This window comes from Bubalus kerabau, chromosome 8, assembly GCF_029407905.1.
Source record: "Bubalus kerabau isolate K-KA32 ecotype Philippines breed swamp buffalo chromosome 8, PCC_UOA_SB_1v2, whole genome shotgun sequence".
NCBI lineage: Eukaryota > Metazoa > Chordata > Mammalia > Artiodactyla > Bovidae > Bubalus > Bubalus kerabau.
In genome coordinates this window covers 72,858,753-72,985,762 of record NC_073631.1, presented here as the reverse complement: position 1 = coordinate 72,985,762, position 127,010 = coordinate 72,858,753, and the positions used below count along the sequence as shown (strand labels likewise).

General features: G+C 41.0%; 1 protein-coding gene across 5 annotated transcripts; it reads left to right on the top strand.

Annotated features, from left to right (window-relative positions):
- Positions 1-59,442: 59,442 nt before the first annotated feature.
- Positions 59,443-126,596, top strand: SNX10 (sorting nexin 10). Of its 5 annotated transcripts, XM_055590548.1 has the most exons (10): positions 60,145-60,232; positions 65,831-65,982; positions 73,352-73,498; positions 83,705-83,823; positions 96,881-96,927; positions 111,938-112,024; positions 115,451-115,551; positions 116,115-116,213; positions 124,089-124,298; positions 124,752-126,596. In XM_055590548.1, exons 5-10 carry the CDS (start codon positions 96,904-96,906, stop codon positions 124,831-124,833), a joined length of 603 nt encoding a protein of 200 aa, XP_055446523.1. In that variant the 5' UTR covers positions 60,145-60,232; positions 65,831-65,982; positions 73,352-73,498; positions 83,705-83,823; positions 96,881-96,903; the 3' UTR covers positions 124,834-126,596. The 5 variants fall into 5 exon arrangements, with proteins under 5 accessions (XP_055446522.1, XP_055446519.1, XP_055446520.1 ...); XM_055590547.1 differs by lacking the exons at positions 60,145-60,232; positions 73,352-73,498; positions 83,705-83,823 and adding an exon at positions 59,443-59,677; XM_055590546.1 differs by lacking the exons at positions 73,352-73,498; positions 83,705-83,823.
- Positions 126,597-127,010: the final 414 nt, after the last annotated feature.

The following is a 127,010-nucleotide window of genomic DNA, read 5'->3' as shown; positions in this document are numbered from 1 at the left end:
ATTCATCTTTCTAGCAAATAGTGTCACCATAAGGTTCTTACCACACCTTCTCACTCCTCTGGTCTCTTTATTTAGCTTTCATGGACATCTAATTCCTCTGCACCAGGAATTTCAGAGTTCTGGAAATGTATCTCTGATGTGCTGAAAGGGATAAGAATCTGTAAATTTTGCAGAGGGAATACTGTAGCTTTCTTGCATTTTGCTGTACAGAGTGGCAATACAAAGGAAAACTCAGTTTTACTCTGAAATCCAATTTTTCTCCAGAGAAAGCCATTCTCAGCAACTTTCTAGCACCAGAGTCCTAATAGGAGAGGCTTCTTCAATTATATTTTCTTATACTAGCATGGATAAATAGAATATTGATGTCATTACAGGTAGGTGTTACCAATTGAAGGCAGAAAAGAACTCTGAACTTTCGTTTTCTCTTCTAGAATGTAAGTGTCATGGGAGCAAGTACTTGTCTTTTCACTATAGTGTGTCTAGCCCCTATAAGAGGGCCTGGCATCAGTTTGAGTAAGGGAGTGATAGAGAGAGAGGGGGTGGGAGGAGACTGGATTTAAATTTGGGCTTGTAATAAATATAGTGTTGCTACCATTCAAAAATTCCAAAAGGATCTTTCAAAAGAGTAAACTAAAATAGGTATGGGGAAAAGGGAACCCTCCTACACTGTTGGTAGGAATATAAGTTGATACAGTTACTATGGAAAACACTATGAAAGTTCCTCAGAAAACTAAAAATAGAACTACCATATGATCCAGCAATCCCACTCCTGGACATATACCCACACAAAACTATAATTTAAAAAGATACATGCACACCTATGTTCACAGCAGCACTATTCACAAAAGCCAAGACATGGAAAAATCCACTGACAGGTGAATCAATAAAGAAGGTGTACATATATACAATGGAATATTACTCAGCCATAAAGAAGAGTGAAATAATGCCAGTTGCAACAGCATGGATGCAACTAGAGATTATCATTCAGAGTGAAGTAAGAAAGAAAGAAATACTATATATCACATCACTTATATGTGGAATCTAAAATAAGGCACAAATGAAACTACCTACAAAGCAGAAACAGATACACATAAAGAACAGACTTGTGGTTATCAAGCAAGAGGAGGAGGGACTGGGAGTTTGAGGTTGGAATAGATGCAAATTATTGCATTTAGAAAGGAGAAACAAGGTTCTACTGCATAGTACAAGGAACTGTATCCAGTTTCCTGGGATAAACCATAATGGAAAAGAATATAATAAAATAATGTATATATGTGCATAAGTGAGTCATTATGCTGTATAGCAGAAAGTAGCTGCTGCTGCTGCTGCTGCTAAGTTGCTTCAGTCATGTCCGACTCTGTGGAGCAGAAAGTAGCACAACATAAATCAACTATACTTCAACAAAAAATTTTAGCTTAATTTTTAAAAGGCAAAAAATAGTAAACCCCTAAATCAAACAAGCTCTGTATATGGACCTCATATTAAGGCTGAAAAGGGCAAAGTTATATATTTTAAAATTTAAAGTGCTATAGTTTGGGAGAGTCAAGTGCCTGAATTAATAAAAATACATCTGGGAATATTCACTTTTTTTTTTTATTTCAAAATCATGAAGCCTACTTTCATTTACCCCCACATAATTTGCAATGGTCTCCCTTGTGCTCATCAATGTTTTTTAAACTTCTGATAATTTCTATTACTTCTCATTTGTCTAACCAGAGCATAAGTATTTGTCTTCAGTAGCAAATGCACATTCCCCATTCAGCATATATATTCCAAGAAAAGTGGACTCAAAGGGTCCTATTTTGCTGTTTTGAGCTGAAAGAAATAAGAGGAAGGAGGAAAAGTAAGAACTTAGAGATTGTGAGTACATATTCATTTTCGCGGATGAATTAAATCTATGGTGGAAATCACAATCATCCCTTCCAACAAACAGATTCCAATTTAAAATGGTACAATTATTATGAAATAAGTGTCCATTTGCTCTGTTCTTGTTTGGTACTGTCCTAGGTGGTGGATGCAGGTCTATTTTAGACATACTTCTTTTCCTGGTGGTATTTACATTTTAAGATGGACACTAGTGAGAATACCCAATCAGGTTGACCTAAAAATAAAGCATTGAATAAAATAGACATTCAGTTGTGAAACCATGTTCAGTCAACCAGAAAAAAGAATATGCCACATTAAAGAATCATGCCTCTTGTTGAATATATTGAAAGTCATTGTATCGTACACTTCAAGCTGGTGAATTTTATGGTATGTAAGTTATATCAGGAGAAGGCAATGGCACCCCACTCCAGTACTCTTGCCTGGAAAATCCCATGGATGGAGGAGCCTGGTGGGCTGCAGTCCATGGGGTCGCTAGGAGTCAGACACAACTGAGCGACTTCACTTTGACTTTTCACTTTCATGCATTGGAGAAGGAAATGGCAACCCACTCCAGTGTTCTTGCCTGGAGAATCCCATGGACAGAGGAGCCTGGTGGGCTGCCGTCTATGGGGTCGCACAGAGCCCGACACAACTGAAGCAACTTAGCAAGTTCTATCAATAGTTTTTAAAGAAAAGGCTGGGATATGAGACGGCTCAACAATTTTTTAACTTTGGCAGACTTTCAGGTTTTCAACAGAAAGTTAAAAAATAACCCACTTTTTTTTTTTATCATTCATTTACGAATTGATTTTTACTGATTTCTCCTTGACCCTTCCCCCGACCCACCAAATTTCAAAACGAACATGCAAAGCAATCTCTAACCCAAAGACAAATCCTACAATAAAGTATTTTTTTTTAAAGTTGGCAAATTTTTAGAATAATTTCTCCTAACGTGTCAAATCATTATTACCAACTTGTTCCTATGCAACAACAAGCCAGCAGTTTAATTCTCAAACACAGGAAACAAATATCTTTAGGATAACAGGCTTTCCTGATGGTTCAGACGATAAAGAATCTGCCTGTACTGCAAGACACCAGGGTTTGATCCCTAGGTTGGAAAGATCTGGAGAAGGATAAGGCAATCCACTCCAGTATTCTTGCCTGGAGAATTCCATGGACAGAGGAGCCTAGTGGACTATAGTCCATGGGATTGCAAACAGTCAAACACGACTAAGAGACTAACACTTTCACTAGGTTACGAATCATAAAAGAATCCTTAGATCTTAACTGAAATTTTCCTGAGAGGCATCATACTTAATGCTCATTGAAAGGATTCTTGTACCAAATTGGTCAACTAAATTTCAGAAGAATTTTTTTTTAAAGTTGTGTGATTGTCACAGTACTCTGATTTATAGCATAGAAAGATGTTAGAGATGCTAAAATAAATATGACAGCACTGAAGTTTGCAGAATACATACATACTAATACATACTAATCAGCAAACAGGCAATTCTGTTTGTTAAGGGGATGGAAAGTAGAGTGAGTCAACTCTAAAATTAAACCTTGATGGTTATATCTCTTGATTTTCCCCTGTATTTTAAGTAAGGAATCACCCTAGATTAATAGTTCATATATAGATTTATTGCATTTTTTAAGCTGTCTTAAGCTCTAATGATACGTTCCCTAAGAATTAATATGAAAGTGAGTACATAAGAAAGATCTTTGTAAAATATCTTTCTAGTCCAACTGGTGTATAAGAAATTCAGAAGTCTGTTTTTATGAGAATGATTATTTCATTGATATTAGCCCCAAATAATTCACCTCATCACTTAAATCTTCTGATGCTTATTTTTAAAAATATTTGTTTATTTATTTTGCCACACCCATGGGTCTTAGTTGTGGCAAGTGGGATCTTTAGTTGTGCCATGTGGGATCTAGTTCCCTGACCAGGGATTGAACCTGGGACCCCCTGCATTGAGAGCACAGCATCTTAGCCACTGTACAACCAGGGAAGGCCCATGCCTTATACTTTTATTTAAAGCAGAGGATGGCAAACTTTGCCTATAAAGGACCACATAGTATATAGTTTTGGCTTTTGTGGACCATATGATTTTTATGGTAACTACCAACCCTGCCACTGTAGCAGGGAAGCAGCCATAGATGAATGAGTGTGGCTATATTCCAAAAAAACCTCTTTATTGATACTGAAATTTGAATTTCATGTATTTTCAAGTCCTTAAATATCTGTCAATATTTTTTCAGCCATTTAAAAATGTAAAACCCATTCTTTGCTTTTGGATCACTGAAAAACAGGTAGTTGATCAAATAAGCACAGGCAGATTTGGCCTAAAGATAGTAGTTTGTCAATGCCTGTTCTATAGCATTAAGTGTGTGAATAAACCTTCTCTCTAAAAGAATGGTTAAGAATCTTTACCCTACATAATCAGTGAGGCATAGCTTTCTTTTTATTCATTGTACACTACTACCTTCTACGGCCAATATCTGGAAAAATCATGAGATAGATTTCTAGTCCCTTGTCCTCATTTCCTGAGACTCTCCTTTCCTTCACTGGTTCCTAAACAGCTGCCCTGGGTCTCCTCTACGGAGGACGACCCATATCTGTGCTTTAAACCAGACATTCCTAACCTGATGCCAGAGGCCCAATGCAAAACAGAAAGAGAGAGTGTGTGTGTGTGTGTGTGTGTGTGTGTGTGTGTTTCATGGGAGAATGGTGTTGTGTGTGTGTGTGTGTGTGTGTGTGTGAGGGAGAATGGCCCATAATTGGAACACATTCTCAAGTAATTCTATAACTAAAAGTTGGTTTAAGACTACTATTTTAGTTCTTTTCTGCAGCATTTTTCAAAGCCACATGTCCTGTTTCTATCTTTCAGAACCATATCTAAGTAATATTTGCAGGTATGTTAAATGAGAGGTAGCCATCTTCATTGAGGGGAAAAGAGGTTTGTGTGAGGGGACATGGACACAGCTGGAGCTCAAGTGTGAGTGTTGTAGCTCCATAAGAGTGGCCACAGGAGGCTCCCATGAAATCTGTAGAGGGAAAAAAGGCAGATTGCTTGCAAAAGAAAGTATTTTTATTCAATTGTATTTGTTAAATGGAAAAGGGGAAAGAATCTTGCAGTGTCTTCTGTGGTGGAATTTAATTACTATGTTAAAAAGAGTCCCATTACCCATTCCAAAGATATTATTTTTTCACAGTAAAATAGGCTAACTAAAGAAATAGTTTAACCCTCCTTCCCCATCCTTTTAATATGTGTGTACTTTAACAGTGTCATAGAAACAATACCCAGACCCAAAATTTCCCAAGTGGCACTAGAGGTAAAGAACCTGGCTACCAATGCAAGAGACGCAGGTTCGATTCCTGGGTCAGGAAGAGCCCCTGGAGTAGGAAATGACAACACATTCCCATATTCTTGCCTGGAGAGTCCCATGGCAGAGGAGTTTACAGTCCATGGGGCTGCAAAAAGTTGGACACAACAGAGTGATTCAGTCAGTTCAGTCACTCAGTCATGTCTGACTCTTCACGACCCCATGAATCACAGCACACCAGGCCTCCCTGTCCATCACCAACTCCTGGAGTTTACTCAAACTCATGTCCATCGAGTTGGTGATGCCATCCAGCCATCTCATCCTCTGTTGTCCCCTTCTCCTCCTGCCCCCAATCCCTCCCAGCATCAGAGTCTTTTCCAATGAGTCAAATCTTTGCATGAAGTGGCCCAAGTATTGGAGTTTCAGCTTTAGCATCAGTCCTTCCAAAGAACACCAGGACTGGTCTCCTTTAGGATGGACTTGTTGGACCTCCTTGCAGTCCAAGGGACTCTCAAGAGTCTTCTCCAACACCACAGTTCAAAAGCATCAATTCTTAGGCGCTCAGCTTTCTTCACAGTCCAACTCTCACATCCAAACATGACCACTGGAAAAACCATAGCCTTGACTAGATGGACCTTTGTTGGCAAAGTAATGTCTCTGCTTTTCAATATGCTATCTAGGTTGGTCATAACTTTCCTTCCAAGGAGTAAGCATATTTTAATCTCATGGCTGCAATCACCATCTGCAGTGATTTTGGAGCCCCCCAAAATAAAGTCTGACACTGTTTCCACTGTTTCCCCATCTATTTGCCATGAAGTGACGGGACCAGATGACATGATCTTCGTTTTCTGAATGTTGAGCTTTAAGCCAACTTTTTCACTCTCCTCTTTCACTTTCATCAAGAGGCTTTTTAGTTCCTGACTAACACTTACTTAAACCCAAATTGGAATTACTGGTAGGCTAGAGGTCTTAAACTACCCCTTACAATGCTCACATAGACTTAGATATACCCTGCCCTTCTGTGATCTCCCTTCTTTTACTTATCTCCTCCATTTCTTACCAAATCTTTCTGCCTTCTGTTATGTTCTACTTTACATTTGGCCCTCTAAAAAGAACTTTGTAAGTTAGACCTCCTACCGTGAGCTTCCTGCTTCTGCCCCATAGTACCTCTTACCTTTCATGATATTATAATTGCTGGTTCATTTGCCTGTCTTCCTATGACAAGCCCCTAGGTGGCAGGGATTATGTCTTGGTCACCGTTTGAGCTTCTGTGTCTAGCACACACACAACTGGTTCTGATTAACCATTTGACAATGATGTAAATAAAAGCTCAACTAGTTAACCTGTACAAGCACCACACACATCCACATGCTCCCAGAGCCTAAAGACTATTTCCATCTAAACTTATAGGTTTATCCTTTGTAATGTCCTTACCTGCCTTTGACCAAAAACTTTCAACTCGCTTCACAAACCAGACACTTCCAGCCCTAGTCAGATGCAGTTCATATGTATACATCTTATAAAATTCCAAGTATGTGTAACATATCCTAGCAGTACATCTATATTAAACAGTGTTACTGTATCACAGCAACAAAGGAAGCACTAGTCTGATTATGTATTAATCCATATCAATAATTCACAGCTCATTCATAACTCATATGTACAGATGCCATTGTTCATCATCTATAAGCATGAGATAGATGCCCCTGAAAGATAAAGAAACCAGCTCTTCAAAAAACAAATTGGGAAGACAAGTTTCTTGAATTTATAATATTTTTAACTAAAGGGCTAAAAACTCTACAATTTATTGCCATCTCTTGATGGCAATTCTGAAGCATCCTAACTATTTTAAAAGGGATAGTAAATTATAAGGTTTGGGAATTATGTTATCCGATTTCTTACTGATCTTCAGCCCTCTTTAATTTTTCCTGTCTCTGAATTCTGTGTGTGCTGAGGCTGATCACTGCACTGATTCTTAAGGGAGATACGAACTAGAATCATCAGATACCAGGGTATCACTGTGAATGGAATGACTGACTGGGATGTTGAGGGGAAGGAAGTTCCCAGAAAGACAGCAGCTCTGAAAGTGACTGCAGTCTGTATCAGGTGGGTCATTTCTACTCTTTGTATGACTGTTGCCTGCCTTCCTCCACCAGAATGTAAGCTTCATTAGAACATAATTGTTTTGTTCTCCACTGTACCTTTTGGAGAAGGCAATGGCACCCCACTCTGGTACTCTTGCCTGGAAAATCCCATGGACAGAGGAGTCTGGTGGGCTGCAGTCCATGGGGTCGCTACAAGTTGGACACGACTGAGCGACTTCACTTTCCCTTTTCACTTTCATGTGTTGGAGGAGGAAATGGCAACCCACTCCAGTATTCTTGCCTGGAGAATCCCAGGGATGGGGGAGCCTGGTGGGCTGCCATCTATGGGGTCACACAGAGTCAGAGACTACTGAAGTAACTTAGCAGCAGCAGCAGCAGCAGTACCTTTACCACCTAGAACAGGTCCAGGTGGAGCAGATGCTTAGTAAATATTTGATGAATGGGTGGTTACTGCAGCGATAGTGTCTCCAGTATATAATCAACCCAATTTTACCTTTTCCTTCTTATCATCCATGAATTAGATCAAATTGGCTTCATTATCCTCAGGGATCATGGCTAAGGATTTCTTAATGGGTTACACCCACAACTCAGCAACTATGTGGAGCAGGCTTCTCAAACATTTTGATGGTGAATCTTAGAAAGATATAAATTTCACATAAACAGAAGTGTATATACCCACCCACCCACATATCTGAAATTAAAGCTTCACAAAACAATACTACATGTTTTCTAATATTTTTCTTTTATTATTATGATTATTATTTTGCTGATCCCAGACCACCACTAATTTTATGTACAACCTATTAACAGATGGGAAACTGTAGTTTGAACAACATTGGCACAGAGCATGCTCCGTCCTGCCCAGCTATTCCTGAATGGCAGTCAGGAGAGCTCTGCTCCTTGCAGGAAGTAACAGAAAAACAGACCATAGATTTTCTTTCTTTTTAATATAAATTTATTTATTTTAATTGGAAGTTAATTACTTTACAATATTGTATTGGTTTTGCCATACATCAACATGAATCCACCATGGGTATACATGTGTTCCCCATCCTAAACCCCCCTCCCACCTCCCTCCCTGTACCATCCCTCTGGGTCATTCCAGTGCACCAGCCCCAAGCATCCTGTATCCTGCATCGAACCTGGACTGGCGATTTGTTTCATATATGATATTATACATGTTTCAATGCCATTCTCCCAAATCATCCCACCCTCTCCCTCTCCCACAGAGTCCAAAAGACTGTTCTATACATCTGTGTCTCTTTTGCTGTCTCACATACAGGGTTATCGTTACCATCTTTCTAAATTCCATATATATGTATTGGTATACTGTATTGGTGTTTTTCTTTCTGGCTTACTTCACTCTGTATAATAGGCTCCAGTTTCATCCACCTCATTAGAACTGATTCAAATGTATTCTTTTTTTATGGCTGAGTAATACTCCATTGTGTATATGTACCACAGCTTTCTTATCCATTCATCTGCTGATGGACATCTAGGTTGCTTCCATGTCCTGGCTATTATAAACAGTGCTGCAATGAACATTGGGGTACATGTGTCTCTTTCAATTCTGGTTTCCTCAGTGTGTATGCCCAGTAGTGGGATTGCTGGGTCATAAGGCAGTTCTAGTTCCAGTTTTTTAAGGAATCTCCACACTGTTCTCCACAGTGGCTGTACTAGTTTGCAGTCCCACCAACAGTGTAAGAGGCTTCCCTTTTCTCCACACCCTCTCCAGCATTTATTGCTTGTAGACTTTTGGATCGCAGCCATTCTAACTGGTGTAAAATGGTACCTCATTGTGGTTTTGATTTGCATTTCTCTGATAATGAGTGATGTTGAGCATCTTTTCATGTGTTGGTTAGCCATCTGTATGTCTTCTTTGGAGAAATGTCTGTTTAGTTCTTTGGCCCATTTTTTGATTGAGTCGTTCATTTTTCTGGAATTGAGCTGCAGGAGTTGCTTGTATATTTTTGAGATTAGTTGTTTGTCAGTTGCTTCATTTGCTATTATTTTCTCCCATTCTGAAGGCTGTCTTTTCACCTTGCTTATAGTTTCCTTTGTTGTGCAGAAGCTTTTAATTTTAATTAGGTCCCATTTGTTTATTTTTACTTTTATTTCCAATATTCTGGGAGATGGGTCATAGAGGATCCTGCTGTGATTTATGTCGGAGAGTGTTTTGCCTATGTTCTCCTCTAGGAGTTTTATAGTTTCTGGTCTTACGTTTAGATCTTTAATCCAGTTTGAGTTTATTTTTGTGTATGGTGTTAGAAAGTGTTCTAGTTTCATTCTTTTACAAGTGGTTGACCAGTTTTCCCAGCACCACTTGTTAAAGAGATTGTCTTTTCTCCATTGTATATTCTTGCCTCCTTTGTCAAAGATAAGGTGTCCATATGTGTGTGGATTTATCTCTGGGCTTTCTATTTTTTTCCATTGGTCTATATTTCTGTCTTTGTGCCAGTACCATACTGTCTTGATGACTGTGGCTTTGTAGTAGAGCCTTAAGTCAGGCAGGTTGATTCCTCCAGTTCCATTCTTCTTTCTCAAGATTGCTTTGGCAATTTGAGATTTTTTTGTATTTCCATACAAATTGTGAAATTATTTGTTCTAGCTCTGTGAAAAATACCGTTGGGTAGCTTGATAGGGATTGCATTGAATCTATAGATTGCTTTGAGTAGTGTACTCATTTTCACTATATTGATTCTTCTGATCCATGAACATGGTATATTTCTCCATCTATTAGTGTCCTCTTTGATTTCTTTCACCAGTGTTTTATAGTTTTCTATGTATAGGTCTTTAGTTTCTTTAGATAGGTATATTCCTAAGTATTTTATTCTTTTCGTTGCAATAGTGAATGGGATTGTTTCCTTAATTTCTCTGTTTTCTCATTGTTAGTGTATAGGAATGCAAGGGATTTCTGTGTATTAATTTTATATCCTGCCACTTTACTATATTTATTAATTAGCTCTAGAAATTAACAATAACACAATAATAGTGGGAGACTTTAATACCCCACTCACACCTATGGATAGATCAACTAAACAGAAAATTAACAAGGAAACACAAACTTTAAACGATACAATAGACCAGTTAGACCTAATTGATATCTATAGGACATTTCATCCCAAAACAATGAATTTCACCTTTTTCTCAAGCGCACATGGAACCTTCTCCAGGATAGATCACATCCTGGGCCATAAATCTAGCCTTGGTAAATTCAAAAAAATAGAAATCATTCCAAGCATCTTTTCTGACCACAATGCAGTAAGATTAGATCTCAATTACAGGAGAAAAACTATTAAAAATTCCAACATATGGAGGCTGAACAACATGCTGCTGAATAACCAACAAATCACAGAAGAAATCAAAAAAGAAATCAAAATATGCATAGAAACAAATGAAAATGAAAACATAACAACCCAAAACCTGTGGGACACTGTAAAAGCAGTGCTAAGGGGAAGGTTCATAGCAATACAGGCATACCTCAAGAAACAAGAAAAAAGTCAAATAAATAACCTAACTCTACACCTAAAGCAACTAGAAAATGAAGAAATGAAGAACCCCAGGGTTAGTAGAAGGAAAGAAATCTTAAAAATTAGAGCAGAAATAAATGCAAAAGAAACAAAAGAGACCATAGCAAAAAATTAATTAGCTCTAGTAATTTTCTGGTGGTGTCTTAAGGTTTTCTATGTAGAGGATCATGTCATCTATAAACAGTGAGGGTTTTACTTCTTTTCCAGTCTGGATTCCTTTTATTTCTTTATCTGCTCTGATTGCTGTGGCCAAAACTTCCAAAACCATGTTGAATAGTAGTGGTGAGAGTGGGCACCCTTGTCTTGTTCCTGACTTTAGGGGAAATGCTTTCAATTTTTCACCATTGAGGATTATGTTTGCTGTGGGTTTGTCATATATAGCTTTTATTATGTTGAGGAATGTTCCTTCTATTCCTGCTTTCTGGAGAGTTTTTATCATAAATGGATGTTGAATTTTGTCAAAGGCTTTCTCTGCATCTATTGAGATAATCATATGGCTTTAATTTTTCAATTTGTTAATATGGTGTATTACACTGATTGATTTGCGGATATTGAAGAATCCTTGCATCCCTGGGATAAAGCCCATTTAGTCATGGTGTATGATCTTTTTAATGTGTTGTTGGATTCTGATTGCTAGAATTTTGTTAAGGATTTTTGCATCAATGTTCATCAGTGATATTGGCCTATAGTTTTCTTTTTTTGTGGCATCTTTGTCAGGTTTTTGTATTAGAGTGATGGTGGCCTCATAGAATGACTTTGGAAGTCTACCTTCCTCTGCAATTTTCTGGAAGAGTTTGAGTAGGATAGGTGTTAGCTGTTCTGTAAATTTTTGGTAGAATTCAGCTGTGAAGCCATCTGGACCTGGGCTTTTGTTTGCTGGAAGATTTCTGATTACAGTTTCAATTTCCCTGCTTGTGATGGGTCTGTTAAGATTTTCTATTTCTTCCTGGTTCAGTTTTGGAAAGTTGTACTTTTCTAAGAATTTGTCCATTTCTTCCAAGTTGTCCATTTTATTGGCATATAATTGCTGATAGTAGTCTCTTATGATCCTTTGTATTTCTGTGTTGTCTGTTATGATCTCTCCATTTTCATTTCTACTTTTATTGATTTGATTTTTCTCCCTTTGTTTCTTGATGGGTCTGGCTAATGGTTTGTCAATTTTATTTATCTTTTCAAAGAACCAGCTTTTGGCTTTGTTGATTTTTGCTATGGTCTCTTTTGTTTCTTTTGCATTTATTTCTGCTCTAATTTTTAAGATTTCTTTCCTTCTACTAACCCTGGGGTTCTTCATTTCTTCATTTTCTAGTTGCTTTAGGTGTAGAGTTAGGTTATTTATTTGACTTTTTTCTTGTTTCTTGAGGTATGCCTGTATTGCTATGAACCTTCCCCTTAGCACTGCTTTTACAGTGTCCCACAGGTTTTGGGTTGTTATGTTTTCATTTTCATTTGTTTCTATGCATATTTTGATTTCTTTTTTGATTTCTTCTGTGATTTGTTGGTTATTCAGCAGCGTGTTGTTCAGCCTCCATATGTTGGAATTTTTAATAGTTTTTCTCCTGTAATTGAGATCTAATCTTACTGCATAGACCATAGCATTTCTTCACTGAAACATGAGTGCAAATTCTCCTACCACCACAGGGTGGAACTGCAAAAACTTCTCAGTCTCATTTTCTTGGAAAAGGAAACCGAGGAAAAGAAAAGCCTCCTTATCTGGAAAAAAGGGGATAAGATCCTTGTGGGGCTTCTGTGAGGACTAAATGAGACAGTGTATAGCACTGTTTCTCAACCTTGCCACTACTGACATTTGGAGCTGGATAATTACTGTTGTGGGGGCTGTTCCATGTATTGTTGTTGTTGTTTAGTTGCCCAGCTGTGTCTGACTCTTTGCGACCCCATGGACTGCAGCACGCCTGGCCTCCCTGTGCCTCACCATCTCCCGAAGTTTGTCCAAGTTCATGTCCATTGCATCGGTGATACCATCCAGTCATCTCATCATCTGACGCCTTCTTCTCATTTTGTCCTCAATCTTCCCCAGCATCAGGGACTTTTCCAATGAGTCGGCTGTTCACATCAGATGACCAAAATACTGGAGCTTCAGCTTCAGCATCAGTCCTTCCACTATTCGGGGTTGATTTCCCTTAAGACTGACTGATCTGATCTTCCTGCTGTCCAAAGGACTTTCAGGAGTCTTCAGCACCACAGTTCAAAGGCATCAATTCTTTGGCACTCTGCCTTCTTAATGGTCCAACTCGCACAACCATATGTGACCGACCACTGGGAAGACCACAGCTTTGACTATACAGACTTGTCAGGAGAATAATGCCTCTGCTTTTCAACACAACTGTCTAGGCTTGTCATTGCTTTTCTGTCAAGAAGTAATTGTCTTCTGATTTCATGGCTGCAGTCTCCATCTGAAGTGATTTTAGAAGCCAAAAATAGGAAACCGGTCACTACTTCCACCTTTTCCCCTCTATTTGCCATGAAGTAATGGGGCCAGATGCCATGGTCTTAGTTTTTTTTTAATATTATTTTTAAGTCGGTTCTTTCACTCTCCTCCTTTACCCTCATCAAGAGGCTCTTTAGTTCCTCTTTGCTTTCTGCCATTAGACTGGTATCATCCGCTTATCTGAGGTTGCTGATATTTCTCCCGCCTATCTTGATTCCAGCCTGTAACTCATCCAGCCCAGCATTTCTCATGATGTGCTCAGCGTATAGATTAAACCAACAGGGTGACAGCAGACAACCCTGTCATACTTCTTTCTCAATCTTGAACTAATCAGTTGTTCCATATAGGGTTCTAATTGTTGCTTCTTGATCTACATGCAGGCTTCTCAGGAGACGGTTAAGATGGCCTGGTATTCTCATCTCTTTAAGAGCTTTCCACTTTGTTATGATCCACACAGTCAAAGACTTTAGTGTAGTTGATGAAATAGAGGTAGATGTTTTTCTGGAATTCCCTTGCCTTCTCTATGATCCAGCAAATGTTGGCAATTTGATCTCTGGTTCCTCTGCCTTTTCTAAACCCATCTTGGACATCTGAAAGTTTTTGGCTCACATAATGCTGAAGGCTAGCATGCAAGATTTTAAGCATAACCTTACTAACATGAGAGATGAGTGCAATTGTCCGATGGTTAGAACATTCTTTAGTACCATCCTTCTTGGGAACTGGGATGAGAATTGACCTTTTCCAGTCCTGTGGCCACTGCTGAGTCTTCCAGATTTGCTGACATATTGAATGCTCCATGTATTGTAGGATGTTAAATAACATCCTTTGCTTCTGCCCACTAGATGCCAGTAACACCCACTCCTGCTGTGACAGCCAAAAATGTCTCCAGATGTTGGCAATTCTCCCCTGGAGGGTAACGACCCCTGGTTTGGGATCACTGGTGTCATATAAAGCATCTGCCACATTCCCTGGCCACCATTATTCCCTAATGCATCTTGCTTTGAAGAGACTGGTTTCATTTATGGGAGAGGACATATAGGAAACATAGCATTAAGCTGTGTTTCCATCAGAGTAAGTGAGGACATGAGCACTGTGGTGGCAGAAAGATAGGCATGAATGGTGTGTCAGCTATGCCATTACGACAGGGCCAGACTGAGTTTGGAGTCCGAGGAACATTATATGGTGAGAACATTATGCTAAACCACTCCCAGATCCTTGACTCTCAGAAAAGAGTGTGAGCTAATAAATGTTTTCTGCTTTAAGCTGCCAACTTGTTATGCAGCAATAGTTAAACTAATACACATAACTTCCTTGTCTTTCACACAGAGAACTCTAAGAAAACTGGATGAATCTAATTTTGTTAATCTGGCAGAACACCAGCATGAGAAAAAATAAATAAACCCAGGACAGAAAATCAAGCAAGTGAAGGATCCTTTAAGGAGGACTAGAACATGATTGGAGAAGGAAATGGCAACCCACTCCAGTATTCTTGCCTGGAGAATCCCAGGGACAGAGGAGCCTATTTGGCTGCCGTCTATGGGGTCGCACAGAGTTGGACACGACTGAGGCGACTTAGTAGTAGTAGTAGTAGTAGTACCTCATTAGATTGTTCCTATACTGTTTATTCTTTATTAATGAAGTATTAACATGCATATCATTTTTTAAAAAATTTCACTACACACATGCAACTATGCTAGGTTGAACATGTCCACTGAGACAAAGAAGAAAGATAAAACATTTATGAACTTCTCCTCACCTGTCTTCAGGGGGTAGGTGACTCAATAATTGTATATTGAAATCTTTTTCCTGTAAAATTATAAAATAATGTATAAAAATGAAATTCCAATGCCACATGACTAATAAAACATCAATCACTAAAGGAATGGTAAATTATGACACAGATATATTATGAACTCTTAATGGAGCCATTTAAAGAATTTTGATGATGAACACTGAAATTGAGAAATTTGCTGGAGCAGCCATGAAGAGATATCCCACGCCCAAGGTAAGAGAAACCCAAGTAAGACGGTAGGTGTTGCAAGAGGGCATCAGAGCGCAGACACACTGAAACCATAATCACAGAAAACTAGTCAGTCTAATCACACTAGGACCACAGCCTTGTCTAACTCAATGAAACTAAGCCATGCCCGTGGGGCAACCCAAGACGGGCGGGTCATGGTGGAGAGGTCTGACAGAATGTGGTCCACTGGAGAAGGGAACGGCAAACCACTTCAATATTCTTGCCTTGAGAACCCCATAAACAGTATGAAAAGGCAAAATGATAGGATACTGAAAGAGGAACTCCCCAGGTCAGCAGGTGCCCAATATGCTACTGGAGATCAGTGGAGAAATAACTCCAGAAAGAATGAAGGGATGGAGCCAAAGCAAAAACAATACCCAGCTGTGGATGTGACTGGTGATAGAAGCAAAGTCCGACGCTGTAAAGAGCAATATTTCATAGGAACCTGGAATGTCAGGTCCATGAATCAAGACAAATTGGGAGTAGTCAAACAAGAGATGGCAAGAGTGAATGTCGACATTCTAGGAATCAGTGAACTAAAATGGACTGGAATGGGTGAATTTAACTCAGATGACCATTATATCTACTCAGTGGGCAGGAATCCCTCAGAAGAAATGGAGTAGCCATCATGGTCAACAAAAGAGTCTGAAATGGAGTACTTGGATGCAACCTCAAGAACGACAGAATGAACTTTGTTCGTTTCCAAGGCAATCCATTCAATATCACAGTAATCCAAGTCTATGCCCCAACCAGTAACGCTGAAGAACTTGAAGTTGAATGGTTCTATGAAGACCTACAAGACCTTTTAGAACTAACACCCAAAAGAGATGTCCTTTCATTATAGGGGACTGGAATGCAAAAGTAGAAGTCAAGAAACACCTGGAGTAACAGGCAAATTTGGCCTTGGAATACAGAATGAAGCAGGGCAACAACTAAGAGAGTTTTGCCAAGAAAATGCACTGGTCATAGCAAACACCCTCTTCCAACAACACAAGAGAAGACTCTACACATGGACATCACCAGATGGTCAACACCGAAATCAGATTGATTATATTCTTTGCAGCCAAAGTTGGAGAAGCTCTATACAGTCAGCAAAAACAAGACCAGGAGTTGACTGTGCCTCAGATCATGAACTCCTTATTGCCAAATTCAGACTTAAATTGAAGAAAGTAGGGAAAACCACGAGACCATTCAGGTATGACCTAAATCAAATCCCTTATGATTATACAGTGGAAGTGAGAAATAGATTTAAGGGACTAGATCTGATAGAGTGCCTGATGAACTATGGAATGAGGTTCGTGACATTGTACAGGAGACAGGGATCAAGACTATCCCCATGGAAAAGAAATACAAAAAAAGCAAAATGGCTGTCTGGGGAGGCCTTACAAATAGCTGTGAAAAGAACAGAAGCGAAAAGCAAAGGAAAAAAGGAAAGATATAAGCATCTGAATGCAGAGTTCCAAAGAATAGCAAGAAGAGATAAGAAAGCCTTCTTCAGCGATCAATGCAAAGAAATAGAGGAAAACAACAGAATGGGAAAGACTAGAGATCTCTTCAAGAAAATTAGAGATACCAAGGGAACATTTCATGCAAAGATGGGCTCCATAAAGGACAGAAATGGTATGGACCTAACAGAAGCAGAAGATATTAAGAAGAGGTGGCAAGAATACACAGAAGAACTGTACAAAAAAGATCTTCACGACCCAGATAGATGGTGTTATCACTCACCTAGAGCCAGACATCCTGGAATGTGAAGTCAAGTGGGCCTTAGAAAGCATCACTATGAACAAAGCTAGTGGAGGTGATGGAATTCCAGTGGAGCTATTTCAAAACCTGAAAGATGATGCTGTGAAAGTGATGCACTCAATATGCCAGTAAATTTGGAAAACTCAGCAGTGGCCACAGGACTGGAAAAGGTCAGTTTTCATTCCAATCCCAAAGAAAGGCAATGCCAAAGAATGCTTAAACTACCACACAATTGCACTAATCTCACATGCTAGTAAAGTAATGCTCAAAATTCTCCAAGCCAGGCTTCAGCAATACATGAACTGTGAACTTCCAGATGTTCAAGCTAGTTTTAGAAAAGGCAGAGAAACCAGAGATCAAATTGCCAACATCCGCTGGATCATGGAAAAAGCAAGAGAGTTCCAGAAAAACATCTATTTCTGCTTTATTGACTATGCCAAAGCCTTTGACAGTGTGGATCACAATAAACTGTGGAAAATTCTGAAAGAGATGGGAATACCACCAGATCACCTCACCTGCCTCTTGAGAAACCTATATGCAGGTCAGAAAGCAACAGTTAGAACTGGACATGGAACAACAGACTGCTTCCAAATAGGAAAAGGAGTACATCAAGTCTGTATTTTGTCACCCTGCTTATTTAACTTCTATGCAGAGTACATCATGAGAAACGCAGACTGGAAGAAACACAAGGTGGAATCAAGATTGCCGGGAGAAATATCAATAACCTCAGATATGCAGATGACACCACCCTTATGGCAGAAACTGAAGAGGAACTAAAGAGCTTCTTAATGAAAGTGAAAGTGGAGAGTGAAAAAGTTGGCTTAAAGCTCAACATTCAGAAAACTAAGATCATGGCATCTGGTCCCATCACTTCATGGGAAATAGATAGGGAAACAGTGGAAACAGTGGCTGACTTTATTTTGGGGGGCTTCAAAATCATTGCAGATGGTGATTGCAGCCATGAAATTAAAAGATGCTTACTCCTTGGAAGGAAAGTTATGACCAACCTAGATAGCATATTCAAAAGCAGAGACATTACTTTGCCAACAAAAGTCCAGCTAGTCAAGGCTATGATTTTTCCTGTGGTCATGTATGGATGTGAGAGTTGGACTGTGAAGAAGGCTGAGCGCCTAAGAATTGATGCTTTTGAACTGTGGTGTTGGAGAAGACTCTTTAGAGTCCCTTGGACTGCAAGGAAATCCAACCAGTCCATTCTGAAGGAGATCAGCCCTGGGATTTCTTTGGAAGGAATGATTCTAAAGCTGAAACTCCAGTACTTTGGCCACCTCATACGAAGAGTTGACTCTTTGGAAAAGACTCTGATTCTGGGAGGAATTGGGGGCAGGAGGAGAAGGCGATGACAGAGGATGAGATGGCTGGATGGCATCACTGACTCGATGGACATGAGTCTGAGTGAACTCCGGGAGTTGGTGATGGACAGGGAGGCCTGGCGTGCTGCAATTCATGAGGTCGCAAAGAGTCAGACATGACTGAGTGACTGAACTGAACTGAATGGGTACACATCTAATATAGAACTATATAGAATATTACACTATTTATACATAGAACATGTAACACTAATTATATGCATTAAAGGAAAAAGAAGTGGAAGATATTAAGAAGAGGTGACAAGAATACACAGAAGAACTGTACAAAAAAGATCTTCACGACCCAGATAATCACGATGGTGTGATCACTCACCTAGAGCCAGACATCCTGGAATGTGAAGTCAAGTGGGCCTTAGGAAGCATCACTACAAACAAAGCTAGTGGAGGTGATGGAATTCCAGTTGAGCTATTTCAAATCCTGAAAGATGATGCTGTGAAAGTGCTGCACTCAATATGCCAGTAAATTTGGAAAACTCAGCAGTGGCCACAGGACTGGAAAAGGTCAGTTTTCATTCCAATCCCAAAGAAAGTCAGTGCCAAAAAGTGCTCAAACTACCACACAATTGCACTAATCTCACATGCTAGTAAAGTAACGCTCAAAATTCTCCAAGCCAGGCTTCAGCAATATGTGAACCATGAACTTCCAGATGTTCAAGCTGCTTTTAGAAAAGGCAGAAGAACCAGAGATCAAATTGCCAACATCCACTGGATCATAGAAAAAGCAAGAGATTTCCAGGAAAATATCTATTTCTGCTTAGTGACTATGCCAAAGCCTTTGACAGTGTGGATCAAAATAAACTGTGGAAAATTTTGAAAGAGATGGGAATACCAGACTTCTCTCACCTGCCTCTTGAGAAACCTATATGCAGGTGAGGAAGCAACAGTTAGAACTGGACATGGAACAGCAGACTGGTTCCAAATAGGAAAAGGAGTACGTCAAGGCTGTATATTGTCATCCTGCTTATTTAACTTCTATGCAGAGTACATCATGAGAAACGCTGGGCTGGAGGAAACACAAGCTGGAATCAAGACTCCCTGGAGAAATATCAATAACCTCAGATATGCAGATGACACCACCCTTATGGCAGAAAGTGAAGAAGAACTAAAGAGCCTCTTGAAGAAAGTGAAAGAGGAGAGTGAAAAAGTTGGCTTACAGCTCAACATTCAGAAAACAAAGATCATGGCATCCGGTCCTATCACGTCATGGGAAATAGTTGGGGAAACAGTGGAAACAGTGTCAGACTTTATTTTTCTGGGCTCCAAAATCATTGCAGATGGTGACTGCATCCATGAAATAAAAAGATGCTTACTCCTTGGAAGAAAAGTTATGACCAACATAAACAGCATATTAGAAAGCAGAGACATTACTTTGTCAACAAAGGTCCATCTAGTCAGGGCTATGGTTTTTCCAGTAGTCATGTATGGATGTGAGAGTTGGACTATAAAGAAAGCTGAGCACCGAAGAATTGATGCTTTTGAACCGTGGTGTTGGAGAAGACTCTTGAGAGTCCCTTGGACTGCAAGGAGATCCAACCAGTCCATCCTAAAGGAAATCAGTCCTGAATATTCATTGGAAGGACTGATGTTGAAGCTGAAACTCCAATACTTTGGCCCCCTGATGCGAAGAGCTGACTCATTTGAAAAGACCCTGATGCTGGGAAAGGTTGAAGGCTAGTGGAGAAGGGGATGACAGAGGATGAGATGGTTGGATGGCATCACCAACTCAATGGACATGAGTTTGAGTAAACTCTGGGAGATGGTAATGGACAGGGAAGCCTGGTGTGCTGCGGTTCATGGGGTCGCAAAGAGTCAGACACGACTGAGCAACTGAACTGAACTGAACTGAAAGGAAAAAGGTATGCATGAAATTTTACTTGTGCCTGTCACTGAGAGGTGAGATTCTGGGAGAATTTTTTGGTGCGGCAGGTAGAGCAGAAAGTGTTTTCTCATAGGATAGCATAGTCAATAGGTTTGGAGTTAAAAACTCTAGGTATGTCACTTAAAAACTATATAACTTTTGGCCAGTTCATTGATTTTTATCTCTCTATGTTATAGTTTCTTAATCTGGGAAATGGGGATAATGTTAATAATGTCAGCGCTTACAGACAGAAATATGTCTATGACAGACCAAAGAAATAATGTAAATAAAGTACAGATCTTCAATTTACAATGGGGTTATGTCCCAACTAGGAAATCTGTCATAAATTGAAAATATCTTAAGTCAAAAATTCATTTAATACACCTAATCTACCTAACATCACAGCCTAGCTTCGCCTACCTTTAACATTCTCAGGACACTTACAATAGCCTGCTTCTGCTGCTAAGTCGCTTCAATCATGTCCGACTCTGTGCAACCCCATAGGCGGCAGCCCACCAGGCTCCCCCGTCCCTGGGATTCTCCGGGCAAGAATACTGGAGTGGGTTGCCATTTCCTTCTCCAATGCATGAAAGTGAAAAGTGAAAGTGAAGTTGCTCAGTCATGTCTGACTCCCAGCAACCCCATGGACTGCAGCCTTCCAGTCTCCTCCGTCCATGGGATACAATAGCCTACAGCTGGGCAAAATCATCTAACACAAAGCCTATTTTGTAATAAAGTGTTGAATATCTCATGTAATTTATTGAATATTGTTCTGAAAGTGGAAAGCAAAATGGTTTTTTGGATACTGAAGGGCTGTAAATGTATGGTTGTTAACTAGATGATTGTATGACCAACTGGGAGCTGTGGCTTGCTGCCTTGCCCATTAGGAGAGAGTGTCTAACAATAAGCAATCCGAGTGTCTAACAATAAGGGCCAATTAAATAGAGACGGTGTTTCCAGTTGATAAACTAGTATACAGTCATTACAAATGAAAATTAGAAAGGTGCTAATAAGTTATAATAAAGTTACAATAAAAAAGAAGACAGAAAGGTTAGTAAACTATATGTATAAATTATTTACGTTTATGGACAAGGTTTAAAAAGAAAAACAAAAATATCAGAAAAGTTTGTTTGGGTGGTACAAATGAAATGACTTTTTTCATGAATTGTCATTATTGATAAAATATGATTGTGTAAGTAATTTTAAAATATATTCATGTTTTTAAAACCCAGAAATTTGACTCAACAATTCAATTTCTAGAAATGTATTCTAAGAAAATAAAACAAATACAATATATATTTAAATATAATATATATATACATTTAAGATTATTCAAAAGAAGCATTATTTGCAATACAGAAATATTAGAAGTAACATATGATGCCAAAATAGGGTTAGTTACATCAAGAGAACTGTGTGTTTATATTATGAGGCCTGTATAATTATTGAGATAATGCAGTTTTGTGTTTATAAATACAAATAAATGTTGTGATATGGTATTAACCTAAGGAAAATACAGCTATGCATATACCAATACAAAGAATAGTCTGAAAGGATGCAGGCCAAAATACTAGCAGTGATTACGTCTGAGCATTGCTGTTTCAGTGATTATTTGAATTTTTCCAAATCTGGATTTCCAATTCTTCTATAATTAAAATGTATAGTTTATGTAATTTTACAAAGGGGGAGAACTTTAGGTATGTAACTGTGCTGCATATTCTTTCTTACCTTCTTGCCTGAAAGAATCAGAGACCAGTTTGATGTCCAGGTGGCACGTGAACAGTTGTGTTGAGCCCTAGTACACACCTGTCAGATGCACAGATGGGAGCAGCTATGAGAACCTGTGGCCCAGAGGAATGAGCAACAATCCCAGAGTTAGTCTTTGTTCTACCCCTGCTTCCTCAGGACTTTGGACAAGTCTCTTAACTGATACCTCTAATATTTTTTGAAAGCAGATTGAAAATAAATCATTATAAATAAAATCAGTTATTTACTTCCCTGAGTCTTATTTCTCTTTATTTACTAAATGAGAATATAATGTCTGTTTTTCCCATCTGGCAGAGTGGCTTTGAGAATCAAGTGAAAGGATAGGAAAATATTTCTAAACATGTCAACATCATCATTTCAAGATGACAAATATGCACATTATGATACAATGTGGGGAAATGTTTTCTTATCAAAATAAGTGAAATAGAAGATATCACATCCTTGCACAAACATGCTGATCTTGTTCAGTCTCTCAGTCATGTCCACCTCTTTGCGACCCCATGGACAGCAGCACACCAGGCTTCTCTATGTTTCACCACCTCCCGGAGCTTGCTCAAACTCATGTCCATTGAGTCACCGATGCTATCCAACCATCTCGTCCTCTGTCTTCTTCTCCTCCTGCCTTCAATCTTTCCCAACATCAGGGTCTTTTCTAACGAGTCAGCTCTCCACATCAGGTGGCCAAAGTATTGGAGCTTCAGCTTCAGCATCTGTCTTTCCAATGAATATTCAGGACTGACTTCCTTAGGCTGGTTTGATCTCCTTGCAGTCCAAGGAACTCTCAAGAGTCTTCTCCAACACCACAGTTCAAAAGCATCAATTCTTTGGTGCTCAGCCTTTTCTATGGTCCAACTCTCAAATCCATACACGACTACTGGAAAAACCATAGCTTTGACTATACAGACCTTTGTTGGCAAAGTAATGTCCCTGCATTTTAATATGCTGTCTAGGTTTTTCATAGCTGATGACACTGATGTAAAACATGTGTTGGGGTAGACAGTGAGCAATATTTTTGCAGTACTTTATTGAGATAAAATTTACTTACAATCAAATGCCTAAATCTTAAGTTTACAGTTATAGCTCAATGACTGCTTTCATAGGGATACAACTATCAGACCATCACCCAGATCAAGGTAGAGAACGTTCCCTTCTTCCCACGGAGTTCATTCATGGGCATTTCCAATCGATCCTCACCCCTCCCCAGAGGTAATCTGACCTTCATTTTAACCATAATGTTAAAGTTTTAAGTTGTTCAGGAGTTCCCTGGAGGTCCAGTGGTTAGGACTCTGCTCTTACTGATGAGGGCCTGGGTTCAATCCCTGGTTAGGGAAGTAGGGTCCCACAAGCCTAGCAGAAAAGGATGTTCAAAACTCATTCAAGGTCATTTGATGTAGAACCTGAATTCCTGGATTCATGCCTGAGATGCCCTTTCCTATGGGGAAGTCACAAATGCTTTAGTTCCTCCCATTCCTCATCTATTTAACCTGAATGATAATTCTCCCTCGGCATTCATGGCTGTGGGGAAATTTAAAGCACCATGAATAAGTCCTGCTGTATTCCTGCTCATAGGAGGCACTTCACAAACATCGCTGCTTGTGTATTTTTCCTGTAGTGATTAGTGTTCCAGCTGAAGTCCTGGGTTTGGATCTCTGTTGCCTCCCAACCCAGCTGAGCGACCTTGGTCAACTTTTTAAAAAAATAATTGTGTTATTTATTTAGCTGTGCAGAGAGCAGGGGCTACTCTTCATTGCAGTACAGAGGCTTCTTACTGTAGTTTCTCTTGTTGCGGAGCACAGACTGCAGGGCATGAAGGCTTCAGTAGTTGCAGGATGTGGGCTCAGTAGCTGTGGTTCTTGGGCTCTAAGCACAGGCTCCATAGTTATGGCCCACGGGCTCAGCTGCTTCACAGCATGTGTAATCTTCCCGGATCAGGGATTGAACCCGAGTCTCCAGTATTGGCAGGCTATTCTTTCCCACTGAGCCACCAGAGAAGCCTCAACCTCGGCCAACTTTTAACCTATCTCTTTCTCAATTTCATTGTCTGTGAATTAAATACCTTATTGTTTTCAGAATACATAATGTGCAGAGAAACCTGCAGGCAAAAAGGTTTTGAAAGCTGGAGCTAGGGCACTATTCTGAACACTGGGATGCTCTTCCAGGTCACTGTTTAAACCCTTTTGGAAATGGGCTCAGAGGACCTTGAACACAGTGGATTAGTGACGGAATTAAGATCAGCTTTGTGTCATGTCCAGGTTTGACCTTTACACCACCAGGCATCTCTCTTCATAGCCATATAATTGTAAAAGAACAGTGAAAGCAGAAAATGCTCTATGGAAATCACTGTCAAATCTTTCACTGACAATTTTTTTAAAAAACATGACAATTTTGTCTCAGAGACTACATAATTACTTTTTGTTATCTTGTCATCACATACTTCTAAGCCAACTTAGTGTCATCTATATCCATGACAACAGCTGCCAGTGCCTACTTCTGGCTTCACCATGGAAACATGGCAAAAACAAACATGATTGAGAGAAAAATTCCCAGAAAACTGGATTTAATACAGAGTAAAAAAGGTAAGCTTGGCAAAGGCAATAGCTATTAATATAGCACCTTGATAGTGAGAGCAAAGCGGAGACTGAGTGTTTACAGTATATTATTAAAAGGAAAGGCAAGAAAAGTTGTGCTTAGGAGCATTTCTATTAACACTGTTTTATTTTTCAATTCCAAAGGTAATTCTTATTCATTCTAAAAAAAGAGCCAAAATTGAGAAAAATTCATTATGTAAATATTTTGATATATATTCTTCAATCTTCTTCATGCACACTTTAAAAAAATCTTAGAATTCTGTTAGCTATAAACTCAGCTGTGCAAGAATCATAACTCTTTAAACTCTTCTATATAAGTGAAATTAATATTTTTTTCAAGCCCCCTTCCATCTAGGAGTAGAAACTGACTCTCTGTAGATTAAATATCCTTCCCCTTTCTCTGCCCAAGGTTGGGGGAAGGGAAGAGAAGACTAGCATCTGGTCTGAACTTGTTTTCATCTGTCTACATTGGCCTCTTCATCTTTTGAACCTTAAAAATCTTTCACTCTCCCACTGAGAGGACGACTACACATACTGAATGGGAAGACAGCAAGTGATTCAAGGAAATGTGGGGGACCCTTTCTTAACATCCCAAAAATGTGATTACATATTGTTTGGCTGACATTATTCTCTCATATGGATATTATAATTTACTTAACTGCCTTCTCTTATTAGGCATTTTAGTGGGAATTTTTCTTTGCTTCCTTAGTACAAATTCCTTCAAGTGAGATTGCTGCATCATGTGCTATGCTAATGTTTAAGGATTTGGAAACAAAATGCCAAATTATCCTTGTAAGGACTGTAGGAATTTACCCTTCCATTACATATGAATTTCTATTTATTTGTACATTCCACACAATATGATTTTGATCTTTCAGAATTGAAATGAGTCATAAAATTGATATTGCTAATTAAAAAAATTAAGCAATGCCAAAGACCAATTAGCAGAAAGTGAAACCCTGCTTCTCCCAACTCTACTTTCCACTTTTAAATCAATACCTGTCTAGGATTTTTTTCAGATAGTAAGGTAGAGATAGGTAAATGATAGATAGAGAAAGGGGGTGGGGCAGAGAGAGGCAGAGACATATATATAATATAATGTAACACAGAGATACATATATTTTTAAAAAACAAAAATAGAAACATATATATTGTTTTATAACTACTATTATAAATTGATTCATCTGATAAATATTATTGAATATCTATCATGTGTCAAACATTGTTTTATATACTAGATATTTTTCTACGTCAATAAATATAAATCTGTATAATCATTTTAATGGGTACATAGTATTCCATGCTATAATATACCACAAGTGGAAAACAAATTCTCTATTATTATCATTTAAAGCTATATTTAATTCTTATGCAACCATCTTTGTATATTTGGATTATTTTCTTAAATTAAATTTCCAGAGGGGAAATGCTGAGGCAAAGGACATGCGCATTAAAAATGTTAATACATATTCTCAGATGTATCCCCAGAGAGATGGTTAATCACACCAGTAGTGTATGAGCATTCTTGTTTCTCAACATCTTTACCAATATATGCACTCTTTAATTTTTAAATTTTGCCAACAAGATAGTCAAACAAACAAAATAAAACCCCCCAACTTGCTATTCTATTTTGGTTTTAATTAGTTCAGTTCAGTCGCTCAGTCATGGTCCAACTCTTTGCAACCCCATGGACTGCAGCATGCCAGGCTTCCCTGTCCATCACCAACTCCTGAAGCTTGCTCAAACTCATGTCCATCAATGATGCCATCCAACCATCTCATCCTCTGTCATCCCCTTCTCCTCCTGCCTTCAATCTTTCCCAGCATCAGGGTGTCAGTTCTTCACATCAGGTGGCCAAAGTATTGGAGCTTCAGATTCGGCATCAGTTCTTCCAGTGACTGATTTCCGTTAGGATTGACTGGTTTGATCTCTTTGCAGTCTAAGAGACTCTCCAGAGTCTTCTCCAACACTACAGTTCAAAAGCATCAATGCTTCAGCACTCAGCTTTCTTTACGGTCCAACTCTCACATCCAAACACAATTACTGGAAAAACTATACCTTTGACTATACGGTACTTTGTCAGCAAAGTAATGTCTCTGCTTTTTAATATGCCGTCTAGGTTGGTCATAGCTTTTCTTCCAAAGAGCAAGCATCTTTTAACTTCATGACTGCAGTCACCGTCCACAGTGATTTTGGAGCCCAAGAAAATAAAGTGTCTCACTGTTTCCATTGTTTCCCCATCTATCTGCCATGAAGTGATGGGACCAGACGCCATGATCTTAGTTTTTTGAATGGTGAGTTTTAAGCCAGCTTTTTCACGCTCCTCTTTCACTTTCATCAAGAGGCTCTTCAGTTCCTCTTAGCTTTCTGCCATAAGGGTGGTATCATCTGCATATCTGAGGTTATTGATATTTCTCTCGGCAATCTTGATTCCAGCCTGTGCTTCATCCAGCCCAATGTTTCTCGTGATGTACTCTACATATAAATTAAATAAGCAGGGTGACAATACACAGCTTTGACGTACTCCTTTCCCAATTTGGAACCAGTCTGTTGTTCCATGTCTAGTTCATGTACTGTTGAAGCCTAGCTTGGAGAATTTTGAGCATTACTTTGGTAGCATGTGATATGAGTGCAATTGTGTGGTAGTTTGAATATTCTTTGGCATTGCCTTTCTTTGGGAATGGAATTAAAACTTTTTAACCAGTACTTATTTCTCTATGGAGTTGAGAGAGCCGATGAAACTTCTGAGCAGGGAAGGACTCTGCTCATCAATGTAAGTTTGATGGAGTTTCAGGAGGAGACCTGGGAATGGGGACACCTGATGAGAAGTACTGAGGTATGTGAAGCAGCCTGTGAAGATGAGATTGACATCAGGGCAGTCAAAGTCAGTTAAAATCATCTGGATGAAATATCAGGACAGTGTGGTCTGATGTGGTTATAACTAAGAAAGATCAAACTTTATATTTATATAAATACAAATTTTTTGTCCTTTATATTGTCCTTCAAGAAAGAATTAATAAAGAGAGGATGATATGCATGATAAATTTGGGTACATTTAGCCAATTCTATGGAGAGAGGGAATCTGACCCTAATGCTCAAGAATGAATGAATGACCTGCCTCAGTGTACCTTGGGGGAGAACTAGATAGTTCATTCAAATCTACCATGACCTGGATTTTTTTTTTCAATTCATCAGAATAATTTTTTTCCCCTGGAGGAAATCATGTTCATCATTAAGAAGAAAACATCAAACATTACTAATGTTTATACAGTGAAAACAAGCATTCTTGTCTTAAGACGGCCAGAATTAGAGACTGCTTTCCTTCCCTCTCTGGGTATAATAATGACAATAGATCACATATTTCTAATGGTTGCTGTGTGCCAAAAACTAAACTTCCTACATATATTAACTCATTCAACCCCTACCCCCCACCACACACACAGCTCTCAGAATATTTTCAGTTTATGATCTCATTTTTCAGATGAGAATACTGTATCACAGAGTTTAGTAACTTGAACAACGTTGGAGGATTTATGAGCAGTGGATTTGGGATTCAAACCCAGATGGACTGGCTTCCCAGCCTATTTACTTAATCTAATCACACTGCCCAAAGTACTTTCAAGGTAGAGGGACATTTCTGGACACAAAGAGACAAAGGTCACTAAAAGGGCTTTACCTTATTCCCTATCATAGGGATGCTAAGCAGATTTCATTTCCCTGACCTCAGAGCTGGTGAGGCTCCCTGACTGGTACAGGTGGACCCCAGTGGTCTGTCCATAGCTACCCATTATTACCATTTCTCATGTACCCTTCATGGTTTATAGAAGTATATGCATAGTGTTTCTATATAACTTTTAACAAAGTGGTTAAAAATCCACCTTGGACATTATTATTTTTCAATTCATAACTAACTCATTCTTTTTTTAACAGCTGATATTCCATTTCTTTATTTAACCAGTTCCCTGGTAATAGTTATTTAGACTGTTTCTAAACAATGCTCCAGTGAATATCTTTGCATATATGTCCTTTGAATAAGTGAAAGCCACACTATATTCCTAGTTGTGAAATTATTATATCAAAGGGTATATGCATTTTAAAATTTAATAGATTGTACTTAATTGCTTCCCAAGGTATACCAATTTGCCATTACCATTAAAGTGTATGAGAGCATCCACTTCGTGGATTAAATATAGTTGATACTTGAACAATTCAGAGGTTATGGGTACCAACTTCCACAGTCAAAATCCACTTATAACTTTATAGATAGCCCTCCATATAAATGGTTCCAAATCCTGGGATTCAATGAACTGCAGATCATGTATGTATTTAGTGAAAAAAAAAATCTTGTATAAGTAGATAGTACAGTTCAAACCAGTGTTGTTCATGGGTCAGCTGTAAATATACCTTCTGTCTGACCCTGCCCCCTCACCTCCAGAAATCCATACCCTGATTCTGTGCTTCCAGGAAGCCTTTTGATCAATAATTCTGCGTCCCACCCCCCCGCCCCCAGACAGAAGAGGAATACAGTGATAGAGGACACATCTATTCCCTTCACTGGATAGTTACATCCTCTTCACTGTAAAATTAATGAACAGAAATGGTATGGTTAACCTAAGTCTGTTTGCTTAATTCTGGCTTATGGACAAAAGCAAGTTTCTAGAGCCACAAATCTGTGCACGAGACTGCAAAATGCTGTGACCACATCAAGGCACTGGTCAACACAGATGGGACCTTATGCTTCCAGTGATAAGTCTTAAAGTGAACATTGAGTGGGGGCAGACGGGAACAGAACATGTAGAGCCTTGAAAATCACTGAAAGGACTTTGGCTTCTACTCTGTGGATTTGAAGGACTGCCATCAGAGGAGGATCTTTAAGGGGAAAAAATCTTCTCACTGGTCCTCCAAAAGGGTTTTGTGAGAACTTGGTTATTGGTGGCACATTTTTAAGCCCTCCACTTGGTTGTTCTTTCAAGTCAGAAAATAAATAAATCAAGATTTTATATGTGGTATCATCTTTTAGATTTGGTGCTTAGGTTGTATGGCATGGCTGTGGCTGGATCTGCCCCACAGATGAAGACCATGGATCACCTCACAGGGAATTTCACCACTGTTCTGTTAGGACCAGCAAGGATTTGGTCTTGAGTTATTAGTTGGACCACTTGGATTTGGGGCTGGATAATGTCTATGCTTTGTTTTCCTTGATCTCCTCTCTTCTGCACGCCAAGAAGGTAGTTAGGCTCTTTAAGTGTCCTTGTCTTTTTGTCTCTTTTTTTTACAGGACATAAAGAAAGAAACTTCTTGAAAGTGGCTATTCCTGCCTTTTGTCAAGAGATTATGCTAGGAATCCAGGAGTAGGCAGGGAGGACAATGGATCCGGAATAGATACTGGGAGAGGTAGGCAACAGGCCTCAAACTTGGTAGTGTTCCCAGTAGGGGGCAGGCAAGCTAGACCCAGACACAGAGATCATAGCCTCTGCAGGGATTTCTGACTCTAACTTTTCAGGGTGGCCAGACTGAATAGGGACCTTGTGCCTTGGAAATAAAGATATGAGTGGTGACTGATGGAATGGATATGAGCTAGAAGTCTGAGGTCTTCTGTTGTTTTCTAGATGCTCTGGAGCTCTCTAGACTCTTGTGTGGAAGGTAAGGGAGCCCCAGGAATGACTGAGGTTGAATTTCTCACCAGCCTAGTGGAATGAAGATTTGATAATAATTAGACTTAGAGAAAGAAATGAAATACTTTGTTCATAATCTTTTAGCAAGAACACTGCATATTATATTTCTGATTGCATCAAAAGCAGAAGGTCAGCTTATTTTGCTTGATTGATTCTGTTTATACAAGGATCTAGTTGAGTCCCTTAAGCAAGTTACTTAAACATCCCATGATTCAAAATTCCCATTAATAAAATGGGGGAAATAATGGTACCACCTCATAAAATTTTATAAAAATTAAATAAGTTAATATACACAAAATACTAAAAATAATGTCTAGTATATAATGTATATATAATGTATATATAAAAATAATGTCTAGTATATAATTAGAATTCTTATTACATCCAAAATGCAAATTTTTGGCTCGATGGAAAGAGGTGGTGGGAACTCACTAGGCTGGTAGCTCAGGTCTGGCTTCAAGTCATTTAAAGCCTGGTATAGTGGTAGATACGTGGTAGATATTGCTCGAGCTAATCAGTAGCTGGTTCCTTGCTGGACATCTGGGAAACTGCACTCCCCAGTGAACCAGTGAAGTTGCTCAGTCGGGTCTGACTCTGCGATCCCATGGACTGCAGCCTACCAGGCATCCATGGAATTTTCCAAGCAAGAGTACTGGAGTGGGTTGCCATTTTCTTCTCCAGGGGATCTTCCCGACCCAGGGATTGAACCCAGGTCTCCTGCATTGCAGGCAGACACTTTACTGTCTGAGCTACCAGGGAAGCCAAAGCCTGATACAGAGAATTTAAAAGGCAGCTTAACTCAATCTACAGTAACAAGCCTAGAACTAGAAGCAAAACACACCAGACACAATGAACGTGCCTTGTACTCAGGTCTTCATTTTTAAGTTAACTAAATATCATTCTCCTGGAAAAGGAATCAAGGCTCCTTGAGAAATGACTGAAACAGAGGTCCAGGGTGGAGAAATTACCTTGAATTTCTTATTGCACTGAAAAGTAAGGAAATCGTCAAAGAATTATGGGGAGCATGTCGAAGGATGTAAAACCAGTATTGAGGGATTCCCACTGCACAATATGTAATAATTTATGCTATAAAAATAATTTTGTTTTTTATAAATAATTACATCAGATTTTAACATAGTGAATAAGGAATCTTTGAGTCTATTGTGATTTTAAAAAAATGGATAGATAAATGGAGAAAGTAAAGCTCTACCTTTTAGTATATGCCAACAAATAAAAATATGCTTTCCCACTGTAAAGTTAATTAGTAAGTATTCTGCACTATTAATTAATAAGTAATCAATTACTATTTTTTGAAAAGAGACTATTTAAATATCCTTTTCCTCATTCAACTTGCAGCCATATACTTTAGGATTTATTGATGATTCTTATCTGAATCATTTATTACTTTACAGTGGGAAAGCATGGGAGACATTAACTTAGCACATTAACCAAGTGCTAAGAGTTAACATCACCAGTAATGGAACAAATAGACATTATGCACCTTCTGATATGTTACACTGAGAACACATCATCACTTGTGTATTTTCTTTGTCAGCAGTGCATACCTTGAACATAGTTATGAGGAATTAGGCAAATCCAAATTTCAGCACAATTTTCAAAGTAACGAAACTGTTCTTTTAAAGTATGTCAAGGTCATGAAAGACAAACTGTTCCAGAATAAAGATTCAGAAGCATAACAGTAAGTGCAATTTTAACCTTGGATTGGATCTCAGACCTTAAAGGATATTATTGGGATTAACAGTGAAATCTGAATGAGGTCTGTGGATACATGGAAATACAGTATCTATGTTAATTTTGTTGGTTGTATGTAGTTATGTAGAAGAGCATTTTTGTTTTTAGGAAGCATAACCTGAAGAATTAAGAGATAATGAAATTTCATGTTTGCAACTTACTCTCAAATAGTTCAGAAAAATATGTATGCAATACAAAGATAATAACAGGCAAATAAGAGAAAATCTTATCAATTGGGGGAATCCAAGTAAATGATATATAGGAATTCTTTCTAGTGTATGTGCAACTTTTCAGTAAACTGAAATTATTTCAAAATAAAAAGTTAAGACAATGTTCAAAAAATAGAACAAATCACCATGACAATAAGAAAATTTTACTAAGCTTTCAAGAAATAGATCATTTCCAGTTTAATAAAAGACTTCCAAAGAATACAAAAGGAAGAAACAGTCCTCAACCTTGATACCTAAACAAAATATGATAGTAGAAAAAGGGGAAATTACAGCCCAATCTCATGCATGAACATAGGTGCTGCTAAGTCACTTCAGTCGTGTCCGACTCTGTGCGACCCCATAGACGGCAGCCCACCAGGCACCCCCGTCCCTGGGATTCTCCAGGCAAGAACACTGGAGTGGGTTGCCATTTCCTTCTCCAATGCATGAAAGTGAAAAGTCGAAGTGAAGTCGTTCAGTCGTATCCAACTATTCGCCACCCCATGGACTGCAGCCCACCAGACTCCTCCGTCCATGAGATTTTCCAGGCAAGAGTACCAGAGTGGGGTGCCATAGTAAACTGAACACAGCAATGTGTATAAAAGATAATACACCTAAACTAAATTCAGTTTATCCCTGGAATACACGTCCAATCTAGCATGAAAAGTTTTATACATGTACGGGACTTCCCTGGTGGTCCAGCAGCTAAGACTCCATGCTCCCAATGCAGGGGCTGGGGTTCAATCCCTTGTCAGGGAACTAGATCCCACATGATGCAGCTAAGACCCAGAACAGTCAAATAAATAAATAAAAATAAATATTATTTTTTTAACATTTTATAAATGTAATTCATAACCTTAATAGATTAAAGAAGAAAATTACTATATTCTCAATAGTTGTAGAGAAAGCACTTGGTGGAAAAAGAACCTTGGCAAACCAGGAAACAGAGTGAAATTTCTTTAGCCAGATAAAGAATATCTACAAAAAAACAACAGTCAAAATAATCCTATTAATAAAACATGAGAAACGGTCTCCTTAAAAATCAAGAACAAGAAAAAGATGCTCACTATTTATTATCTACACTATTCTATTTTACACTGTACTAGAGTTTTAGCCATTGAATTAAGGAAGGAGGGGGAAGAGGGAGGAAGAGGGGAGAAGAGGGAGGAAGGGAAGTTAGGAAGGAAGGAGGGAAGAAAAGCGGCAAGTATTAGGGTTAGAAATGAATAAACAAAATTGGTTTTATTCACAAATGTTAAATGTCTACACAGAAAACCCAAAATTATTCAGACAAATTAATAAATTTAGTAAGATGAAGAGATACAGAGCCAATATAAAAAAAAATCATTTTATGTAGATACCCCAGCCATAAAGAAAACAGTTTCCAAAATGCCATTAACAAGAGAAAGATAAAGACCCTATCAATGAGATAGGCTGAGACCTGAGGCCATTTACCTCAGTGCTCGCATCTGAACAAAGATCTCCTCCATCAACAGAATACAAACCAACCATAGTTCAGTTCAGTTCAGTGACTCAGTTGTGTCTGACTCTTTGCGACCCCATGAGCCACAGCACGCCAGGCCTCCCTGTCCATCACCAACTCCCAGAGTTCACCCAAACTCATGTGCATCGAGTCGGTGATGCCATCCAGCCATCTCATCATCTGTCGTCCCCTTCTCCTCCTGCCCCCAATCCCTCCCAGTATTAGGGTCTTTTCCAATGAGTCAACTCTTCTCATGAGGTGGCCAAAGTATTGGAGTTTCAGCTTCAACATCAGTCCTTCCAATGAACACCAGGACTGATCTCCTTTAGGATAGACTGGTTGGATATTCTTGCAGTCCAAGGGACTCTCAAGAGTCTTCTCCAACACCACAGTTCAAAAGCATCAATTCTTCGGCACTCAGCATTCTTCACAGTCCAACTCTCACATCCATACATGACTACTGGAAAAACCATAGCCTTGACTAGATGGACCTTTGTTGGCAAAGTAATGTCTCTGCTTTTGAATATGCTATCTAGGTTGGTCATAACTTTCCTTCCAAGGAGTAAGCGTCTTTTAATTTCATGGCTGCAATCACCATCTGCAGTGATTTTGGAGCCCAAAAAAAACAAAGTCTGACACTGTTTCCCCGTCTATTTCCCATGAAGTGATAGGACCAGATGCCATGATCTTTGTTTTCTGAATGTTGAGCTGTAAGCCAACTTTTTCACTCTCCTCTTTCACTTTCATCAAGAGGCTTTTTAGTTCCTCTTCACTTTCTGCCATAAGGGTGGTGTCGTCTGCATATCTGAGGTTATTGCTATTTCTCCCGGAAATCTTGATTCCAGCTTGTACTTCTTCCAGTCCAGTGTTTCTCATGATGTACTCTGCATATAAGTTAAATAAGCAGGGTGACAATATACAGCCTTGATGTACTCCTTTTCCTATTTGGAACCAGTCTGTTGTTCCATGTCCAGTTCTAACTGTTGCTTCCTGACCTGCATACAGGTTTCTCAAGAGACAGATCAGATGGTCAGGTATTCTCATCTCTTTCAGAATTTTCCACAGTTTATTGTGATCCCCACAGTCAAAGGCTTTGGCATAGCCAATAAAGCAGAAATACATGTTTTTCTGGAACTCTCTTGCTTTTTCTATGATCCAGTGGATGCTGGCAATTTGATCTCTGGTTCCTCTGCCTTTTCTAAAGCAGCTTGAACATCTGGAAGTTCATGGTTCACATATTGCTGAAGCCTGGCTTGGAGAATTTTGAGCATTACCTTACTAGCATGTGAGATGAGTGCAATTGTGCAGTACTTTGAGCATTGTTTGGCACTGCCTTTCTTGGAATTGGAATGAAAACTGACCTTTTCCAGTCCTGTGGCCACTACTGGGTTTTCCAAATTTGCTGGCATATTGAGTGCAGCACTTTCACAGCATCATCTTTCAGGAATTGAAATAGCTCCACTGGAATTCCATCACCTCCACTAGCTTTGTTCGTAGTGATGCTTTCTAAGGCCCACTTGACTTCACATTCCAGGATGTCTGGCTCTAGGTCAATGATCACACCATCATGATTATCTTGGTCGTGAAGATCTTTTTTGTACAGTTCGTCTGTGTATTCTTGCCACCTCTTCTTAATATCTACTGCTTCTGTTAGGTCCATACCATTTCTGCCCTTTATTGAGCCCATCTTTGCATGAAATGTTCCCTTGGTATCTCTAATTTTCTTGAAGAGAGCTCTAGTCTTTCCCATTCTGTTGTTTTCCTCTATTTCTTTGCATTGATCAATGAGGAAGGCTTTTTAATCTCTCCTTGCTAGTCTTTGGAACTCTGCATTCAGATGCTTATATCTTTCCTTTTCTCCTTTGCTTTTCGCTTCTCTTCTTTTCACAGCTATTGTAAGGCCTCCTCAGACAGCCATTTTGCTTTTTTGCATTTCTTTTCCATGGGGGTGGTCTTGATCCCTGTCTCCTGTACAGTGTCGTGAACCTCTGTCCATAGTTCTTCAGGCACTCTGTCTATCAGATCTAGTCCCTTAAATCTATTTCTCACTTCCACTGTATAATCATAAGGGATTTGATTTAGGTCATACTTTAATGGTCTAGTGATTTTCCCTACTTTTTTCAATTTAAGTCTGAATTTGGCAATAAGGAGTTCATGATCTGAGCCACAGTCAGCTCCCGGTCTTGTTTTTGCTGACTGTATAGAGCTTCTCCATCTTTGGCTGCAAAGAATATAATCAATCTGATTTCGGTGTTGGCCATCTGGTGATGTCCATGTGTAGAGTCTTCTCTTGTGTTGTTGGAAGAGGGTGTTTGCTATGATCAGTGCATTTTCTTGGCAAAACTCTCTTAGTCTTTGCCCTGCTTCATTCCGTATTCCAAGGCCAAATTTGCCTGTTACTCCAGGTGATTCTTGACTTCTACTTTTGCATTCCAGTCCCTTATAATGAAAAGGACATCTTTTTTGGGTGTTAGTTCTAAAAGGTCTTGTAGGTCTTCATAGAACCGTTCAACTTCAGCTTCTTCAGCATTACTGGCTGGGACGTAGACTTGGATTACTGTGATATTCAATGGTTTGCCTTGGAAACGAACAGAGATCATTCTGTCATTTTTGAGATTGCATCCAAGTACTGTATTTCAGACTCTTTTGTTGACCATGATGACTACTCCATTTCTTCTAAGGCATTCCTGCCCACAGTAGTAGATATAATGGTCATCTGAGTTAAATTCACCCATTCCAGTCCATTTTAGTTTGTTGATTCCTAGAATGTCGATATTCACTCTTGCCATCTCTTGTTTGGCCACTTCCAATTTGCCTTGATTCATGGACCCTACATTCCAGGTTCCTATGCAATATTGCTCTTTACAACATCGGACCTTGCTTCTATCACCGGTCACATCCACAGCTGGGTATTGTTTTTGCTTTGGCTCCATCCCTTCATTCTTTCTGGAGTTATTTCTCCACTGATCTCCAGTAGCATATTGGGCACCTACCGACCTGGGGAGTTCCCCTTTCAGTATCCTATCATCTTGCCTTTTCATAGTGTTCATGGGGTTCTCAAGGCAAGAATACTGAAGTGGTTTGCCGTTCTCTTCTCCAGTGGACCACATTCTGTCAGACCTCTCCACCATGACCCATCCATCTTGGGTGGCCCCACACGGCATGGCTTAGTTTCATTGAGTTAGACAAGGCTGTGGTCCGTGTGATCAGATTGGATAGTTTTCTGTGATTACGGCTTCAGTGTGTCTGCCCTCTGATGCTCTCTTATAACACCTACCATCTTACATGGGTTTCTCTTACCTTGGACATGCGGTATCTCTTCACGGCTGCTCCAGCAAAGCTCAGCCGCTGCTCCTTACCTTGGACGAGGGGTATCTCCTCAAGGCCGCCCCTCCTGACCTTGAACACGTAGGTGCTCCTCTCGGCTTTCCTGTGCCTGTGCAGCCACTGCTAAAGAGACTAAAAATAAGTGCACAAGAGAGGCATATTGTGAACAAAAGGGCTAAGATCCAATTGCCACTTCTAAGGCACAGGGAGCATGATGCAGGGTATTATTCATAATCTCTGTACACAGCACCACCAAGGGGGTGGGCAGACCGCCTAAGCCACCCCTCACACCCACCCCACAAAACACCCGCCTCCATCATCTCAGCATTTAAAGGACCAGGTCGACCAGCTTGCCTCCCCCTTCCCCCGACTAACACACACACACACACACACACACAGGAAGGAGTAAGAGTACACACATGTACACACACACATGAAGGAGTAAGAGTACACGCGCATGTACACACACACAGGAGCAAGGGCACCTGTTCCTTTTTCTTGCTCCTGCTCCCTCAGCTCCATGAGTCCCAAAAAGCCTTACCTGAATTCCTCATCTGGCCTCTTTTCAATTTCTATTGATACAAAAGTCTAAGAACTCAGGTCTCTAACAGTAATAAGTATAGTAGAAACGCACAAGACATTAAAAAACGCTTAAATAAATGCAGATACATCCATGTTTCTGGGCAGGGAGATACTATCTTAAAAGCACAGCTTAAGAGCATAAACTCTGGATCCAGATTGCCCTTGACTCAGCCACCCTGCAGCAGGCAAGTTACTTAACCCCTTGGTATTTCCGTGATAATAGCACTGAAGTCACAAGGTTAAGAGGATTACACAAAACAATGCACATGCGACTTTAGAACAATACCGGCCACATAGGGTATCTTTCAGACAACATGGTGAACTTGGGGTGGAAGTCAGGCCTTGTGGAGCAAAGGAGCAACAAAGTAAAAGCATAGTCCCCTGACCAATGTGTAGTGGGCTCTCAGTTCTTATGTGAGAAAATGAAATACCCTTTTACCTTGTCTAAGTCACTCCTGTTTGGGATTTTCCCTCCCTTATTCCTGAGCTGTATCCTGACAAATACACCAGCCAACTCAAGCACCATGACCAAGCCCTACCTAGTCTTTTGTCCATCCTCCACTACAGCCACTTTTCCAGCCTCCCAACAGCTGAGGGAGTCCACGTGAGCCACTTGGATCAATAGGCTGTAAGAGGAATCTCCAGAGGGTTTCTGGGAAATTCCCCCTCTTCTCAGAGGCGAAAGCAGGAGGACAATAGAGCTTCTGGTTCTGCTGTCTTCACCTCCTTTCCTAGCTTGGGTTACCCTAGGAGTAAACTCTGAAATAAGGATGTGAGCATCAGTGGTTTCTTTGGAAGGTGTTTCCAGGAAACATTGGTAGAAAAGTGGGGAAGAGAGACCAGGAAGGACAAGAAGTCAAAGATGAATTCTCAAAGCAAGTCATGCAGTGTAGGTAATTGAGACATATTCCCCCTGGGGGAGCAATGTAGAACCTTAACTTTAATGTGATCACCCCTTTCAGGGTCAAGGCAGCAGGATTTACTCACCAACTCTCATCAACTATTACTTGAGTGCAGTTGTAGGAGGTTTTGGTGGCCAGAGAGAGATCTCAGCAGGGAGTGGGGTGGTGGAAGGGTGCTGGAAGTTGGAATCTGGGCCAGCATCCCTAAAAATGGAGTATGCCACAGAGATACAAGGTGACTACCTCTGCTACACACAATGTCCTCGCTCTGTCTTACAGCTACGATGGGAAGGCAGATTGAACTCAAGAGATGTGGCCCCAGAGCCTTGGTATCAAAGAGTTTCTGAACCCAAATAACAAAGCCCTACCTCAGGACTATCTACTGATTGAAAGAAAAAGAAACTCCTCTTTATTAGGCCACTGTTGGTTGGATCAAATGCATTCTTAATGCTTCTTCTTGGTGTGTTACTCAGGAATGCTTAGGTTAATCTCGGTGGCGTTAGGGTTTTGGAAACCAAAGGAAAGCATCTGTGGATGAGCAAGGGGTGGGGAGAGAAGAAGGAAGGATATGAGCTAATATCTTTAAAATATCCTGCGGCGGTGGTTCATGATGGCTAGAACTTAGCATGTGGAAGCGAGGCCTGCATCCAGGGTAGCTCCCCAGGCCCAGCTGTCGCCTCAGGGTGTAGTCCTCTTGCCTTTAGTTCTCCGTCCAGCTCTCTGATAGAGACCTGAGAACTGACTAGAACTGTTTCAAGAATTCAAAACAATTCTGAAAAAGTCTGAGAACAATCTAAGGATATAATTTGTTTCCCTGACCATACATGTTGTGTGTTTAAACTGCTGTGGAGAAAAAGCTGACTGGATAGGAGTGCAGAAAAAGACGACTTAGAGACACAAGGAAAGAGCGATACCTTCTGGGGTGAAATTACACAGCCTACTCTTGTTTCTTCCTTAGCTCTCTTGGCTTCTTGTATTTCTCTGTCAGGATTAACCCTATGGTTGCCTGCACTCAGTGCCTGAAATTTCCCTTTTAAAAGTTGCTCCTTCAGTGACTGGTAGAAATTAATCTCAGCCTTAATATAGATAATATTTAATCATTAACTTGTGATTATTAAATTAACATGTGTCTCTAATTAGATTATTAGCTCCATGAGGAAATGAACAATATTTAGTGAACCAACTAGTAGACTGACAGCTAGTAGGTGCTCAATAAATACATATTGATTGAATTAATACACTTTCTGAAGATTAATATAAACCAAAGATAGATAAATATAACCAAAGAAGATAAATATAAACCAAAGCAGGGGAAAAGAAAAGGGTCGCAATGATCTATGGTTGTGGGTTTACTCTGATGGCCTTACTTACACAGAGGGAATTGTGGAAAACAAAGAAAGATATTTCAGTATTTAGAAAAAATAAGTATGGAGGTGATGTTTTCTAATTAGGGTATTGATACACAGCTGAAGTGTATTCATTTCTGTATAGGAAAAGAACTCCAGAACAGCCTGAACTGGGTTCATCTTGTTCACACTAATTTCCAGGAAAAGTGAATCACAGTGAAACTGAAAAAAGAGAAATATTCCAAATGAGGCAGTGGAACAGAACAGACTGTGATTAGCTCTGTCTCAGTATTGCTTCACACAACTCAATGCTACTTGTATTGTTAATTTCATCTTCTCTCAACTGGAAATCAAACCGGGCTCTCTAGATAATAATACTTAAAAAATTCTAGAACCAAGCTATTATCTCTTTAGGGCTTGACCAAGGTGTACCTGAGGGAGAAAAGAAGAGACCCTCTCTTTAAAGGACTCATACCTTTGGCTTGATGCAAAGATGTGGGCTGCTTGTTTTCTTTTTATAAAAATTTGTGGAGTTTTCATCATTTCCCTTTGCTCAGTGAAATAGACATTACGGGAAAAATCCACAGACGCTATCTCTATTCTCTACACAATTCTGTTATTTAGTTGGAAAGATCTTTCTATGGAAAGAAAGGTCACTTTGTGTATTAAAAATGTACTTAGAATTTGTTTTAATCAGATATAGTTAAGACCCACAGATGTGGACGTGATTGTTATGAAGACGTTTATCCGCGCTGATCTGTAGATGCAGGAGGCCCAGCACGCCCTCCACACAAGGCCACATGGGGAAGGACCAGGGACAGTCAGGTAGCAGGAGAGTGGGAGAGAGCAGAGCCTGGCCCAGAGCCTTATTGAGATTCTCTTGGGAAGGAATGTGCCAGGCAGAGTAGGTACACTGAATAGATTTAGGATGGGCTTCCCTGGTAGCTCAGAGGGTAAAGCGTCTGCAAGCTCTGGGCTATTTACAGCTTCCCACATAGCACAGTGATAAAAAATTTGCCTGCGAATGCAAGAGAGGGGAGTTTGATCCCTGGGTTGGGAAGATCCCCTGGAGTAGGAAATGACAACCCACTCCAGTATTCTTGCCTGGAAAATTCCAAAGACAGAGGAGCCTCAGTTCAGTTCAGTTCAGTTCAGTCGCTCAGTCGTGTCTGACTCTTTGTGACCCCATGGACTGCAGCACGCCCAGCCTCCCTGTCCATCACCAACCCCCAGAATTTACTCCAACTCATGAATCAGTGATACCATCTAACCATCTCATCCTCTGTTGTCCCCTTCTCTTCCCCCTTCAATCTTCCCCAGCGTCAGGGTTTTTTCAAATGAGTCAGCTCTTCAAATCAGGTGGCCAAAGTATTGGAGTTTCAGCTTCAGCATCAGTCCTTCCAATGAATATTCAGGACTGATTTCCTTTAGGATAGACTGGTTGGATCTCCTTGCAGTCCAAGGGACAGAGGAGCCTGGTGAGCTACAAAGAGTCAGACACTAGACTGAGCACACCCACACACTGGGCTATTTGGGTGGTCCCTAATTTTCAGCACCTGACGCTGGGGAAATTTAAAGTGAAAGTGAAAGTTGCTCAGTCATATCTGACTCTTTGTGACCCCATGGACTGTATAGATTCTCCAGGTCAGGATACTGGAGTTGGTAGCTTTTCCCTTCTCCAGGGGATCTTCCCAACCCAGGGGTCGAACGCAGATCTCCCACATTGTAGGCAGATTCTTTACCAGCTGAGCTACAAGGGAAGCCCAAGAACACTGGACTGGGTAGCCTATCCCTTCTCCAGTGATCTTCCCGGATCTAACAGGGGTCTCCTGCGTTGCAGGTGAATTCTTTACCATCTGAGCTATGAGGGAAGCCCGGGGGCAATTTAGGGCAGGGAGAATACTGGCTTGGTGTGTGAGAGTTTGATAAACCAGAGGGTTAAGGCTTGAGCTCTGGATTGGTTGGTTCATTTGTATATTAAAGTCGCACTTGCAGGGGAGTCATTTGCTTTTTCTAGGAATTAGCTGGCCCAGGTGGGGGAGGTGGGGAGGGACAGTCTCTCCAGGATCAAGACCCCAGTAGCATAAAGAATAGAGAAAATAGGTGGTCCTCCAGTGGTTAAAACTCCATGCTTCCATTGGAGGAGGTGTGGGTTTGATCCTGGATTAGAGAACTAAGATCCCATATGCCACACAGCTCGGGCAAAAAAAAAAAAAAAGGGAGAAAGAGAAAATAGGTCAATACACCTTAGGATCAGCTGACTGGGGCTTTCTCAGCAGGTTTTGGGTTTTTGCTTTTTTTTTTTCAGAGTGTTCCTTTCAGCTTACTTCCTTTTTTCTTTCCTTTCCTTCCCTCATCTCCTCCCCCTTCCATCCTAGTGAGTATCGAGGCCCTACTCTCCGTGCGTCAGGCACTGTGTCTGGAGCTACAGATGTCTGCAGGCACAGGTCCTGTCCTCGGGAAGCTCACAGTCTAGTGGGGAGGGTGGGCATCAGCCTTGTGGTGAGGCTGGAACTGCAGGGATCTTTTCAGACTTGCTTTCAAAAAGTTTTCCTCTCTCTTTGCTGATGTGGTCATATCTATCTCTAACATTTCCTGTCCCCTTTTGCTTTCTGGGCTACCACATAGTGAAGAATTGCAGTAAATAAAAGGAGAAGAGGTCTGGATGAATTTTAAGGGGCTCTAATCTGTGAGGTGTTGGGCTTTCGTAATGGGGTTGTACATTCTTCGTAATAATTGTGGAGTTTGTTGCAAGCAATTGTGCTGGCCAGAATTTTCTAGTGAGGGGGTGTTACTCTTTTCTATTTCATCTCATCTGGAAAATATATAACATTCTATCCTCTAAAGATATCAAGCAAATGAGTTATTGCAGAGGCAAAGTAACGTGTAACAGGGAATACCTACATATCCCCCGTTTGACATTTATGTACTTTGACTACTCCCATGGTAGGGGCATTGAAGGATAAAGTAAGATGGTGCCTGGCACGTGGGACACGAATTCGTGGCAACTGTTTTCAGAACGAGTACATTTTCTCGGCAACCCTTCACCTCCCTGTGGGCCAGAGCTGTAGCTACCTCAAGAGCCTGATTTTGTTTGTTTGTGGGTAGGAAATTCCCTTCATCTAAGTATATCTTAAATTTTATTTCACTCTTGAATGATCAATTAACTGGATAAAAAAAAAAAAATTCCAGGTTGTCATTTGTTTTTGCTAAGCATTTCCGGTATCTGTTGCTGCTGGTGAGAAGGTTAGTAAAGTGAAAGTTGCTCAGTCGTGTCTGACTCTTTGTGACCCCATGGACTATACAGTCCATGGAATTCTCCAGGCCAGAATACTGGAGTGGGTAGCCTTTCCCTTCTCCAGGGGATCTCTCCAACCCAGGGATTGAACTCAGGTCTCCTGCATTGCAGGCGGATTCTTTACCGAAGGTTATGGTCAGTGTAAATAATTCCTGTAATCTACTTTTTCTCTCTGGTAGCTTCATAGATTTTCTTTTATCTCTGATGTTCTAGAATATCATTTACAACTCTAAGTGCAGGTTTAGTTTTATTTTTCTTCCTGGATTTTAGAGTGAACTCTCTATGTGAAGAATCATGACTTTTAACAATTCTGGGTTGTTAAACATCACTGAAGATAGTGATTGCAGCCATGAAATTAAAAGACGCTTACTCCTTGGAAGGAAAGTTATGACCAATCTAGACAGCATATTAAAAAGCAGAGACATTACTTTGCCAACAAAGGTCCGTCTAGTCAAGGCTATGGTTTTTCCCGTGGCCATGTATGGATGTGAGAGTTGGACTGTGAAGAAAGCTGAGTGCCGAAGAATTGATGCTTTTGAACTGTGGTGTTGGAGAAGACTCTTGAGAGTCCCTTGGACTGCAAGGAGGTCCAACCAGTCCATCGTAAAGGAAATCAGTTCTGAATATTCATTGGAAAGACTGATGCTGAAGCTGAAACTCCAATACTTTGGCCACCTGCTGTGAAGAGCTGATTCATTTGAAAAGACCCTGATGGTGGGAAAGATTGAGGGCAGGAGGAGAAGGGGACGACAGAGGATGAGATGGTTGGATGGTATCAGCGACTCAATGGACATGGGTTTGGGTGGACTCCAGGAGTTGGTGATGGACAGGGAGGCCTGGCGTGCTGTGGTTCATGGGGTCGCAAAGAGTCGGACATGACTGAGCGACTGAACTGAACTGAAACATCACTTTACAACCTTTCAATCCAGTGTCTCTTTTTGGAGTACCACTTGTGTGTATTTTGGACTCTCTCAATGCTATTAGCTACATCTCTCAACTGTCTCTGATACATCCTGGGCAAATGCTGCAATTATGTTTTCCAGTTTAATAATTCTCTCTTCACCTGTGTCCAGCCTAGAGTTTATCTCGTGCAATGAGATTTAAATTTCATTGACTATAATTTTCCCCAGAATTTTTATTGGCAATTTTTAAATACCCAATTATTCTTGCTTTTCTTCTGCCTATTTTGTATTTATGATTTCTTTTCTCTAATGGAATTACTTATTTGTCTTTTTTAACATGCTTAGAACATGCAGTTTTGTGTGTGTGTGCAGCTTCATCAAATGCCATGGCATGGAAATAACATGAAAGGACTGTGAGAGTTTGCTCAATGGGCATCTCAGTGAGAACCAGTGGAGACTAGAAATCTGAAGCTTCCTCAAGTATTTAGCTCTGAGTAAAATCTCTGGTTCCTTTTTTAGTCTGGCATGGAGGCAGGAATCAGACTGTGGGGGAAGGCATTAACAGGCATTTAGTAATGCCTGAGACTGACTTTCCCACTAATCCAGTGGAGCAGGGTTTACAGTCAGATTTATTTTCATAAACAAAATAGAGAAATGGATTATATCTTGAGAAAATGAAATTATGGTTGTCACTTTGCACCTGCTCTATGTGCCTTCTCTAAGAAAACAAAAAAGAAAGGGTAATTTACATACCTTTTATAACCTGCCATTTTCACTACTTCTTTCCATCCTTACATATTTTCTTTTGCTTTTGTTAACTTTTAAAAATTAAAATATAGTTAATTTACAATGTTGTGTTAATTGGTGGATTCTTTATACCATCTGAGCCACCAGGAAAGCCTATACATATACTCAGTTGCTTCATTCATGTCCGACTCTTTGTGACCCTATGAAGTGTAGCCCACCAGGCTCCTCTGTCCATGTGATTTTCCAGGCAAGAATATTGGAGTGGGTTGTCATTTCCTTCTCCAGGTGATCTTCCTGACCCAGGGATCGAACCCATATCTCTTGCATTGGCAGGCGGATCCTTTACCACTGAGCCACCGGGGAAGCCCATATATATATATATATATTTTTTTTTTCAGATTCTTTTCTATTATAGTTTGTTGCAAGATATTGAATATAGTATATTGAATAAACTGTATAGCTATACATTAAATCCTTGTTGTTTATCTATTTTATGTATAGCAGTCTGTATATGCCAATCCAAAACTCCCAATTTATCCCTCCCCACTCTTTCTTTCTCGTTTGTTAACCATAAATTTGTTTCCAATGAGTCTGTTACTGTTTTGTAAATAAGTTCATTTGTATCATTTTTTAAATTCCACATATAAGTGACATCATATGGTATTTGTCTTTCTCTGCTGACTTACTTCATCTAGTATGATAATCTCTAGGTCCACATGTTAATTTTGTTCTTTTATTTCATTGTTCAGATCAGTTGCTCCTTTATTTCTCCATTTTCTTTTTATCCGATTGTCTTTGTTTCATTGGTGAACTACTTGTGGGCACCCTAATTTTGTCCTGTGGAGAAAAGATGGAAAGTGTGCTCCTTCAGGCCTGTCTGTTGCCAAGGAGACAGAAACCAGGAGATGCTGGGGGGGGGGGGTTGTCAAGTAGAGCCAGTGACAGCCAGGGTGGCAGAGGAAACTATGGCTTGCAAGAAACAATTCTAAAGTTGTCAGATTGTCTGACAATCTGAGTTCCTTGAATGCTCCTCAAAGCTGGCTTGCATTCAGGAAAGGGCTGACTGTCTTCTCCTGTGCAGTGACAAAACAAGTGGAAAAGCTTGGGGTTTTGTCTCACTCACTGGAGAGCAATGTGGAAGAATGTCTGGGCCGGGTCAGTGAGGAAGCTCATACAAGAGGAAAAAGACAGATTTTCTCTCCCAGTTTGGCTCCATCACAACAACCAAGGCGAACTTCCTTGAAGTAGCTTTACTGGCAGTGGACAGTAATGTGGGATTGTTGGAGCAATAGACGAAGAATATGATGATTCCAGATGGTGACTGATGCTGACAGATTTATCAACACATGAGGACCGCTTTGGGGGCTTCCAAAGATACCTGGAGGAGGGGTCTGAGGAAAAGGAAGCTGAGATTGTGCTCTCAAGCAGGTGATAGTTCAAAGCGTTATGATTTGGCCATTAACGTAGATGTACCATTTTTTATACTTATACATGGAGTTCATTTGGGGGCCTTCACCTGGGGTTATTTTAAACCCTAGTGAATCTGTAGCACATCTGTACAAATTTTACCTAAGAATATGATACAAGGGACACTTGCTAAGGGAATATGTTATGGCCACTCAGAAAAAAATAGAATGGATCCCAATCCCAAATTTGGTTGGGATGTTGAAACTGATGATACCATATACAGATCAGAAAGGCATGAAAGCACTTCCCTGGTGGTCTAGTAACAAAGACTCTGCACACCCAATGCAAGGGACCTGGGTTCAATCCCTGGTCAAGGAACTAGATCCCACATGCCACATGTCACATGTTGCAATGAAGATCCAGTGCAGCCAAATAAACACATACAAATTTTTAAAAGGGAGCATGAATAGGTTTATTACTCACTGAGGAGAATAGGGTGGCTCTTGAGCAGGTCTGAATAGCTGAGAGAGCAGGGAAAAGAGACTGGCGTGAGGGTACTCTAATGTTTGGAGGTAAGGCCAAGGTGAGGATTCTGTATGTGTTTGAACTTCCTGCTGGTAGCAAAGTGGGGAGCACCAGACTCATGATGTGAGACTTAAAATCTGTCAGAGAACACTAAAAAAAAAAACAGGAGTCAAGCTGTTTATTACAGTATGTGACCTTGTTAACAATTATCTTGCTGCCAGCTAGTTGAAGCTGATGTTGATGTTTTGCCATAACATACTTTCATGCAGACAAAATAAACCATTAAATTTGAGTTTTCTTTTTTTAAAAAGGGGCTGAGTCATAAACACTAAGGAACACCCCGCTCTATCCCACTGCATCCCTGAGCCTCACTTCATCCTGTATTTTTTTTCCTTTTGATCATCTCCAGGAGGCTGCTCCTGCTGCTGCCTCCAGCAACAACGATAATGATGTCACCGTGATGGACAGTACGTTATCAATTGTGTCTCTGGATCGGGAGGCCATGGAGGCAGGGCAGCATGCACAAAACTGTATACAAGGTGTGTGAAATAAGAAAATGCCTCACTGTGCAGGAATTAATGTGATAGTCACATCTAGTTGAGATTGCAAAAAAATTTGCTCACAAAAGCCATTTATTCCACTTTGATAAGATTCAACCAAACAGGGACTTCCCTGGAGGTCCAGTGGTTAGGAGTTCACCTTCCATTGCAAGGGATGCAGGTTTGATTCTTGGTCGGGGAACTGAGATTCCACAGGCCTCAACATGAAAAACAGAAGCAATATTGTAACAAATTCAAAAAAGACTTTTAAAAGGGCCCACATTAAAAAAAAAAAAAAAGATTCAACCAAATAAAATCATTCATTACTGGCTCAAGCAAGCTTCACAGGGCTGAAAACAGATGACGTTGGCCTAGGGAAGATTTTACCTGACTGGAATGAAGACCTTCATGGAAGTCATATTGCTCAAATTCTTAATGCTGCTCTTCTTGTTTGTGTAAATATTGAGCGGGGGAATTCTTTTCTTTGCTTTTTTAAAAAAAGTATCCATTCACTTCATTTCTTTAATATCCAAACGCTGAGCAGGGAAATTCTTAAAGCTGTATCTAAATTTTCCAATGATGCTTATCAGGATCCTCAAAGGCAGTGAAAACTGCCAAATACTGAAGCAATGAAAAAATAATCTCATGAAGGGGAGGCCAGGACCACTGTTAGGACCAGCAAAACCACAGACTTGACTTCACTGGTTATTCAAGGGTGCCATAGAGTGTCAGGGGAAGATATCTCACACAGTGGAGCACTGCTGACCCTCCCTGAGGACCTCGTCCTGGAGAATTACCAAGCACTTCAGCTAGGAGTCAACAGTTTCCCATTCCCAAGAGGAAATTCTGAGAAGAACCTTTAGAGGGAGTATAAAGAGTTTACATTGGCTTCTCTGATGGCTCAAACTGTAAAGAATCTTCCTGCCAATGCAGGAGATGTAAGAGATGCGGGTTTGATCCCTGGATCGGGACGATCCCATGGAGAAGGGCATGGCTCCAGTACTCTTGCCAGGAGAATCCCATGGACAAAGGAGCCTAGCAGGCTATAGTTCATGGGGTCTCACAGAGTCGGACACAACTGAGCATCAAGTACATAAAGAGTTTACAGGAGGGAGATTAGATACAGTGGTCTCTTGGCTGGCAAAGGCTGAGCTGTGAGATGTGTGAGGGGAATCTGATCAGATCTTTATCTCTCTCTGTGCTTTCATTCTCCATATGCACCTGTGTAGACACCAGCCAGGTCAAGAAATAGAATATTACCTCACTCCCCTTCCAGTCACAACCTCCTGCTGCCATGACTACTAATGCTGCAGATGACTTTGCCTGTTTTGTATTGGAGTTTGGCTTCTTTCACGGAACAATATGGGATAAGAGTCTTTCACATCGTGCATAGCAGTGGGTGCATTCACTCTCAGTGTTGTATGACTATGGAACTGAAAGTGGGGTCTGGCTGCTTGCTGCTCAAAAGCAGATAAAAGGCAAGGTTGGTGGAAAGGAAAGTTTACTTTATTTTGGATTCTGGGAACCAAGGGTGTAGGGTGAGGAAGGGTGGACTCCTGTCCAAAGGCCTACTCTCCCCATCCCTGCCCCACCACTGACAACCACTGGGCAAGAGCTTTTATAAACGAAGAAGGTGGCTACATGTGGAAACAGCACAGCCAGCTCTGACAGTCATCTTGAAACGGGACGTGTCATCTTGATTGTTTTAAGTACAGTTAATCTTCAGTTCTAGGGTTGGTTTATTCCCATTTTCTTGAGGCTAGTTCCCAGAATTCTGGCAGCTTATGTCATGGCTACAGTCTGGTCATTATGTAGTTAACTTCTTCCACCTGGTGGGAGGTTTCAGCATCCACAAGACAGCTCACAGGATATGGCTCAGATTATTATCTACGGCCCTTGAAGAGGAACTAAAGATTTTTTACTATACTTAGTGACTAAACTGTTGTTATTTAGTCTTGTTGGACTATTTTTCTTTGTTTCTGTGTTTTCTCACTTCTCTGATTAAACTTATTTTTTGGCTAACTTTTTCCACAGCAAAAGGCAGGTGGAGGGCATGGTGGGAAGGACCATGGGGTCCTGTTCCATTTCAAATACACAACAATTTATTTTTCTCTCCTGATGCTCATGGTCATTGACAGCTGGGATATTATGAATAGTGTTGCTAAGAACCTTCCTGTATATCCTTACATGTATTCAGAAACATGTATGTGCATTTATGTTGGGCATCTATCCAGGAATGCACTTACTAGGCCACATCATATGTGTATGTTCAGCTTACATAGATGACATCAAAGGATTTTCCCAAGTGGATTATGAGAGTTCTAGTTGAGCCACATCATTGGCAGAATTTAGTATTGTTAGTCGTATTCTAGTTGACATTTTTAATGTGTATTTCTCTGATAATTAATAAGGCTGAATACTTTGTTATATGTTTATCATTCATTTGAATATCATTATTTAGGAAGTTCAAGATTTTGCCTATTTTTCTTTTGAGTTGTCCGACTATTCAAAAATTGATTTTTAGGAGTTGTTTGTATACTCTGAATATAAGTCCTGTGTCAGATTTCATATATTGCAAGCATCTTCTCCAACTCTGGTTAATTTTTTTTTACTCTTTTAATGGTATCCTTTGATGAACAGAACTTCTTAATTTTAATGTGGCCCAACTTATCAAGTTTTTCTTGATGATTAATGCTTTTAATGCCTTAAACTCAACAAATAGCATTCTAAATATTCACTAGAAGCTTAATAATTTTACCTTTTACATTTAGGTCTATGATGCATCTTGAAATGATACTTCTATGTAGTGTGATATTAATTTTATTTTATTCATTTATATGTCCATAAATGTGTTTATAGGTCCTTGGCCAAGAGTAAAATGAAGACAGGCATATCATGTGTCTAAATATTTACCAGTTATAAATCAACCTGACAAACTGTTAAATGAAATATAATCTATTCTTCTACTTTGACAGATCAAACTTCCTAATGTCTAAATTGAAAAATATATTCATAGTCATGTTTTTATGTGATTGACATTTAGTGAAATACCAAAGATGACTAAATTCAATTATTGAGCATATCTGGATGTTCTGTTGGGTTGGTGATGTTTGTATGAGCAATAAAGTAATACATTCATAATTCATAAATTATTGTATTTTGTTCATAAAGATCCCTCCCTGCCTTGTGGCTCAACTGGTAAAGAATCTGGCTGCAATGCGGGAGACCTGGGTTTGACCCCTGGGTTGAGAAGATCCCCTGGAGAAGGGAAAGGCTACCGACTCCAGTATTCTGGCCTAAAGAATTCCATGGACTGTATAGTCCATGAGGTCGCAAAGAGTTGGACATGACTGAGTGACTTTTACTTCACTTCACTTTGTTCATAAAGATATTTTAAAACTTTATTTTAACTAAATCACTAATTGTATTATCATAATGAATCTTTTTACATAATTTTTCCTCTATTGACAGTAGTGATCAAAGAATTAAAAGTTATACGTAGCCTTAGTCAAAATGAACAAATTTTGAACATATTTTTATTGAATGTTTCCAGTGTTTTTTAAAAGCTAATTCTTCTTAAACATTCAATATCACTTATTAAAGTTTAAAAAACCCAAAACTCTGTTTAATAAACATAAAATTTGTTAATTTATTTCAATAAACTGGCAATTCTAAATTTGATTTTTTTGGGTGAATTAACGGACCCTAATGCTGGGAAAGATCGAAGTAGGAGCAGAAGGGGATGACAGAGGTTGAGATGGTTGGATGACATCATTGACTCAATGGACATGAATTTGAGTGAACTCCAGGAGTTGGTGATGGACAAGGAGGCCTGACATGCTGCAGTCCATGGGGTCACAAAGAGTTGGACACGACTGAGCGAATGAACTGAACTGAATGGAATATTATTTAATACTTTCATACAAACAACATTCTTCACAGTTCTAACATTCACTGCTAATTAGCATCACATTTCGACCATGTGAGTCTAAATCCACATATAGAAATGTAACTTAATTAATTTAATACTTAATTTAAATCAATATTGCAAAAATATTTTAAGCTGCTATGAGCAAATGGCTGCAAGTAGCTTACCAATTCCTGGTGCTTCAAAATGATATTTGAAACATAAAGAAAAGCAAGAAAATGGATGCCTGGGACTATTGAGAAATGATACTTTGTTATGCAAGAATTTATTGCATTCCTGCCATCTAAAACAGAGAAGGCAATGGCACCCCACTCCAGTACTCTTGCTTGGAAAATCCCAAGGACAGAGGAGCCTGGTAGGCTGCAGTCCCTGGGGTCTCTAGGAGTCGGACACGACTGAGTGACTTCACTTTCACTTTTCACGTTCATGCATTGGAGAAGGAAATGGCAACCCACTCCAGTGTTCTTGCTTGGAGAATCCCAGGGATGGGGAAGCCTGATGGGCTGCCATCTCTGGGGTCTCACAGAATCAGACCCGACTGAAGCGATTTAGCAGCAGCAGCAGCAGCCATCTAAAAGGAAGGATTTGAGAGGTAATAAATGTGTCTTATCTGATACCCAAGCTTACTACTACTTAAGCCCTCCCAGCACTTGTAAGCTTTGAGTCTCTGATGCTGGCAATGACAACCCACAAATCTCATTGCTTTGGCACCCAGCCACTTTTGTACACTGAAATGTGTTATGTGCTAAATTTTAACACATTGAAAACTAATGTTTATTCATGTGGCCAACTTAACTTGCTTTGAATAAACCTCAGAATGTAGCTGGATCTCAGTATCATTATACGAAGTTCAATCGTCACCCATAAAGGGCGTGGCCTCTAGGGTCATGGAGCACAGTTGTGCAGCTTGTGTCCTGAACAACGCTAGGTATCTCTAGGCACAGGGTAGTCAGTTTTAACATTTTAAAATGATAGTTTTCCAGCAGATGGCAGTAAACTGTCTGGAAGAAAAGAAGCTTTAAAAAAAAAAATTCTCACAAAGATGTTACATGGACCAGCAGCAGTGTTGGGTCATTCTTCTCCTCAGGAGTAGCATCTGTTCAAAGTTTGAGGCTGCCCTTCTAGACCATATATCAATACCTATATTTATATATAAAATTAAACAGTTAATCTAAGAAAGAAGTGGGAAATTTTTATTCAAGCCAAATCTGAGGACTAGAACCCTGGAAGAACATCTTAGAAAGCTCTGGGAACTATTCCCCTAAGTCAGGGCATGTGGGACTTTCCTGGTGGTCCAGTGGTAAAGTATCTGCTTTCCAGTGCAAGGGATGTGGATTCGATCCTTGGTCTGGAAACTATATGTCACGTGCTGCGGGGCAGCTAAGACCATGCTCCACAGCTAGAGAAGCCCGTGTCCCACAGCAGCATATATGTCCATGCCAGGGCACAGTTATACAAATATTTTGAGACAAAGGGCTGTACATTAAATGATGCATATTACAGATGGTTTATACATCTTGATCTAAGCCCCTAACAAGATCTGGAAGGAATGTTATCTTTGAAGGAGTTGTTGATGTAGGAGAATGTCCCAAAATGGGGCAGATTGGGCTATGCATAATGCAGACATACAGTGCACAAAAGGGGAGAGAGAAGAAGCCAAAGGGCAGAGATAATTTTTTATGCTTAACTGTTTTTTTGTCTTGCTATAAAATATGAATTTTACTGCACACTAAGTAATATTTATGAAGTTTTTTAAAAATTCTGTTGCAAAACTGGGCTAAGTTATTTATATACTTTATCTCCTAATTCTAACCTTGTAGGGTGGATCCTATTTCACAGATAGGAAAATTGAGGTTGGGAGAGATGAAATGATTTGCCTGAGGTCAACTGGCTACCAAGTAAAAGTTTTGGAATTAGAACTGAACCTTTGACTCTGGAGCCCTAACCACTGCAGTCTACTATCTCAACATGGCTATTGGCTGTAACGCACCCATGATCCAGAAGTAGTGCCATAGATGTAAAATAAAGGCTACCATAAATGCAGAGCAGGAACCTCTAACTGCCTCATCCAAGACGATGGGCTTCTCCACTGGCTCTTTGGTTGAGGTTGGTGGTAATTATACTGTACTGCAATTTGTATCAAAGGGCTAGAAGTTACATGACTTGGGCCTGGATTTATGTTCAGGATATGCTCAGTAATGCTACACTTTGTTTCTGGTCAGTTTTAACCAACAAATTTGTTATTTTTAGTTTGTAATAGTGAAGTAAAATCTGGCATTAAAACCAATGCTTTTATGTATTTATTTGGCTGCGTTGGGTCTTAGCTGTGGGATCTTTAATTGTGGCATGCAAATTCTCAGTTATGGCATGTGGTATTTAGTTCCCAAATTAGGGATTGAACCCAGGCTCCCAGCACTGGGAACTTGAATTAATTTCTTGATCTGATGCTATTTCCCTCATAATTCAAATTTCCAGAAGAGTCTTATTGGCTCACTTGGGTCTCAGATCCTGCCTCCTCTACCACCCTTGATTGACAGTTGCCCCAAGACTGTGCATTTCCTGTAAGAGGAAGTCTGGTGGTGAAACAGCTCACTTGCAAGTGATAAATGAGTAGCAGGACCAGTCATTCTGGTATAAACTATAACCATAGGGCAACCACTCATTGTTGTTCAGTTGCTCAGGTGTCAGACTCTTTGTGACCCCATGGATTGCAGCACACCAGTCTTCCTTGTCAATCACCATTTCCTGGAGCTTGCTCAGACTCATGCCCATTGAGTTGGTGATGCCATCCAACTATCTTTTCCTCTGTCGTCCCCTTCTCCTCCTGCCCTCAATCTTTCCCAGCATCAGGGTCTTTTCCAATGAGTCAGCTCTTTGCATCAGGTGGCCAAAGTATTGGAGCCTCAGCTGCAGCATCAGTCTTTCCAATGAATATTCAGGGTTGATCTCCTTCAGGATTGACTGGTTTGATCTCCTGGCAGTCCAAGGAACTCTCAAGACTCCTCTCCAAGCTCTTATTATTTACAAATACTTCTCAACATAGAGTAGAATTTTCTCAGTATTGAGCAATCGAATAGAGAAATAAATTGGATGTTGACCCTGATAGGAGACTCCAAGAATCATTCACAAACTTTTGATTTTGGATCACAATAAACTGTGGAAAATTCTTAAAGAGATGGGAATACCAGACCACCTGACCTGTCTCTTGAGAATCCTATATGCAGGTTAGGAAGCAATAGTTAGAACTGGACATGGAACAACAGACTGCTTCCAAATAGGAAAAGGAGTACGTCAAGGCCATATATTGTCACCCTGCTTATTTAACTTATATGCAGAGTACATCATGAGAAACGCTGGACTGGAAGAAGCACAGGCTGGAATCAAGATTGCCGGGAGAAATATCAATAACCTCAGATATGCAGATGACACCACCCTTATGGCAGAAAGTGAAGAGGAACTAAAAAGCCTCTTAATGAAAGTGAAAGAGGAGAGTGAAAAAGTTGGCTTACAGCTCAACATTCAGAAAACGAAGATCATGGCATCTGGTCCCATCACTTCATGGCAAATAGATGGGGAAACAGCGGAAACAGTGTCAGGCTTTATTTTCTTGGGCTCCAAAATCACTGCAGATGGTGACTGCAGCCATGAAATTAAAAGACACTTACTCCTTGGAAGGAAAGTTATGACCAACCTAGATAGCATATTCAAAAGCAAAGACATTACTTTGGCAATAAAGGTCCATCTAGTCAAGGCTATGGTTTTTCCAGTAGTCATGTATGGATGTGAGCATTGGACTGTGAAGAAAGCTGAGCACTGAAGAATTGATGCTTTTGAACTGTGGTGTTGGAGAAGACTCTTGAGAGTCCCTTGGACTGCAAGGAGATCCAACCAGTCCATTCTGAAGGAGATCAGTCCTGGGTGTTCTTTGGAAGGAATGATGCTAAAGCTGAAGCTCCAGTACTTTGGCCACCTCATGCGAAGAGTTGACTCATTGGAAAAGACTCTGATGCTGGGAGGGATTGGGGGCAGGAGGAGAAGGAGAGGACAGAGGATGAGATGGCTGGATGGCATCACTGACTCGATGGACATGAGTCTGAGTGAACTCCGGGAGTTGGTGATGGACAGGGAGGCCTGGCGTGCTGCGATTCATGCGGTCGCAAAGAGTCGGACACGACTGAGTGGCTGAACTGAACTGAACTGAACTGAATGTTACAAAATTGAATTCTTCTAATAAATGTATAGTAATGAAATACTGGTTTCACTAGTTTATAAATGAGGTTCTTGTGAAGAAAATATCCTGTTGCTAAAAATATTTGAAAACTACTTAATCAGACCATTGTAAATGATGCCAAAAACTCAGCCTCTGCACCAGTGCCAAATCGAATCTCAGAGACAGAGCTTTGGGTGAAGTAGAAAAGAATAGCTTTATTGATTTGCCAGGCAAATGGGAACACAAATGGTTTGTGCCTCAAAAACCCGTGTGTCCCAAACTGGGAGGATTTGGTGAGGAGTTTTATAGCAAAGGTTCAAGGGTGGAGTTGCAAAGAAAGATCATGGTGTTTGCAGGGCCTGCCCTCCTTCAATCTGGCCTCAGGTCATCTTTTTTTGTGTCTCTGCATAGCCTCTCTTCCCTGATTAGCAACTGTTCCAATCTACCCTTTGGAACTCAGGGAAGGTGTTGGAGGCTGGAGTCTATTCCTTGCAAACAAGGAAAACAGGGGCTACAGGAAAGAGTCCCACAGGGTCCTGCTTAGTTTCATAAAGAGGCTATTGTAGGATTTTGAGCTGAGAGTTTAGACACGAGAATGGAAAGTAGAAGGTAACACCAAGATCTAACTCAGAAGAAATGTATAGCACTTGAACCTGAGTGAATCAGGGGACAGGAGTTGGTCAAAGGTAATGCCAAAGTTAATAGGTTTGGGGTGTTAACTGACAGAACAGTAGTCAATAAACACATAAGGAAGATGGAGGAGTGAGTAGATGGAGAAGTCTAAAGCTCTTTACCTTACAAGTAAGTAAGCAGTCTCAAAACTTTTTTCTAGCTTTTTTTTGGGGGGACAGATGCATAAGACAGGTATTTTGAAAAAACACATTAGATTGATCATGATGAAATAAAAGCTCATATTCTAAGGCAAGTTAAGGAAAATTTAAACATAAAAAAATTCCTCTGGCCTTCGGCCTTCTTTTCCCACTCTACTGTGTGTTGTGTCTCTGCGTTATATATTGACCAGACCTCCCCAGCAGCAAAAATGCCTACTCAATTATAAAGGACAACATTCTCCTAGCACCAAGAAGACAACTCCTTAAAGATAACATTCCTTCTTAATCTTGTAAGGCACCATGATGACCCACTACTTGGTACTTGCAGATCCAGATTGTGCAAACTATTAATAGGTCATTTAAGGTACAGCCCTCTATCTCATGGAGAAGGAAATGGCAACCCACTCCAGTGTTCTTGCCTGGAGAATCCCAGGGACGGGGGAGCCTGGTGGGCTGCCGTCTATGGGGTCGCACAGAGTCGGACACGACTGAAGCGACTTAGCAGCAGCAGCCTCTATCTCAAAAACCTATGTAACTATAGTTTGACCTCTAATGGGTGGAACAGTTCTCTGAGTTTCCTGAGAGGCTGTTCCCAGGTTATAATCCTCAATTTGGCACTAATAAAATTTTCCATTTCTTTCTTAGATTGACTGATTAATTTCCCATCAAAGATAGTCAAGAGAAATTATTTTTATTCATATTAATCCGTATGTCTTCATATTATTGCAAAAAGATGATGTAAAATGAGAAATCAAAATCCAAATTATTTGTTTAAATTTTTTTGCTCACATCTCATTATTAGTTGTTTGATGAATGATAAGACCATCTTTTTTACAGAATGAATATGTACCATGACAGTGTTTCTCAAGAAGGCAGGGCAATTCATGTAAATTTTGGATAGTATAGAATAACTGTATTGTATCAGTTAATTATAACTGCTGAAGATCAAGTCCAGGCAAATTCTATTTTTACTGTCTGTGCATTTTGCAATTTTCCCAGGAGACAGATGGACTCTGTCTTCTTATTGATTCTTGAGTTAGAGGTAGGGAATACAGTTGGCTTTCCTTAATATGTCTAACTAAGGGTATTTGGAGATGAAAGAAATTAGAGAAGAGAATCATGTTGTAATAACAGTTATAATAATACAAATTTATTGAGCACTTACAATGTTCTAGCATAGTTCAGGAGCCTTACCTGAAATGTTTCACTTAACCCCACAACAACCCTATGAGGCTGGTGCTATTATTATCATCTCTCTTTTTTTTCAGATGGTAAAATGAGGCCCAGAGAGTGTCATTATCCCAGTATCACATAGTGAGAGGTGATAAAGTTGGGGTTTGAATCAGTTAACTTGACCCTAGAAGCCAGAGTTGAGGTAGGATTGGGACTGGCAAGAGGATTTCTTCTTAATAGCAATTTTATGGTGATTTTATTAGCATCCTAGGATTTCTTAAGAACCAGAGAGTCCAGTCTTTTACCTGATAGTATAACAAAAAGTCACAATCTAAAAATGTGGTGGTCACTTAGCTCAGTCCCCTGGATTTAGGTTGTACATTACAATTCTTAAACTAGAAACACCACCTAGTAGCTACCCTGATAGAGTGGATTAAAATCCATTATTGCTTTATTCTATTCTGAATTTTTTTCATATTCTTCCTTTCTGTGGAAGTCAGATATCTAAATGACTTCTATATACTCTCCAAAGATTTTTATTTTATTTTTTAATGCTCTGCCCACATTGTAAAATCGTGCTCTTGTTGATAATATACTTAGAAAGATTTTAATTTTGCAGAATCTCTTAGGATCTTAGACACATACTGCATTTTGTTTTCTAGTCAATGCTTTGTGCAGCATAGGGAAAAGAATTTGAAAAAGATAATTTAACTTGATTCTCAGAAGTGATCATATTTACATTTACTTGTGTGTTATAGCTGGGTTGCAATTTTAGGAAATTAAATACAAGTGATCCAAGATTCAGCAATGAATTATTAGGATCCCAGATGTTAAGACACAACATTGTAGATTTAGAAGTTTTCTTAAGCCAATTTGAGTGTGGAATATAGACTTGGATATTTTCAGGTAAGCCTGGAATGGCCTGAATGATCAATGGGGTTGGCTGTGTCTAGTGGGAAAATTCGTGTTTAAATTATGAAATATTAGACTCCTATTAAAAGAGAGAGAATAGGCCCAGAAAGGAGTCACTTATGGGGAGCACTTACACTGTGTACTAATTTGCTTCAGTCACGTCTGACTCTTTGGGACCCAATGGACTGTAGCCTGCCAGGCTCCTCTGCTCATGGGATTCTCCAGGCAAGAATACTGGAGTGGGTTGCCATGCCCTCCTCCAGGGGACCTTTCCAACCCAGGGATCTAACCTGCTCTTTTATGTCTTCTGGATTGGCAGGTGGGTTCTTTACCATTATGGCCATCTGCTGAGACATCACAAAATGGGAACTTAATATCAACCTGGTCAGCAGTGTGACTATCTCCCTGATAGACCCCTGTCTTCTCCTAGAAAAAAAGAGATCTTGCCATGACCAATCCGATTTTTGCTAGGATAATTTCCTTGTCTCCCCGCCTTATGTCTGTAAGAGCCTTTTATTTTGTACAACTCCTTAGCGCTTCTTCCTATCTGCTGAATTGGATGCTGACCAATCATGAATCATTGGATAAAACCAGTAAAATCTTTAACATTTACTCAGTGGATTTTTTAAAACACTGCCTTTATTATTCTGTCATGTAGTCACCCGTTAGCGGTTTAAGTGATTATTGCGGCTTTCCACGCGAACAAGTGGGTCAGATGCAACCCAAGATGCCACTTGGAAAACGGTTACTGATACAACCACCTTGACAGACCTCATTTCTTTCCCCCCAGGATGGCTTGTGAAAAAATTCAAACATACAGAAAAGTTGAAAGAATTTTTCAGTAAACACCCATATGCCCACCACCTAGGTTCTACCATTGACATTGTACCATTATCTATCCATCACTCTTCCCATTCAACCATCCTCTCCTTAAGTAACTAAGCGGGCGGGACGGGGTTAGCAAGCTCCTGGTGGCTTTTAAGTGGCGCCCCCCAGCGGCCACACAGCTCTCCCCAGCTCCGGGGGCCGAGGGCAGCTTCCAGGTCCGCAGCAGGGGCGGGGCAGGCCCGCGCAGGGCCGTACCTGGGTTGGGCGGTGCGGTGGCCACGATAGCGGGCGCGGAGCGCGGAGCGCGGGCGCGGGCCCGCTACGTGCACGGGGAGCGCGGGGCTGCGCTCGTGTGCGCTCCTCGGTGCTCGCCGCCGCCGCCGCGCCTTTGAGTCAGCAAACTCCGCCACCCGCTGGCCCGCTGGCCCTGCTCTGCCCGGCTCTGCCTGGAGGTGCCGCCCGTAAGTGACAGGCGATCTGCCGGGAAGGTCTCCCCCGCGCCGCCGGGTGGGGACCGCGACCAGGGACTAGCCGGCCGCCCTTTCCTTCGCGGAGGCTTGGGGCCCTTTCCTCTGCGCCCAGGTGCCTCTCCCTGCGGGCTGGGAAGATGCTTGGGTCTCCTGGGGTTGGAGCCGGGCGTTGCCTCCATTCCTGCCGGGGAAGAGGAATCGGTCGGCTGGTTTGCCAGGGGAGGGCACGGATCGGATCGATCCGGCTAAAAAGACACCCCGGGGAGAAGGTGGGGCAGAGGTGGAATCCCGGACGCCGGCGGAGGGGGGGCGGGGCGCGGGAAATGTGCTGAGACACCTTACACCAGGCCGGGTTGGGGTGGGTATTTTTAATCCACGAAAGGGTAGCTTTGAGTTTAGAAATTGGGAGGGGTAGGCAGGGGGTTTTCTTGGGATTGTGGGATTGAGGGAAAAGGCCCGAGAGAAAATCCACGTTTGACTGATTACTAGGTCTGGTGCCACGGGAAAGCAACAGCCTGTTTTTCAGTTCTGATGTATCATACTTCGGTAAGATGGTCCGCGAGGGATTGAGGGGAATGGTCAGGGGGACGTAGAACCACAAGTCCTGCTTGCCAGTAAGGGCTTCTATTTCTGCAGGACACGTTTATGTATCAGAATAATGGGTTTAGAAATTTAGAGCAGGCAGGAGGCTTTCATGTGATCTCCTTCAAACCTCTCATTTTAAGGCTGGGAAACTAAGGCCCCAGGGAGCAGAGTCATCCAGCCAGTGAGAGCAGAAACAGGCCTAGATTGTGATGGGCTTCTGACTCCCTCCGTCTGCAGCCTTCTCCACACGTCTAGGGGCGTAGGGGTGGGGGTAAGCTGGGAATGCATAAAGTCCCTCTTCGCCCCTGGGAGTGGGCTGGGTGGCAGGGATGAGTGCAGCCACAGGGGGGATCTGGCTACTCCATCTAATGGACCAAGCCCCAAGGATGCAGTTGAATGAGATGCTTCTGCTGTTTCTACCATCCCTTCCAATGATCAGTGATGCCTAGTGCTAAACACCGTACCCCCCCCCCCCCCTTTTTAAAGGCATGGTAGATTTAAGATTGACTAATGGGACTGTTCTGAAAAAAGACAAAAAATACCATACACCCAGAAGTAAATATATAGAAGATGTGAAGAAAGGTGATTAGCACTGACCTGTATTTCAGTGGACCACCCTGTTTCTCCTGCTGGTCTATTTCATTCTCATTTCTGAGGTGACTATTTCACTAGGGAGGAAACTGGTGTTGGAGGAGTGGGGTGTGGCTCTCAGGTGACACCGCCCTTCACCAGGGGTCTCTTGACTGACTGACCGTCTGCTTCTCCTCCTGCAACAGTGGGCTGTGGCAGGAACTTCCTCTTATTTTACTTCCTCCAGGGAAGGCCTCCTGGAGCTTGGTATTGGAAACAGACATAAACACCTTCATTACTTCCCACATAAAACTTTGTTGTTTAAAGACTAATGTTGTGTTCTACTATGGCATTTCTATGTGATTTTGGAGCACTCTTAATATTACTTTTCTCAGCCTTAGGGTCTCTACTTGCTTTTTAGAGAACTCTGTTTGTTCAGCCATTATAGGAAATGGCTTCTTTTTCCTCTTTTGATGTGACGGCTGTGGTTTAACAACCACTTGCCAGGGGTTTGAAATCGATGAGACCAGGGTCCAGCCTTTCCAGTCTTCCATTTCTAGGAGTAGCAAATGAGGGCTTTTGGCCAATCATGACTGACCTCCCTGGAGAATAAATACCCTGCATTTTGGATAAAAGACTCTTATCACCAACAGTCTCTTTTTTCTCTCTCTCTCTCTCTTAAAATTAGTAGGTATGAATCAGCTTTTCTGGTTCTCTAAGCCCTGTCCAAAATAAGGGGTTGTGTGTGATAGTGGTTACAACTTCTGGTTTCAGATTCATTGGAGTTGAAATCTGGGGATAATCATTTACTAACTGAGGTACTGTCAGCAGAGCTTAACTTTCTGATTTATCCTTTCTTCAGAACTAAAAATGGTACTGATAATCCTTGCCTCCCAGAATTGTTCATAACAATAGCTGACATTTACTGAGCACTGATTATGTGTTAGGGATTGTGAAAAGAGTTTTTAACATGGCAGGCTCATTAATCCTTAAAACAAACCTCTGAAGCAGATTCTGTTTACATCTGAGGGAAAATGAGTTATCAAGATATCTATGGCTTCCCTAAACTCTTCAGCTCAAGATCTTAACCTCCCAGCAAATGTGTCCCGGATTTCTGTAACGTGGAATTGTTATTTAGGGCTTAGTGTCTGGCAGGCTTGATTTCAAGTACCATATGTATATTAACAGTCCTTGAGATATGTATTGTTTTTTTTCTGCCCTAGTTTTTTTTTTTTTTTTTTTTCCCTTTCCTTCTCCCCTTTTCAATAACAGAAGAAGAAACAGGCACAAAGCCTAAGTCAGTTAATAAATGATGGAGCCAAGATTTGAACGAGGCAGCCTGGCTCTGGAATGGGTACTCTCCCTCAGGCACTCCTCTGTGAATGTAGGTAAAGGGCTTAGCCAGACCTCAATCAAGGGCAGCCCTTAATTGGCATTTCCATTTATTTTACCCTAAGAAACCGCTTCCCCCTCTCAGTCTCTGAGGAGAAGAAGATGCTTTTAGTTCTGGAAATGATTCAACTTTGCTTAAGGTTTTGTGATTCTACATACATTTCTGTTGTCTTCTGTGTTATTTTTTAGAAGTTTGTGGTAGGTCTCAATGATCTTGACCCTGGGAATACAGAGATAGGCTTTAGGGAGTCTGTGAACTCCCTGAAAACATATGATTTCATACTCTTATACAAGAGTATATTATTCTAGAGGTGAGAATCCACAGCTTACTTTAGATTCTGTTTTTTGAAAATACTTTTTCATTTATTTATTCTCTTTTTGTCTGCATGGGATTCGGGATCCTAGTTCCCTGACCAGGGATCTAACCTGTGCCCCCTACAGTGGAAGTGCAGAGTCTTAACCACTGGGCCACCAGGGAGGTCCTTCCTTTAGATTCTTAAAGGGTCATTCATGGTAGAAAGAAAATTTGGTAATGACTATTCTGTTCCTATAATCTAATTTTACAAATAGCTTAATCTGAGCTATGCAGCTACTTAGAAATAGAAACGGGACTGTAAAACTCAGGTTTCCTAACTTCCAGTCTCATATTCTTTCCATCACACCCCAGTATTTCCCTTTGGAACGAGTGGTGCCAGGTGAATGAATTACAAAAAGCCAAAGACTCCCAGCTTTCCCACCCTCTTCCCCAGTGTGGGAGAGGCCAACAAAGTTTCTTGGAAGCACTATTAAAATACATCATCTTTTGGCATGTCATCTTGTTAGCTGAACCACTCTGCAGTGATTTAAGATGGGAATCTACAACACTGTGTGATAAGAGCCAGGAGGATAAAACTTGTTTTGAGAGAAAGCAAGGAAGGAGTCAGAACATGTATTGGTTAAGGCACAAGGATGCTGTTCAGGCCTGTTGGTCGAATTGTAGCGTTGGAAAGTTATTGCTAAGGGATTTGTAAATTCAAGTGAAATTCCACGAAGTCTGAGATTTCCTTGTAGGGTGTGAATCACTGGGAAGTCAGGCCAAAGCTTGATGCTCCAGTGACTAAATAAGACTAATAGTTCATGAACCTGCTGTTAGTTTAGGCCAGCACTTTAAAGTCACTTAATTTTTACAAATTGATAGAAGTTTTCCTGGGAAAATATCAATGCATTATACTAATAGGCAATATATTTTGAAATGTATTGTTCAACTGGACATCAAAATACGTTACTTCAGACCAGAAATAGCAAGTCCAGACCTAGTTCCCTTGTCAAGATAGAAATTCATCATGTGATTAAATTTACGGTAGTGAAGTTTATTGGGACTGTTATCGGTCCAGTTAGGAAAAAATGAGATCCAGTTAGGAAAAAATGAGATCCAAGCCTCACACCATTCACAAAAGTAAATGCCACTTAGAATAAAGATTGACTGTCAAAACCAAAATTATAGATATTAAAATATATATACACATATGTGAGATTAAAAAAAAAAATTTGTTTGCACTGGGTTTTCATTGTAGCACGTTGGATCTTCTAATCGTGACACATGGGAATCATTAGTTGTTCATTGGGAACTCTTAGTTGTGGCATGTGGGCTCTAGTCCCCTGACCAGGGATCGAACCTGGGGCTCCTGCATTGGGAGCTCAGAGTCTTATCCACTGGACCACCAGAGAAGTCCAAGCCCATTTCTCCATACCGATGGGGAAATCTTTCACTGATTGAGAAATCTACCCCACCACGTGCTCTGCTGGTTCAGAAAGTTTACTAGATGAGTTGAGCAGTCACCTTGTGGGCCTCCTGATCTTCCATCATCTCCCGGGTCCTTCTCTTGGTCTCTCAGCCCTGCCCCTCATCCTCCTCCCTTACCCATGAGCTGCAGGGTCTTTTCTCTTTATCTTTATGACTATGGATGCTCTCCAGTTCATCTCAGACTTACAAACCCTAACAGTTCAAAGTGCAGAACAGAACAAGGGGCGTTATATGTAGGGAACCGCCACTCCTTAGAAATCATGAATACAACACACAGGGAGGAGGTTTCTATTACTGATCGTTATCCTCCCCTGCCTCACTGACACATCAGCCCTGTTTACTGGAGAGTGGCATTTGGGACCGCTGAGGAGGAGGCAGGTGTTCCCACAGCCCTAGATTCTAGATTCTAGTGTCTCAAAGCAGGGGATGTGGAGCCTTTTTGTCAGCTCTCTCTGGGTGATCAGACCCTGAGAATTGGGACTGCTTCTGCCCAGGTACAACTGAAAATTCCTACGCTGGGAGATCAGCTTCACCTTTTATGGGGGAGTGCAGACCTGATGCTGGCTTTTTGTAACTAGCACTTTTCCCTGATGGTTGGGAAACCTTGAAAAAAATGTGACCTCTGTTTGAGGTGAGACCTTTGCCAGACTGGATCTGTGGACAGATATGAGTCAGATGCTTTGGATTGCAGTCAATGCTTCGGGCAGCTAGTGTAAGGAATATTGTGTTTGGCATTTTACCCACTATTAACAGTTATTAACACATAATAACTTTATGTGTTATCTCATTCTTCTTGGGTCAAGGCCAATGCCAAGAAACTGTGGGTAAGTTTGTGCCACAGGGAAAGGCCAAGGTGTGCACTTCTTGTGTGGGCTGTTTCAGAGCATATAGACTTAAAATGTTCTGCTTCTGTAAATATTCCTGTCCCATCTGACAAATCAGATACTTGAAGGGGATATTTTTAAAAAGGCACAGTTGCTCTGTGATAATCAGGAAGAGACCTCAGCATTTTTTCCCTCAAGAGTCTTGGAAAACTCTAGAAAGTAACGATCAGTGACAGTAGCTGAGCTCCACATGTACTCATGTGATCTTTACAGCTGATCCATGAAACAGGCCATTATCCCCATTTTGCAGATGATGAAACTGAGGCACAGAGATGTGAAACAATCTCCCCGGGCAAGGGGCAGAATAAGGATTGGGAGTCAGGCTGTTTGGCGTTCACGTTGTCCTTCCTACTCTTGTTAGGCGGTCATGCGTGCTAAGCTGCTTCAGTCATGTCTGATACTTTGTGTGACGATATGGACTGCAGCCCACCAGGCTCCTCTGTCCATGGGATTTCCCAGGCAAGAATACTGGAGTGGGTTGCCATTTCCTTCTCCAAGGTGTCTTCCCAACCCAGGGATCAAACCCAGGTCTCTTAGGTCTACCTGCATTGGCAGGTGGGTTCTTTACCACTGGTGCCACCTGGAAAACCTTGTTAGGGGAAACTGTTTGCTTAAAAGTGAAATCTCCCTCTTGCTGTCCCTCAGATAACTTGCCAGTTCTTCCTATTTGGACTGATGTCACTTTGGGCAGAGTTGAAAGTGACTAGTATATCGCAACCCCTGGTGCTGCTGTCTTCCTTTGTAAATAAACTTGCCTCCCCAGCAAGAGTTCTTTCGACAGAGTGGGAAGGCTATTTCCGGTGTGTTGCAATGATTTTCCTTTTTGAAAGACAATTTATCACTTTAAAAGAGGAACATGTAGTGCTTTCTTTTGTTTCCAGTTTGCATGCCTCTGCCCTTTTCTTATCTGAGCCCCAAACTGTTCTTCAGGTGCCTGAAGGCTGTTCTGTGTGGATGTCCACCATCATCCCGGCTTGTTCCCAGCTGAACTCATCTTTGTTCTCTCTCACCTCTAAAAACAGACCTCCTTTCCAGCTTCCCCATTCTGCCTGTGACTCCAGTCTTCTTCCAGTCCGCTGCTGGTGAGTCACTCTTGACGCCCTTCTTCCATCATGCTGTCTCCAAGTTATTCTTGTTATATACGTCTTTTTTTTTATATATACGTCTTTTTTAAAAAAAATTTATTTCACTGTGCCGTGTCTTCATTGCAGCATGCAGAATCTTTAGTTCGGCGTATGGAATCTAGTTCCCTGACTATGGATCGAATCTGGGCCCCCTGCTTTGAGAGCTCAGAGTCTTAGCCACTGGGCCACCAGGGAAGTCCCCATACATCTTTTTTAATAAACCTGATGTTTTCTGCAGGGGGGGGGCGGGCGGGGCTGTGCAGCTCGTGGAGTGTTATTTCCCCAGCTGGGAATTGAACTTGGACCCCCTACAGTGGAAGCATGGAGTCCTAACTACGGAACTGCCAGGGAAGTTCTAATAGATTTGATTTTTAAGAGCAGTTTTAGGTTCACAGCAAAACTGATGAAAAGTACAGAGAGATCCTATATATAACCTGCCTCCCCTCTCCTGTTATCAGCCTTGGCATCAGAGTGGTATGTATGTCATTATAGTCAATGAACCTGTATTGACACATTGTCACCCAAAGTCTGTACTTTCCATTGAGGTTCACTTAATTCCTAGTGTTGTACACTCCAGGTTTTGACAAATATATGATGTGTCCACCATTGTAGACACAAAATGTATCACACAAAACACCAAGACACCATTGTATCACACAAAATGATTTCACCCCTCCCCACCAAATCCTCAGGGTTCTGCTGCTTGTTATTTTCAAATGTGCTTGGCCATCTCCCGCCCACCTTGAGTCCATGATCTCTTCTGTTGGTTGATGTATTCCAGCAGCTGTCTGATGAAGCTCACAGCCTATCAATCCATCCTCCACCCCATCCCCAGATGAATCATCACCATCATGGTAGGCTTCTGAGTACTACATCCCTGTCTTCTGGGAGAAGTCAGCGTTCCTCCTCTCATCATTCAGGACTCCCCCATCCTAGGATGCCCATTAGAGCTCTTCCCAGCTTACCTCCTCATGACATTCTGTCAACACAGGCCCTCCACTGCTGAGGGGCTGAACACTTAGGTCTTCTGAAAGTGATGCTGTTGCTTCTATTTTTTTTTGGCCACACATCCCAGTTGGCAGGATTGTAGTTCCCCGATCAGGGATTGAACCTGTGCTCCCTGCAATGGAAGCATGGAGTCCTAACTACTGGACCACCAGGGAATTCCCCAGTGATGCTACTTCTTAATCAGCCCAGGCTGGTCCTGTTTTCCCTGCCTGATGCAAGCATCAAGGCCTCATCAGGTCCTACTTTCCTTCATGAAGCTTCTCCGTTTGCACTCTCCTCCTTTCTGTAACCCTGTTACCAGTGCTATTTCTTCTGGCACATACAGTGAAGTTTGCATTACAAGTAGGCTGTTTCATGTCTGTATCTGGAGATCTTTACATCTTGGAACTCAGGGCATGTGCCTTAACCATTAAAAACAGCCCTTGTCAGGTCCAAACCTAGAACTCTCACATAATGGGCTCTCAGTAATTGCTCATTGAATTGGATTGTTGTTGCCCTCTAGTTATTCTTAGGGGTCCTCCTTTATAGCTAATGACCCTGAAAGAGGTCTTTCAGAGGAAGACACTACATTTGTCTCAATATTACCTCCTTTCTGAGAATGAAAAAATCATTTCTGGAAGTATGGCTGTGAACTTTCCCAGTTCATGTACAGACAGAACTCTGCCTCCAATCTCCACATCCCTGAAGCATTTGAGACTTAAATAATTCTGTTTATTGGTTAGTATTCTCCTCTCATTGCTCTCTTTTTAGCATTTATTTCTAAGTATGTGACTTGGATGCTGTGTTAGATGTAGGGGATACTGTGTGGAGAGGATGAGGGCTTGCCTGGGTCTGGCTAGCTGGGTTTGGGTCCTGGTTCCATCACTTATTAGCTCTATGACCTTGCACACTTTTTCCTCATTTGTAAAACTGAGGTAGTGAGACTTGCCTGAGGGGCTCTCTTGAGGGTTAGATGAGATGATTCATGTTGCACTCTTCACACAGTGTCTGGCCCCATCATTAACAGTCTGTTATTTTTAGTTGGGTTGCTGTTTTTGATGATGAATGGTGTGACTTTAACATCATTTTCCAGTCTCATCCTCCACAGTCCAGTGGAATTAGACCAGAAGGAAAAAAGAGAAAACAATAGAGGAAGGCGTGTGGTCTTCAAGACATGCCACCCTGGACTGTTGCTGGCTAAATTGCTTTCTCTTTTCGCAAAATGATTAAGTAACCATGAGCAGAGATGGCCAACAGGAGGGGCCGGGCAAGTTGTCCAGTGTCCATCCTCCCAGCCCATGTGGTTGGGGCTACTTAAAAACTTGATGGTGATGCAGAAATGGAGAGAATTAGCTAGGACTAATTCAATCAAGTGTAACTGACCCATTTTTTAATGGGCACTTATTATATGCCAGGAACGTTGCTCCATTCTAGGGTTATAAAGTGTGAATGACATGAACAAGGTCCCTGCCCTCGTGGGATTTTTGAGAGGACAGACAATAAACAAGGAAGTAAATTAATAGATAAAAATCATACAGACTGAGACATTCGAAGGAGAAAATAAAAGGATGGAGTGTTACTGGGGGGAATTTGCTTTAGTGGGTGGTCAGGAAAGGCTCCTGAGGAGGTGGCATTTAAACCAATACCTGCAGTGTGGGAAGGAGCCCTCTTGGTGGGTTGGGGAGGGAAGGGGGTGCTGGGGATGTCAGAGGAAGCAAAAGGCACAAAGGACCTGAGTGGGGAATTTCAGAACTGACCTGATTAGGGCAACTGGACACTATGGCAGAAGAGTCCGGGTTGGTGGGAGAACCAAGGCCGTGTGGTATACAGGAATTGTGCAGATACAGACTCTGGGCTCTGGTCACTGGTTTTCCACCATCTGTACACTTGAGGGGGCAAGTGATATGCTCCTGGGGGGACACCCTTGGGGGGGTGGGTGATGAGAAGGCTGGGATATGTGTCATTTGAAAAGAGCCCTCCATAGCTTAAATATAACTCACCACAAAATGAGAAGCGCTGCTCTTGATGATCCACTCGGAAGCCTTGGGATCTGGGGACATTTGCATCTCTTAATTTTCATTAAATGTTGCAGGGTTATATAGGCACACTGTAGGAACACGGAATCCTGCCTGTTGTTGAGAACACTGGCACAGGCATTTGAAGATGAGTCACTGTTGAATTGGATCACTGTGTGGCCTATTTAAATAATACTCTGTGGGTTTTTTTTTTTTTTTTTTAATCCTTGGCATGGCATTCAAGGCCTTTTTAAAAAATTTATTTTATTTTTTGGCTGTGCGGGGTCCTCTTTGTTTTGTGTGGGCTTTCTCTAATTGTGGCGAGCTGGGGCTCCTCTTTGTCGCAGTGCACAGGCTTTAGGTGTGTGGGCTTCAATACTTGCAGCACCTGGGATCGGTAGCTGCAGCTCACGGGCTCTAGAGCACGGGCTCCATAGTTGTGGCCCACGAGCTTAGTTGCTCCTTGGCATGTCGAACCTGTATCCCCTGAGTTGGCAGACAGATTCTTATCCACTGTGCCGCTGGGGAAGTCCAATGCTGTCTTTTCAATAGCAAAGTCATTCACTTTCTTTTGAAGTTATTTAGAAATGCCTTTGGCGATGTCCTTTAAGATTTTAATGAGTATAAATGTCCTTTTGTGAAGAGAGGCAGTGGAGGGGAGAGGAGAGAAGAGCTTCCAGAGTCCTCAGTGTGAGTCTAGACCGTACTGTGTGGATGTGGGTGGGAGATGAACCTCTCTGGGTGTTGGCTTGGGAAGCTATCCTCTATAAAATAAGACAGATAAGTCTCGCACTGCCTGTCTCACTGACTGTCATGGGACAGTGCTTTATAAACAGCAGAGTATCAGAAAATAAAAGTTACTTTATAAAGTTAAAATTTGTTTGCATATGGTATGGCCAGAAACGCATTATAGCCAGGATGTAAATCCATGACCATAGAAAAGAACTTTTCACTGCTCATAGGTGACTGATCTCTAGAATAATCCAAAGGAGAATATTTTTATAACTTTTCAGTAGGAATAGGCTTTCTAAGTGTGCTGCAAAACTTAGAAGCCGTAAGGAAAAAATTGATTCAATTCATTACTTAAAAACAGCATAGCAAAACCCCTGTAAGCAAAACTAAAGACAGATTACAAAATGGAAAAATATATATGTTTCATGTTATGCGTTACGGGTTAATTTCCCTAATACATAAATAATTACAAATTAATAAGGAAAAGAACAGAACGGTGTAGGAAAATGTCAAAGGATATGAACAAAAAGTCCATATAAAGTAATTTAATGACTCCTAAACACATGAAGAATGCTCGACCTCACACATAATTTTAAAAATACCAATTGAAGTGCATTGAAACATGTTACACTTCACCTACCTGGGGTTGGCAAAAGTAAAAAATTTTGATAACCATCCATGTTAGGGAGGATGTGGGAAAACAGAACTCATACATACACACTTCGTGAATGTGTATTAGTCCCCTGCAGAGGGCATCTGCCAGAACCTGTCAGAGTTAATCATTCACATCGCCTTGCTTGATTCAGTCCACTTAGAGAAATTTATCCTTCAGACAAATTCACACAAACTTGCTGAGCACCGTTTCTAACAGCGAAAGAGTATCTGTCAGTGTGGGGGGTGGTGAACTAAATTGTGCTCTGGCTGCACAGTGGAATAAGTACCCAAAAAGAGAACCAGGATGCTCTGTGGACAGCTGTGGAGCAGTCTGTGTTGTGAAGAGTGAGGCATGGGAATGACTGTAAGTGATGTTAGCATTTACAGAAAAGGGAGTAGGGGGTAGGAAATAAATAGGAATATATCCTGCTTGCAGAAGCATAAAATGTCCCTGGAAGGATACCAAAAAATGACTAAGAGGCAGAAAAGAGAGAAGGAGAATGTTTATTCTTGACCTTTTGGCATTATTTACATTTTGAAACAAGTGTTAAGCTTTAAAAAATGATAAAAGTAAAATACAGAGCAAAAGATAGAAAATAGTGGTTGAGGTAGGGATTGATGAGCTAAATGCAGTAAAGTCCTTAGCAGTGCGTTTGATCCCCAGATTATCAGACATCTTTATGTGTCCACCATGTATTATCACTATCTCTGTTTGGGGGTCCTCCTTCAAAGAGTTCTTGGTGGATTTGGGAGGTACAGAACTAATGTCCACCTCAATGGGAGGCCATGGAAGGGCCATATAATCTAGCCTTTGGGGATTGGTGAAGCTCCTGAAGTTCAGTGCGGGCCATTGTGTTCGAGGTTTGTGTACAAAGAGTGTGGTAGGTAGAATAACAGCCTCCACATTGGTCTACATTCTAACCCTTGGAACTGGTGAACATTTTTCCTTGCATGCCAAAAGGGACTTTGCAGGTATAGTTAAGTTAAGGGCCTTGATCAATGAGGAGATTATCCTGGGTCATCCAAGTGAGCCTGATACAGTCACGTGCATCCTTAAAAGCAGAGAACCTTTCCCAGTGGTGTTCAGAGGGAGATGTGACTGCAGAAGAAGGGTCAGAGAGATGATATGTTGTGGGCTTTGAAGATGGAGGAAGGTGCCGTGAGCCAAGCCTTGGGAACCGGGAGAAGGGCAGGAAACAGATCCTCCCCTAGAGCTTCCAGGAGGAACACAGCCTGAGCCCTTGATTTTAACCTGAAGAGATCTGTGTTGGACTTCTGACCTACAAAACTAAGGTCATAAATTTGTGTGGTTTTAAGCCACTAAGTCGATGGCAGTTTGTTTCAGTAGCAACAGGAAACTAATACAAAGATGATGTAGAAATACCCCAAGGCCTTAGTCAGGGCTTTTTAGTCTAAGAGGGGAGAGAAGACAAGAACCTAGCCAGTCCTCACTCCAGCCCATGTAGGTGGTCTGGAGATTTGCCAGGGGCTCTGCATGAGGTGTCCACGGAGGCCAGGGGAGACCTGGGGAGGAGGTGGCAGTTGGAGCTGTGTTGTAAGAGACACTGCAGCTCCGTCCTTGGGAGCAGGGACTTGGCTGCTGCCTGTGGGGCCTTGAGACAGTCACGTCATCGCTGTGTGCCTCAGTTTTCTAATCTGTAAAGTGGGGATACTAACAGTGCCTCCTGAAGGGGCTCTTGTGCTGAGGAAAGGAGTGGATGTGTATAAAGTGCTTGGAGTAGTTCCTGGCCTTTCCAAGGGCTGTGGGACTGTTTGCAGGTGATGTTTTGTCCTGATGAGGGGAGAGTAAGGCGGGGCCAGGCAGAGAGAGGTGGGGGAGCATCTGGGGACAGCAGGCCTCTTGCTGGGGAGACGAGGAGGGGGCTCTCACCTCAGTGGTGGGCGCACTGGTGAGGAGGGAGCAGAATGAGGTGTTGAGGAGTGTGAAGCCGGAAGACGGTGGCCTTGGAAGCTGGGCTGAGGCGGCCACCTAGTGCCTCAGGGTTTCAGTAGGTAGGGTGACAGTGGGTGCAGTTAGGGCACTGGTCAAGTTTCTTTAAGAGGGGAGGCAGGCTTCGTTTCTGAGCCCTGACTTCAGAATCTTCTTCCCCCTCTCCCTCGTCGTCTCTGTCTCCTTACCCTGAGCAGCCTGACTTCTAACCTTGATGATCACACCTCATCCCCTGATTCTGACCACTGGGCCACCCTGGAGGTATATCTGGATCAGGGGGCATTACCTAGTACCTGGGCTGGTGGTGGTGGTTAGGTGCTCAGTCATGGTCAACTCTTGCAACCCCATGGACTGGAGCCTCCCAGGCTCCTCTGTCCGTGGGATTTCCCAGGAAAGAATACTGGAGTGGGTAGCCATTCCCTTCTCCAGGGCATCTTCCTGAACCAGGGATTGAATTCACATCTTGTGCACTGCAGACAGATTCTTTACCACTGAGCCACTGGGGAAGCCCTGGTACCTGGTACTAGATCCCAGGACTCAGTGTCTGGAGAGAGAACACTCTGGTGTCTAGACTGGCTCTCCTGGGTCCCTGCAGAGAGAGAAGCAGAAACCCCAACTGTGTGGCTTTGGCAGGTCCCCAGGGGCTGATGGTCCTGCCCTGTTGTCTTTCAGAAGCCAACTCCCTTCCGGCCTTGGCCATTTGGGGGCTGTGGCCTCGCAGTATGTAGAATGGCTTCTTGAGCAGAAGAGTCACAGGCTATCTTGTGGAGACAGATAGCAAACCGGAAATAAAAGCATATGTGATTTTGACTCACAGGTACACTCACAGGTAATGTCAGTGACAGGGCTGAGTTGTGATTTGAAATGGCGGTCTTTGGTTGACCAGGACCGAGGGCTCTCTGTGAAGCAGCAGCCCGGGCTGTGGTCTCCTTGGTCCTGGGTGGTGGTGAATGGGCAGCTGAGAGCCCTGTCTTTTCCTTTCCCTCAGCTGTTTCCCCATCGGGAGCACAAGATGCACATGGTTTCTGCCTGAGTCATGTGTGTACTATGTGTGAAGTGCCTGGAATGGGTTGCCTAATACTTGACAACTAGAAGACGGCCTATGAGGGTTCTCTTCCTCCGCCAGGGCTGACAGGTGAGCCTGATGCCCAGGTGTGCTCCCTGGATGTGGGACTGCTTCCCAGGCAGAGGGGCTCAGCTTCGCAGCAAATAGCAGAGACTTTGGGCACTGTTGACTTCTTATTAGAGTCACCAGGAGGAGTAAGTGGAGATGTTGCTGTTGTTCAGCTGCTCAGTTGTGTCCGACTCTTTGAGACCCCCATAGACTATACAGTCCATGGAATTCTTCAGGTCAGAATACTGGAATGGATAGCCATTTCCTTCTCCAGGGAATCTTCCCAACCCAGGGATCAAACCCAGGTCTCCCACATTGCAGGCGGATTCTTTACCAGGTGAGCTACCAGGGGAGCCTAAGAATACTGAGGTGGGTAGCCTATCCCTTCTCCAGGGGACCTTCCCGACCCAGGATTCAACCTGGGGTCTCCTGCACTGGCAGGTGGCTTCTTTACCAGCTGAGCTCCCAGGGAAGCCCCATTCATCTAAGAGATACGTGATCTTGTTAGATCCTATAAATGAATTCTTTCCTCCCCAAGGCTATAGTGTCACTCACCTGAGGCGCTTTTCTTGGTTGGGAGGTTGCTTAACTGGACTTTTCAAGATTGCTTGGCCTGTCTGGTGGGACCTGCTACATCTCTAAATCTCTGAAAAAAATGTGGAGAGGAATTACATGCTTACTGAAAAGGGGCAGATAGTTTAGGCCTTATGTGAATTTAGGCTCTGCCAAACCAATGTGGCTAAGTTCGTAATTTTCCTTTTTTTCCTGAACATTCATGTAGCAAAACTCCATCTCCTGCTTTTCTCCACTTTTTCTCACCTCTTAAAGTTTGTTGTTCACTCATGGCAAAAAAATAAAAACATTGTGAAATCAAGCCTATCTGTTAAGTGATAATCAAAATCCTGAAACCCTGAGAACCTCACTGTTTGACAAGTAACAAATATAATTTTCTTTTTAAAATCTTTTTAGACTAAAATAGCTTGCCTGTGGATATTTTCCTTTCTCATAAAGAACTTAATGTTTCTACTGGTTTAGTATTTTTACATTGGGAGTGAGTGTAATCTGGGATGGTGCTGTACGACTTGCTTAAAAATACAATATTCTGAAACACTTGGGCTTTTCCTTCTGACAGTGGCTTGTGGAGAAGTACAGAGATTTGGTAACTTTGTGTGTGTATGTGTGTATATATAGTTTCCTTTATTTCAGTTGTTTTCAGTTTCACAATTGAGTGTTAAGAACCTAACTTGTGAATGACATGTGATTCTGCTTAAAGTATTTTAAGAAAAAAGATATTCAAGGAGGGGATTGGCAAGCTAATTAAACTAGCAGGAAAAATAAAACAGAAGCTGTATGTAGTAAAAAAAATCAACCAGAAGAATCAGAAAAGCAGTTTATTGTTAATAATGTATTAAGCGGGTTGATGAAGAGTCCGTACCTCACACTGCCCTCCTTCAGCTGCGAGGATGCTGCTGTGTCCATCTCACCTCTGCGAGGCTTTGTACCTGAGATCCTCTTCAGTTCCGAAGAAGACCTCTGTCTCAAGTGTTATGATGCCCGTACGTCAATGAACACTGGGCTGCCTGTGCTTCCTTAGTGCGGTGCCCGAGTGGCTGAGTGATATCTGAGCACTGTTTTCTCCAATTTATTTGTTCAGTCAGTATAAATGTATGTAGAGAACCCATTAAGTGCCTGGTCCCTTAAGGCAGAGATCTCCCTTTAGGCCAGAGATCCTAAATAAAGAACGCTGCGAGCTGTGTTGTCCCTGAGCCTACAGTTTGGTGGGGAGATAGACATTAACTCAATGCCTAAATGAATAAGGGTAAGAATCTCGCTGAGATCAGAACCATAGAGGAAGAGCTTGGTGCAGGGGAAATATAACGAGGGGGATTTGACTCTGCCGGAGGGAGTTAGGGGAAGCTCCCCAGAGTTAGTAAGACGGGAACAGAGATCTGAAAAGGGAGTAGCAGTCATCTAGTGACAGATGGGTTTGAATTCCAGCATTGTCCCTGAGCAAGTGGGTGACCTTGTGGTGGTTACTTTGAGCAAGTTACTTCCTCTTTCTAAGGCTTAGTATCTTCATCTGTGAATTGGATGGTTGAGCATTAAATGAGACAGTGCACAGAATATACTCAGCATGCTGCCAGCATGCAGTTGACACTCATAATGATAGCTGTTTTATTTCTCTCTGTGCTTTCTGTTCATTTTCCTGGAAACTTTGAAAAGACATTTAAATCTTTCCTTGTTCTGGTTAGCAGGAGCTACTAAATACCTCCAGAATAGTTAACTTGGAAAATGGAAGCTAAGGGAGATTTAATGATGGTTTTCAAATAGGCCAAGTGTCCTCAGCTTTGAAGATATGGGAAAGGCTTCTTATAGAGTCATTGGTGTGAAGTCACATTCAGGATGGGGCTACTTTGGAAGCCGTTGAATATACTAGGATTTTAAGGTACATGAATTATTAGATCACATCTCTTTCATTTCTCATGGCAGTCAACCATGAATAACTAGGCTAATGTATGTTTTCTGTTCTGATACTGTATTCTATTTGTCCAGTAATTTTTGCCATGGTGTTTGTAGTTATTTACGGGTATTTCTTATAGCTAAATGTGCAAGGGTCTGTCCAGAGAGGCAAGTCTTACTTTTTCTCTGATCTTTGGAGACCCACATGTATGTACATGTATCCAATCTAGCTTTTTACTCAAGTAATGCAATTTTTTGAACTTTCCATTGTTTTTACAAATATTTTGGAAAAAAAAAAAGGTACCAAGAATTTAGCCAGTGATCAAATTTAATTTTTATTGCACATTTTCTCAGTGCTTAAATTACTTAAATAGTTCTCACAGTACCCTTATAAAATAGGCACTATTAAGAATGCTTTCCCCCTCTTCTATAAGAACATGTAGGCTCAAAGAGGTTAGGTAACTTGTCCAAGGTCACACAGCCATCAGTGGCATAGTTGGGATTTGAACCCAGATATGAGTGGCTTCAAACCTGAGCTCTAAACACTTTGTTGCTGCCTTTCAAGCTAAATTTTTGGAGATGATCTAACTACTGTGTCAGCAAGGTAGGTGTGTGTCAGAAGATTTATTATACATTATATAGTTATGAGGAAGACTTATGAAAAATGTTAATGGCCTCTGAAGAGCATTGAGGAAGCTTGCTGAATTTAGTTTTATTCAGTGAATCAGAAGTGGATATTGTAGTAATGTCTTTTTAGGTTATTTTCCTGATAGTTGTAAACTTTGCTTTTGCAGTATAGGCTTTAAGGAGCATTAGTGTATAGCAACCAAAAATTAAATATGCTTATGAGTGGTAGGACTTTATACTTCAAATAACATTTTCGTTTTCCCCTCATTCTTACCTCAGTTCCTTTGTTAATAACTTTACAATAATTAGATCAATTATTGTTTGCTGCCTTAAATCTATTGGAGAACTACTTCACATTCATTTGGAAGCAAAGGGAGGATGCATTATAAATAAAAAATATAGGGAATTCCCCAGGAGTCCAGTGATTAGGACACTGAGTTTACACTACCAAGGGCCTGGATTCAATTTCTGGTCAAGGAACTAAGATCCCGCAAACTGCATGATGTGGCCCCCCCTCCAAAAAAAATTCAGCGATGGGTGTAGACTCTGTGGGTGGAGTCAGAAAGGCGTATCAAGGAGACATTCGGCCAAAAAGCTGCTGGCTGTCAGCGCCTGATACTGCCGCAGACTGGGCAGAGCTCACTTCTGAACCGATTTGGTCTGCATTTCTTATTTTGTTCTCTGCTAGTGCAAATCCTGCTTCAAAAAGTATGCGTTGTTCTTGATCAGAACTAAATAAAAATACGACCTGATGTGTCAGCTAAGGGAGGGAGAAATATCCAGCAGCTGGTGGAGAAGGGGGCAAGCCTGAGCCGCCCCTTCCCCAGCTTTGCTTTCCGTCCTAGTGACTGGTTTTTCCTGATTGAGCAAGAGGAATAACGATGACTGCGGTGGGGGGCTCTTGTTTATTTTATATATGCTTTATGTCCTTACAGGTTTATTTGATCTAGTTTCAAATCACAAAGGCAATATATTAAAAAAAAAAGTTGTTAACAGTCCAGGAGTGTATAAAGTAAAAAATAAGAAAAACGGGTCCTTCTCCCCTGCCCCACATGCATGTGTATATATACATGAATACACTGTGGCGTGTATCCTCCTGGAATCCTTTTCTATGCATCCCCGTGCATATCAGTGTGTGTATACACATTTATGTCCATATTTAAACAGTGGAATCACCCTGCCTGCTGTTCTGCAGTTTCCCCTTTGTCGTTTTCCCTTAGTGTGTCATGGACACGCCCCCTCCCCTCAGTACTTCCAGGTTACCCTGTGTTTTGAACGACAAGATTTTCGTGAATGGGGTTCACTTTGTTTAATCGCTCCCTTAGGAATGGGCATTCGGGTGGTCTCACCTTTTTTACCAATAAACATGGCCATCATGAGCAGACTCAGATGTGTGGCTTTGCGCCTGGGTGCTGGTCCTTCTTGAGGATCCCTTCCCAGATGTAGGGATGCCAGGTCGAAGGGTGTGTGAGCTCCAGGCTTTGGAGCCAGTAATCCTGTGTTCTGGTCCAGGTGGAGTGTGAGCTCTGGCCTGACTCGGATAGAATCCCGTTTTGGTTTCCACCAAGGCGGGCAAAGCAGCGGCACCCGGAGCCCCCGAGCTTGGACAGAGCTAGTTAATGAGCATGATGCTTCTCCCAGCTGTTTCACCCTTTCCCAAACTTTATGCTGCTAACAGTTTTCAAATCTTGACTTCTGCCTTACTCCAGGATGCCCAGTCTGCCCTGAGAACGAGGCCAGTCATGGTTTTCTTTCCCACTCACCAGCCACCTGCATTTGTTTTCCTTCTTAGTGTTTTGTTAACCTTTGGACTTCTAAAAATTGCTGACAAGATCACAAGATTAGCCTTCTTTGATTCCCACTGGCTTAGTTTAATTTGGTCAGTTCTGTGACGCCTTGCCCCAAGCTCTTTCCTGGCCAGACTACCTTGGTCATGAATTCACCACAGCCTATGAATTCATGGCGGCCGCACTGACAGCTTCCCACAGTTTTGGTCACTCCTCATGCAGTTGAGAAGGAAGCAGCGAAGAAGGCCGGCTGACCAGTGGGCATCCTTGTGACTTCATTGTCCTCACTTCTCTGGGTTCAACAAAGACTTCTGTTAAGGGGCTAGACAAGTCACTTAAATTTTTCACTTATAATTTTCCAGGTAGTTTTTATATTGTTTGTTTGTTGTTTAGTCGCTCAGTTGTATCTGACGCTTTGCAACTCTTTTTACTGTTGCCCGCCAGGCTCCTCTGTCCCTGGGATTTCCCAGGTAAGAATACTAGAATGGGTTGCCATTTCTTTCCTGACCCAGGGATTGAACCCCTTTCTCCTGCATTGCAGGTGGGTTCTTTACCACTGGGCCACCAGGGAAGCCTGGTTTGACTATTAGGGAGGGGTTATTTTTCTGGATGCATTGCGCATGCCAGTCTCCCTCAACTCCATCTCCCATCTCCTGTCCACCCTTCTCCCTACCATGATAGATGTCACTCACTGATTGAATGATTGATTGATTGATCCTGCCCTTTCACCGTAGAGCCAGGGGCCCCCGGCGCTGCAGAATTAGAGCCAGTACAACTGTGGGCTTAGTAAAACCTCCAAGGGCCGCAGTTGAGAAGGAGTACAGGGAATGCAGAGATGAATGATACCCAGTTCTGTGGAGTTCTTGGGTTTCTAAAATGATAGAAGAAAGTTAAGGCCTAGCACAGGATCGCCAACATTTTGCTTTTTACATAAAGGGCACAAAAACCTCCTCAAAACATATAAGATACAGTTACTGTTTTCTTACAAAAGAGAGGCTTATTTTCTTACCCCCAAAGTAGAAAAGACATAATCTAAAAATAAAGCAGAGTACTTTACATAGAAAGATTTTAGCTTTCTAGAAATTCAATGCATTGTTTTCTTTTTCCCATTTTACTGTGGATCATTAACAACTTGGTCATGGACCTAAATGCCATTTAGAGACCCCTGTTATTTATTTCAGACTGCTAGAGATTTTCTTTTTTTATATTTTGGTGGAAAGTACTACAAAGCAAAAATTTAATTCCTTTAATCCAGGTAATATTGTATATTTGTGTTGATGTGTTCTTGGATGAACATTTTATTTCATTAATTTCATTATTTCTGCATTATAGTACTGGTTGATCATTTTGCAGAATAACACAAAGGGGTTAATCAGTTCAGTTCAGTTGCTCAGTCGTGTCCGACTCTTTGCAACCCCATGAATCGCAGCACTCCAGGCCTCTCTGTCCATCACCAACTCCCAGAGTTCACTCAAACTCATGTCCATCAAGTCGGTGATGCCATCCAGCCATCTCATCCTCTGTCGTCCCCTTGTCCTCCTGCCCCCAATCCCTCCCAGTATTAGGGTCTTTTCCAATGAGTGAACTCTTCGCATGAGGTGGCCAAAGTATTGGAGTCTCAGCCTCAGCATCAGTCCTTCCAATGAACACCCAGCACTGGTCTCCTTCAGAATGGACTGGTTGGATCTCCTTGCAGTCCAAGGGACTCTCAAGAGTCTTCTCCAGCACCACAGTTCAAAAGCATCAATTCTTCGGCGCTCAGCTTTCTTTACAGTCCAACGCTCACATCCATACATGACCACTGGAAAAACCATAGCCTTGAGTAGATGGACCTTTGTTGCCAAAGTAATGTCTTTGCTTTTGAATATGCTATCTAGGTTGGTCATAACTCCTTCCAAGGAATAAGCGTCTTTTAATTTCATGGCTGCAATCACCATCTGCAGTGATTTTGGAGCCCAAAAAATAAAGTCTGACACTGTTTCCACTGTTTCCCCATCTATTTGCCATGAAGTGACGGGACCAGATGCCATGATCTTCGTTTTCTGAATGTTGAGCTTTAAGCCAACTTTTTCACTCTCCTCTTTCACTTTCATCAAGAGGCTCTTTAGCTCTTCTTCACTTTCTGCCATAAGGGTGGTGTCATCTGCATATCTGAGGTTATTGATATTTCTCCCGGCAATCTTGATTCCAGCTTGTGCTTCCTCCAGCCCAGCATTTCTCATGATGTACTCTGCATATAAGTTAAATAAGCAGGGTGACAATATACAGCCTTGACATACTCCTTTTCCTATTTGGAACCAGTCTGTTGTTCCATGTCCAGTTCTAACTGTTGCTTCCTGACCTACATATAGGTTTCTCAAGAGGCCAGTCAGGTGGTCTGGTATTCCTGTCTCTTTCAGAATTTTAGTACTTTGCAAATTAAATAGGTACCTGTTCTCATGGTGACTCTCTGTCTACTGTCATTCATTCTTTCTAGTTATATTCTATCCATCTGCTATTATGGGCTGGCTCTGGGGTGTAGCAGTGAACTAGCCAGAGTCTCTGCCCTCTTGGAGCCCACATCACAGGGACAGATACACCTATAAACAAATAACATAGATTCAGGTTGTGTTGAGTGCCGTAAGGAAAATACAGTAGTGTAAAGAAAGTAGTGTAGAGTAGTGTACAAAAATAGTGTAAAGTAGTGTAAAGAAAATAAAGTCATGGAAAGAGAATGACTTTGGGAGGAAACTTTTAGTTAAGGTGTTGCAGCAAAGATGACTCTGGTGACAACTGAGCTGAGGACACAATCAGAAAAGATCTAGAGAAAAATGTTCTAGAAAGAGCGACTAGTAGGTATAGAAGCCCTGGGATGGAATGAAGTTGGTACATATAAGAGATGGAGAGAAGGGCAGAGAGTAAAGGAGAGAGTAGTAGCAGGTAAAGTAGGAATGTAGGCTGGGATCAGACCACGGTGTCTGTAAGTCAGTGGGGGTGGGGCTTGTAAGTCATGGTCAGAGATTTGGAGTTTATTCTCACTGCAGTGGCCAGTGTGGGTGGACTTGAGGCAGAAGAGGCATTTGATCTAAATTTTGTATTGAGAGGTTCGTTCTGCATGTGTGGAGCATGGGTTGTATGGGCACAAATGGAAAAGTCACACAGCCATGCTGGAATTGAATCTGGCAGCCCTTAATCAGGGAAGAATGAAGAAATTGCTTGGTCTAGAGGGAAACAGGGGACTCCACTGGTCATAAAAATGGAGTTAGTGAAATTCCTCCTAATTACTATTTTTTTTGACTCTTCCTCACTTAGGCTGAAATTTCTCTTGAGATTTATACATTGGTCCTCTAAGTACCCCACAAATTCATTTCCTTTAAAGCTATCTTGCAGCCACCTAAATGTTCAACAGTAGAAGAAAGGTAACATTTACTCAGTGGAATGCTGTGACTTACTATCTAGGAACATGCTGCTGCTCCTGCTAAGTTGCTTCAGTCGTGTCCAACTCTGTGTGACCCCATAGACGGCAGCCCACCAGGCTCCCCCATCCCTGGGATTCTCCAGGCAAGAACACTGGAGTGGGTTGCCATTTCCTTCTCCAGTGCATGAAAGTGAAAAGTGAAAGTGAAGTTGCTCAGTCGTGTCTGACCCTCAGCAACCCCATGGACTGCAGCCTACAAGGCTCCTCCGTCCATGGGATTTTCCAGGCAAGAGTACTGGAGTGGGGTGCCATTGCCTTCTCCGATCTAGGAACATAGAATGCTATTTTTGTTGTAATGAAAATTGAAGAAAAGATGTAGGTTTGTGAAAACGCTTGATTTTGATGATAAAAAAAAATGCATGTAAGAAAAAGTCAGCAAAGAAATATACCAAAACTGTGATGATTCTTTTGAACAGTGGATTATGCTAGGGTGACCAGAAATAACTTACCATTTAAACCACAATGCTTTTGAGCACTCTTAAAATGTGTGTGTATGTGTGTGCGTGCTATTAATAATTAGAGTGACCCATATAAGCCAGTACTGATTTGACTAACCCAGGCCATATGGTCATCCTAAGTATGGATGGTAATTTTACTTCTCTGTTTTTCAAACTTCCTGAATTATACCACTTTAAATTTAATTTGAACTAAAAAATGCAAAATAGTTCTTTTGCTTTAGAATATTTACTTTCAGAGGTCAGAGAGCATTTCTTTGGTCTCTCTTACTTAGTCTGTCCTCCTGACCATGGGGAAGGACCATCTTGGTCTCTTTCAAGCTGGGAGGCTTTGATGCTGTGATCATTTTTCCCCCTGAGATTTTCAGAAAAGAAGGAACTATAATAGCACTTGCAGATTCCAAGATGACCTTTTCCTGTGATTGATGGATTATGACCCCAGTAGGCTCAAAAATGACCCAAGAACTTGTTTGGATTATTTGGCAGACCTGGTCTTCTTCTTTTTTTTTTTAAATTTCGCAAAACAGTTTTCAAATTAAAAGTTAGTTTGGGGGATCTGCCTTTTAGTTTTTTCTACTAAAGTGTTCCTAATAGAAATTTGTATTTGACCGATTTGTGTATAACCTGATAGTAGTGAAGTGTAAGGGCTTCCCTGGTAGCTCAGCTGGTAAAGAATGCGTCTGCAATGCAGGAGACCCCGGTTCGATTCCTGGGTCAAGAAGATCCCCTGGAGGAGGTTATGGCAACTCACTCCGGTATTCTTGCCTGGAGAATCCCATGGACAGAGGAGCCTGGTGGGCTACAGTCCACGGGGTCACAAATAATTGGACACAACTGAGTGACTAAGCACAGCACAGCACAATGTGGTATAAAGATGACAATGTATTGGACACTTATAGTACCAGGAAAAAAAATCAGAGAGGGATTTTTAAAAATAGGGTAATCTTTTCAAACTAAATATGTATTAGAATCAGTGCCACAGCTTCCCTGGTGGCTCAGTAGTAAAGAATCTGCCTGCTAATGTAGGAAACATGGGTGTGATTCCTGATCCAGGAAGATTCCACATGCCATGGAACAGCTAAGCCTGTGCGCCACAGCTATTGAGACTGTGCTCTAGAGCCTGGGAACTGCAGCTACTGAAGCCTGAGTGCCCTGGAGCCCGTGCTCCACAACAAGAAAAGCCACCACAGTGAAAAGCCCACACAGTTCAACTACAGAGTAGCCCCTACTCTCTGCAACTAGAGAAAAGCCCACGCAGCATTGAAGACCCAGCACAGCCAGAAATAAATAAATAAAATTATTTTAAATAATTAAAAAAAATCAATGCCAAGGGATCATGGCACTGATATTTATCTCCATGGAATATGGGGGAGGTTGTACTGTCTAGTTAATGGTAAAACCTTGAATGAATCAGTTATTCCTTTGCCTTTTCCACGTTCAGATGCAAGAAAACAAAATACCTTGGTTAAGAAAACGGTGAATGTGCTCCTCCAACTGTTCACTATCTTGTGGAGGAGGGAAGAACTTGATTAGACGAGACAGGCCAACGCCCTGGACCAGGTGATAGGAAGCTGCCTGTCTGGTCCCACCTTTCCCTGGAGTCCCACTTTCCACCACCTCTTGATCCCAGCCACAGTGAGCCACTTCCTGTTCCCCAAAGTGATTTGTAACTTCTTGCTTCCCTGGGTAATCAGACCATTCCTCTCACCAGGAACCCCCCTCTGGCATCTCACCTCTATCATTAGGGCAACATGGACATGGCAGCAAGACCACCTGCTCTCAAATCTCAATTCTAGTGCTTAGTAGCTGTATGACCTTTGACAAATTACTTGTTACCTTCTTGGTACTTATGTTTTCTTAAGTCTAAAATGGCACTAATATTCACATCTACCTCATAGAATTTTTTATGAGGATACATGTAAAGTGCTTAGCACAGTGACTGTTGGCAGAAGGACTCTCTGGGTGTTGATTATTATCATTATCTTTTGAAGTCTGGCCCTTCCTTTAAGCCTGTGCCCATTAACCAATATGGGATTTAGGGACTGCGGACCTAGGTTTGAGTCTGAGCCCTGCCCCTGTGTGTTGGATGGCCTTGGGTGGTTATCTTTCAGTAACTTCTTTGAATGTCGATTTCCCCATCTGGAGCACAGTATGTCACATGGTTTCTGGGTGAGTCATGTGTGAAGCATGTACGAAGTGCCCGGTTTCATCCTTGACACCTGGGAGACAATCTCTGTATTTTCCATCCCTCCCCCACTATAGCACTATGTCACCTGATACCTTGTACCTGCTTGGTTGCATTTCTTCCACTAGATTTTATCTTTTTAAGTTTTGTTTGTTTCTACACAGCATTAATTGATTCTTTTATTTGATTTCCTCACTCATCTGTTCACTCAGTCATTTTCTTTATTTATGCATTCTCTTTCATTTGTTCAAAAATCATTTATAAGCACTTGCTAAGGGTCACCGGCCCGGGAATCTACCATTGTTCCAGCTCGAGTCCAGGAGAGAAGTGTCGAGAGCCTGAATCAGGCTGGAGACATTGGAGGCTGCGAGCAGGGAATGGACTTAGGTGGCATTTAGAGAGAGAGGATGGTCAGGGCTTGTTGACCAGCTGGATTTATAAAGTAAGGGAAAGGAAGCAATCAAAGATGGTCTCTGGGATTCTTGCTTGAGTCAGTGTGTGGATACTGACACCATTAACTAAGCTGGATGGCATAGGAGGAGGGAGAACCGGCTGTGTTCTGGGGGCAGGCAGGAAGAGGTGACATGCGACAGCCAGCCTGGATGGGACGCGGTCAGTTTGAGGTGCCTGAAGGATGTCTGGATGGGGATGTGTACAAGGAGGCTCTGACTGTGGCCTCCTTTGGGTGTGAGATGGGGGTGGTGGCTGAGACAGAGAACGAGTGTGGAGCAGCAGAGATGAGGCTGTGGTGACCCTTGGGGAATTGTGCTGATTAAAGCGGAAGATGAGTGTGAGTCTGTGGCTTCTGCTGGGAGGCCATGCGTAGTGCCTCACCACGAAAACTGCTCAGGTGCCCCACCAAGCACAGGCCACTCACCGTCTGCAAGTTAAGACCAGCCTCTGGTGTCAGTGTGGAGGTGGGGAGAAGAACACCCTCTTCCCCACCAGGACCTCACTCATCACCTGCAGGGGCTGAGCTACCATGAGTTTCTATCTTCTTCTCCTGCAGCATGTCTCACAGAACCCTTCTCTTTAAAAAAAAACAAAAAAACAAAAAAAAACCTTTATTTATTTAAAAAATGCATTTATTGAGGTTTAAAAATAAAATTAAAAAAATAAATAAATTTAAAAAATTAAAAAAAAATGCATTTATTTATTTTGGCTGTACTCTGCAGCATGTAGGATCTTAGTTCCTTGATTAGGGATTGAATACGTGCACCCTGCATTGGGAGCGCAGACCACCAAGAAGTCTTGAACCTTTCTTGAATAGACAGATGCCGTGGTCCTTTTCTCCTAGCAGCCATGGGTCAATGCTTGCTCTCTTGTCCAGTTGGATACGCACAAAGGAGGAAGCACACCAACAACCACTTCTTCTCATACCCACTTCTGCTGCTGCTCTGTGCCTGGGCCACCTCCACCTGTGGGCTGTACCACGTCAGTAGCCTCCCAACAGACTTCCCTGCTTCTGCTCTGGCCCCTGATAGTCTGTAAGTCAGATTATGTCTCTCACCTGCTGGAAATGCCCGCAGGGTGTCCAGATTCTTCACTAAGGTCCACAGGGCACCTGCCTTCCTTTCTGAGCCCCTCTCTGTCTTCCACCAACTCCATCCCCATGGCTTCCTTGGCTCCAGGTAAGCCAGGCTTGTTCTGCCTTGGGACTTCGGCACAAGACGATTGCTCCTCCTGGAGTGTTTAAAAATTGAAGTACAGTTGATGTACAATATTATATGTTACAAGTATACAATGTAGATTCACAATTTTTAAAAGTTATGCTCCATTTATAGTTATTATAAAACATTGATTATATTGCCTATGTTGTACAATATGTCCTTGTGGCTTATTTATTTTGTACCTAATAGTTTGTACGTCTGGATCCTCTACTCCTGTCCTGACCTTCTCCCTTTCCTCTCTCTAGTGGTAATCATTAATTTGTTCTCTATATCTGTGATTCTGTTTCTTTTTTGTTATTTTCACCATGCTGCGCTAAGTCACTTCAGTTGACTCTGACTCTGTGACTCTGTGGACCGTAGCCCGCCAGGCTCCTCTGTCCGTGGGATTCACTAGGCAAGAATACTGGAGTGAGTTGCCATTTCCTTCTCCAGGGGATCTTCCTGACCCACGGGTTGAACCCATGTCTTATGTCTCCTGCATTGGCAGGCGGGTTCTTTGCCGCTAATGCCACCTGGGAAGTCTGTTATATTCACTGGTTTTGTATTTTTTAGATTCTGTGTATAAATGATATCATACAGTATTTGTCTTTCTCTGTCTGGCTTATTTCACTAGCATAATATCCTCTGAATCCATCCATGTTTTGCAAATGGCAAACTTTTATTCTTTTTTTATGGATGAGCTGTCCATTTATTGGATAACTCTCCTTCTTCTCCCACTCGGATGTAAGTGAACCCAGGACGTGGTCATTGCCCCATCTCTGATGACTACCGCAGTACCGGGTCTTTCCTAGATTGATGGACTAGCCAGGCCTTCCCCTCTACACTGGGGTGAGAGGAACCTGAGCTTGCTTATTGGGGAAGGAGAAGGGACTAGTGAAAAGAAAGAAGCTGGAGTTATTAAGGACGTGGGATAATTGAGGGACTGACGTATTGAAGAAGGTAGGGAAGATAAGATCATGAAGACAGGGAAGAGTTTTATGGGTTTTTTTTTGAGACTAAGGGAAGTGGGTGAATGTATGGGTAGATTTCAAGGTAGTGGAGGACCAAGATGAAGAGTATAAACCTGATGGTCTTACTGTTTGATGAAGTGGGAGGTACAGTTATCAGATGACAGAGAAGTAGACCAGGAGGAGGAGGAGGCTGCTGGATGAGATATAATGGTCTGAAGCTGCTGGATGAGTGGAGGGACTCCTGAACCCTGGAGGATCCCACCTAGGCTGGAACTCAGAACCTGGAGATGAAGCCTGTCACAGAAATGACTGGATTTTTCTTCTATAGTGAACAGGTCAAGAGAGAGGTGGAGGAGACAGAGGCTATGCTGATCCATGTTTGGGGGACTGGCAGATAAAAGGGGCTGTGTATCAATGGAACAGGAAAATAAGGATGCTGGAGGGGAGAAAACTTGAATGGTAAGAAAGTGAAGTCCAGAGCAGGAATAAGAGGGTAGGATCAAAACTTCTGGTGGCTTTCCATTCAAGTGGAAGAGCAAACTGTATGACAATGAGAAAGTGAGAAAAGGAAGGGTTGGCTGTGGTGATCAGAGAGACTTTTGGTGTTCTATTTCAAAGAACAGTTCCTGGTTGGGATGTGGCCACATGATTGACAAATTATTGATAAACAAAGGATTAGGTTACAGGAATGAAGAGGAACAGGATAATAAGGTGAGACCAGGGCCCGTTAGGTCATACTGTGAGTGAAGTCCTCCTTGGAGGCATCAGGAAAAACTGGCAGGGAACACACAGAGGAGGCCTCTAAAAATGTAGAGATGAGGAGCAGGAGTCTAGGGAGAAGGAAATGATGCTGGGAGGTGAGGAGAAGGGAGTTGGATCCCATGCCTAGGTTCTGGGTGCTTCTTGGCAGTTATTGTCTGGAGATGACAATGACCAGGGAAGTTTCGTTTCTCCTCATCTTGAGAAATGGGAGTGCTGAGGAAATGAGCAGCCTTAACCTGGGAGGGTTACAGGGAAGAAGAGAGTGGAGAATCCAGGACTAAGCTAAGCTAAAGCTGCTGAGATAATGCAAGTGTGAGACATTTGCTGGCTTGAGACTGAGGGTTCCTGGGGCATGGTGGAAGATAGGGTTAGAGGAAGAGATGGCAAAGGTGGGAGGGGGTCAGCACCAGGTAGGGATGAGGAAACCACAAGGGCTGGGAGAGATGATGCCTGGAGGGTCTTTCTCTTGGCAGATGTGGTTCGCAGGATGATTGACACTAGGGGTATGAATGAAGGGTTTTAGATAGTACTCTACTTTTTTTTAATGGCTTTACTGTGATATCTGCATACTGCACAAGTTCCCAATTAAAATATACAATTCAGTGGCTTTAGTATCTTCATAGAGAGGTGCAGCCATCACCACAGTCAATTTTAGAATATTTTCATTACCTCATTTCTTTGTCCTTTAGCTATCACCCTCTGTAACTCCAGTCTCCCTTCTTTCACCCACTGTCCCCCACCCCAAGCCTTAAGCAACCTCAAATCTCTTTTCTGTCTTTATAAAGTTCTCTATTCTGGATTTTCATGTGAACGGAAGTTGCATAATATGTGGACTTTTGTGCCTGGCTTCTTTTCACTTACCATGATGTTTTCAAGGTTTATCTCTGTTGTAGCTTGTGTCAGTATTTCATTCTTTTTTATTGTCAGATAATATTCCATTGTATAGATATACCACACTTTGTTTACCCATTTGCCCATTACTGGACATTTGGGTTGTTTACACTTCTTCACTATTATGAATAATGCTGATATTTATATACCAGTTTCTCTGTGGACATTTGCGTCATTTTCTTAAGTATATACCTAAAATGCAATTGCTGGGTCAAATGGTAACTCTTTTTAATTGTTTGAGAAAGTACGCGTGTTTTCCTAAGGGGCTGTACCATTTTATATTTCCACCAGCAATATATGACAGTTCCAATTTCTCCACATTCTTGCCAACATTTGTTATTATCTGACGTTTTTATTCTAGCCAGCCTAATGGAAATGAAGTGGTATCTCACTGTGGTTTTGATTTGCTTTCCCCAGTGATTAATGACATTTAGCATCTTTTCATGTATTTGTTGTCCATTTGTATCTCTTCCTTGGAGGAATGTCTATTCAGGATCCTTTGCCCATTTTTGAAGTAAGTCTTTTTTTTTTTTTTTTTTACAGTTGTATTGAGGTTGACACATTTTTAAAATGTACAATACGGTGGTATATGTATACATTGTGAAAGGACTTCCCCATTGAGTTAATTAACACACCCATCATCTCACTTATTTACCTTTTATTTTTTGGTGAGAACATATAAATTCTATTCTCTTAGAAAATTTCATTTATACAATGCCTGTTTTACTTTAGATCCTTAAGTCTTTTTATTACTGAGTTGTAAGAGTTCTTTATATATTCTGAATACAAGTTCCTTATCAGATAAATGATGTGCAGATATTTTTTCATTCTGTGCTTTGACTTTCACTTTCTTGATGGTATCCTTTGAAGCACAAAACTTTAATTTTCATGAAGTCTGTTTTTTTCTTTTGTTGCTCATACTTTTGGTATTATATCTAAGAATCCTTTGCTAAATCTGAGGCCATGAATATTTACCTGTTTTCATCCAAGAGTTCATAGTTTTTGCTCTTAACATTTAGGTCTCTGGTCCATTTTGAGTTAGCTTTTATATATAGTATAATGTAGGGGTCCAACTCGGAGAAGGCAATGGCACCCCACTCCAGTACTCTTGCCTGGAAAATCTCATTGATGGAGGACCCTGGTGGGCTGCAGTCCATGGGGTCCACTAAGAGTCAGACAGGACTGAGCAACTTCACTTTCACTTTTCACTTTCATGCATTGGAGAAGGAAATGGCAACCCACTCCAGTGTTCTTGCCTGGAGAATCCCAGGGACAGGGGAACCTGGTGGGCTGCCGTCTATGGGGTCGCACAGAGTCGGACACGACTGAAGTGACTTAACAGCAGCAGCAGGGGTCCAACTTAATTCTTGGCTGGCCTCTTGTTTCAGGAGTATTTATGAAAAAGGCTGTGTTTTCCCCATTGAATGGTTTTGGCATCCTTGATGTAATCAGTTGATCATAGAGGTATGGGTTTATTTCTGGACTCTCAGCTCTATTCCGTGGATCTATTTGTTTATCCTTGTGCCAGTCCCACACTGTCTTGAGTACTATTACTTTGTAACAAGTTTTGAAATCAGGAAATAAGAGTCCTCCTACTTTTTTCTTCTTTTTCAGGGTTGTTTTGGCTGTTCTGGGTTCCTTGCACCTAGATAGGAATTTCAGAATTGCTGTGTCAGTTTTTACCAAGAATTCATCTGGGATTCTGATACATATTGTACTGAATTTGTCAAATAGTTTGGAGGAGAATTGACATATTAACAATACAAAGTTTTCCAATCCATGAGCATGGGATGTTTTTCCATTTATTTAGATCTTTAATTTCTTTGAATAGTGTGTTGAGTTTTCAGACAATGTTTTGCACTTTTGATACATTTAATCCTAGGCATTTTATTCTTTTTTTAAAAAATGTATTTATTTATTTATTTGCCTGTGCTAGGTCTTAGTTGCAGCACAAAGGATCCCAGGTCCTCTGCGTTGGGGAGTGCAGTCTTAGCCACTGGACTACCAGATATTTTTTCTTTTGATGCTCCCCATCAGGTAGTATTTTGATAGGAAGTCCTCATATCAAGTGAAGGGGTAGAGTGAGTGGAGAGTTGAAAAAATGCCTCTCCAATTGTTGACAGGAGAAAAGAGCAGGGCATTTTCTGTGGTTCTTCAGGAGGCTGTATGCTTAGGTCTTTCGTTGTCTTGTGGCAGGGCGCTGAGGGATACATCAGCCTGGAAAGAACTCCATATAACCAAGAGCACATGGTTTTGTGCTGTGGGGGATGGGAGTGAGTAGGTGAAGATTGATCGCTCTTAGTTACTAGAAATGCAATCCAATTGGACTAACTCACATTAAATATTTAAATTACTAATACCCCTCCCCCAACTTCTGAGATTTATCAGCTTTTTCTACAAGGGGAAAATGAATAGCCCAGATGAATCACTAATTAGGAGAAACTTAGTAGCATTAAAGAGGAAGGAGACTGTTCGGGAAGTGTGAAAAATATTTTCAGATTTGATCTCGAAAGTTAGGGTTGTTTTGAGGAGAGAGGATGTCACAGCACAAGTTAAGAAGTCCAGTCTTACTTACTTGTCTGCTCTAGTGGTCACTTCCTCTCTCCTTCATCTGCTTTTTATGACTTTCCCCCTTGAACTCTGTTTATCCTGATTGTATTTTGCTACCCCCCAGTGACTCTCCTTAGCATGTGTATGAAGGGAAGGAGAGGTCATGCACATGCTTGTGTTTGGAGCATCCATAAGTCGAAGGTAGCACTTACCCTAAAGGCCTGCAAAATAGTTGTGAGGCTAAAATGTTTTATGTATATATATTTTTTCTTGTTTCTGGATTTCAGACCATAAATTTGGCCTAGTGTCATACTTATGACCATAAATGGAACCCACTGTAGAGATTATGTCTTGGAGATTAGCAATTTAGTATTTCATTATTTTGTGTATTATGAACCAGTAATTTTTTTTAGACTGCTCATTCTCTTTAGACTCATTAGAAAAGACTCTGATGCTGGGAAAGATTGAGGGCAGAAGGAGAAGGGGGTGACAGAGGATGAGATGGTTGGATGGCATCACCAATTCAATGGGCATGAATTTGAGTAAGCTCTGGGAGATGGTGAAGGACAGGGAAGCCTAGCGTGGTGCAGTCCATGGGGTCACAAAGAGTCGGACACGACTTAGCGACTGAACGACAGCAACGCTCTTTAATATATTTGTGAGTATTTGCGTGATAAATGCTGGGAAAATTTAATGGTAATTTTGTCTTTCCAGACCAAAAAAATGATAATTTTTGTCTTTAACTGAATTTCATATTTCATCTTATTTTTCCATTTGAGTTTTGCCTTTATAAAGCTCTAAGATCAGACTGAGGAAGAGCAACGTGCGTCTGGTTTACGGATGGTTCTGCACACCTTGCCGGCCCTCCTCAAAAGTGCATGGACGCCCCACTTCTGTCCATTCTCATATTTTGGTGCAGCTCTTTTTTCTTTTTTGTTGAGCTCTTTTGGTTGCATGAATTGGTATCTCCCTCAAGCTCGAGCAAGAGGTTGTTTATAGTAAGGATGCTGTGCGTGGGAACCGGAGACCCTGGGCACTTAAGCCCCTGGGGAAGTAAGACCTCTGAGTTATGGTGCCGGCGCAGGCAGCTGTGTGCACATCAGCAGCTGAAGTTGGCTTCTGTAACCCAGCTTTTCTGGTGGCCAGTTTCTTTAAGATCTCAAGAGATCTTTTATCTACATCATGACTTCTGTTTAAGTATAAGCTCTGGTCTGCAGAACTCCAGTTAAAGCACTGTTATCTCTCCATTTTCTCACCATCATTTCCTAGCTTCAGGACCCAGAGAGCTGCCAAGTCTTGGTGTTTCCTACTCCAGATGCTGAGAGGAAGCCGGTGCCAGCCCTCCCTGCTTTCCGCTCCAGGCCACGCCTCTGGCACCTGGCTAACCTAGGGATGGGCTTCTCCGGAGTCCGATGCCCATCCCTGATGCTGTTTTCTGTGTCTGAGGAGGGCTCCCCAGGTGATAGAAAACAGGATACCTGTAGAGCCACCCCCTACAGCAAGATCTTGGCCAAGAACTTCCCCCAGAGGAAGGGAGGACTGTACCCTCCACCCTGCAGTCCCCACCACAGACCTGCAAAGGACATAGGTGTCAATGAGAGTTGCTCTGGGAAAAACTGGCACTAAATTAAACCTTGAATTTTAAATAACCCTACTGATGGTATATCCTTAAATAGATGAAAATAAGAAGTCAGTGATTTTTTTTTAAAAATTTGAATAGAAAGCTTGTTGAACATTGTAGGAGGAAATGAAACAAACACAGAAAGTGAAATTAACTGAGCTGCCCCCCCCCCCACCACCGGAGAAGGCAATGGCACCCCACTCCAGTACTCTTGCCTGGAAAACCCCATGGATGAGGAGCCTGGTAGGCTGCAGTCCATGGGGTCGCTGAGGGTCAGACCTTACTGAGCAACTTCACTTTCACTTTTCCCTTTCATGCATTGGAGAAGGAAATGGCAACCCACTCCAGTGTTCTTGCCTGGAGAATCCTAGGGACGGGGGAGCCTGGTGGGCTGCCGTCTATGGGGTCGCACAGAGTCGGACACGACTGAAGTGACTTAGCAGCAGCCTCAGCCGCCCCCCGCCCCCCGACAAAGGGGGAATAATAAAAGTCACTGAATACATTGTTTTATTTTCTTTTTAAAAGTATATAATGTCCTTTTTTCCCCCCACTTTATTGATGTGTAATGTGTTATGAAGGTAGCATCTCTTCCTACATTTGAATCTGCTATTTATTTAACATGAAGTAAAAACTTCTATAGTTTGTGTTTGAGTCATCATTTCTTCTGTAGAATAACAAAAATGCAACCAAGTATTGATAGATTTTACAGATCTAATTTGCATGTTGAACAATTCATGAATCTGTCAGCATTCCATCTAGTAAGCAGAGAGGAGCTCCCGAGGCTTGCAGAGAAGGAGAGGTTTTCAAAGCAAGACAAAGAAGCCATAAACAAACAAAAGGATTATTTCTGGTTTAGGTAACCTCCCTGGGGGGACAGAAGGGGATTACCTCATCTTCCTTTGGGGGATCGAAAGAGTGACCTCATTGGGCTGACTAGAAAATTCCACACTTCGGGAAAGGTTGTAATGGCAGTGAGTGCTGAGTCTCTTCAGTCGTGTCAGACTCTTTTCAACGCCATGGACTGTACCCTTCCAGGCTCCTTTGTCCATGGGATTCTCCAGGCAAGAATACTGGAGTGAGTTGCCATTTACTTCTTCAGGGAATCTTCCCGACCCAGGGATCAAACCCGAGTCTTCTGTGTCTCCTGCATTGGCAGGCGGGTTTTTTACCACTAGCACCAACTGGGCAGCCTTGTAATGGCAGACTGGTTAGGAATTAAGTCTTGGTTTGAGTACAAGTAACTCCATGTTGGGCCTGTCATCTCTTTTTTTTTTTAACACTTCTGATAGAATTATGGAATTTTTAAATGTTTGCATTAGTTACAAATTTAGAATCATTCTACAACTGCTCAGCAAGTTAGTTTTTAGAAATTTAAATCAAAATTCTGTGAGTAAAATAGCAATTAAAGATGTACTCTTGTACAAGAAAATAACAAAAGATGTTAACCTAAAACCAGAAATTAATCTTTTGATTTAGTATTACAAGTTTAATTCATACAAAGGATTTATCTAGGATTCTTTCAAATAAAAATACATACATAAAAGAATTATGGTGTTTATTTTTAAATGACTATTACTTCATAAAGTGTGAAATTATGGAAAAATTCAAACAATATGGAAGTGTATCAGTGGAAAATAAAGCTCTTTGCCCCCTAACCCCACCCCTATCCCACTATCCAGGTTTAAAATATTAAAGCTTGACCATGTGTTCTCTGTGATGTTTTGGAACAGGTTTAAACTTCTTAGTACTACTACTACTACAAAGTCGCTTCAGTCGTGTCCAACTCTGTGCGACCCCATAGACGGCAGCCCACCAGGCTCCCCGTCCCTGGGATTCTCCAGGCAAGAACACTGGAGTGGGTTGCCACTTCCTTCTCCAATGCATGAAAGTGAAAAGTGAAAGTGAAGTTGCTCAGTCGTGTCCGACTCTTAGTGACCCCATGGACTGCAGCCTACCAGGCTCCTCTGTCCATGGGATTTTCCAGGCAAGAGTACTGGAGTGGGGTGCCATTGCCTTCCTATTTTTACAGTTTGACTTGGTCTTTAGCATCTCAGGGTAGCCAATGCACCATGGGAATTGCAGAGTCCCTCTGCCTTGGCTGGGAGAGGTTGGAAAACTCAAGCCCTTTGGAGAGAATTAAATTAAGACCCAAACCATTTGTCTACATCATACAGTTATGAAGGCAGTCTTGGGCAATGAGAAGACAAGGGTTGGGAAGTGGACTTGCCATTTTTCCCTTCCTTTGTGACCTGGGGCAACTTAATCCCTCCTTCTGTTTTCTTAACCTGTGAAGTGTGTGCTTAGTCACTCATCCATGTGCAACCCTATGTGACCCCATGGACTGTAGCCCACCAGACTCCTCTGTCCATGGAATTCTCCAGGCAAGAATTTTGAAGTGGATTGCAATTTCCTTCTCCAGGGGAATCTTCCCAAACCAGGTCTCCTTCATTGCAGGCAGATTCTTTACTGTCTGAGCCACCAGGGAAGCCCTGTAAAGTAAGGACATTTAAATCTCTTTCACAGGATGGTTGTGAAGTTTACACAAGGAAACACAGAATGCTTTGTTGGAGAAATTCAGCCAGTTGGGGATACAGAGGATATTCAAAGGTTGTGATGAAAGTGAGGTTAATGCCAGCAGGGAATCGCATAACTCACTGAGTAATGGGGGCCAAGAGCTGGGGCAAGAGCTGGTAGGTGATTTCTGGGCAGCATCGTGGAAGAGGAGTGGGACTTGGCAGGAGGATCTGGAAGGGGTCAAGAACCCGCGCAATCATTGTTTCAGCCAAATCCCCAGATGGATGCAACCCATGGCCTACTTCTCCAGTGATGCAGAGATTCCTTCAATAACCAGGACTCTTTGAGCTGCTCCTCCTTCCACCCTCTGCCCCTTTGCTCATCCCAGTCCCTCTGCCTAAAATGCCTTTTTCCTGTTGCCTTCTGGGCTAAATCATGCCACTGTTTAGGCCTCAGCTTAAGTACTTTCTCAGTAACACTTTCCCAGGTGACATTGCCACACCTCCCTATTTAGGTTTGCTCACCTCCTGCAGGAGCTCTTTCCTCTGCCTGCTCTGGGTTCTTTCCTCCCCAACACTACGTGGGACTGGAGGCCAGAGCTGGTGTTCTTGCTTCCTCGTATTCCCTAGGGTTCCAGGGACGTTTTTAGAGATTCAGAAAACACTTGTGGATGATAATCATCTGGAAAAATGAGGTCAGACATACTTTGTCCAAATAAAGGCAGATTCTGACCTTGCAGTCATAGCCACCTTTCCATTGTCAGGTGCATGTCTGTAGTCAGGGGATTTAATTTTTTTGGGGGGTGCGGGAAGGGGCAGGGAGTAGGTGTTAACTCCAATGAGCTGTTGTAATAAATGAGGGTTTGAGAAACAATAGACATGCAGGGTCTGGAATCAGCTGATGGGCTGCCTGCATCGACTGTGAGTCAGAGTCAAGGTTCCAACCTTTGTCCTTCTTGAGGCCACACCATCTCTTATCTGAACTCTGGAGTAGTTTAGATGTCAAAGGAATGGGCTGGTGATAGTGATACTGGGTTGATAGTGAAACCATCAGGGCCGCTCTCAGTGGTGGATCTCTGGGTATCTTTTCATCCTCTCCATCTCAGTGCTAACCAGCATGCCCTGCTGTGCCTCATGGCCCCTCTGCTCCCTGATATCTCCAGCCCCTTCTGATTTTCCCAAGATTTCGACTGGCCTGACTCTGCCTGATCTTCAGTTCGAAGGCTTGTCATCATCCAGCTGCCTTGGTCTTGCCATGTCCCAAACGCCCAATCGTTTGGGTGGACCGAATGAAGGTGGACCGATCTTCATTCTGGTGTAGTCTGCAGGGGCTGGGGTCTGGGAGGAGCACAGGTATACTTTTCAGAGACCCAGAGGGCAGGTTCTCGGTGAGAGTTTGGGCGGGAGGCCCTGAGGGGCCTATCTACTCCTGTATGGAGGTTCCAAATCACCAAGTGTTGTATCTTATTTTTCAGATTGATCGTGTTCTGTGTTGAAGATGTTTCCAGAACAGCAGAAAGAGGTATGTCTTAAGAAATCAGAAAATAAAGACTTCATGTGCTTTGACTCACTGCAGGTTGGATCTTCGTTCTCTAACCATAAATCTGTAGAGGAAAGTCAAGATACCATAGAGCATCATAGAAGGGGGCTAATGAAAGAACAAAGCATTTGTCTTCCTGCACCCACACCCCCTCTCCCCAGCACTGCTGCAGCCATCTTGGCCCTTATTCTTTGGTTCCAGTGGCTGCACTTTCTCTCTGCTCACTCCCATCCACTGCTTCTGAAAGTATCGTCCATGACTCAGAATTCTCCCAGGCTCTGCTCCCCGCTTTGCTCTGAACAGTCTCCCTTTGGCCTGCTGTCTCGGGTTTTCTGCTCTGTTACTTAATTCTGAATTCCCCCACCTTTGGTAACCACCCGGGGTGACTGTCTGCCATAGTTTCAGTTTTGTCCTGCTTGTTGCCTATTAGATCTCTGGGATTGGTTTCACGTAATCTGGGGAAGGCTGTCTCTTCCCCATCCCAGCCTGGCCTCCCAGGCTTCCGACCCCAGCTTCCTGAGTTGCTGTCTGGCTGAGAGATGGGTAGGATGACCAGCACACCAGCCGTGGGTTGAGCAGTCTCCTTCGGAAGAACCTGTTTGTCTGCCCTGCTGATTGTAGTACACATGTCATTACTAGGTGAGCTGAATGAAACTCAGTAGTTTCATTGGCCCTTTCCAGGTTCAATCACATGTGTACACACAACAGTTCTGTGTATACACACATAGTCGCAGACACAGTCAAACACGGCTGCATGGTCCTTATAGTTTGCTTTGCCCAAATGTAAAACCCTAAACAATCCATTTCAGAGAGTCCTTCCAGAAAACTTCTTTGCTAGATCTCTCCTTCTTTCTTTCAGCCCCGTGTTTGAGTTTAGGGTCTCTTCAGTAGTCCAGCCCACTTCCACACTTGTAGTCCAGGCTGCCCCCCACCCCATTTCCAAAGGCAGCGTTTTTGTTTTTTAGCTTTTAAAAATTGGTATAACGCATGTAATTGCAGTAAATGCATAAAATGCCCTTATCTTATGTATGCAGCTCAGTAGATTTTCACTTACGTGTATAACTGTGTAACCACCACTCAGCTCAAGGTATGGATGCTTCCAAAATCCCAGAAGGTACCTTATATCCCTTTCCAGTCAGTCTCCCTAACATCCTCACAGAGTGAGCTCCACACAATACCATGACCAGGGATGCTTTTTCCTTGTCCTTGTATTAAACAGTACTGGGACCAAGCTGCTTGCCTCAGGAAACACCTTCTCTGTGAAGCTGGCCAAACTGCAAGTCCTCACACTGCCATCACTTCCAGTAGTGATTTCAAGTTCAGGGGTTCCCCAGACCAGCTTCAGTTTTGATTATTCCACAAGAAAGACTCAACGGAACTCACTGAGAGCAGTTAAATTTGCGGTTATAGTTTATTACAGAGCAAGGATGCCAGTTAGGATCAGCTGAAGGGAGAGGTGCAGAGGGTCAACCTGGGGAAGGGTCCAAATGCAGAGCTACTGGGTGTGATAGTAGCTCTCCTCTGCATGGTAATGCCTAAGAGAAGCTCCCCGGAGCCTTTGGTGTCCAGAGATTTAGAGATTTCTCTGAGGCTCATCCTGCCTGCTGGAGAAGACTCTCGAGAGTCCCTTTGACTGCAAGGAGATCAAACCAGGATATTCAGATACTGATCTCAATCCTAAAGGAGATCAACCCTGAATATTCCTTGGAAGGACTGATGGTGAAGCTCCAATACTTTGGCCACCTGATTTGAAGAGCCAACTCATTGGAAAAGACCCTGATGCTGGGAAAGATTGAAGGCAGGAGAAGAAGAGGGTGGCAGAGGATGAGATGGTTAGATAGTATCACTGACTTAATGGACATGAACTTGCACAAACTCTGGGAGATAGTGGAGGACAGGAAGGCCTGGCGTGCTACAGTCCATGGGGTCCCAGAGTCAGACACGACTTAGCGACTGAACAGCAACACATCCTGCCTGCATGGCCAGTCTTTAGTGTCCACTCCTCCTGGGATCAGGCCTTTAGTCTCTAGTTCCTCCAGAGGTCATAGCTCATACAGTGTGACCTTAAGCCTTCAACATATTCACATTGTTAGACTGTCCTGTGGTCAAAGCCCAGGCAAACAAAGATACTCTTGTCACTCAGGACATTCTGGGGGCCTAGAGATCACCTCCCAGTAGTCAGAGGCAGAGGCCAGACCTCCCTTCAGGTAAGCTGAATACTTCACTACACACCTGTATTGGCCTGAGCCCTGGGCAGGCTATGCCAAGGGAGCAGGGCTGTGCTGACAGCCAGCATTATTCCAAAGGCACATTTTAAAAATTGTTCTCTTGGGGGGAAAAGCTACCCATGAAAGCAAGAGAGACTTTTTTTCCAGTTAGAAGCGTTTCTTTTTCCTTTTGACTTGGCTGGTTTAATCGCTTGATGTTAATTTTTAGTTCATTTCAGTTCATAAAAACTAGACACAAATTTTAACCGACTACATTTTATTGACCTTGCGAAAGTCTTTTATTATAAATAATTATGAAATATTATGACATTAAGGTTATATAACATTATAACCTTAATGTTATTATAACATTAATGTTTCTCTGGTGGCTCAGTCAGTAAAGAGACCACTTGTAATGCAGGAGACCTGGGTTCAATCCCTGGGTCAGGAAGATTCCCTGGAGAAGGAAATGCAACATACTTCAGTATTCTTGCCTGGAGAATCCCATGGACGGAGAAGCCTGGTGAGCTACAGTCCATGGGGTTACAAAGGGTTGGACATGACTGAGCACATGGCACACACAGAGTGTTAATGCAGCTGCATAACGTTAAAGAATTTTAAACTGGAAAGTCCTTCAACTGAAAAGGAAAATACCCATAAGGAGAAAGAGGTATAATGCCTAGAAATTTACTTTGGCCTCTGTTAGCAAGAAACCAGCACAGCAAAGCGAGATTCTCAATGTGCCATAGCACATTCATGTTCAACACATATCAGTTCATTTTCTGCATGTGGTCAGAGTGACTTCCTGGCTTCTAACACGTTGCTCTTAGAACAAAGTGCAAATTCCTCAATGTGGTTTCTAAGGCCCCAGATGATCTTACCCTGGTTCTTTCCCCAGGCTCGCCTCCCACGCTTCCTCCACCCAGCGACCATCTCACTCCTTATTTCAGGGACTTTGCTCTTGCCTGGAGAATCCCAGGGACAGCGGAGCCTGGTGGGCTGCCGTCTATGGGGTCACACAGAGTTGGACACGACTGAAGCGACTTAGCAGCAGCAGCAGCCCTGGGCTCCTATGCTTTCACAGATGTTTTTCCCACTGCTTTCACACCACTTTGGCTGGCTGACTCCTCCTTATTTTTCAGGCCTCAGCTTATAAGTCAAGAAGAGGCTTTCCTCAAGCCTCAGTTATCAAGGTATTTTTATCTCAGCACCTACCCAGCAGCACCCTGGAGTCAGTGCCAGTTAGCAGTGGAGGAGGTTTTGGTGGAGACTTTAAATATTCTAGTGGCTGGTGGCTGTTTAGTGGAAAAGAATTCAATTCCCCCACAACTGGGTGTGTAAGGGCTGAATGCAGTATCCCTAATTATTCTAGAATCTGGACCCAGGGGGCAGTGTGTGTATAAGCACTTGGCACTCAGTGCCCACAGGAGACATTACTAATTAATCATGAGGTTGGCACATGAATTGAGACCTAGTTACCATTCTTGTTCAAGATGCACACCGGGGAACTCCCTGGCAGTCCAGTGGTTTGAATTCCATGCTTTCACTGCTAGGGCCTGGGTTTGATCCCTGGTTGGGGAACTAAGATCCCACAAGCCAAGCAGTGTGGCAAAAAAAAAAAAGAAAGTTTAAGATGCATGTGGCCCCAGACTGACATCTTGGTTCCACCTAACTGGTAGTGCCAGCCTAGAAGTTTGGTAAATTTTTCTTTTAAAGATGGGGAGGCGGGGTAGTGGGGAGTCAATTGCACTCTCTCGTTAAAATAGCTTTATTACTGCAATAAATCTAGAGAGAGGAGAGCAGGGAGGGAGAGGCTCCCTTGTTAGTTAAACATGTTCCATTTGCACATTGGTTTGAATTCCCACGAGAGCAGTATCCGTGCTGATGGATCTTCCCCATAAAAAGGCCTTGGCACTGGGCCATTGTAAAATTAAAATGAATTCAGATTCATTCATGCATGCAGCTTTAATTTACAATTAAAATATTATGGTTACATATTTTAATAAGAATAATTAGATGGACCCAACTGAATCAACTCTTCTGTTTAATGAGACAGAACCCAGAACCCTTATGAAAAGGCAGGTGGCTGTGACAGGAAACACGTTTCAGACAGTGTCTTTTGTGGAGTCAGGCATTTTTGTTCTCTGTATATCTGAATGTCCAGAATGAACAGTTTGAGTTTTCTACATTACTAAGGCCCTTTGGCTCCAGCTACATGGAGCTCATTTTATGTGATATGTAAATAAGCAGTTTACAGTCTTTCATGGAGTCTGACATTCTAGACCCTCCAATAAACTGGGTTTGTTCCTCTGCCCAGGGCTTTCTTGGTTTAAGTGAGACAGTCTTGTGTGTGTGATGTGACAGGAAGGGTGTGCTGAGACCTGTTTTGTGTGTGTGTGTGTGTGTGTGTGTGTGTCTCCCCAGCTCTCCTGAATCATGATCGCTGAGTTAAACTTCTAGAGATTCATGCCTTTTGGATAAGAGTTTTTATTCCTTCAAAATGTACATACTTTATTGGATATAATGTCAGTTACCATTTATTCGGGCTTCACTGGTGGCTCAGATGGTAAAGAATCTGCCTGCAGTGCAGGTTCGTTCCCTAGTTGAGAAGATCCCCTGGAGAAGGGAATGGCTACCACTCCAATATTCTTGCCTGGAGAAGTCCATGGACAGAGGAGCCTGGGGCTACGTGCGTGCCATCACAAAGAGTCAGACACAGCTGAGCGACTAACACTTTCCACTTCACCATTCATTGACACTTGAGTGACAATAAATCCATTAGCTCTGTGGCAGGAGGTATGCTGAGCAGAGTAGAACCAAAGTGGGTCTGGGAAAGTTCCAGGCCCCATGAGGACCCAGCCACTCAGGCCCCTACAGGGAGAGTTAGGAGGGAGGTGCTGCTATTTTGGATGCGTTGGCTCTGAGCTTGACACTTAGATGTCCAAGATACACTTAGGCTGATTGATGGTAACATTTTGGGCTTGCTCTAGGAAAGCATTTTTTAATGTTGATTCCTGATTGGAAACTGACTAAGCTGGAACCCACGAATAATATTAAAGAATATCCATAAGCAAGGCCTCTACCTGGTGTCCTGTGATGCTGGGGACTTTTGAAGGGAAGCGACAAGACAAGACATGACCCTTTCCCAATCGCCAGAAATCAATTTGTTTTTCCTTCCTCCTTTCCTCCCTACATATGTGATATGGTATAATAATCGGGGAAACTGGGTATATAGTTTCCACATATCCCATATAGGATATATGGGAATTCTCTGTTATTTTTGAACAGTTTTCCTGTATGTTTAAAACTGTACTAGAGTAAACAATTTGTTTTAAAACAAATAACATTGAATTGTATGTGCTCACACATGAAGATTTCTAAAAGATTGTACAATGAATAAACCAAGGTATGAAGCAGTATTTACAGTGTGCTCCCATTTGCATTAAAATTTATATATTCATGTATATATATATCCAGGTGGCTTCCCAGGTGGCTCTGGTAGTAAAAAACCTGCCTGCCAGTGCAGGAGATGTAAGAGACTCAGGTTCAATTCTGGGTTGGGAAGATCCCTTGGAGAAGGAAATGGCAACCCACTCCAGTATTCTTGCCTGGAAAATTCTATAGACACAGCAGCCTGGAGCTCTACAGTCCATGGGGTTGCAAAGAGTTGGACACAAGTGAGCACATCCATATACAGACACATATATATGCTATTTATGTATATAATATTATATATATGTGCACATATATATATGCTATATCCATATATATGCCAGATATATATATATATTATATATATATAAAATATTAAAAATAGATAAAAGTCCTAGATAGGTAGACAAGAAACTAGGAGTACAATTGGAGGGGGACTTCATTTTCATGGTGTTATCTGAATTTGCGATTGTATCTTCTCTCTCTAGTTACATAATATTTTATTTTTATAATAATGAAAAAAACTTATTTTCCAAAGGTAGATAAGTATTAGGATGTCATTGTGTTAGTGGTGTTAGTACTGGCTGAACTCATGGTTAGCTCTTTTAGCTCCACATTTCTGACTTACTTTCACTTTCGGGCGCCATATGTCTCTTCGTAGAGCACTCCTCTTGAGATGAGTTCCATCCCTTTTTCTCTTCCTCTCTTGCTTCTCTTCTTTTACTGGTTTTAACTTTTCATTATAAAATTTAAACATATACAAAGTAGAAAAATATAATGAACCCTTATATGCTTAAGGGTTCAACAATTAACACATTATTAATTCATGACCAAACCCCACCCCCACCCATTTCCTTCTGCTACCACCCGGTGAATGATCTGAAATAAATTTTAGGCATAGTGTAATTTCATCTGTAAATATTTCAGTATGCATTTCTAACAAATGACCCTTCTTAGAAACACACCACATTATCACACCTTAAATAACTAACATTAACTCCTTTATACCATCAAATATTCAGTGTTCAAGTCTCCCTGATGATGTTGAAAAAAATTTTGTATATTTGGTTATCCTAATTCTGATGCAAATAAGGAATACACATGGCATTTGGTTAATGTATTGCTTAAAACCTCTTATTCTGCCCTTTTTCCCCCTTGTGCAATTTATTTGTTGAAGAAACTGCATCTTTTGACCTGTAGACATTTTCATATTCTGGATTTTGCTGATCTTTCATGTTCTTGTGCTGTAGTTTAACACAGGTTGGCAATTATTTCTTGTTGTAAAAGGTGAGTCTTTTTCCACTCACTTTTCCTAATGTATTATGAGATGCAGAAAGGTAACTGTACTTAATTCTGGACGCTGCTCATGTAGAGAAGCTTGTAACATCACAAATTATTATAATTCATGTAAAAGGCAAAGCTCACCCACAGTTATTTATTCTGAAGTAATAAAAGCTTTCTTAAAAGTCATCATTCAAAACTGCCAGAGCTTGGCATTTAAACCTACTTCAAGCTATAAAGTGACAAGTAACATCCCTTGTAGTATGTCTTTTAGGTTATTTATTATAATTGTTATCAGGAAATAAAGGAAGGTTACTTGGTACATTTCTTCTGCCTTTCAAGCATGTTATTTGTAAAATAATGTAGTTTGTGTGAAACGGGCTAAATTTTAGTTTTGAGATTGTTATGTGGGAGTCTTGGCTAGAACCCTGGTGAATAAGGTGTTGGGTTAAATTCTGTTCTCTGCTGGCACTGAGCCGGGGCTCAACAGATTTTAACTTAATGAATGAGTCTTCCAGTTCAAATACATGAACATATAAAACAGTATATACTTTGGAATAGGAAAAAAATGTTCTGAGAAAGGGAGTACAAAATGAAACAAGTTTTCATTTTTGTGATAGAAAATTCTCATCAAGGCTATAAAAAACTGAAACTCACTAGCACCTAACACCTTCTGCTTTGGGTCTTAGCTTTTGTCTGTATTCATCTTTTTGTAATCCGAATAAATGTTTTTTCAGTTAACACAGTTATGTTTACTGTACTATAAAGATTAAAGCTAGACTGCAGTGAAGATTTAAAAAGTATACCTGTCAAGATGGCTAAAATAAAAAAATAGCAATAATACCGTTAGAAACTGTGATAGGTATGTAGTGACATATCATCGTGGTATTAGTTTTCATTTCCCTAATGGCTTCCTGGGCAGCTCAAATGGTAAAGACTCTGCCTACAGTGCGGGAGACCTGGGTTCGATCCCTGGGTTGGGAAGATCCCCTGGAGAAGGGCATGGCAGCCCACTCCAATGTTCTTGCCCAGAGAATTCCATGGACAGAGGAGCCTGGCGGGCTACAGTCCATGGGGTTGCAAAGGGTTGGACCTGACTGAGTGACTAGCACACGTGCACAGTGGCTGATGACGCTGCACGCCTTTTCATGTGCTTCACTGCCTGTGTGTCCTCCTTAGTGAAATGTCTCTTCATGTGTTTTGCCCATTTTCTAGTTGAATTATTTGTTTTTTTTTTGTTTTAAATGTTGGGTTTTGAGAATTCTTTATATATTCTAACTACAAGTCCTTTGAAGAACTAGTGATTTGCAGATATGTTCTTCCAGTCTGTAGTTTGTCTTTGCAGCCTCTTTGCAGGAGGTAACAGAGCAAAGGCTTTTAATTTTGGTGAGGTGAATTTAGCTCTCTTTCCTTTTTTTAAAAAACATTTTAAAGGATTTATTTATTGTATTTTTTTTTTGTCTGAAGTGTGTGACATGCAAGATCTTAGTTCTCTGACCAGGGATCAAACCTGTGCCCCCCTTCATTGGGAGTGTTGAATCTTAACCACTGGGCCACCAGGGAAGTCCTTAGCTCTCTTACCTTGTATGCATTATACTCTTGGTGTCAAATCTAAGAGCTTTTTGTCTAACTTTAGGTTGCAAAAATTTTCTCCTATATTTCTTTTTTTTTTTTCTATATTTCTTTTCTAAAAGTTTTTTTGTTCATTCAGTTGCTAACTCATGTCCCACTCTTTGTGACCCCATGAACTACAGCATGCCAGGCTTCTCTGTCCATCACTCTTTCCCTGAGTTTGCTCAAGCTCATGTCCATTAAGTCCGTGATGCCATCCAACCATCTTATTCTCTGTTGCCCCCTTCTCCTCTTGCCCTCAATCTTTCCCAGCATCAGGGTCTTTTCCAGTGAGTCAGCTCTTCGCATCAGGTGGCCAAAGTATTGGAGTTTCAGCTTCAGCATCAGTTCAGTTCAGTTCAGTTGCTCAGTCATGTCCGATTCTTTGCGACCCCATGGACTGCAGGCTTCCCTGTCCATCACCAACTCCCAGAGCTTGCTCAAACTCATGTCCATTGAGTTGGTGTTGCCAGCCAATCCATAAATATATACAAAGAAGTATATACTTCTTCATTTTTTTTCAACAGCATCTTATAATTTTCAGCATACAGAACCTATACATCCTTTGTTTTTGAATCTTCTAGGAAATCAATTGGTTAATTAATTCTCAAGCATTTCATGAGCACTTACTAATGGGTGCCAGTACTGTGCTTGGTGCTAGAAATATGAAAATAAAATATAAGGCCTTTGAGAGGCTGCTGCTGCTAAATCGCTTCAGTCGTGTCTGACTCTGTGCGACCCCATAGATGGCAGCCCACCAGGCTCTGCCGTCCCTGGGATTCTCCAGGCAAGAACACTGGAGTAGGCTGCCATTTTCTTCTCCAATGCATGAAAGTGAAAAGTGAAAGTGAAGTCACTCAGTCGTGTCTGACTCTTAGCGACCCCATGGACTGCAGTCTACCAGGCTCCTCCGTCCATGGGATTTTCCAGGCAAGAGTACTGGCTAGTGGGACAGAATTTCAGGATAGCATGCTGGTTGGACTGATGCTGTAGCTAATAGCAAAGAAAATAATTTTTTTCCACTCCAGAATAATGGACTTATGTGAAATTGAAAATACAGTGAAATTGGAGATTTATTATTTATTGCTTAAGAACCACCAGATAGAATGTGTTTAAGGCACAGGCTTTGGAGCAAGGCAGACCAGAGTTTGAAACCTAGCTGAGCCTATTGGCCATTTGACTTTGAGCCAGTTGTTCAAGCTTTAGAAGCCAATTTTTTTTTTTTTTTGTCTGTAAAATGGGGTAATAATATTACTGACCTCTTAGGATTGTTGTAAAGATTAAAGGAAAACGTGTGTAAAACACCACAGTGCATGACCCATATGCATGCTTTGTTCAGTACAATGATTTTTACTGTTGATTTCATCTCATATAAGGACTAAGGGAAAAAAAACAAGGTAGATGGATACATGGATAAAGGTTGAACGTGGAATGGGGCTGGGAGAGGGCAGGGGGTACACTGAAACCAAGGTGTGATTATTATAAGACAACATAGGAATTAGATTTTCAAAGAGTGCAGTAGTCTTTCTTCAGAAGCCTGTTTTCACATGGAGAACAGTAGGGATCAGTTAGCTTAAATTTTTAATTCTACTCTGCCTGACTTCTTCTTCATACTAGAAATAATCATTAGGCCCAAGAAGTCATTAAAGTGTTTAATAAGGTTATTAAATTGACTAACTGCTGCTGCAGAAGCAATTTTCATAGGAAATCCATATGATTCTAGGTATGGAACTTGGAGCTGTCCTTTGTGGCTGACAGGCTGTCAACATTCCCTTGAAGGATGGTGGGCAGGATCATGAGGGATGTGTCTAATTAAGGGATTATAGGTGAGCCTTGGCTTCCTGGGTGTGCTGTTCATAGCTGGAAGTATCGAGAAACTTCACTAATTCCTACTAATTGTGGAGTGGGGGAGGGGAGGCCCATCTGAATTATGGAATATTTTAAAATAAATGTACTTTTATTACTTTCAAGTACGTATTTTAACTCCAACTAGGCAAACAAATTGTCATCTGGTAGAAGTCTTAGGGGACTCCGGTTATTGGAGCTCTCAGGATGATTTTCAATTATTTCTATGTAAATAGGTGCTTCTGGAGTTGTTTAGGGTGCTCAAAAAACAGTTGATTCTCATAGATCTTAAACATTGCTCTTGTAGCCATGTGCTGTTAATTGGCACGCCCTTAGAGGAAGGGGTTTGTTAAATTAAGATAAACTTTAGACCAGCTGCTAAATAACTTATCATTAATTCATGGAGTCCAAGAACTCAAGTGGATGAGGTTTTTATTTCAGTTGAAGTTTGATCTCATCTTTATTTTCCCACCTGAAGACAATTCATTGATTCCTACAGGCATTCATTTATTCATTAAGTGATATTAATGGACTGCTTTGGATGTGCCAGGCACTCAAGTTATACTGCAAAGCCTAAGCTACCCTAAAGGAGCTTAGCATCTAGTGAAGGAGGCCTGCAGGTAAGTACAGTGCAACAAGGCACGGTGAAAAAGGATGCCCAAGGTCTGCCCGGAGGCAGTAGGGTCTTGAAGAGTTCAAATTCATCAGACTGGAGGAATCTGAGGATTTCCAGAGGAATTCCAGAAGGATTTCTAGAGACTGAGTTACGTTTTGAAAATGGATTTGAGTTAGCAAAAAATAAAAGAACCAGATGACGATAAAGGAAAAAGCAGAAAGCGGGATGAGGACAGCAGTCCAGGCGAGAGAACAGCGTGTTCAGAGGCGCGCAGGCGTGAAATGGCCTGTTATGTGACCCAAGCTTCGCCTTTGGAGACAAGTAGAGTGAGAATCATGAAAGGCTGTATTGTGCTAGCTACAGAGTTTGAACTTGATCTTGAAGGTCATGGGACAGGTTTTGTAGGATTTTCAGCAGGAAAATGACATCATCAGATGTGTGCTTTGGAACTGTTCTTGTTTTACTCTGGGGAATGAATTGGATACAGGCCCAGAGATCAATTAGTAGCACTTGCATTAACATTGGGCATGCTATCCGTCCTTGGGTCAGAGCACTCACAGAGGGAATAGAGTGGTGGGTGTATCAAAGGAGGGTGAAACTGCAGGACTTGGTCAGTGAGTCAAAGACAGAAGTCTGGGGACTCTGGATTTTTGGCTGGGGTTGCTGGGGATGAGATGAGGAGGAGGATGTGGGAAGGGTGTGGACTCTGTGAGCTAGTGGGATATTCAAGTGAACCTTCTAGGCAGGAGGCTGGATATGTGGGGAGATGCCTGAATGGAGATGGAGAGAGAATCATCAGTTCGTGCTGAGTGCTTGAAACCATATGTTTGGATGAGGTCACCCTGGAATGGTAACAGGATGTGAAGAACAGCAGCTTGGGATGGCTCTCAGGGCCACAGAGACGTGGAAGGGAATGAGAAGGAAGGAAGCTTACCATTTAGCACTTCAACCAAGTTAAAGATTTTCAGGACTGAGAAAGTATTTGGAGACTTAGCATCATAGTTAATTTTTAGTGTACATTTAAAGTGCATTGCTGTGTTCTTAGGAGATTTTTTTTTTCCCAGCATAGTTTTAGAATCTGTTTTCAACATATCCTTCCCTGCATAAAGATTAGATGTAATGAGTATTAATAAAGGTAGAATCTGAGAATTCTAACCCATTAAGATGAAGAAACTAGGTTCCTTACTGTAATTTGTCATTATGATATTCATTCCTTCTACAAATATTATGAGGGGCCTGCTCCGAGCGAGTCCTGTAAAATCTTTAGGTCTCTCTGCCTTTTACTGAAAAATTACAGTATTAAAGTATTTGCTACTAGGTTCTTAAATTAATAAATTTGTACTTTAAAAAGATAATTGGGTTAGCTTTTCTGAATTGCTTATTACCAAGGTCTATGGGCGGAGAAGGCAATGGCACCCCACTCCAGTACCCTTGCCTGGCAAATCTCATGGACGGAGGAGCCTGGTAGGCTGCAGTCCATGGGGTCTCTAGGAGTCGGACACGACGGAAGCGACTTAGCAGCAGCAGCAGCAGCAAGGTCTATGGGAAGACTTTCATGCTTTGGGTTTTTAAGCACTTTCCTTTCTATATAATATTTGATTTCATGTAGCACAATAAAAATTTTCCTGGTGCTTTCACAGGTATTTTATAATTTGATCCTCTTAATGAACAGCTGAGATAGGTTGGATAGGCATCATTCCTATTTTCCTGATGTAGAAACAGAGGCTCAGTGAATAAGCACATAATTTAGGAAGTAAGTGAACAAGAATTTACCCCTGGTATTGTGACCATAATTTCAGTGTTCTTTCCATGAAAAGGGACCTATTACTCAAAGTTTAGTTGTTAGTAGTTGGGCAATAGCAAACAGATAGAGGGGGAAAGTCCTGATTTTTTTGAGAAGTATTTGTCATTACTACCGTCTTCAATTAATAATATGTTGAGTGGTCAAGGAGTCTGTGATGCTGTAGTAACTGTGTATTCTATAATTTTAGTTCAGAAACTCTTTTTTGAGTGACAGGTTTGTAGAAAATTGACAAATGCATTTGTTTGTCTTTTCGTTTTTGTGTAACCTGGGTAAAGGCTCACTATTTCAGTAACGGGTATGTATCTTCTGCTGTTAATATGGAACACTGAACTGTTGGAAATACTTAATTTCCCCTGTGGGATTTTCAAGAACTTCTGCTTCTCCAGTGGAAAAATGGAGCTGCCAGCGCCCTGTGAGGGAGTGTGGTTTACATGTGACTGGGTGACTAGGAGCCTTCTCCCTTAGTCCGGCTGAATGGGGGCAGGATGACCTTCTTAGCCCTTGTCAACATTCTATCTTGCCCTGAGTGTGTGGGGACACTTTAGAGGGTTAGATGTGGTCTACCCTGGACTCTGGTCTTCTCTCCTATTCTTAACCTATTTGTCCCTCTGTTTATTGATTCACTGATGATTGATTCATTCCTTCTAAGAACTATGGGTGTGTGAAAAGCACTGCGGGAAAATGAGTTATGTACACACACTCAGGTAGAAGATGGAGGTGAAGTGTGTCCTGAGGGCACGGTGCCTGGGTTCTGTTTCATTTCTGCCCCTGGGCAGGATCTGCTTTACACTGAACCAGCCACACTTTATGTAAGAGGGGCTCTTATCAACAAATGTTTTTATAATCCTTCTTATAATTAACAATGTGCGTTTAAGAAATAATGGCCAAAATGTTTAGAACATTGCTGTATTGTTGCCTTGTTTTTATTGTCTGTCTTCTAAACGACTTTAAAAATACATAATGAAAAGATTTCAAAATAAGTCTTTTTGGAGCATTAATTCATCACCTCTGTATGCATATTGAGGACAAGCAGTAGGGTAGAAATCTCCAATGCAAGAACAAAGTATTACTTCAGAAGGTGAGACTTATAGGTAGCAAAAGCTATTTAAGGGAATGTGGACTGCCTTTCTGCTTTTCTGTTAATTTTCTGTCTTGCAAACTCTCATTTTATTATCTGCATAACAGAATGGAGGTTCTTTGTCCAGAAAACTCCATAATATTTCTTCTTCTGCTTTGGAGGATTGACAGCCTACTTCTCAGCTGTGCCAAAGCAAAGCTGTAGAAATGCCTACAATTTCAGTCCTGAAGTCTTTTTTTTTTTCTTCAAAACAAAAGGTTAAAATATTTAAAATGAAATTCAGTTAGCAAATTTATAATCACCAAATAAATAATACTTTCAAAGATTATCATGCCAAACATAACAATTTTTCGTTGTACATGTTTTCATATTTTAAAATTAAGCTGATGTAGTGAAGAGCACTTTTAAAAAAAGTATTTTAAATTTTACCCTGTGTTTCTTGTTCTTATTATCTTTAAAAAGGAATAAAATTATCTACTCTGTATTTTTTTAACTTCTCCAACTTTTACCTATAACATGAGGTTGTTATGAAGAAGTAGTTTACCACATGGGAAAGTATATTTTAAAAATAGAAACATATGTCAAAAGCACCCATCTTTCTATTCATATTACTAAGTCAGTATTGCTTATTCTCAGGGCATCGGGGTGCACAGAAGTCATTTTCAACTCTCCTTGCTTGCTTTTCACATGACCTTTGTCACTCTTTCTTATTAGTGTTCTAGCAAGTAACTTATCAGGCAGGGCCTGTAGTTTTAATGCAGAGAAATGAAGTAAGTATGAAATGACCTTTTTTAAAACTTGATAAAAATGTGAACCTATTTTTCATGATTAAAAATTGAAAATCAGTTTTAGAATACTCTGTTCTTATTGTCTTCATATAACCTGTAAAACCAAATCATGCCCAGCTCTGTTTTGCGTTATTGTAGAAATTCCATTTGTGGCAATAGTGTTTTTTGGACTTCCTGTGGTGCTTGATTCATTAACTTCTTGTTTTTTTAAAGGACTATAACCACATCGGTTAAAGCTCCTTTCAGTTTGTTCTAGTACAGTCATTTCTCTCAGCCCTTCCGAGCCCTACTTGCAATTCTGAAACATATTTCTTTGTGATGCCCTTACAGGAATTTGTAAGTGTCTGGGTTCGAGATCCTAGGATTCAGAAGGAGGACTTCTGGCACTCTTATATCGACTATGAGATATGTATTCATGTAAGTATGCCATCAATAGTACATAGAAATCATAGTAATTTTTAGGTAGCATACATTTTATGGGTATTACGATATAAGTGAAATTTATAAAAATGTTTCTAATTCAAAGAACTGAATTTGAATGATTGCAACTAACGCTTGTCTCTTAAATGAAGTAATATGATGGTTCCTAAAGTTGAAAAATGGACTTATTTGAATTCCTCGTTGTACCTTTGTTAATATTAATATTTTAATGTTTATTGCCTTCATGTTGAAGATGTGAAACATCTAAAATTCACAGAGTTTTTATAGCTCATTAATGGTATTTCTTTATGATCTGTTATGGCATGTTTCTGCAGACTATATTACCTGATAAATCTTAAGTTCTGAGAGGATGTAGAGTTCTCTAGAAAAGAGATGTACAGTGTTTTATATGTAGAACAGAAAAGTGGGAAATGAATATGTGCAATTATTTTTGCCTTGGTCTCAATTCTGAGTAATTAAGAGAAGTAATTAACTAGAAATGACTTATTTTATTTGGAAATAATACTGTATCATAATCTTTTGAGGAGTATTGTGTGTTGTGTGGCCTCCTATAATTATCTTGAATAAGTGTCAGCTTTCTTTTTCTGTAAAGGGCCAGGTAGTAAAAATCTCTGGCTTTGTGGGCCGTACAGACTCTCAGAATCACTGAAAGCAGCCATAAACAATACATAAATGAATGAGTGTGATTGTGTTCCAATAAAAATTTATTTGTGAAGACAAGTGGCGTCTGGATTTGGCCCACAGGTGTATATGGTTTATTGGCCCTTGACCATGAAGATAGTCACTTCTTTTGTCTGATTTAGTCCAGACTTCTCTTGAGAGCATAGCAATGGGCTCAGATTTTATCTGTGACTGTGTAGTATTATACAAGTGAGATAAAATTTAGCCACTCTTTACTCTTCCCACTGTTAATAGCTAAATTATTATATTGGGCACCTCAATGCCACTAAACTTCTCTTTTTTCTTTCTTCCTCTTTTCTTTCAAACTTCCTCAACTTAGAAAATAAAGTAAAAACTCAGAATGCTTTTTTTTTTGATGATGGTGTTGAAGGCCATTATCAGGGTATGCCTGTTTTGATTTTGTTTTGGTTTTACTCATAAGGTCACACTAGATATTCATTCTGTGTGGAAAATTATAACACGAATATATAAGACTGAGCATTTGAAAATGAAATGAAAGTCTTTAGTTGCCTTCTGACTTCCTCTAAAAAATTTGTGGGTCAAATTTTGACATATTTATTGACACACTTTATAGTAGGTATGAAATGTAATTATCCTCAGGGAGTTAATGAAAGTATAGATCCTTCTTTTCTACATAAATAACTTGATGTGAGCTCAGAAATGTCCATTAAAAAATATTTCCACCCAGAAATAATGGGTTCCACAAGTACTATTTGGTGGTGCTCGGCATTTTTCTGTGGTGGTAGTGGTTGGCGTTTCTCTGAGATGCTAATGAATTGACAATAAATACATGTTCTTGGCTTGGTAGACAGCAGAAACCAGCAACTAGATTTAGAGGAACTTAATAAATTAGTGATCTCAGTGTAGCCTGATCCTGAAGAGGATTCCACCTGTTGTACGATTAGGAATGGGTGGGGAGCCTGGATAGTTCTAGTTAGCCTCGCTTAGACACTGCACCCATAGACCCATAGAGCTTTGCAGGTAGAGGAGCTGGTGTTTAACCCATTTAAATTAGCCTCAAGGGAAATAATACCAGACAGCTCTGAAGTCGTAGCATTTACCTGGAATTTTAAACTAATGGATGGTCGAGGTGAGTAGCCCTTCATGTATTCTCTCCTGAGCTTGTCCTGCAAATGAAGGTCTTATTGATAGACCCTTGTCTGGTGTGGGCACCACATGGATCTCCAGTTATTCCATCCACAGTGGTTCTGAGCAGAGAAATGAAGGGAGCTGACCTGGACTCCGTCTATGCGCGAGGCTCAGGAGGCTCTGCAGTGACCTGGTCCTCTCTGGGGAGAGAACACTGATAGGGCGCCCACCCAGGCCTCGCTGGGGCACAAACTCTGATGTAAACGGCCTGCCGACTGAGCCCCCAAGGGTCACATTAGAGGGAGGCCCTGGTGTGCTTTGAAATCCACACACACAATGTTATTATTGTGCCACAAACTCTATCTAGCGCGTTTTGCTGCCAAATTGTCCACAATGAGATTTAGGCCAATAAATACTTGGTGGACAAATTTCTTAACTTCTCTGCATCCTGAGATTCTTTGAATTTTATAAAGTTCAGGAATACCAGGAACTGTGCTGTACATCTCATGGGGACAGTTAGGAACTAATGCCTGCTATCACTGACACTTCCCAGAGAAAACAGCCTTTGGGTGCATATTAAGCAGGTTGGTAACGGTGTTTGAAATAATACCAATCTCTGGGGCAAAAAATTTCTCATTTGGCAGTATACAGATTATGAAATAGAATGTTGAAATTAATAGGCAGAATAGAGATCTTCTTACAAAACCAATAGACATAAGCCAGTCTCTTGTTTTACACATAGGAGAAACAGCCTTAGATAAAACCCATAGGAGAAGCATCGAGGTTTTGCTTCAGGTAGGGACTCTGAGGGTGGCTTTTCCTAAATCTGCCTTAAGGTAATAGAAAGTACAAGTTGCATCTAGTAACTAATGATAATATTAAGAGATAACATTTACCACTGCATATTGTCAATCCTGACAATGACCCTGGGAAACAGGGATGTGCTATTTCATCCCCATTTTCCCATCCAAGGAACTGGAGTTCAAGTCACTTGCCTTATAGCAGAGCCAGTACTGGACTTTGGGTTCTCTACACACATACTTGTCCTGTGCACCACACGCCTCTTTCACTCTATCACACTCTCTTGCACACCTAGTAGAGAAGGGAAATGCTGATCTCTTGTTTAAAGGTGATTTCAGGATCCCAGGTGATCTGTGTGGTCTGTGGCAATGGCCGTATCAAGGACGTGACCTTCTGCAATGTCATGTTGAGGACCATGAGAAGGTGTCTCTAATCCCCAAAGACTTCTCCATGGATGGATGGATGGGGTTAAATGCAGTGGATGACCCTGAGCTTTTACTGACCATTTATGTTTCAGGATTTTGTCTAATGTTTACGATTTGTCTCTGAAAGAAGTGCTATAGATGAGCAGGAAGCTACGTCAGGACTCAGGGAAAGGCAGGTTCATGCCTTGCCCCAGGACATCACTGCTCATTAATGTCACCCCAGCTGTCTTCATGGATGCTATGTTGGTGGGTTATATGCAAGATTTGAGTCTGGCATAAATGCAAATCTATTTTTGATTTTTTAAATCCTACTTTAAATGAATATTGGGGCATAGAGAGTGTTAAAGATACAAGAAAAGCACATTTTCCTCAAGTGAGGCTTATGTTTTTTGTTTTCTTTAAACAGACCAATAGTATGTGTTTTACAATGAAAACATCCTGTGTGAGAAGAAGGTATAGAGAATTTGTGTGGCTGAGGCAGAGACTCCAAAGTAATGCATTACTGGTGTAAGTGATTTAAAGAGTATATTGAGAAGACTTTATTATTATATTCAATATTTAAAAATTTGACCTACCACTATATATAAAATAAGTAACAATGAATAACACAGGGAACTATATTCAATATCTTGTAATAATTTATGGGTAACAATCTGAAAAACAATGGAAAACACCTGAAACTAATATAATATTGTAAACAATATACATCAATTAAAAAATTGACATGTATTGATATATATGAAGGCTTTTGTAGGCTTTCTTCTCAATTGCAATATATAGCTTTATCTTTTTGACTGTTGCCTCTGAATTCAAAATTTACCACTTGAATTATACTAATTTATATGAGTATTGATCATGAAAGTCGTCAACAATGTTTAAAAATATTTTTTCTTTAAGTTAACTGATTTTTCCATACCCTTATTGTATAATGTAACTATAAAATATGTGTATAATTATATAATAGTTGTGTGATAATTATCATGCATGATTTGCTTTCATTTTGAGGGATTTCTGTAACTAAATTGCCTTGATTTGATGATTAAAAAAAATTTTTTTTTCTTTCTCATAAGACAACTGCCAGAACTTCCATCTAAAAACCTATTTTTCAACATGAACAATCGCCAGCATGTAGATCAGCGCCGTCAGGGTTTGGAAGATTTCCTCAGAAAGTAAGTGTGCAGAAACTCTGGTGGCCAGATGGGAGATGCGCGCGTAGCACTCTGTAAGAATTGAGGGTCCTGTGGTCAAGCCGGAGAGAATGTTCCTGTTTCTAAAATGCTGATAATCTGCTTTGGAGGGATGCTCAGTAATTCATTTCCTATATTGTTAGCCATTCAGTCGTGTCTGACTCTTTGCGATCCCATGGACTTTAGCCCACCAGTCTTCTCTGTCCAAGGGATTCTCCAGGCTCTTGAAGTGGATTGCCATTCTCTTCTCCAGGGTATCTTCTCAACCTATGGATTGAACCTGGGTCTCCTGCATTGTAGGCAGATTGTAGGCAGAGTCTGAATCACCAGGGAAGCTAGTTTAACCCCTGCCTCCATCCTTAACATGTCTTTCTTTTCTCTGTGTCTCAGATTTCCTTTGCTTGCTCTCAAAAGAACATCAATCATTGGATTTAGAGCCCACCCTAAATCCAGGATCATCTGTTTTGAGATCCTTAATTTAATTACACCTGCTAAAATCTTATTTCCAAAGGTCATGATCATAGGTTACTGGGATTTAAGAAGAACATCCCTCTCAAGGAGACACAATTCAGTCCTCTACAGTAACTTTCAGGTATTGGCCAATAGAAGCCAATACTAATCCTCCTCAGAACTGTAAATCCATTTGTGCTGCACTGTGCTCAGTCATTTCCTATATTAGAGCACCATCTTGTGGCTCACCTCACACAGTGCATATTCAGGACCAAACCTTCCAGAAAGAAAACAATGAACTAATTGAATCAGATAATAAATATATACTCCCTTAAGCTATAAAGCAGAGCCAAATTGCTTGGGAGTTTAGCTGACAAGAGTAAAATTTGCCAGGAAACAAATGTGCCTTATTAAAAGGCACTTCTTAGAAACTCTCTTTATTTACAACGTTTAGAATCGACATACCAACATCAACTCTACAGTGGGCTGCTAACAGTGTTCTGAGCTCCTCTAAGTGAATAACTTGTTGCTACTCTTTGGAGGGAATGTTTATAAGGGAGTATTTATTGGTGTTTGAATAGTCTTAGTGGGTTATTAGGGCTTCCCAGGTGGCGCTAGTGATAAAGAACCTGTCTTCCAATGCAGGAGATGTAAGAGACATGGGTTTAATTCCTGTGTCAGGAAGATCCGCTGGAGAAGGGAATGGCTACCCACTCCAGTATTCTTGCCTGGAGAAGCCCATGGACAGAAAAGCCTGGCAGGTACAGTCCATGGTGTTGCAAAGAGTTGGACACAACTGATTGTCTTAGCACACATGCACACAGTGGGTTATTAACTCTGGAACACTTGGTAATGGTTGGTACTGCAGTGGAAGTGACTTGAATGCACACTGCTATGATTCCTCTTTTTTTAAATTTCTACTCTGTAATAGTGGAATATTCATCCCATGGGACAACACACTAATCTGCACACAGACTCTGAGGCCAGACTGCCTGGGTTCAAATCCTGCTTCTGCTACTTGAGCTGGGAATTTAGGCAAGCCTTTTACCTCCTCTGCGCTTGTGTTTGCCCACCTGTAAAATGGGGTAATAATAGTATCTACTTCATAAGGCTGTCAAGAGGATTAAATCAGTTAATGAATGTAAAGCACTCACAACAGACTGAAGTATAATGTGTGATAGCCAAGTATCAGCCATTATTTTAATGCACTTAGACATGGAATAGCTTTGAGCTAATTTTTCTATCTTCCTATTTATAGATAAGGGAATAAGCTGAGTCCTATGACTACTAGTTAGTGGCAGGGCCCAGGCTCCTGAACTCTTTTTCTACTAGCTTCAGGATCTGAAGCCATCTTGAATGTTCTACTCGGCACCTTCGAGCTAGCCTGAAATAATATACTGCCCTCTGGCTCTCTCTCTCTATGGCTCACTCATCAAAGGCTTGGGTATTAAGTATCCACATGAATATTAATATTTATTTCTATTAGATTGGTATCATGCTTTTCCTTTGAAGGGGTCATGGAGACATACAGAAACAGCCAAGGTTATAAATTGAGGGAAGGTTGGAAAAGAAAAAGCTGGGGGCGGGAAACAGAGGAATAAAAATGTCAAGAGAACAGAAGAATCTAACCGAGCCAAGTCCTCAGAAATCCTCACAGTGGTGTTCTGTGGCGTTTCCTAGGCATGACAGAACAAAGACCGGCTCAAGTTTTTCCTGCCCTTTCCCTTTGGAGATAGCTCCAATTTTAATTGTCTATATGAGACCCAGGTGGCTGATGGCCTCTCCCTAAAGACCTGATCCCCACAGACAAGTCTGCAGAGTGGCGTGTCACTCCAGATGCTGCTCAGGGAAACTGCAGACCGGCCATCGCCAGTGAGTCCCGGACAGGGCTAGTCATATCCTGCAGTCTCCGTAAGCATTTGGGGAGCTGCGTGTTTTCTGTAGAGAAGTGTCCTTATTTGAGATCAAAGGACACCATGTGTCTCTTTGCTTATGTTGCTTGTTAAGCTCAAGGCCTGTGTTTTTTTGACCAGGAATTACTTCATTGTTTTGAACGTGACCTTTCCTTGCACAATTGGGCAACCAAATTCCTGCCGGTGTGAGAGTCACCAGGCTGTTGAGGGGCTGTGCGTAGCTACTCTACGTTATTCTTGCATGCTGTGTTGTTTGGCAGTTTGCTGGTTGAATTTCACGCAGAGGTCATAATGGAAAGTGTCTTGGGTCAGGAGCTGGAGGGATTGGGTTCCAGGTCTCCTGTGAATCTTGGCTCCTGGTTGTTTTCTGGCTCTGAAACCTCAGTAAAGTCATTCATTCCTGTGAGCCTTGGTTTGCTGGAAAGTGCGATAATGTAATACACGCACCACCGGCCTCACGGGTAGTTGTGTCATTCAAAGGAGGGTTGGGAAAGGACTCAGTGAGCCAATATATGAAGTGACTGCTTTTGACCAGGCTGGGTCCTGAGGATATAGGACTGCACAAGACGGACACATATCCTTGTCCTCTTGAAGCTTCCATTCTAGCGGGGAGGCAACTGCATACTTAGCAGGGATGTCTTGATTCATTAAAGTTGAATCTTGATGTCATCCAGAAGTCAAATCATGGAGTAGACACCATTGTGATGTTATTTGTCCCATTATGGTCTGTGAACATTAGTCTCCAAGAGATGAATTTCACATAAAAAGTGAAAGCTGGTGCTTCTATGTAGTCTGCTCCTGAAGGAAACAAGGAGTCTAATACCACACTTTGGATTCAGTCCTCGCTTAAAGGCCCTGAATGCTGTGGCCCCTGCTATCCTCCCCACCGTCTTTTCTGTGCCCCTCAAATCTGATACATAGTCCTGTTCTTTGTCCAGTGTGTGTAGAAATAGCAACCTTGCATGTCTTTGCCTCTAGTGGACCCCTCTGTCCCCCCAGCCTAAGCCCACTTTGGGAAACTGGATGCAACATGCAACTCAGCCATCTGTGTCCTGACCCCACCTTGATGTCCCCTGAGGCTCTGTTGGTTACCCATTAAGTGAGGCTACTATCGGTAGCCTGTTCCTTGTTTGTAGGGCACTTTGGGAATTTTTGAAGAAAACACCACAATATTAAAGTATGAAATATACCTGTGTATTGTAGATTTTTAGCATGTATTTTTAATTATTGTTGGCTGCACCACACAGCATGGAGGATCCTAGTTCCCTGACCAGGGATTGAACCTGCACTCCCTGCAGTGGAAGCACAGAGTCCCAACCACTGGACCACCAGGGAATTCCCTTTTTAGTGTGTATTTTTAAGACTTGGTTTTTAAACTGGTGATGATGATGAAGGGGAATGAAATTAGGGGGCTCCCCAATAAATGCCCCAAATAAACATGCTGCTTTTTGAATTCTTAAAAAACTTGGTTTTTATATAAATTTTGAAGTTAAAGAGTGTTGTATATGTTCAACCTCTTTGAAACCAAAATACTGCTGTTTCTATGCATAGGTGTTTATCTATAATATAAATATGTATTTTTTCCATTTTAAGGTCATCTGTGAAGTTAATACATATTTGATAGCAAAGTACATAGCCAGGCAGTCTTCATAGAGAAATTAGAAAGTTGTTCCTTTGCTGAGGTACCAAATAAGAAGAATTTATACCATTTTATTGGCTACATTTAGCTTTTTACATGTTTTATCTCAATACCTATGACAATATTAGGAGTCAAGTTTCATCTCAATTTTATAGATAAGGAAATTATAAGAAAGGTGGAGGTACTATATTAATCCCAGGAACTGGCAGCTTTATAATTAGAACTCTTAAATGCTAGCTAAAGTTGGTATGATTGTGAAATTTTTCAAATATATTCATTTTTCCTCAGTCTTGGGTATACTCTCCCTTTGGGATTTCCTCCCTGGCTAATTTTAAATTGTAAGTCACTTTTACTAATAGTTGTGAACAAAGAAGTTAGAGACTAAATTATAAGCTCTGTTGGTAAGTCTCCAGCTATGAAACTGGCATTCCTACTATTTTTTTGCACTTTGCTATCACAAGTGGGTGCCAGCTGTCACTGAACTCATTCCATTAATATAACTACATGTACCTTACAAGGTAGACTTTCATATTACAGTAATGTATGTCTTAAAATTTTAATGAATTTATATAAAAATTTTTTATGAAAGGATATCATGGAAACACTACAGCTAGTTTTACACACACACACACACACACACACACACAATTTTTATAAGTCTTTATGTTCAATAGAGGGCACCACAGCACAGATCATGAATGTCTTCAATGAAGATTTGTAGGTTTTATTTTTTTCTCATGGTAAGAGGTAAACAGGCTGAATTAATTTTTTTTTCTACATCAAACTGCTAACCTTCCAGCTGCTATACAGATGTGTATATATACCATTATATTGGGTTCTGTAGACTCAGGGCATCCTTAGTTAGGGTTACATGGTTTGCATAGCTATACATATTCTCAGCTGAAGCAATATAGAATACACCTAATAAACTCATGTTGAGGAAAACCAGATTTTCAAATGTGTTTAATTCAAGGAAAAACAGGTTTTGCTTTGTTTAAAGTTATTATGGAGAAAGGAATAACTTTTGACTCATGTTATAAATAACTTGTGCTTAAAATTCCTTTAAAATTCTAGAGGCTATTTTTTGTTCCTTTTATGAGGGCTTGAAAATTATATACATTTATTTTTATGGAGACTTATAAAGGTGACATTTTACTGACTGTTTTACAAAGTACTCTTTATTTTAAGTTTGAAGTTGATGTCAAGTTTGAAGTTGATTTTCTGCTATTAAATTTGGGGAAAATGTGGTGTAAGTATGACTAGGGTAAAAATAGGATTTAATATTATGATGGCAGTCACAATACTCTGATATATAGTAAATCAGATATTACTTAAAATGAACTAATTATGCTTACTGAACCAGATGGGAAAACACTGTGAAAATTTTGTATTTATAATTTTGGAATGAAACACTTGACTGAAAATAAAAATCATAAATACAATTAAAAAATTATTTTTGCTTATTTAAAACTTATTCATGGAGTACAGTGGCATAAAGTTAGCTAACCAGACAGAGGAAATTCACAAAACCTAAACTGGGCGAGTGTTTTTGCACTCAAGAGCCTGTACGGGTCTTCAGATGTTCCCAGCCACATCCTTCTCCCCTTTCAGAACTTTGAACTAGGTGTGCCAAGCTCCCTCTGGCTGTTCACTTGTGTGTCCTCCAGATGGCAGTATGAAGCAGAAAAGACAAGACCGGGAAATAATGAGTCTAATGTACAGTAAAATTGGAAATTGAATTATAGTTCAAGAAAAAAGACAGTAGCCTCGAGGTCCTGATCAACCTGGACTCTGATCACTTTTGTTTGCTGTACCCATGTGTTAGGTTACTAGCAAGTTAATAACAGTGTGTGACCAGTTCAAGGCTCAATAGAATTGCTTTAGACATGAAATAAAGCTAAAATGAATTTGTGTCCAATATCATTGGCATTAGTGCTCATTACTTTTGTGGTGTAATGCCTCGAAGCATCCAAAATCAATTTTAAAGATTACCCATTATTTTATAAAGAAAATAAAACGCATTTCCAACAGAAACAAAGCAGTAAGTATAATCCCATGAACAGTTACTTGTAACATCGTGGGCAGGAAACCACTGAAAAAGGGACACAGGAAACACTCAGTTCAAACTTCACAGCGAAGGCAAGTTAATATTAATGGTCGTTGCTATATAAATCTTCTCTTGATTTGAAGCATTTAAAACAAGAGTGGTAAACATTTATAAATGTAGAAAATAAATCTCAAAGAGTAGTAAAAAGGATTTACTACTTTACTCCTTGTACTTGGTAAATTAATCTTTATCATGTGATATGGTCATTTACTGAGGGAATTCAGGGCAGAGGACATGGAAGAGTGGAAGTATTTAGCTATTTGGCTTGAGGCTTTGCCTTTTAAAAACGCACAAAGGTTTTACTTTTCATTTTAGTAGGTCAGTAAAGAAAGTTTTCTCAAAAACCATTTGTAAACCTATCTGGAGCAAAGAGGACAGCCCGATTTTGGTTTTGATATTGTGTATTTTTAGATGCTTGCCTTCTTTAAGAAATAACTGCCTTATTTGAAAGAGAAGGAAATATTCCAGTGACCTTGGTTTTTAAGTAAATTGATATGAATGATCAAAAGAGATTTACTTTTCTAATTAACTTGTTTTCTGCATCTAAAAATGCAGAATATAAGGTAAGTTTTGTTGGTCTGAAATACGCTATTTCTCATAGATCTCCACATGGAAAATCCTGTGTTGAACAGAATTATACTTGCGTTTCAGTGTTTCAGGTTTGTCCCCACCATCCGGTCTTAGTGTCTTGTGTTACACCATTATTGAACTATTGAGTGAGTGAGTGAAGTCGCTCAGTCGTGTCCAACTATTTGCGACCCCATGAACTGTAGCCTACCAGGCTCCTCAGTCCATGGGATTTTCCAGGCAAGAATACTGGAGTGGGTTGCCATTATTGAACTATTAACAGAGACTAAATTATCATGTCAAAATTGTTGCTAAAAAGAGAAAACCAGTTTTTATTTAAACATAAGGGTGTTCTTTGATACGCATTTCAGAAAAGACACAATAACTGATGAAATGAATTTGAGGATGTGTACCTTTGGCTACAGGGCACTTTTTCATTCTCCATGATGTACTAGCTGAAATCTGTACTCCCTTTGTAAATTTTGATCTTGGAATGTGGGAAGGCTAGTATGTACTTGTTACTGACTTATCATACTTTAATTACATATATGGTAAAACTGGCTGGGAGCAATTTTATTTAGTGACTCATTTTAAAATATGCTGAAGATTTTGGAGAAATTTCAGGTCAACCTTAAGTATTCAAAAAATGCTCCCTCTCAATTGAGCCCTTGTGAACCTGTATATAAGCATCTTTGTAAAGTTTGAAAATGTAAGACATGCTGAGAAATGTATTGACTTTTTAATATGGTTTTTAATAGTTGTTGAAAGTTTTGATGTTTCATGACAGCCTAACCAATAAAGATCACAGAGCTGACATGCTGGTAGGCAGTAAATTTTTTAAAGGCAGAATAAATTTCTCTGACTATCTAAGCAAAATATTTCCATAATTAATCCACATGGTCATAACAGATGGTTAAATTGAAGAAATGTCCTTGAAGTTATTCTTTTAACAGATGTTCTTAACTATTAGCTTCATGTTTTTACTCACCTAAATTTCCAAATAATTGAATAAAAGTTAACATATGCTTTCATCCTTTTAATAGGGAGAGTCTGTAATTGATGCCAAGTTTGCCATAGTAGAGAAATCACTTCAGTGGCACATTTCTAATGTTTTTCTCTCTCCCATCCTATAATTGTCCCTCCCTGTGCACTGATCATGTCTTCTTTTTTCTTTTACATAGGGTTCTACAGAATGCACTTCTGCTTTCAGATAGCAGCCTTCACCTCTTCCTGCAAAGTCATCTGAATTCAGAAGACATCGAGGCATGTGTTTCTGGGCAGACTAAGTACTCTGTAGAAGAAGCAATTCACAAGTTTGCCTTGATGAACAGACGTTTCCCTGAAGAAGAGGAAGGAAAAAAAGAAAACGATATAGATTATGATTCAGAAAGGTATTTCCTTGCATTTTGATTTAACGTATACGTATTTATATAACACATCGTACACATATGCGTGTGTATAGACATATATACACTCCACTTTTTGTTGATGTAATACTAAGATAATGAAAAAATTAATTGACTGAGATTTTATTGAGCTGTGACAGCTCATCATAGTAGTCTTCACACACACCTCCACACTGAATTAATGAATGCAGCAGAAATTCAATTATCTGCATTCTGATTATGTGACTTTCATTTAGTCAGACTTGAATTATTCGCGTTTAAATTATCTAGCTAAAAAAATATCCAACTGCACTCCAAATGGCTAATTAAAAGTCCAAATTTCCTGTCTCTCTTTGTGACTGGAGATAATTAAAGTTCTCCTCTGTTACTCAGGCTTTGAGTGTGTTGTGAAAACCAATTTCCTCTTTTTATTATTCTCCCCCCTCTCTTCTTTTCCAGTTCATCCTCTGGGTTTGGACATAGTAGTGATGACAGCAGTTCGCACGGATGTAAGATGAGCACAGCTCCGCAGGAATCCTGAAAAATAATTCTAATGTTACCATTTTAGGAATAGCAAATTGTGTCCAGTCATAGAGAATAAAGCTTGCGAATAATATATTCTTACCTAAAGCTCACTGTCATATTAAGTATTTAAATTCGTAAGGATGTTGTGTTGTTTATTAGTGGTATTTTTATGTTGTCTGATTTTGGCTAAGCTTCTGTGAAAAGCTAAAAGCCTGTGAATGCAGCACTCTCCTTGATCAGCGCACGCTATTGGTAAAATGAGATCCTGCCCTCAGATGAAATGATTTATATGTTTAAACAAAATCTAGTTGGCTTTATTGCATTTTAAAAGATAGGTAAATAGGTAGCATTTCAAATCCAGATGGAGCATTTCTTCTTGTATTACTGGGGCAGTGTTAGCATAAACACAGCAGGTATGTGTATGACTTACGGCACAGACCAGAATGCCTCTCTCAGACAGGCAGCTGGAATTTTGTGGGTACCTCCTCTGCACTGGAAAAACACTGAGCTTTGGAATGGCTGATTGAAATATTTTAAGAGTGTTTAACCTTTCCATTATTCTATTTCACACTTAGATGGAAAATGTACCTTATGAATAGAGACATGTTAAAATAATGTTTACATCTTTAAAAATAAAAAGCCCAGAAATAGCGCTAGTCATTTTGCTTATATTTGCAATATATAGAGGGCTTCCCTGGTGGCTTAGCAGTAAAGAATCTGCAATATATAGATTCAGAAATACATTTTCATTGTTCAAAATCAGCTTTAACACATGGTTTCTGGGAACAAACCATTTGTTTTCATTATCTGTGTGTAATTAGAATTACAGGTTCATGATTTATTTTCTGACTTAATGTGCAATTTCTTAGCACTAGATAACTTTCAGTATCTGTGATGGTTGCTTGTTACTTTAAGTTAAAAGTAGGATCTTATAAAAATTAATAAAATTTGCCAGTAAATATTCCCATAATGTAGAAAAGGATATGAACTTCCTAATTTCAGAATTAATTATTCATTTTTAAAAAGTCCTTTCTTTTAAGGCATCTGCCTAAGAATTGGTATAATTTAACAAAATGTCTCTTTTTATAGTGGTCAAAGATAAAATATCTTAGATAAACTACATTGAACTTCAAATTTCAGATAAGAGCATTTTCTTGAGATAACTGTTCATATTTCTTCCTTGTTGAATGGTATGAAATATCTCTGAAATTAACAAGAAGATATCTTTATATAAGGGGGATAACTTGTTGCTTTAATTAAATGTTACCTCACCCTCATTTTAACTAGGAGTTTATTAAAAGTTACTGTATTATTTTAAAAAGTCTTTGAAATGCTTGTAACTGAGACTCAACAGAAAAAATTAAATTTAGAATACAAATGATTTCCTTAATTTTGCCTTTTTGTTTTCTGTTTAGTCTAAAATGTTATTGAGCTTTTTGTAAATATTTTGATTTAATGTATCTTGGATCTTACTACTTTATCATCTAAGACTCATTATTTTAATACTGGAGGAAAAAAGATTTAGCAGTTTCTTTTTATCTTGCTGACATGTGAAGTTTGCCATTCAGTCATTTCAGTGTGGTCACCAGCTCCTTGGCAATATGTATTTGTATTCATGTTCTGTTTTACAGTAGTTTTGAAAAGCATATATCGTGCCACCAATTGTAATTCTTAGATGATGAAACTATAGCCATCAAAATTGATATTAAGTAATGCGTAATACTGTGGTATGTAAACTTCATGAGATCATCATTTTCACATTAAACATCAAAAAAACAACTTGTTTGTTGGATTGCTTATTTTATACAATATATTTCTTCTGACTTAGATCCAAATTCAGTATATTTCTGAATCATCAGTAATTTTTAATGGATAATTTTGTTAAAATTTGATTTCATATTCACTGTAGTTGTATACATTTAAGGCATAGCTTTGGTTTGGTTGTTTTGATATCTAAGTACTGGCTTCTTAAAACTGATTTCCCAGCAGCTGAGAGATTTAAATGAACTTCAGCCCCTAGAAGCTTTCTTGCTTTGTTCAAGTCTCTTATTTTTCTCTGGCATATTTTTATAAAACTTTCTTTAGAGAAAGAAAATAATTACTTACAAAACTAAATAAAATAGATGTTTATTTAAAACTATTTAAAATGTAACAAATTTAACGAATTCTTATCCTGGATGCTTTATGATTTAT

What these genes read in the sequence shown, in the direction of transcription:
- SNX10 (XM_055590547.1), top strand. Translation starts at nt 96,904, where the DNA reads ATGTTTCCAGAACAGCAGAAAGAG. An exon ending in TTCCAGAACAGCAGAAAGAG is followed by an intron (nt 96,928 to 111,937) that starts GTATGTCTTAAG and finishes ATGCCCTTACAG; the next exon opens with GAATTTGTAAGTGTCTGGGT. An exon ending in ACTATGAGATATGTATTCAT is followed by an intron (nt 112,025 to 115,450) that starts GTAAGTATGCCA and finishes TTCTTTAAACAG; the next exon opens with ACCAATAGTATGTGTTTTAC.